This window comes from Rhamphochromis longiceps, linkage group LG5, assembly GCF_057381845.1.
Source record: "Rhamphochromis longiceps isolate RC_006_pf linkage group LG5, R_longiceps_female_GT1.1, whole genome shotgun sequence".
In the NCBI taxonomy this organism is placed as follows: Eukaryota; Metazoa; Chordata; class Actinopteri; order Cichliformes; family Cichlidae; genus Rhamphochromis; species Rhamphochromis longiceps.
The window spans coordinates 26,480,748-26,592,035 of NC_140561.1; the positions used below are offsets into that span (position 1 = coordinate 26,480,748).

At 39.8% G+C, this 111,288-nt stretch overlaps 3 protein-coding genes across 6 annotated transcripts; 2 read left to right on the plus strand and 1 right to left on the minus strand.

Annotated features, from left to right (window-relative positions):
• Nucleotides 1-14,774: 14,774 nt before the first annotated feature.
• On the minus strand, nt 14,775-52,095 carry LOC146670171 (SLIT-ROBO Rho GTPase-activating protein 3-like). Of its 2 annotated transcripts, none has more exons than XM_085406962.1 (22): nt 51,589-52,095; nt 44,401-44,596; nt 39,482-39,644; nt 37,403-37,465; nt 34,372-34,554; nt 33,983-34,111; nt 33,632-33,853; nt 33,408-33,509; nt 31,413-31,610; nt 31,213-31,297; nt 29,657-29,684; nt 27,194-27,224; nt 26,853-26,913; nt 22,542-22,619; nt 22,085-22,219; nt 21,897-22,002; nt 21,595-21,822; nt 19,345-19,418; nt 19,060-19,240; nt 17,884-18,030; nt 17,449-17,764; nt 14,775-17,042 (listed from the first exon to the last, which is right to left on the minus strand). In XM_085406962.1, exons 1-22 carry the CDS (start codon nt 51,653-51,655, stop codon nt 16,578-16,580), a joined length of 3,258 nt encoding a protein of 1,085 aa, XP_085263088.1. In that variant the 5' UTR covers nt 51,656-52,095; the 3' UTR covers nt 14,775-16,577. The 2 variants fall into 2 exon arrangements, with proteins under 2 accessions (XP_085263088.1, XP_085263087.1); XM_085406961.1 differs by lacking the exon at nt 27,194-27,224 and adding an exon at nt 28,170-28,272.
• A 5,330-nt stretch (nt 52,096-57,425) lies between these two features.
• On the plus strand, nt 57,426-64,921 carry ptgis (prostaglandin I2 (prostacyclin) synthase). Of its 2 annotated transcripts, none has more exons than XM_085406966.1 (10): nt 57,426-57,931; nt 58,344-58,467; nt 58,608-58,783; nt 58,882-59,028; nt 59,166-59,278; nt 59,392-59,570; nt 63,109-63,274; nt 63,585-63,766; nt 64,122-64,273; nt 64,639-64,921. In XM_085406966.1, exons 1-10 carry the CDS (start codon nt 57,861-57,863, stop codon nt 64,784-64,786), a joined length of 1,458 nt encoding a protein of 485 aa, XP_085263092.1. In that variant the 5' UTR covers nt 57,426-57,860; the 3' UTR covers nt 64,787-64,921. The 2 variants fall into 2 exon arrangements, with proteins under 2 accessions (XP_085263092.1, XP_085263091.1); XM_085406965.1 differs by having other exon boundaries at nt 57,429-57,931; nt 59,389-59,570.
• Nucleotides 64,922-67,873: 2,952 nt separating this feature from the next.
• Nucleotides 67,874-99,048, plus strand: kcnb1 (potassium voltage-gated channel, Shab-related subfamily, member 1). 2 transcript variants are annotated; one of them, XM_085406964.1, is made up of 3 exons: nt 67,874-68,516; nt 97,132-98,418; nt 98,461-99,048. In XM_085406964.1, exons 1-3 carry the CDS (start codon nt 67,917-67,919, stop codon nt 99,046-99,048), a joined length of 2,475 nt encoding a protein of 824 aa, XP_085263090.1. In that variant the 5' UTR covers nt 67,874-67,916. The 2 variants fall into 2 exon arrangements, with proteins under 2 accessions (XP_085263090.1, XP_085263089.1); XM_085406963.1 differs by having other exon boundaries at nt 97,132-99,048.
• The last annotated feature ends 12,240 nt before the right edge of the window (nt 99,049-111,288 follow it).

The window sequence follows — 111,288 nt, forward strand, 5'->3', positions numbered from 1 at the left end:
AACCCTTAAAACTCAATCAAGTGTCACTGTATTAATTTAGATACTACTGTTGGTGCACTTCCCTCTCGCTGTTTACAATATGCACACTATGTACCTAGGTAGTGTATAAATATCAACTGGGTAATCTTGTTTCATGGAAAGTTGTGCACTTGTTCAAGTTGTGCAAGTGGGGCTTGTTGGAACTTAGGTGGTAAAAGAGGTCTTATATCAATCTGAAGGTTGGAAAATTGATTCCCAATGCCTCCATTCTGTATGTCAAAACATCCTTGGGCAATATTCTGAACTCAGAGTTTTCTCTGATGTGTCCATCATCAAAGATAAGGTCTTGAATAATCAGGCTACATCTTCTAAGACAGCCTCTCTAGTTTTAAGATAAACTTAAACCTTTTCTTTTTGATAAAGCATAGATTTGGGCTGGATCAGGTAACCCTGAACCCTAGCGTAGTTACATTGCCATTTTAAACTTGAATTTTTGACCATTAGAGATATAGGTACTTGTACCTTGCACTTATGGAAACAAAATACTTAGTAGTAGTACATTATTTGGGACACTGCATATGTTTTAAGGGCTTCATATCCCACTCTGGTCATTCTGACAGTACTGTGCAAAAGTCTTGAATCACTCCTCTTTCTTAATATTTTGCTTTCAGTGAGCCACATTTTCTTGTACTATTTAAAGTGGTTCTTTAAACAGTAATTGTTCTCTGGGTGAAGATCTCTCAAAGTGGTTTTTTGAAGATTGACTGCTTTTTTACTCATTTTCTGTCTAGTCATTGTACCTGGCCATTTTTTTTTTGTTTAACTCAAATAACATTATGTTATAAATCATTCAAGCACAAAAAGGCACCAAACTCAAAGGATGAGCCAGTGTTGTGTCTGCACATAGCAGATCACTTACAGAAAAGGGGTTACTAACAGGCTGTTGCTAGCAGTGTGCCACTGTCAAGGTTTGGCAGTGTGGCAGCCAGGATTTGGACCCAAATGCTGGAATCAGAAGACAAGATATGAACTCAAAGGCAGCTTTAATGCTTAACTCAAAAATACACAAAACTACAGACTGTAGCTGACAAAGTGTAGCTGGCAAACAATCCAAAAACTAGGAATTTCCGGAAAATGTGGAACAAGGAAACACACTGCCAAGAGAGAGGACATAACAAAGGACAGAGGGGAAACTCAGAAAATAAATACTTACAAAATGATGAGGGGGGAGGAAACAGGTGGGAACATTAGCTGTCTGAAACTAACATGATGACTCAAAAGGAGGTCAAACTGAACACAAAGCAAAGTACAAGACACAAAATATTGCCAACATAACATGGAATTAGCCTAACACAGAGACAGATGGTGCACTCCAATAGTCCATTTTGCTTAGGATGTTCCTAATTTAGAGAGGTGACCTTAAAGTATCTGCGTGATGGTCATAATAAGAGCTGCGTCAGTTCTCCAAATACTGAGCAAAGGAGCTTCAATACTTCCTCTATTGCTTCCTTTAATATCTGGGTAAACTGGACCGGATAAAAGGGGAGGAGAAAATGCCATCCCATAATTCATAGCAACAGAACATCTGACCATCATTGAAAACAATCGACATAATAAACAAAGCGGTGCAAATGTTAGTAAATCAGGCCCTAAATATTCCTTTTTCTTTAACATTTCAGCCTGTGTAATGATGGATATTTTCACAGGCTGCCCTGTGTAAAAGCACATTTTGCAGATTGTCTTCAGCACAATGTGGTTTCAACATAAAACAAATGACCCAAACATTAATCATGAACTAGAAGAGGACTAGATGTGAAATGAATGACCCAGAATCTAAACAGAAAGAACCCAACCAGAAAATGCTGATATAACAAAAATGCAAAACAACACAGAATGATACTCAAAACCTAAAGGAGTCGTGAAACCACAAAAGTCAAGACCCGGAATTGTTGAATCTATCGAACAATTCAAACCATAACAAAGTCAGAAAGGCATATAGTACACAGTGTGTTTTTAAAAAAACATTGGAGCACAAAGGATGACGTGACAGGTCTAGAAAAATATCTACAATAGATTAACGATATGTGAAAGTCATGTCGGCATAAAATCATTATCTGTCGTGGACTGGCCTCTGTAGAGCCCAGACATCAATACTCCTGAAGACACCTCACAGAAGTTACCCAAAAGTTTGCCTGATAGCATTCAAGCTATGTTGAAGAATAAGGTTGCCACACCAGATATTGACTTTCAAGCTTGCTAGAATTGCACAAACTGTTTTTTCATTGCATCCTTTATTGTATTTCCATTTGTGCGTGCACCAGTTTCAATAAATAACTTCATTTTCCATTTTCCTAGCAAATAATATTTAAATAATTAAGGGTGACTCCAGACTTGTGCACAGTACTGTATAAAAAGAGAGAAAAAAATCCAGTGCACTCTTGATTACACAAACATTGATCTGACATCTTTATGCATCATTAGTCATCAGTATACGTTACTGAGAGTTGGTTGAGCTAATGTAAATAATGAGACATCTTGCTGTGGTGGTGTCTGAGCACATGAGGGTCACTGCAGCAAAGGATAATAAACCAGTGTGCTGGTACAGCTGTCCTGTGGTTTCCGTGCACTCGAGCAGGCATAAACCAGCAGTCACTCTCTTGCTCCTAACCTGAAGCATGTGCGGGGTGGTGGAAGGGTCAGAAATCTCATGCAGAACTTAATGTGACTAACACAAGGTTTGTGCCAACCAAAACAAACACTGTCTGATGTGTTTTTCACTTAAATGCCTGGAATGTGTGCATTGGGGGGGGGGGGGTATTTTTTCACTGCTGTAAGATTTTTTTTTAAATTTACAAAAAATACAATATGCAGATCTACCTTGTCAAAAAGTGAGTAATTTTAAAGTGACACAGAAAGATCAGTTGCTGTGGATTGTGAAATATGCATACATGACTGAATGGATAGTTTATTAAACGACTTAATAATTCCTTTTAAGTTTTCTATATGAAAAAGCAGGTCTACACAGACAAGCAAAACTGTTTTTGTGTTTTGTGTTTTTCTGAACGTGAGCAAAAGCTGAGCACTAACACATATATGACATCACTGTTTAACAATGCAAAACTGCCTGATACACAGGCCAGCACTGATAAAAGAAAATAGTAAACTTGGAGGCACATGATTCCATTAGATTAGACAATTTGGAACAGTTCTCAACATCCCTATACACACATACGGTAACACGAATAGCCCACTGATTACAGATACTTGACACATATTTGCTTTTTTGTTTTGTTATTTAGAAATGAGTAATTCTATTAACTAATCCATAATCACAAAGTACAGAGAGAGCATGTACAGTAAGTAGCAAACAACCAATAGAATTTATTAGTCGATTAATCAATTTTCTTCAGATGCAAAAATCCCTTTGCTTATTGAATTGTGTTGTTCAAGGCAGGAGATGTTAGTGTGGAGCTTGGTTCTTGCACATACATGTCAACGTACAGAATAAATTAATAGAATAGAATAGAATAGAATTCAACTTTATTGTCATTGCACATGCACAGGTACAGGGCAACGAAATGCAGTTTGCATCCATCCAGAAGTGCTTTAGTGATATAGCTATATTACAATATATATTAGCAATAATATAGATATGTGAGTATATTACAGAAATGGGTCTAATATGGTATGTTATAATGTACACGGTATGAAGTATGTTGTGAATATTCTATAACTATAAGTATGTACAGGCTGTAGTGAGTACAAGCTATGTACAGGATATGAACAGGATATAAATATGAAAAACTATACAGAATATGAAATGAAATAAATAACTTTACAGAATCTGGGATATACAGCTATACAGAAATGGGAACTATGCAAGTTGTAAACAGTTGTAGGATTAAAGATTATCGAATGTACAGAATGATTATTTACACAGAGCTATACAGTAGTGCAGTTAAGATAAGTGAGGGTGTAGATAGTTTCTACAGAGGCTATATAAAGTGCTAGTGGTTGTGAGTGGTGGTTCAGTCCATGTTATTATTGTGTTTGAGGGTACAGTTGTCCATTGTGGGTGTGTGTATGTTCAGTCCATGAGTTTAACGTGGGTCAGATGTCAGGAGGCAGAGTTCAGGAGTCTGACAGCTGTGGGGAAGAAGCTGTTCCGGTACCTGGTGGTCTTAGTCCGGAGGCTCCTGTGGCGCCTCCCAGAGGGCAGGAGGGTGAAGAGTCCATGTGATGGGTGACTGGGGTCTTTGATGATTTTCCCAGCCCTTTTCAGACACCGCTTCCTGTAGATGTCTTTTATGGCAGGAAGTGGTGCTCCGGCGATGCGCTGGGCAGTTTTCACGACCCTCTGCAACGCCTTCCGGTCCGAGGCAGAGCAGTTCCCGTACCAGACTGTTATACAGTTGGTCAGGATGCTCTCGATGGTGCAGCGATAGAAGTTCACCAGGATGTCTGAGGACAGGTGGTTCTTCCTCAGAGTCCTCAAGAAGAAGAGGCGCTGGTGAGCCTTCTTGACCAGCTTGGAGCAGTTGGTCGTCCAGGTGAGATCCTCGGAGGTGTGGACTCCCAGGAACTTGAAGCTGCTCACACGCTCCACAGCCGTCCCCTTAATGTGGATGGGTGGATGTGGGTCAGCATTCCTCCTGTAGTCCACGATGAGCTCCTTGGTCTTCTCGGTGTTAAGCAGCAGGTTGTTTCTGTCACACCACTCAGCCAGACGATCCACCTCCTCCCTGTAGGCGGCCTCATCGTTGTCACTGATGAGGCCAATCACCGTGGTGTCATCTGCAAACTTAATGATGGTGTTGGAACCATCAGCAGGTCTGCAGTCGTGGGTGAAGAGGGAGTAGAGGAAAGGGCTCATCACACAGCCTTGTGGTACACCGGTGTTCACTGTGATGGTAGATGAGCAGCGGTTATCCAGCCGGACATGTTGGGGGCGGTTGGTCAGGAAGTCCAGTAACCATTTGCAGATGAGGGAACTGATACCCAGGTCTGTCAGTTTCCTGATGAGTTGTGAGGGGTGGATTGTATTGAATGCTGAACTGAAGTCTATAAACAGCATTCTGGCGTAGGTGTTGTTGTTGTCCAGGTGTGAGAGGACAGAGTGCATTGCGATGGAGACTGCATCCTCTGTGCTCCTGTTCCGGCGGTATGCGAATTGGTGGGGGTCCAGGGTGGGGGGGAGACAGGATTTGAAGTGTGCTAGGACCAGTCGCTCTAAGCACTTAGTGATGATGGGGGTGAGTGCTACTGGGCGGTAATCATTGAGGCAAGATGGGTTGGAGTTTTTGGGTATCGGGACGATGGAGGTGGATTTGAAGCAGGCCGGTACCACAGCGTGGGCCAAGGACAGATTGAATATGTCTGTGAGCACTCCTGCAAGCTCCCCAGAACACGCTCTGAGAACACGCCCGGGGATGCCATCAGGGCCTGCAGCCTTGTGGACATTGATCCTGCTCAGCACCGCTCCTACATCGGTGGGGGAGAGAGTCATAGGTTGGTGGTCTGGCGTCATGTCTGCTTTGGTTGTGGTTGTGGGGTTCCCTCGCTCAAAACGAGCATAAAAGTTGTTGAGCTCGTTGAGGAAGGAGACATCAGAGGATGCGGGGGAGGGTTTGGTGGTCCTGTAGTCTGTGATGGTCTGGAGTCCTTGCCACATGCGTCGGGGGTTGGAGTTGGAGAAGTGTTCTTCTACCTTCTTTTTGTAATGGTGTTTGGCTTTTTTGATGCCCTTCTTTAGATTAGCCCTGGCTGTACTGTAGGCGTGTGCATCTCCTGACCTAAAGGCAGTGTTGCGGGCCTTCAGGAGGAGACGAACATCCCGGTTCATCCAAGGCTTCTGGTTGGGGTACATGGTGATCCGTTTCTGGGTGGTGACACTGTCTGTGGTTTTGGAGATGTAATCCAGTACAGATGAGGCGTACTGGTCCAGGTCTGTGTGGGTGAACATATTCCAGTCTGTGTTTTTAAATCTGTCCTGGAGCACTGCGTCTGTCCCCTCTGGCCACACTTTAATTGTCCTCACAGCAGGTTTCACACGTTGGATGAGTGGTGAATACCGAGGTGTGAGGAACAGGGAGAGATGGTCCGATTGTCCAATGTGGGGGAGGGGTGTGGCTTTGTAGGCTCCAGCCAGGTTGGAATACACATGGTCTAAAGTCTTGTCTCCTCTGGTGTGGCAGGAGACATGTTGGTGGAATCTGGGGAGGACTGTCTTTAAGTTGGTGTGGTTGAAGTCGCCAGCAACAATAAAAGCAGCCTCGGGGTGTTTATTCTGGTGTTTGTTAATGGCTGCAGAAAGTTCTTTCATGGCCAACCTAGCATTAGCGTCGGGGGGTATATACACGGCAGTGAGTATGATCGAAGTGAATTCTCTGGGGAGATAATAAGGTCTGCATTTGACCATTAAAAACTCCGCATTAGGTGAGCAGTGACTCTCAGTAGTAGTGGAGTTCATGCACCAAGCATTGTTAATATAAATGCACAAACCTCCACCTCTGGTCTTGCCGGAGTCATCTGCTAGCCTGTCGGCTCGGTGTAAGATGAACAACACACCCGCTTATCAGCTCTGTTTTTGATGAAAGGCTGTTGACAGTTGATCTTTATTTGTGTTTTTCTTTTTAGCTGCATTATGTCAAAGTCAGATATGATTTGATGCAGGAGATAATCAAGGCCACTGAGACATTCCCACCAAGGCAACTCAGACAGTTAACTCCAAAACTATTTGCTAAAGTAATGAAAGTCTCGTGTGTTATCAGAATCAGAATCAGAATCAGAATACTTTATTGATCCCTGGGGGAAATTATTTTTTGTTACAGTGTTATTTGTTCATGCCTGTCAAACCTCTGAGAACCACATAACAATCACCATGTCTCAAGAGATTTTATCAGTAATATCTGCTTGGCATTAGGATACAGGCTGTTTTTCTCTTGTAATTCAGTCACGACTCTTAGTTTGACATCGTAGTAGTGTCTAAATGAAGAAACACTTAATGATAGAATTGACCTTTTAAAGTCTGAACCATGAAATAATTGCCAAATCTGACAAATTTATATAAAAAATACTTTTTTTTAAAACAAATATTAAATAAATATTTCATTAAAAAAGAATAAATTTGTATATATGGGATATGGAATTTGATACATGTAATAGTCTTGGTGTTGGTGGTATTCATGGATGGATCAATATTTATAATGAACTTGTAGCATTCTCTTAGGCACACTTTGGTAGTACCAGGTTATGTTTTAGTTTTTGGTTTCCTCGTGGCATTGATGCAATAAGGTGCTGCAAATCTTCCTCCCAAATTTTAGAGATTTTGCTCCCTACTGACATGATAGCATCACACAGCTGCTGCAGATTTGTCTGCTGCACCTACGTGACTCAGTGTCTGTGAAGGTTCTCAGTACACCATGTCATTGTAGTCTAAGGGTGGCTGTAGCTCAGGTGGCAGAGCAGGTCAGCCACTAATCAGAAGGTCGGTGGTTCGATCCCAGGCTGCACCCTGGCTGCATGCCAAATATCCTTGGGCAAGATACTAACCCCGTGTTTGCCTACTGGTGGTGGTCAGAGGGCCCGGTGGCGCCTGTGTCCGGCAGCCTCGCCTCTGTCAGTGCGCCCCAGGGCAGCTGTGGTTACAATGTAGCTTGCTATCGCCAGTGTGTGAATGTGTGTGTAAATGGGTGGATGACTGAATGTAGTGTAAAGCGCTTTGGGGTCCTATGGACTAGAAAAGTGCTATACAAATGCAGGCCATTTACCATTTAAGGAGCTTGGAAAGAAAAGCGTCTAGACTTTGTTAAGTTTCCTTGAAGATGTTTCACCTCTCATCCGAGAAGCTTCTTGACTTGTAAGAGCAATTGGTGGAGAGTCCCAGATTTGAAGCCCCATGGGAGTGTCCCCAAGAGGGTCATGGACCCCATATTGATCCTCTACCTAATCACACGAGCCAAGGTGTGAAAATGGGTGTGGGTCACATTCAGCCAAGATTTCAGGTGAGCTCATCACCCTATCATGTGATTTACTGAGGTCAGATGGCCCAGGGTGTGAGTGGGCATTAAGGCGTCTGAGAATGGATCTCAAAACTGGATTATAGATGGCAGACAGTTGGTGTCGTAAGCCACCCCCTCTGTTCAAAGATGGTCGTTCACAGTGGACATAGATGGCTTCTTTCACTCCTCTTTCGAACCATCTGTCTTCTTTGTCCAAAATGTTAACATTGGTGTCCTCAAAAGAGTGGCCCTTGTCCTTTAGATGCAGATGGACAGCCAAGTTTTGTCCCGTCGACTCTTTAGACTACATCATTCAGTCCCACCACACCGCAGAGCTTCTCTCTTTCACTGAGATCTGGTAACGGTGGAGACCATTTGAGTGCAATAAACTCATTGTCATGTTCAAGAAACCATTTTAAGATGGCTGGAGCTTTGTGACATGGTATGTTATCCTGAATGTAAACATTCATGTTTCATGCAAATTCTGACCCTACCATCCAAATCTTAGATATTAGATTGAAAAATGGGTGAGATGTGAGATGGAGCTGCTGGTAGGCAGGGTATGTAAATCATGCCATGTCAGTCTGAACATGTGTACGAATCCTCATATTCACTCACCAACTGCTTTGTTGAGACTACACAATGACATTAATAAATACACGTGTAAAAAGTGTCATTATGAATTATGAAATATCATAAGAATAATACATGTTTTTTCTCAAGTCATCTTGTGTTTTTATAATGCATTTTTTGGTGTTTTGATGTTTTTACAGTATATATTTGTGACTGTCACAAATGCATGCACATTAATGTGGCATGTCAAATTAGTTAAATTGCACACATTTGTAAAAAGTAGTTTAAACAGTTTTCATCATGCCTTTGCAATATGTTAGACATTTAACTGAACTTTTGGCCAGTTGTTTACACTACATCATTCGTGTACACAGAACATGCAAATAGAAATGACTCTTCAACATTTTCATACAGTGTTTTGATCAGACACCTTGCCTGAACTTTGTGAATTAGATCAAAGCAAAAACCTTCTTTGATTTATGTAACTTCCCTGAGTTAATATGCAACCTTTCACCAAAAAGCAACTTGCAAGATATTTTTAGTGCTGATATGATGTATTTCACTGAGACTCTCCCCAGCACACTGTTGGTTATTTCATAAACCAAACAAATATAATCAGTTTTTCCAGTTCTTTGTCTTTTGTTCTAAGCACACACATATGGATACTAAACAGCTCTCCAAAGCCCTTTAGCTAATCACTGCCACACTGCAAGGAAACATCTAAATATGGCAAGTCTTGTCTCAATACATATTTACTTTTTTTTTTTCATCCGAAATAAGAGAACATTTCATTTTTAAGCTTATTAATTAACAGTTCTCTTCTGCAGCATTTGGCTCAGCATCAAGCGGTTCATTTTTAAAAGTTAAACAATGCTATATATATTCTACACAAACCTTTAACTATAATGTTTTAAAATTGCTCTTACAGATCAGCACTGAACAACATATATGGAACTTTAGTTAGGTTTATTCAAATTACATCATCCTGTATTCTGCTGAAGCCACTGTTTACATAATTGGATGTGATTGGAGAAACAGAGAAATATAGAAAATTCTGTAACATTTATGCATTCACAGATTTTAAATATTTACAAATTGATTACGGGCAAATGATTTACAAGGATTACCATTGTAAGTTATTCAGCTTTGATGCATCAGATCTCATTATTCCTGTGAAATGCATGGGTATCCTCTTGAACCACATTTCCATTTGACCAGCTTAACAGAGTTCAACGTATTCAGTATTTCTCACCATGATCACAGAAGCTTGAAAAAAATGTAAATGGTTTTTTACTCCTCTGAAGACATTACTTTATGCTCATTTTTAAAAAGCTATATAAGAGCAAAAGGCTCTCATCTGCTACACTTGATTTAATGCAGCAGACAAAAAAGAATTTGGATCAGCATTACAGCAAATTCTTTTCTTTTCAGAAGCTTGGCTACTGTTCTTTATCCAAACTTACATAAGGACTGTAAATTTTTTGAATAATTATTGCTTAACATGTCAGTTTATTCTTAAAGAAATAATGTTAAGATTCTTGGAGTGTATATTCTAAAACTGTGGTACTTAGTAGATATGTTGTTAATGAAAACAAGTTTAGTTAGCATAATTTAATTAGATTATTTATATTATATTAAGTCCTGCTGAGGCTCATGAAAATGCTATTGCGTGTGCAGATACTTAGTCATAGATGACAAATTTAATTGTTTTCTTCATGGTGGTACAATTTGCAGTTCAAAGTATCACAACTCCATAAGATTTACCCTAATATACAGGCCATTTAAAGATGAGGATTCATCCCTTGAGGATGTTGTTGACCCCAACATAACATTGTCAACCAATAAAAAAGAAGACAAGAAAAAATGGGTGGTTTTCCTGTGACTGAATTGAGGTTTTTGTTGGTTTTGTTTTTGCTGGTTTGCTTTTTTACATTCAGCCCGTGATTACAGGTAGTTTTGGCAACCATCTGGTTGCCCAAATGTTCATCGTGCAATACCCTTAACCTCCAGGTAACCTATTATACTCACAAGGTGATCAAAAGTGGTTGATTGTTTGGAGATCCCACTGTATCCAGGAACCTGTTTCCATACAGACTTTCTGGCTTGGACTGGCTACAAAAACTGTCAGACAGATTGGCGAAGGTTTGAAACTAATTGCAGTCTAATTTGTCAATTCAGACAGATTGCCAATCCTTTGCAATTAAATTGCAGTGAGTGCAAGTAATCTGCCATGTGTCTCTTTGCAATGTGGGACTCAATACAACTAGTTGACAATTGGATGTCTTCTAGTTATATTCCTATATTACAGCAAGGTTGCTGAATGCCTGAGTGCCTTTGCAGTTACATTTACAGAAACTACGTCATTGTTTTGCCAACTTGACACCATTCAGTTTTAAACTAATGGCTGACTGACTCGTATTATTTTTAATATTATAATCTTATTGCCATTTTATCACAAAAGCCAACAAAGACAGAAACTGACTGTGAGTGGTTGCAGACCTGATCCCTATCTTCAAAGCGACCCTTTCAAAGGCAGCAAAATTGTAAGTACATAAAACATGGTCGCAGCAATGTTGTTCATGCTGTTGTTTATTGTTTTCCCTCGTGTGAATGTACTTGTTAGAACTGTAAATTTCAATTTCCCACATTATACATTATTTTGTAAAATAAGATTAATTTAAAGAAAAAAATAACTGCCTGTGACTCTGAGAAGTTCAATGTCACAAACACTTATTTTATTATATTATGCTCTTTCAATACCCTTAGGCGAGGTCAGGAATCCAGAGCACACTGGGGTGCCAACAACAGAGACCCTGGGATAAGCACCAGAGAAAGTCCTTAATTAAAATTGGTAAAAAATTAAAAATCCTCTGACAGACCCATAAATACTACTTAAAGTTTAAAGAAACAACAGAGGTGATCCTCATCCCTAGGTTTGTCACGGAGAGTGATTTGTGCAGATTTAAAAATTAAGAACTAGTAAATGTTTGGCCTCATGGAAAATATGAACTTTTGGCCAGAATAACCTGCTGTGTCCTCTACATCATGAAATCATCATTTCTTAAGCCCAAGGCATGTTAAGCTGGAAAAAAAGATTGAAAAAAAGGTTTAATTTGAGATTGAGAGGAGAATTTTCTCTTTATATCCAGGTCCATTCCTCCCAGCTCAGGAAACAGAAAACCTGCATTTTTCCGTAAGCATATTAGTTCCAGTGATAGATCTTGATTCTCACTGAATGAGAAATTAATCGCTGTGACCTGGCACAAGTGTTTTGGCACATTGACGTCTGCCTCCAGTCAGCAGGTATTATCTGAGTGTTTCTTCATCTTCCTCATGGGCCAGAGTTCCCATTGGATTTTTTTTTATCAGGCTCATATATATCTCCTGACAGTTACCTCAGCATCTTTAACTTATTGAAGTAAAATATAGCAGCGCCAGGGAGCAGATGCCAGAGGGTTACTCACTCCACCATGTCCCACTGATTGAAAACAGATCTCTCACACCAGAGGGGGAAGAGGAGACAAAGGCAGTGTAGTAAGACTCATGCTGTTCACATTTGATTTCCAGTTGTATTGGCTGTGTGCAGGCAGGATGAGGACGCAAACGCAAGCTCACGGAGGCAGGAATGAACTCAAAACACAGTTTTATTGCTGACGGAAGTTAAGGCGATACAAAATAATATGAAACTAAACTGGGAAGTCATAAAGGAACTGACTCACAAGGAAACACACAGAGGGGCACACAGTCATGAGGGAGAACGCTAGGGGTGGGGGAAAAAATCGATACTGTGTAGTATCGTGATATTTTGCTTGCTAATAATGTATCGATACAGGGACAGCAGAAGTCGATATTTTGTTACAAAAAAAGGTTTTGTGCTCTGACTTCAGAGCATGTTGATCAGCTCCTTTTTCTGAGCAAGGATCCTGACATTCCTTCACTGTCCAAATGTGTTTAACTTTTTTTTGGCAGCAATAAACATGACAGTTTACTTATTTTAATTTAAGACATGTTTTATTTTAATTAAGTTTAAAACTTTTTTATTTAATGTAAAATTATATTTTGTTTTAATTCACTTTAAAATTCTTCGGTTGCTGAAGGGGCTGCATAGTTTTCATAAATTGCATAGTTCAGAATAGCTATAATTGTACCAGATGGTTGCATTCAGTTAAGTTGGACTAGACTGTAATACAAACCGTTCAGTTTGTCAACAATAAAACTGACTGAAATGAGAGAAAAACTGAGTGCGAGACTTTGATATTAGATAAAATGAATATTGATAAAGTTTACCTTTATGTACAGAATCTGAATATCGCAAAATATTTAAAAAAAATTGCAATAATATCGTATCGTGCGTTAAGTATTGTGATAATATCGTATCGTGGGATGTATGGTGATTCCCACCTCTAGAGAACGCGACACTGAACTGAGGGAGACGCGGCCATAAATACACAGAGGGTTAACGAGGGAAGTGGGACACACGGGGAACACAGCTGACACAGATAATCGTAATGAGACAGGGCAGGATCGAACACAACATGACACATACTGACGAGAGACTGTCAAAGTAAAACAGGAAGTAAACAGAGGTTCAGACAGGAGGAGAGAGAGCACGGGGAGAGCACAGACATAACGGGCTGGGGAAAACATGGAATAAAACACAAGGAGGGGAAACGAGGGCTCACAGATACACAGAGGGGCACACAGGGGGTAATCAAATAAGGAACATCTTAACAGAACAACCTAGGAACCAAGGCATAAATAAAGAACAAAATACAAAACACACGAAAACTAAGAATACTGGGCCAACATGGCAACAAAAGGTTACTGTAACTGAGAGCAAAAACAGAAACGTTTATTTAATATTGAAAATTAAAAACACCTTCGAACTAAAAATGTGTTCTAACATTGGAAATTAAATTTTCATGTTTTAGGCAGAGTATCATCAAGTCTAAATGATCAAAATATGGACTGTAAAATAGCACGTGATGCTCCAATAAACGTACGTCTCCCTTCTTCACTCAAGTTTCATACGTACTGTTACACTTGTAAGTGGGGGACCTGAATACTGTATTGCCAGGAAATACTTTACTTTGTGCTTGGTTCGACTCTGGTGGCCTTGCTAATCATATAACAACATCAATGAAAAGGCCTTTTGAAATAAGAACCCATAGCCGGAAAGCTGGGTGTTAGTCTACAGGTTGTTCATTCGCTCTTGGCAGGCATTCAGGCCTCAGTTAAGGCCACAATCTGATTATATTCCCACTTTTAATCTCAATAAACACACCTAAGTGAATTAAACTTGACACTGAGTGCTGGTTATGGAAGAAGCAAAACAGACTCATCTTGATCAGGATATGGGGGGAAAAGAGAGTTTTTGCTTTTGAAAAGGTGGAAAGCTAGTATGCTTACTTCTTTTTTGTTTTTTCACTTTTTTTTTCTTTGGAGTTGCGAGACAACTCCAAAGAGTTGTCTCGCAACTCTTTGGATGAAAATAAGTTGTGTGTTTCCCGCAGTGAAGATGACTTCCATGTACTGGGCTGGCCTCTGAGTACACGTGCATATCAATAAAAGGAGACTCTTTGAACCTTTTCAATTCGGCAGAGCATTTCAGTCTCCTTTCAAGGACCCAAGAAGCACAATGTCTCCATCCACAGGACAAATGTGGTCATTGAATGGCTTCTTAAACATTAACCGTGAACCATTACTAATATGTTATAGTTATGAGACATTAATCCAGTGAGAAGATTGTCGCTAGTGCAAAAAGGAACATTCATTATAAAAAATTGAAAAAAAAACCATACTGAGATATCATTGCAGGGATCTGACCATCAAATGACTAAAGATAAAATAAAAAGAAAGAAAATACATTTGACACTAATTGACTGTCAGCGCATGTTGCATTATATCTTTCATGTATGTTTGCAGTTTCAAATGTTTTCTTTCAGTGATTATTTAGCCTTTCAGGATGGCACTATAATCCATGCCAGCCAGTAGATGGCCCTGCAACACAACTATAGTTACAGCATTTCCACTGTACATGCATTTAAGTCAAAGTGATTATACATTATGTTGATTTTCATTTCTTACAAAGAAGTAAAGTCACTGCATTACTTACATTTTGTGAGGTGCATTTGCAACACAGCTACTGTTCAATATCGATCATCTACATTGTTTTGTTTTTAACTCAAAATCACCACAGAGACATTGAAGACATTTCTGGGAGGTTTCATTGATTTATTGTTTTACCAATTTCTGTGCAAGGGTAAGAATTACAAAAATCTACACACTAGAGATGATAATATATCCTGTTTCTATCATACAATGTTACTTTTACAAGCGTCCTTTAACAATATGTATATATTCATTCCGATGTACCTATTACACATTAAAGATATACTGATCATCCTCATAAGACGGACCACAAATATCACCAACAGTAAACAAGTTTGGCTAAACGTACGCACAGCCTGCAGTGACCATGTGTACTCTAGACGAGGCTTGACAAGCTTCAATGATGATGTGCTATATCATGTTCCTAGTACAAGTTCATCAAAATGAAAACACAAAACTTACAAATGCAGCACAGTTCCCTGTAGTGTTTTTTGTATAAGTGCATTAGTCATTTGAAGTGTACGAGAGTCTGTTGAGGTAACACAGCTAATCCTTTAATATAGAGAGTTGACAATAATATAAGCTCTTTTTTTTATGTTTGTCTTTATTTCATTGTTTTAATTATAGGCACAGCATATCTATAATGGTCACAACAACTTTCGGTATTATTTGTATTACTGTACTTCAGGTTATTTTGCTACTCTCTGGCCCATTCTGACATTAACAGATGAAGAAAAAAGAGAAAGTAGTTTTGGCTAAGGAAATCACTTACTTTTCTTTTGATATATAAGAATTAAGAAGTAACTTTAGAAACAGATTCCCAGTCCTGACACGGAGTGGACACTATCAAATATTAGAATCACAGTGGGTATATAACAGTCCTGGTCCACTGCTGAGGAAATGTAACAAATGGAGGGAGAAGAGGAGCTGCACTGCTGCCGCCTGACACAACTTTGCCTGACACAGGCTATTGGACAATGAGACTACCATCGCAGTGGCCGTAAACTTGCCAGACTGAAGCAGCAGCACAAGCTGGCAAACTGGTGCCAATTAGGCCCATTTGTGCTTTAGTTGCCAATCAGTCTGCTGCCAGGAGTTTCACCAACACTTTTTTCTTAGCTTTACCCAGCTCCTTACATTTCAAGGTAACATTTGGAGGATTTCATTTAAAGCCACCGTGCATAGAGGTTTTGTATAGAATCTTTTAACGGCTTGGGGCCGAAGCCCATGATAACATTACACAGCTGCAATTTCCTTGGAGCCAGCATCTAGTGGTCATTAGAAAAACTGCAGTTTGAGACAGGTCCACTGTGTTTTCCCCATCCAGCCATGTTGTCTGTCTGTCTGCTTATGCTGTGACGCTGTGGGACAGGCTTGCTGAGACAACTTCTTTCAATATAAATGGTATATAAAAGGAATATTATGAACCACCACCACAGACTAGATGTCTACATGATTAGTGGTGAAATATTCCCTTAAGTATTCTCTTTATAATGGAGCAGGAAACCACTCACAAAGAACACGCTCATGGCATCTTTGTAACCTAATAACATTTCATTGAGATACTTCTCTGTTGTGTTTCAGTAAACAGAAGCATTTTCCAGTGCATCCCTTTACCCAGCATGGCTATTCAGCATGACAGCATTACTATAAAATAATTCTCATAGATTTAAATCCTATTTTTGCGTAACATATCACTGCAGTACAGTACATTGACTTGTTCCCAACACACGTGGAAACAGAGTGGATGTTGTGGGCAGAAACAAGCACCTATCCTACACTACACAAGATTAGTGGTAAATATTCATCGGGTGTCAATGTTTGTTTTGCCGTCCAAAAAAAGGGGAAGGGACATGATGATAATCTGAATCACTCTGTATCCACAGCATTCTTCAACCACTTGTCTGACTGGAGCTACATGTTACCTTGTTTGTCCGAGGAAGAAGAGGAGGTGGATGGTGATGGAGACGGTGCTTTGGGGAAGACCTTGTCAGTGGGAGTAATGCTCGGGCTGCCCAAACCAGACGAACTGGAGCTGCTGGAGCGGTGAGGTCCTTGGCCCTGTCCAATCACAGGAGCCGGTCGAACAGGTCTGACAGGCGGGGGCCTTAAAGGAGCACTTGGTCTACGGACTGACAGAGCGGGCTTAAAAGTGGTCATAGTCTCAGATGAGGAGCTACTACTGCTGCGTCGCTGGGCTGCATCTGGATCCCTGATCACCATGGTATGGAGAGGGCTGGCAGACACCTCCTGCACTCCACCAGGGTGCTTAAGCGGCTCCAATGTGTCGAGCACAACGTCAGGCGCGTGCTTGGCTACATTCTGCCTCTCCAACTCACGCAACTCATGCAGGGCTGTATTCATTGTTTTCTCTATATCCTGAGAAGCATAAGTAGAGGAAAAAACAAAAGACACTGATGTCAAGCAACCAAGCAGAGAGTAGCTAAATCTATTTTAAGTTTTATTCCTCAGAGCTCGAGCCTTTTTATGTGATGGTGGAAAAACTAAACCCAAAATTTTATTTGCCAACTGTGTAATGTTTTGGTACCCATCAAAGAGCTAATGATGCACATAATATTTAGGAATGGTAGCGAGAATTGAGATTTTTTTCCTCCTTAATTTTGCCTCGATACAGTTATGATTTTTCAGATGAAGCTATAAAAGGAAGCTCCCTTTTTAGAGAAGCCATACATATAGGATAGTTGTATACGTACATGTTTGTTATACAATAAAATAAGAAAAGTCTATATTAAAAACTGCATGTGCTTTTAAGGATTTTAATCACCTCAGCGAGTGCCTCGGTCTCAAGAGCCTTGTGGTCTCCTAAACTTGCATGCCGGGTGGTGCTTGGTGATGATCTTTGAGAGTGGCTGTCGACAAACGCCTTTCTATCAGGGTGGCTGATGCAGCCAGCACTGCCAAATGTGGTGAGACGGCGTTTCTCGGGACTGTCAGTTAGACCCCTGCTGACAGCTATTTTGTGTGGACTCTGGGGGCGAGGCATAACCCTGGGGGGTAGATCAGCAGCTCTGGTGGGGCTCAGGCTGTCGGCGCCATTCCTATGGCGTGGAGCTGCAGCGCCATCTGATCGCACTCGCACCCTAAAAAGAGGCGATGAAATTGATATTTAATTCGTGAATAGTTTCAGTTTCTTTGCTCTGGATAAATATTCAATGTCCTTCCTCTCTCAAGTCCATCCCAAATATCTAACTGTTACTACCTTCCTAATGCTGGTCCAAAGCGGTTCTCAGGTGTGTGTTCACAAGGAGACTGACGCTCATTCCTTGATGAGGTTCTGTCATCGTGGTGCGGCCCACTGCTGGTCTCACTCTCAGTCCGATGAATGCTCTCTGAGAACGCGTCGTCCCTGATACAGATGCATATCGATGACGCTTTTTTATTCATGTTTAACATAGAAAATAATTGACAGTAGTCTGCTAGATAAACTAAATAAGGAGTTCTGCAGTGTTTGAACTGTTAATTCATTTCTGTGTTCAATTTTTTTAAAGATTTTTTTCTTGATGAATGAATCATTGATAACTACATTCCCATTTCATTTAAAGCAACTGTTCATTGAGTTTTTGTACAAAGTATACAATCTGTTAAAGCCAGAACTGTAAGTGCTTGATTCTGAAGCCAAAGCCGACGTAACAGAGTTGTAATTTCCTTGGAGTCAGTGTCTAGAAGTCAATAGGGAACTGCAGTTTCAGGCAGTTTCACTGTCTTCAACTTCTTTCATTATAGTTGTTGAAAATCAAATGAGAATCCTTAATAATCACATCCCTGCACAAAACCACCACAGCATTGTACCTACCAAGCCCATTCTTTTAAAGGGAAACATTAACCACTAATTACTCTGTCCTTTTGGTCCTTTTCTGCATAAATCACTACTCTTCCTAATTTAGCTTTAATTTTGTTACCTGCCTACTATTTATCAGAAAAGAAGCTATTAAGAAATTAAAGGCCTCCATTCAATACGTGACCTGAGTGAATGTCCATTCGAAGAAAATCTCTTTTTAGCAAATTGTGGATCAGAGGGTAATTGCTTCGACCACAAAGGTTATGTTTTTGTTACCCTTTGTCTGTTAGCAGAATTACAGAATAACTACCACTTGAATCTGAATCATGAAAAGATGGATTGTAGCCAAATAAAGATCTCAACACATTTTGGAATAAATAAGAGTGATTAATGTGCTTAGTTGAGGTCTGCCCTCTTTGAGTATCTGTTGCTCCAATAAGAATGCAATAAAATAAAAGTGTAGCATTTTATTCATAATGATCCTTTCATTAGGAAGATTTCATTAAGGCCAAACTTTCTGAAAATGGAACACAACTGACAAGCTTTTTTTTTTTTTAACTTTTTATGGGCTTCACAGCCTAAATAAATCTAACTTACATGTCTTGTACCACAATGTATTGATGTGGGATCAGCCCATCCACACCATTATGTCGCCCTTCCCACCAGTCCTGAGAAGCTCGCAGGTAGAGCAGCAGAGAGGCTCCCTTCTTAAAGGACAGCTCTCTTGGACTTCGGCCCACGTAGTCAAATTTGGCTATGGCTTCGATTTGCTCCAATTCTGCCATATGAAAAAAGATCAGAGGAAATCTCATTATTTTCTCTGTCAGCTTCTCAACATCCAGCTGCTGTCTTCACAATGGATTGATGTGTTTGCTGACTCACCATCATCACTTGTGTTAGGCCCGGTACCATTGTCAATCTCATCCAGAGCTCCTGGTTCACTGTGGGGGCTTTCACTGGAGAGAGGAGATGCAGAAAAGGAAATGAAAAAAATAAGAGCCATTTACGCACTCTTATTCTTCAATCATTACCTTTTATAACAAAGGAATCCTTAATTACCAGACCAATATTATATTTATCATGTGGCAGCAACCTCAATAGACCGAGGCATGCAGACAGTCAAGACAACCTGCTGACATTCAAACCAACCATCGGAACATGAAAGAAAGATGATTTACGTGATTTATCAGCTGGTCTTATCATTTCGGAAACTGCTGATCTACTGGGATTTTCCCACCACAGCTAGGGTTTACAGAGAATGATCCGCAAAAAAGAAAATATTCAGTAAGAGGTGATGGAAAAATGGTCAGACTGCTTCCAGCTGGTAGGAAGGCAACAGCATCCTAAATAAGTACTTGTTACAATCAAGGTATCCAAAAAAATATCAGTGATTGCACACCTAGTGCCATTCCTGTCAGTAAGTCTACAAGTCATGTGGACTTACCAAAGTTGGACAACAAAAGACTGGAAAAATATTTCCTGGTCTTTCTTCCTTTATATTCAGATAGTAGTGTCATAATTTGGCACCAGGAACATGAAAGCATTGGTCCATTGTGCCTTGTATCAACAGGTGGTGTAATAGCATAAGAGATGGGTCTTGTGATACTCTGGGCCTGTCAGTACCAAATCAGCATCTTTTAATCAGCACAGGTTCAATGTTTTTTGTGACATTCAGATGGTAGGGTCAGAATCAGAGCATTGTGTCAGCGGTTAAGGCTGCTGGTGGTGTAATGGTGTAGGGGACATTTTCTTGGGACACTCAGGACTAACTAAGCATTATTTAGATGCCACAGCCTACCTAAGTACTGTTGTTGACCATATTCAGCCTTCACAGCGTACTTCTGATGGTTGCTTTCGGGACAATAACATGCCATGTCACAAAGCTCAAATCATCTCAAACTGTTATGTTGCAAATGACAATGAATTCACTGTAGTCAAACGGCCTCCACGGTCACCTGATCCTAATCTGATAGTCTTTGAGAGCGGAATGGGAGATTCGCATCGTGGAAGTGCAACAAACAGATCTGCAGCAACTGCATGATGCTATCATGTCAGCTTGGACCAAAATCTTCCAGGACCTTAATGAAGATATGCCATGAATAATAAAACAGCTCGGAAGGCAAAAGGGACTCCAACCCAGTATTAGCAAACTGTGCCTAATAAAGTGTCAGTTTTTATTGCAAATGTTGTTCATGCAAATGAAAAGCTAAAAAAGATCCTGGCCTTTTTAATTTTTCTATATGCATATTTTTTCATGTATTTTTTGGAAACCTCTAAAACATACACTTTATACACCAAATTAAAGCAAAATCCAAACTACCTACTACATTAAATGTGAGATTCATACTATCCAATTAAATGACTGATCAGGATAAATCCTTTTAACAAGGAACTGAACAGCTACTCTTCATTCTTTAACCCTTGTGTGGTGTTCGTATTTTTGTTACTCAGCCAGTGTTCATGGGTCTGGTGGACCCGCTAGAGTTTTGGCTTTCCAAATTAACACTATCAAACAATTTTATGTTAAATTACTCAACAGATGTTTACTTCATCCCAATTACAAGACATATGAACAGCAAACATGGTTAATTTTTTCCCTTTACCTTTGTTAGATCACATTTATGAATTAATGTGCTTCTCGTTTTTCTTTTATATAAAATGTTATAAATAAATCAGTTATAATCAAGTGGAGTGAGTGGAAAGACACAACACATTTACACGTGAAAAAATAATTAATTGTTTAATTTTTCTTTTGAAAAAAACTGAACACGGGTCTCACAGACCCGAACACCATACAAGGGTTAATTCTAGCAGTTGGATCATTTAAGAAAGGCATTATTGATGTTATTCAATAATCATATTGCTGGTGCATACAGTCTTTAAATAAACAACACTTGCTAGCGTCGCTATAGAAAATAAGTCTTGTGTTTATGAGAAAAAAGCCAATACCCTTTATTAGGTGTCTGTCTAAGAAGATAATTCAGTATTGAGTGTAAAATCTACAGCCTTGTACAAAATGGCTTAGAGCCAGGGTAGGAAGTGGAAAATGTTACATGGTGCTATTTTTCCAAGGCCAAGTTGTTAATGGCTCAGAAAACACAGCACATTTTGGACACCTAGCTTTGAACCTACCAGTATTCGTCCCCTCCAGCCATGCACTTCTCATACACAGGTCCCTCCAGTTCTCGCTGGGTTGGAAAGATGACCTCATGGTGGATGATGATTGTCTTAATGATCTCATTAACATGTGCTTGGCAGGCCACAGGATCTTGGTCATCTGGTATGGGCATCAGTGTGGGGCCAAAGCAAATAGCGAGATTGTAGGGGTCCATCATGTTCTCATCGCTGTACTGGGAAAGACTGTGGAAAACAGAACCAGTAAGTATCATTATTTTAATTTTGCACACCGGAAAATTTGTAGTGACGAGACTTACTGGTTTAGAAATGCAAACAGGTATCTCATGACGATGATCACAGGCCGCGGAAGAGTCACGATTATCTGCTGAAGGTGATGAGCTCTTTCTGCACCAGAGTCAAGCTCTAAAAGTAATAAACAACAACAATCACAGAGTGCTACACTAAATAAAACATATTCCACATGTTTTCCTGGAATGTTACTCACTGGTAGTGGATATGAGGTCGGCGAAACGCTCTTTAGGGAACAGGGGGTTTTCCAACCCCCGGAAGTAAAGCTTAAGAACTCCCGCCACAGAGTTAATATCATGATCTGTCTGATCATCCATCAGTGGATCTTCTCCTGTAGATGTAGCATATTTTCAGTCTACTCAGTATTCATCCATTGCACTCACTTTCATGTAAGATAGCAGTGATTCTTAATATACATTTCAAATTCGGAAGTTAATGTATGCATTAAGAGTGCAGTTATGTTTGCTCATTTAGGATGCTGATCTCATGTATTATGCATTAAATGGTTTACATGTCCATTACAGGGTTACATATGGCACACAGGCTCTTTATTTGCACTTTAGAGTCCTGTGAGAGTAACTGCGGTTTCTGAGGTGGGCAAAACGAAATTTAAAATCAATCAAGAGTAGATGGCTAAGTGACCTGGGACTAACCTCTTTCAAATGCATTTTTAATATCATTGACTTCGACCTGGGATCCTGGAACTCGAAATATACCTTGCTGCTGAAGACCTGTGGACATATAAAGCTGTTAGTCTAAAATGGAAAAAAAGGTATTAATATAAATGGCACACCCCCTTAAAAATAAACCAGATTTATTTCTGTTGAATGTCTCAGTAAAGGAGTTTCTTCTGTTTTTTGTATCTAAGTATAAAAACAAGCTTAAAGATAGGAGACTTCAAACATATTAAAAAAAACAAAGGAAAGGGAAGGGTGTCTGAGGGCGAGCGTCTGGTGGCCGGGCCTTAGTCCATGGAGCCCGGCCGGGCACAGCCTGAAAAAGGGCCATGGGCCCATCTTCCTGCAGGCCCACCACCCGCAGGAGGCACCGTAGGGGTCGGGTGCAATGTGAGTCAGGCGGCGGCCAGGAGCGGAGGCCCTGGCAGACCGATCCCCGGCTAACAAGACTGGCAATTGGGACATGGAATGTCACCTCTCTGGTGGGGAGGGAGCCTGAGCTAGTGCGTGAGGTTGAGAGGTACCGGCTAGATATAGTCGGGCTCACCCCTTCGCCTTTCAGGCCAGGTCCTGACTGTCGTCTGTGCTTATGCGCTGAGCAGCAGTTCAGAGTACCCAGCCTTCTTGGAGTCCCTGAGTGGGGCACTGGCGGGTGCTCCTCCTGGGGACTCTGTTGTCCTACTGGGAGACTTCAGTGCTCACATGGGCAATGACAGTGAGACCTGGAAGGGCGTGATTGGGAGGAATGGCCTCCCGGATCTGAACCCGAGCGGTGTTTTGTTATTGGACTTCCGTGCAAACCACAGTTTGGCCATAATGAACACCATGTTCGAACATAAGAGAATCCATAAGTGCACATGGCACCAGGACACTCTAGGCCATAGGTGTCAAACTCTGGCCCGCGGGCCAAATTTGGCCCGCAGCCTAATTACATTTGGCCCGCAAAGCCATACCAAATTACTATTAGAGCAGGCCTACTGGTATTATACAGCTAATATATATATTGTTAAGTATTAAGCTTTGCTTGTTCCATATTCAGTTTTCCAGCAAAACTTATTTGAGTCCATAAGAAAAGATTCATTCTTATATCTGGAGGAAGATTTTTTTTTCAATAAATATTCATGTTAGCCCGCGACTTTGTTCCAGTTTTGAATTTTGGCCCACTGCGTATTTGAGTTTGACACCCCTGCTCTAGGCCACAGGTCGATGTGGTATGTAATCGTATCACCAGACCTGAGGCCATATGTTTTGGACACTCGGGTAAAGGGAGGGGCTGAGCTGTCAACTGATCACCACCTGGTGGTGAGTTGGATCAGGTGGCGAAGGAGGACGCTGGACAGACCTGGCGCACCCAAACGTACAGCGAGGGTGTGCTGGGAACGTCTAGCAGAGGCCCCAGTCTGCAAGATCTTCAACGCACACCTCTGGCAGAGCTTCAACAGCATTCCGAGGGAGACTGGGGACATTGAGTCCGAATGGACCATGTTCAGCACCTCCATTGCCGAAGCCACTGCATGGAGCTGCGGCTACAGGGTAGTTGGTGCCTGCCATGGTGGTAACCCCCGAACCAAATGGTGGACACCTGAGGGGAGGGGAGCCACCAAGCTTAAGAAGGAGTCCTACCGGGCTTGGTTAGCTTGTGGGACTCCAGAGGTGCTGTTGACTTCGACAGAGAAAATCATCAGGCGGTGGAAGGAATACTTTGAGGACCTCCTCAATCCCACTGGCACATCTTCCGTGGTGGAAGCAGAGTCCGGGGACGAAGGGGATGACCCGTCAATCTCTGGGGACGAGGTTACTGAGGCAGTTAAACAACTCCTTGGTGGCAGAGCCTCGTCCACCCCAAGTTCCTGAAGGCTCTGGATGTTTTAAGGCTGTCTTGGTTGACACGTCTCTGCAATGTTGCGTGGGGATCGGGGGCAGTACCCCTGGACTGGCAGACCGAGGTGGTGGTCCCCATCTTTAAGAAAGTGGACCAGAGGGTGTGTTCCAACTACAGGGGAATCACACTCCTCAGCCTCCCTGGGAAAGTCTATGCCAGGGTGCTGGAGAGGAGAGTTTGAACCTCGGATACAGGAGGAACAATGCGGTTTTTGTCTTGGCCGTGGAACACTGGACCAGCTCTTTATCCTCTTGAGGATACTCGAGGGAACATGGGAGTTTGCCCTACCAGTCTACATGTGCTTTGTGGACTTGGAGAATACATTCGACCGTGTCCCTCGGGGGTCCTGTGGGGGATGCTCCGGGAGTATGGGGTGTCTGGACCATTGCTACGGGCCATTCAGTCCTTATATGACCGTTGCAAGAGCTTGGTCCGCATTGCCGGCAATAAGTCGGACTCGTTCCTGGTGGGTGATGGGCTCTGCCAGGGCTACCCTTTGTCACTGATTCTGTTCATAATTTTTATGGACAGAATTTCTAGGCGTGGCCAAGTGGCGGAAGGCTTTCACTTTGGTGGTCTCAGGATCTCATCTCTGCTTTTCGCAGATGATATGGTCCTGTTGGCTTCATCAGGTGATGGCCTCCAGCTCGCCTTGGAATGGTTCGCAGCCGAGTGTGAAGCAGTGGGAATGAGAATCAGCACCTCCAAATCTGAGGCCATGGTCCTCAGTTGGAAAAGGATGGAGTGCCCACTCCGGGTTGGGGACACCCTCTGAAGGGTGGCTGGCCTCTCCCTTAGAGATAGAGTTAGAAGTTCGGCCATTCGGGAGGGGCTCAAAGTAGAGCCGCTGCTCCTCCGCATTGAAAGGAGCCAGTTGAGGTGGTTCGGGCATCTGACAAGGATGCCCCCTGTGCGCCTCCTGGGCGAGGTTTTCCGGGCATGTCTCACCAGGAGGATGCCCTGGGACACGCTGGAGAGATTATATCTTCTCTGCTTGGGCTGCTGCCCCTGCGACCCGGCCCCGGATAAGCGGAAGAAAATGGATGGATGAATGTGGCAATTAGACTATAAACACCTTAATTCAAAAATTGAGGGGTGGGGCCAAAGCTTCTGCTTTTTCAGTCATAACTGGTGGAAATCAAAATTACATTGTTTTTCTTATTATAACAATCTTCACAAGACAGACGTTACTATTAGTTAGTAAGAGATTCATTAGCATCTCTTGGACAGTAGAAGTCCTGTTTATCACTTACACCCCATCTTCTTTCTTATATATAAGGATTAATGTAAGCTGAGCATCATGAATATTAGAATGCAACCCATTTTGAGAAATGAATGAATCATAGAAATTAATATTTCACCTCACTCTCTCATCCAGGCTTGTACATATGAAATGCTCCAGTTTAAGATTTTCCAAACGATCCAGTTGGAGCAGTTATATTATCTCACATTGAATGCTATTTCACTGCTAATAACTTCTAAAATACCAAAAATATGTGAATGGCTACTATTAACAATATTAAGGTTGTATATACATATCATTCAGTTTTATTTTATTTATATAGGACTGAATCCCAACAACAGTCACACCAGGGCACTTTATATTAGGTAAAGACCCTACAATAACAGAGAGAAAACCCTAACAATCAGATTGTATAAAATTATATGTTTTGTTGTGTTTTGATTATACAGACTGAAAACTACATGTAAGCAAGAAAATGAAAAGGGAAACTCTGTCTGCTCTGTCTACTTGCTGTAATGAATAACTGTCTGTCTGTTGGTCTGTTAGCACTCTATTGCAGTTTTTAACCCTTTCATGCATGAATTATGACAACCTCAATCAGGATTTTTTACATTTTTATTCATCTTTAGGCATGAAAAAAAGATTTTTGAACTTAATTTTTTTACACATGTATTTTTAAAAGTTTTTTTTTTCATGTCCACTTAGGTGGACAACATACGTTTTTGGCTTATGAAGTTGACAAACGAATAAATAATATACACTGTGTGTTGTGATCATGTGCAAGTATACCATCAACCCTGACACACATACAGGAAAACAGCCTTTGAATATCTCTCCACTGTAGTGACCACTATACGTGAAAGGGTTAAGATATAATTTTCAAATTTTGTGTGATGATAGACACCAATAAAAGCTCGAGTTGATTAATTTAGGTGAAAACTTTATATTGAGAGTCTGGAGAGACATAAGCGCTCTTATTGTCGTCGTTTCTATCTAAAATTGCAGGGTCTCTACTTTGCAATATAAGAATCCTTAATGCAGAATCCGATGCATTTTTGTTTTGTTAAATTTGAATTTGTTGAATTTTGTTGTAAATTTGCACTACACAAATAAAACATCAGCCTTTGTGGAAAGATAACTTATGAATAGAACTGGAACATACCATACAGGTTGATGTATCGAATACAGCTCTCAACCACCGCTGGTATAGGCTGGCCTGAATCCTATAGACACAATCAAATTATTACTAGAGAAACCACTAAATCAGAAATTAATAACCATAAGAAACAGTCACACTAGCAAGCCATTATGATGAGAAGGCTGAGATGATATCATTTATCACTTAACGTTAACTTTCTGAGTCACAATATGCAAAACAAAAATAAATTAGTGCACCACGATAACAGTATTTTCACAGGAATCCCAATGGGACAGAGGCACAGAAATGTTGGTTAGCATACTAAATACAGTGTAATGATCCCACCCAGCTATAAGACAGAGTACCTGACTCCTCGCACGGACATTCCGTCTTCCCCTGGGCAGAGAGCAGTAAGGCACGTAGACAGAGGAAGAGAAGCAACAACAACCACAACAGGTTAGTGAGAGAGACAGATCTTACAAAGAGAGACAGACAGACAGAGAGAGAGAGAGAGAGAGAGAGAGAGAGAGAGAGAGAGAGAGAGAGAGAGAGAGAGAGAGAGAGAGAAGGACGAGGCATGGCCTGAGAAAAGCATCAGTGCCATGTGGCGTGTGAGACATGAGGGCATGGTTTGGGGGGGAGTGGGAGGGAAGGGCCTACTTCAGAGCATGGTGGGTGGGGGGAAGACACATATTTTTCCAGCCAAAAACAGCTTCTTGACTTGGAGGGAAATTAGAATCGATTTATCAGTCGATCTGCTAATTACGACATCTCCTCAACTAACTGATTCTTTATTTGTTCTGTGAGAAAAAAGCCCATTGAAGAACTACTAAGATATAAATAATGATAATAAAACATACAACACTATACAAAAAAATCAATAAAGCAAAAAAAAAAATTTTTTTTCCTTTTGTTTTTTTGTCAGTTGATTCATTGGTTAATCGTTTTATCTCTGTACTTTTGTCGGTGCATGCCCTGCTTGTCTGCTGAGTTTGATTAGCATTAGAGTGGAAGTGGCCATCTGTTTATTTGCATAGCTGCTGTGTGGCCAACTGACATACAGCCAAATTAATTCAGTGTACGGAGGCTGGGGGCTCACAAGAACAAACCTTATACTGGTGCTTTTGAAAATACACCATCTTCACATCAAGCTGCTGGACCAGCTTTCACCTTATCTAGTGTTTTCGTCAAATGTGAAGACAAGCATTGAGCAAGAGGAAAGTCAGTGCATGAGTGAGGCAATGTTTGGATAAAAGAGTGGTCACAGGCAAGAGAACCCCCAAGGACTGCTAGCGAGAAAGCTGAGCTCATGAGAGACAGAGGGCACAGATGGGCTTATACCTGAATGAAGGCCTCCATATTGCCGTTAAACAGCCTAGGGTTAAAAATGGAGCGAGGTCTACACTTCCGCATTCTCTGGGGTTTAGGGGGAAGAGTTGGGGGCCTGGGGAGATGGTGGGGTTTGTAGGGTTGGTACAATGCAAACATGAAAAATAATGCAATATGCAACAGTAAAACTGATTTTGCTTAAGATGTTTTTCTTTTCAGATCTTTACCAAAACAATAGGCTGCTCCAAATCATAAAGAATATGGTAGTCATATATTGACCGTTTCTGAGATAGGCTACAGTCATTTGCTTTCTTGCTGAGAGCTAGATGAGACAGCCGATACTCTTTTCATATCTTCATGATAAATATGAAGAGACAGAGTGCAATTAGTCAAACTCTCGCTCAGACAGGAAGGGAAAATAATTCATGGCTCTCCATTAATTTTGAATAGCATAAAGGTGTATCCGTTACAGTTCTGTCACCTGTCAAAAAACTACAAACCTGATATGACAGAGATAAAGAAGAAAAGATAAAGATGGGCAACTTAACAAAAAAACAAATTAATAGAGAATGTGAAATATGTCAGTTTTAGGCATTTTGGGTAAATTAAGCGAAAAACCTGCTACATCCATTATTAATACTTTCTATAGACAGTACAAAGTACTGCACTACAAAGTACAGTGGAATATGTTTCATTTAGTGGGCAATCAATAAGTGAGTGTATAATGTATTACGCTGTCTCTATAAAGCCATAATCATATTATCTAGCTTAGCACAATGTTTTAAAACCAAAAATAAATAAATAAGTACCTTGAAATTGCTTAGCTAGTGGCTTTAAATGTATAATATTTTGTGTTGCTTATTATCTAAAATCCAAATTATACAAATGATACATTGTGCTTGCACTAGCTATTTGCTACTAAATGCTAACTTAAATTAGCAAACCCTTTGCTGTAGCCTCAATCTGAGCATACAATCATCTGAGTGGGACCAACACACCATCAGGATGAACAGAATCAGCTTTCTGGCATCAACTTTCTCATTTAACACTTGGCAAGAAAGCAAATTTGTGTATTAACCTAAAAGTAAAAATAATACAAGGATGGAGCTCCTGTGACTTTCTCAAAGTAATAATGACTGAAAGGTAATACATCACAAAATACTCAATACAGATATAATTAAATATAAAATTTAATTGATCAAAATAAAAGTCAAGCATTTGTATTTGTCACACGCCCTTCTTGTCAATATTTTTTAATTTTCTCCTCATTTAATTGTTTTTATTAATCAAATCATTATCCATCTCACTGGCATTTCAGTCCCTAGTCTTAAGATATATCTATAGATAAAAGCATCTCTAATTTGGATCCAAACCATTCAACATGGTGAGGTAACGATATTCCTACACTGTGACTTTATTTGTGCCATATCCAAGGACACAGGAAGGATTTTACACATCATTGCCAACTTTATTCACCCTCTTGTCACTGAAAACCTTACCTCGTTGTTCCATATTCAGCCCTCTCCCCTAAAAGGAATAAGCACACACAGAGAGAGACTAAATTAGAACACACTAGTTTTACAATCACAGAAGTTAGCAGCACGGTTGAGTGCTGGCTGACTATACATGGCTGGCAGATGGAGAAGGAAAGGGGTGTTATGAGAAAACGGGCATCTATTCAGTCAGGCTGAATGGGGTGAACGCCATGGTTGAATCTGACTCACCGCCAGGCAGTGGTCATTCAACGGTCGCCCTAGAAACAGCACAAGAGCCCCAGAAGGGGACTAGGCTGCAGACTAGCTCTGTGAAAGTGAAAATGTATCCAGAGGCAACAAGAGTGGGAGCTGATTTGTACAGTATTATGATTTCATGATATGTGCACCACATTAGCACACTCACACGCACGTTTCAGTATAGCAAACAAATTAAGGCCTCGCTTTGATCAGTCAGTCAGAAATGTTTGTTCAAGGATCATGTCATGTGTAAAGCAGCTTCCAGCACAATCCTTCTTTATGTCAAACACATAATTCCAACCTTAAAGCATACGCTAGCAAGAGTCTGATGATCACCATGACATCATGACATCAAATATACTTTTCTTCTCTCTTCTGGATGAGTTTAACACATATTTAATATCATGAATATGTAAGGAAAGCATGGGAAGAAATATCCTTTCAATGCTATACTAGTAATCCATGGTTTGAGATGACCTGCTTTTAGATCGTGCAGTTTTCAGGATGCCATGAGAACTACAACTTTACTGCATAATATCATTTATAATAATATAAGTAATATAATAAGTAATATAATTTGGTGTTTTGTTTTGATCAATATTTAATTATCTGATTTCTAAAAGAATCTGTGTACAGCAGACACAACTGTGATATATGGGAGTCTGAAAACTTTTAATATTCCCAACAAAACAAAATTATTTAACACATGTTTGTGATTCCAAAGTAGCAACATTGTGACATTAAAAGACACAGACCCTTACTGACCCTTTGGCTTCATTATTTTAACAGCTCTCGGGTCTTAAATTTGTATAACAGTGCTTGTTATCATGGACTGCAGGGTTTTTGTTCTCTTAATATAGCTCTGAATGATATAATTTTGTATTGTATTTTCTAAAAGCATGGGGTAGGCTACATACAAACTGAAGATATTATGTTTTTTTAAAAATTACTTCCTTTGGCTAAATTGGCTGTATAGTGTTGTTACATATTTGCCTAACAAGTGAAAGAGCTCTGGTTCAATCCCAGAAGGAGACACAAATTCCTTTGGGGTTGCATCAGGATGGGCATCTGGTGTAAAAAATGTGCCAAATCAAACATGCAGAGTTACTGTACCTGCTATGGTGACATCTTGTAAATAAGGGAGCTGCTGAAAGTAGCTCTACTTCCTTTGGATAAAAACAGCTATAATAGATTTTCTATATGTGCTTCTATATATCAAGGTACTAATATACTCTAGAGATACTTGCTTTCTTGGCAGTTACTTTAATATAGAACTTTCTACACCGCTAAACACAGTGCGACAACATTTTAATAAGTCTCACCTTCTCCTAGCGTCTGCTTCAGAAGGTCATGCTTAGCCTGCAGTTTGACAATGAGATTGCTGCCATTCAAGTACTCCTTGTATTTCTATTGATAAGAAAGACAAAAAGACAATTAGTGCTATTTCTAGACATTCTTTGTGTTGTACTGTGCACATTTACACCACGCTGCAATTTCTTTGTTCATTTGTCCGACTACTCACAGTAAAGTAGAAGCCCTCAGTCTCTTGTTGATTGGCTCGTCTTTTGGCGATGTTTGCCTTGCTCATGTAAGAGTCAGATGAGGCTGATTTCACAGACTCTGTGGATTGGCTGTGCTGGAAAGCCTCTGAAACATCAAAGTCCTCCACAGTAAGCATATCATGGAGGGTCTGCAAGGTGGCGTCAAGAGTCTTCCTCACCTGAAACAAATATAGATGTAAACTTTAGTTGTCATTTCAGCATTAATCACAACATGAATATATTTGTTTAAATACAATTATATTAAAAAAAGATAGCAAACTGGTCATTTGTACACATAAAATAATAAAAGAATATTTGTACCACTGGGCATATTTTCATTAGTCTTCTCAGTGTCTCGAACAAACTGTGGTGTAAACACGGCAGCTCAGATTATACTGCTGCAGGCTATTTGCACCGTAGTTAGACTGACAGAGTGAACAATAGAGTAATTAGCTTGCTAGCTTGATGCATCACGACATGAAAGATTAACTATGTGCCTTCCATGTGAGGCAGACAGGAAGGGACCGTGGATTTCCTTATTCATGACAGACAGCCACTGACACATACACACACCCTGGTGACCTTTAAACATGTCTGTGTGAGTCACAGTGGCCTTGGTGACCATGCTGGGGGTGGCCCCCATTGGAAGCAGGAGACTGGATGAGATACGACCCCACATATCAGTGTCAGATTTAATGAATGAATATGAATGCATAGTGACAGCTCTGGAGAGTGGCTGGCTGTTGTTACATGTTTGTAGTGGAGGGTGTTGGTGGCCCGCATTATTAAACACAACACAGTAAATGAAGGTATGAAAGTGCCTCCTGTGCCATGATGATGAGTGATAGACTAATCGGAGGGATGGGTTCTGTTTTTCCTAAAGGAATAGTTTTGTGAAAAATTATTTTGTTTGCTAAAAAAGATGAATGAAAACACAGATATATTACTTTCATGCCTGCTATGCAGATTTTATGGATTGGGCATCATTGACCACTTGCAAAAAACAGTATTGGTATTTCTTTCTCTACAACTTTTAGTTTCACCTTACCCTTCTCTGTCCCAGCACCAACATTTACCAGCTACACTTCTGTAAATGGTTTCTTTTTAATGTGCCTAGAATTCTAAAAGGCTGGGGAAAAAAGCTTTTTCTTACTATTCACTTGGACATGGAATAATTTACAGAAAGATCAGACGAGGGCTCCCTTGGAAAAGAGATTTGATCTAAATGGGGTTTTCCTGGTTGAATAAAGGTAAAAGAAACAATAATAAGAGATCGATTTCAGTGATTTCAGTATTCAGTGGATGATATTGATCAAAGCTAGCTAAACTAAGCTAACTACCTAATGACTGATTAGTAGCTGGTTAGCTTATAGCTTCAGATGTAAGGGAAAGTGTGAGAGTGTTTGCAAAAATTATGAAGTATAAAACTAAATGTAACACATCAATCTAACGGCAATAAAGACTCTTTCTCAAGGACTTTGGTGTCTTAGCGTGTTGTTTTAAAGACTCTTGCATTTAGAGCAGCAGATATGTGTTTTTTTCCCTGTTCTTCTACATTTAGTCGATGGTTTGAATGATAACAACTTCACTTCCTTGCACAGTATTTTGCATTAATACACTGATGGTGCAACCTCTATATTCAAACTCAGCAACTCAGACTACTATGTTAACAGCTTCCCCTATGAGACCCTATACAGGATTCAGGATCTAACTTCACTATCACTGATAATCACTTGCATACATTTCTCATTTGTCTCTTTCTCAAAAGACTCTGGTATCTGTGTAACATTATCTCAATGAAACATCAGGATATACTACAGGAAAATATTGACCTTAGAGAATAGAGAAAAGAATACAGATGCTGCTTCACATATCAAAGGCCAAATATGAACTGAGCGTGAGTATGGATAAGGCCATCTAAAACGTATACCTAAGCACATCAGTGAGCTTGTTTTGCTTTAAAATGAGCTGCTCACCTCTTCATTTTCTATTTTTAGTGTGGCCAGACGTGATTGCAGCTGGTGGTAGCGCATCAAGAGTTCTGTCTGGACAGGCTGCTGTGCACTCACTTGACACACCTGGGATTAAGAAATAAAGGGATATTTCCGAAAGTGACTTAACACAGTGCAAAATAAACATAGCAAGAATAAAGACCTTCAAAGAAAGCCTTTTTAAATCATTACCCTCCCTGTTGACTCACCTCATCTCCCATGTGTGGCTGATAGTCAAAGCATGCAGGAGGACAGAAGATCTGGCAATGTGTGTCCATAAACTTCAGCTTGTCTCCTCTGGTGTCCATGGCATCCACTGCTCCCTCCAATAAGTCCAACCCTTCGTGCCGAGAAGTTTCTAGACTATATTCTGCAGAAAGGTAGGTTCTCAAGGTGCGTGCTAAGCTTGCATGGTACCCTAAGTCGCAACACTGGGGACAAAAAAACAAACCATAGTAATTACAGATCCAAAAACAAACTTAACCTGAATAAAAATGCACTCTGACAAAAAGAGAGTATTTCCATTTCCATCCATATTTCCATTCTTGGCTCTGACTTACATCTATCATGTCGGAGACATCGTGGATGTAGTATTTGGCCACCAGGGCATTAGTAGCTGCCAGATTGAGAAGATAGTCATTCCGGGCCTTTGTGCATTTCATCTTGTTTTCAGAGTACTTGGCTTGTCTCTGAGGGTGTAAAAGGAAGAGCGAGAGTCCCATCAAGGGAGGAAGCAAAATGGTTTCCTAATGTACTCTAAGAATGCATTATACATTAAACAGTTGTATCTTCTCTATAATCTGTCAGTGTGCATGTATAAAATAGTTGGATTTACTTGGACACTTCAATTACAAATGCATTTACAGCTTGTTTGCAGTCGAATAGATAGAGTGCATTGGGAGTAATGTGCATGACATAAATCCTCATCATACATGGGCTAAAAACAGACCTTCTCCTTCAGTTTCTCCATCTTCTTTACAGAACTTCGACGCTGTGGACGATCATCGTAGCCATAACGCAGGCCAATGTCATTAGCCTTGCCAATGTGCTTCTCCTCCTGCTTTTCTGCCTCCTTCAGTTTGCTCTCAGCACTGAGACTCTCAGTGTGGTACATGTGGTATGTCTTCATCACCTGCAAGAATACACAGCAAGTATAAAGGACATCACAGTTAAACGAGCAAGGAAGCTGATAAGTATGATGAAGAAAAGCAATATCCTCAAATTTTGGTACAGGATCCTTGTTGATCATCAGATTATTTTACTTTGTAACCTAAAGATTCTGCAACCTTACAGAAAAAAACTCAAAGATCCGACAGTACGTAGAAAAAACTTCAGTCTGAACCAGGCTAAGTTAAGGAGAAAGAAATAAGAGAAAGAAAAACCGTAGGGAGACACCCTGTGGTTTGTTCTTTAGGACAAAGAATCAACTACAGGACTGAAAACACACTAAGTGGCCAGCAAAAACGGGCCAAAACACCACGTAATCTGAATTTTAAAATCCAATGAGAATGACAAATGTGACTTTGAACTTGACCTTCAACACAAATTTGATGGAGACCTGTGAGATGATCACTGTGTGCAGGCTCCACTAAAATATGACCAATATTCTGTAGTTAGGAGGAAGAAAGATTCTTGTGAATTATTAACGGACAGACAGAAGAGAGACGCCTCGCCACGGCATGAGGTCATTAGATTTTGGCTAAATAAACTAAGAATTGTCAGTATTCTCTTTTTTATGAACCTTTCTTATTAATTTTATAACCAGATCATCATGACTTAATAAACACAGCAGCTGCTTAGAAAGATACCAATAAGACGCCGGAGTACTTTTGTTCATCACACAAGTAAACATTAGTGAGTGTAGCATACTCATCATTCTCATGGGACTGTCATATTTTCATTGACATTTTCTAACTCAGCTGGAGTGTCCAGTACGTTTGTCTGATGTCTCCACACTGTCTGAATAGCCTAACCACAGAATAGCAAGACAAATTAAATATCCCAGCAAAGTAAAGTAAGACAGTCGTGGTACTTTTACAAAAACAATCTCTGTTTTTGGATAAATGTTTCATGGTTTTATCAAAAAAGCCACATGTAAATGTTTAACTAGTAAACCTGAATCAACAGCACAGTCGCACAACATCTGCTTCACCATCACTGATTCTCAAGTTCTGGTTTCCTAGCAACCCCGTCTGCAACGGACGTGCAAAGGACATTGAGATCGATCAGCAGGGGAGGAAGGAGGTTACAAAGTGACAGTGAGCAACCTCCTCTGCTACAGATGAAACGAAAAACTCCTCAATTTTTGCAAAAACTCAGCAGCTGACCAAAACCAGGGACCTGCTGCCTGACAACATTTGCTTATTTAAAATGCAAATGATAAAATAACCACACAATGATTATATTTTCTCTTAAACTCTACACTTTTCTCAATTATAAAGTTGAGCAGACTCCTGCTATTCCTTATGCTGTGTGTGGGAGCTGCAGACAGGCATTTAATAATGCATGAATCAGAGGGAGGAAAAATCAATATCAGTATAGCAGTAATATAACATGCACGGTACAATGTTACATGTGAGAACTATTCTCATGTGGTTTATACGATTTCAGTAATCCAGATTCAAATCCATTTGTGATGTGCTGCATACACATCATTTTGCAATGTGCACATGTGCTTAGCTTTCTTACTAGGTCATTTTTTTTCCTTTTGCCACCAACTCTTTTTTTTAATTTAGTAATTTTGTAAATTACTAACAATTTGCGAAACTAACTGTAAAAAAAAAAAATCCACAATTGACCTACTTTCTGCTCATCTTCGCTTTTTGCTCCTTTATCATAAATGAATCAAATCACAGGGTTGTCAAACTTTGCTGCAATTATGTTTAGCCAGTTTTACAGGACCACGATAAAGGATTAATCACCTGCACAATTAAGCTGACAACAACTAGGATGTCAAGAGAAAGGATTGAACGTGCAAGCAGCCAAGAGTGGAGTTTTATACATCCTGCAAAAGAAATGACGCTCGGTCATGAAATAAATCAAATTTACAGTGAAAAGTAGTGCAAATCTATAAGAGCATGTTGTTGTTTCTCATCTTATTTGCAATGGAATGTTTTAAGACCTTTAAAACACAATTTGGTGACTGCTCTGTTTAATCACTGAAATGAAAAACAATGAATTGTGGATGTGACGAGGGAAAAAATAATCCACGAGGGTATTCTGTTTCACAGCATGCTATTGTCCTGCTTGCCAAAATACACTTTCATCGTAGTCTTAATTACATCTAGTCTGTTTATGCTTGTAAATTGTTTTTTCGTTTATGCTATGAATCATATTAGCCATTGAGCAGTAAGTAAAGATAAGGATATCACCGAGCAATTAGAGCCAGAAGAATGCATTCTGGCGAGTCTGCTGTACTGTCCCACATGCAGCCAGTGATACGCCTCAGTTCCTTTTCTTTTGCCAAATGAAGATGCAGTGCAGATAAACGCAGATGTTTTGTGTCTGCACCACTGCACAAACCTTTGCTGTGTGTTTACTAGTATGCATATGCACACATTTCTATATGCAGTATGTGGTTATAACAGTCCACCGAGAGTGACAACTGTTAACATATGAGGCAAGCAGAGGTGTCAGATTACATGTAACATTAGCTGAAAACATTACAGAAGCTCATTTTGCTGTAAGCACAGTGCACCTCTGTAGCACAGACTGCTGAGTCTGCTTGAAGCACAGCTAGGAGCACGAACACTGTCTCCTTCAACTCATGTAGCAATTCACAGCAGGAGGAAGAATGCAAATTTTATCCTTTCATGACCTCAGGAGAGGGAAGAGATGACCTGTTACAGGCTGCTCTGCTGAAAAGGCACATCTGCTCTGTGTGGTGTCAAACCCACAGGTTGCAGGTTTAGGTATTTAAAAAAAGCCTGGCTTTAAGATTGACATCCCATAGGCTTTCAACACAAGCAACAGCAACTCACCGTGTACAGTTCATTGGTGACTTTCACTAACTCTTCATGCATCTGTACGCCGATGTCTTTACTCTGTAAAAAAAGAAAAACAGGAGACAGCTTTGTAGAGGAAAATAATACCACATTTAAAGGACAAATGAAGACAAGTATTCAAACATCTAAGAACAAGAACTGGGTTAGTTAACAGAACTGCTTTCCCACATGTGAGACACTTGAAAGCTGTGTGCCAGTTTTATTTTGTATGTGATGGATGTCATCAGTATTGAAATGCTATCATTACGCTGCACCAGAAAAGATACAATGCCCAAAGTGCAAATGCAGACTAAAATAGAACAGCGCAGTAACTGCAGAGCATTTCCCATTGAGCGGAGTCGCAGTTTCCGTTTGGTTTTAAAGGATGAGAGCCTATGATGAATTGGACATGTCCCACAAAAGGGTTATAACCTAAGACGGGGAATGATGCCAGTGGAGAGTGAGCCTAGAAATCCGTTTGAGGTAATACGGAGTAATGCTCAGCTCAACCAATCCTGTTTTTGTTTTGTTTTTTGTCACCTCTCAGGGACTACTTTGTCAAAACAGCAACCTTGCAATTTCACATGTGACAGGCATTAGACTTTAGCACATTCAGTACATTTAGTCTTTGTTTAAAAAGATGCCAGAGTTGATTCATTTCCCTCCCCCCATGTGTCATTTATTAACATCAAGACTGCAGCTGAACCAGGATACTGGAGTATAACAGGATTATTGTTCAGAACTTTACCAGAATTTGAGCTAACATTTTGAAAAAGAAAAAAAAAAGATTTTCTGCAGGCAGTTAGTGTTTTTCCTAGCATGGGTTACAGGCCATCCCATTCTCATCAGGGCTCCCATCAAGATACTGCAGAGCCCCCTAGAAGGCATAAATTACTCTAAACTCCTGCTGCTGTCAAATGATATGATACTGATATAAAATCCCTAAGGTGGTTGCGGGTGCTTTTCCACATGTACTCTGCTACTCTCATGCAAAGCATATGTTATGTATACTCTTATATGTAACAGTATAAAGCATATATAGTATACTAAAGCATATATATAGTATATATAGTTTCAGACATATGTTTGAAAGACAAAATTTTGGATAAATGAAAGAAAGTTACAGTTGTGGTCAGAAGTTTACATAAAGTTAATATAGCATGAGTGTCAAGCTAAGTTTTGGCTTTAATGATTTCTTTGAACTGTTGTTTTTTCCAGGGTGGAATGATTGAACAGCATAAATCTTTACTGACTTTGGGTGGATGAGATTGAAATTATTTTTGAATATTCTCTAATCCTCCCAGGATTCATACACCCCCACTAATATTTGGTTAAATGTTCCTTATCAACTTGCACCTCAACCAGACACTTTTGCTAGCCATCCAGAAGCTTCTGGCACAATTTCGGCTGAATGTTTGATCGCTCTTCTTGGCAGAAGGTGGTGGAGTCCATTCAAATTAGTTGGTTTCCTGGCACCAACCCACAAATCATTTCACAAATTCTCAACGGGGTTGAGGTTGGGGCTTTGGGAAGACCATTCCAGAAGGTTAATGTTAGCCTCCTCTATCCTTTCTAAAAACCTGTCCTGATGTGTTCGGGATCATTGTCCTGATGGAACAACTGTGCCCAAGTTTCAACCATCTGATAGCTGTTGATTTTAGGTGAAGGTGAAGAATTTGTAGAGCTAGTCCTCCATTATTCTAAACATCGTGAGCAATGCACTAGTATCACTGTAGTACACTAAAGTACATTTACTTGGTTACACTAAAAGTAAGAGAAGACAAAGGAAATTTTTTTTGTTTGTTCCTTTGTTTTTTTTATGGGCTATAATGCAGTGGTTTTACTGATCAAACCATTCGAGATCAAAATGGGAAATACCTGACCCGTACACTAAAATGAGTTTGACATCCCTAACTGATATTTTCATGCCCTTCCCCTAATTAGATTTTTTTATATATTTTTTATATATTAATTATATTTTTACATATTACCTGTCATGACATTTGAGCAGATGAAATGTGTGTGTTAGTTACTGTCAGGGGAGCATGACCTCATTCATTTAATTCTGATTCTGACCTTTTTGAAAAGTCTGATGACATCTTCACCCACGTGCGCCAAACGGACAATGACGTTGTTGTTGTAGATGTCGCTGAGTGTGGCGTGGTCTTTGCTCTCGCGTCGGGTTTGATCCAAGACCAAATACCAGCAGTTCACAGTGGAGAGGAGATTTTGATCTTTCCTGAAACAGCGAGAGAAATACTTTGTTAATGAATGAAAGGCCTTCAGGAAATGTAAACCAAATGGGATAAAGGCTAACAAGAAAACTAAAGAGGACACCTAAGAGAACGTGTATGTATGGTCACGACTTTCTTACACCACCCAACATTCATTTTAATCCTAGCTTATTTACTATTTGGTGCCGCCTGTGGGCTTCACATATCAGAGATCAAGTGGTCACAGCTCATGTGGGGGGAATCAGCAAGTAAAGGCAGCATACGCACTTGTTGACACACAAACTCAGAAGGCATGTTGGCTGCCTCCTTGCTTAAGAGGACATGTGAGTTTAATTATCATCACACCAAAGATTTAATGGAGGTATTTTTCTTCTCATTTTGTCTTTAGAGAACACTTTAGCATGACAGCATATACAAATGCTCTGTGACACTGCTGGATGCACACAGTAAAAATAAAACATTTTTTGCTATCAGCCAATAGCTGACCTGTGCTGCGAATCAGACAAAATTGAATTGTGAAAGGAGAACAGTGAATTTGGGATGAATTAATTTCACAGTTTGCATTTCTTTGGGGATGTGAAAAAGACAATCAGACCACAGAATTCTTTTTGCCACACAACCTGAGCAAAAGGAAGAGTTTGGACATTTGGGCTAAGATCACCATTTTCATAACTTCTAAAAAACACATTATCAACTAAGATGGAAAGCATTAGAAAACTCCCAGTAAATTTAATGTGAAAAGTTCATCTTAATTTAATGGGGAACCTAATGCGTCATGATTATACCAGCATGCCGCAAAGTGTGTCATTAGTAGAAACCAGCACTAAAACCCCAGGTAGCAAAATAAGTGCTTTAAACAACCATGTCTAATAAGATGATGACCTCAGTTTGTATCAGCAATATGCTGCACTAAAATCTACCCTTTGTAGAGTTATAAAGTCATGCTAGTTACAAGTTTTTATACCCCAAGTCAAGTTTTTTAAATAAGAAACCACTGACACGTCGCCCAAGACTGAGCACTGATAAGTTTACACAGTCATTTTAATTTATTCAAATGGGTTCCTGCCCAGTACTATTATTTATCAGTCAAACAGCAAGTTAAAAACCATCTCTCTTAAGACTCTAGCTTTTAAGTAGACTGCACAGAAACCACTCATGCTGAATAAGAGTCACAAATAGTGACTCAAAAAGTGCTAAACATACACATGTGAAAATGTACAGTCATATCGGATGTGTCACATATTCTCTTCGATCTCTTAGTGTTGCATTCTAGATCATTGCTCATTGCTTACTGCGATCACCAAGTAAAGTTAGAAGCCTTACATATCCTTCCATGGCTGAAATCCCATGGCAGTAACATATGCTCTTAATACTGTTTAGCTTCAAAAATATGACTTTTCTTAAAACACAATGTCTGGTTCAGTTGTCTGTGCAATTAGTTCCAGTAAATAACCTCAAATTACAGATGCTTTTCTTGTGGTGAACCCGCTGCACTTTTTCTGATCCACAACAGCTTCTTCGTTTTCAGTGTGAATCAAAAATACGGAAGTTATTTTTGACTCTAATATTGGTTTTGAAGATCACACTGAAAGAGTCGTCCTGACTTGTTTTCTCTCAACTGCTGCAAAACTTTGATCAGTTTCATCCGTGGAGAATTGTATTTATGCTTTCATTTTCTTTTTGAAGTGAATTATAGCTGTTTTTCTGCCTTGGCGAAGCTCACTCTAATCTTCAGCTAGCGCTCATTTCTGCACTATAACAAAGGAGAAGAAAGGCACTATAGGCCCTCTCCAGCTCCCTCAGTGCATCCAAAACAATGCTGAAATGTAATCTAAGACTGTTCAAAACCTTTTTTGTTGTGCTATTTTTTAAACTCCTAAGTTGTTTCAGTGGGAAAAAATTAACTCTGTCATGCACACGAACTGAACATGAACATGTTTCCATTGTCATTGTCTTTTTTTGTCCAAGGCATAAACACTGCATTGTTTCAGTCCCATTCATAATCAGTATTATACACTGACCGGCCATTTTATAAGGTACACCTTGCTAGTACTGTGTTGAATGTGTCTTTGTGTCTTCGTAACTTCCTCGATTCTTCAAGGCACAGATTCAACGTAGTGCTGGAAAATTCCTCTGAAATCTTTGGTCCATATTGACATGATATGGAAGAGCGTGATGTCCTGGTGGAAGCAGCCATCAAAAAATGGTAAATGGACTGGTTGTTACATAGCGCTCTTCTACTCTGAACACTCAAGATGCTTTCCCCACCTGCCTCATTCACCCATTCACACAAGCACTTTTTTCTATGCAAGTTCTTCCTATGCACTGAAAAGCAACTTGGGGTTGGTATCTTGCCCAAGGATATTTGGCATGTAGACTGGAGCAGCCAGGGACCGATTAGTAGATGACCCGCACTTCCTCCTGAGCGACAGCATAAAGGGTGCTAAAGGGATATGCCAAAAACCTGACCCTACTATCCCAATGCCAAAGCCACAATCAAGACTCACTGGTTCATTAGACCAGGCAAGGTTTCTGATCTGACAGTGCTGTGCCAATCTGCATTTATAGATATGCAGATATCTATAAATGCATTTACTGCATTGGCAGTGTTTTTGAGATCATTTTCATCCTGAAAAATGAAGGTGTTGGCACTTTCCAAAATCCGACTGTACATTTCTGCATTAATAATTCCATCAATATTAACAAGCTGAAATGCATGACAGAGTCCACCATGCTTTACTTGTGTTTTTGATGAATGTAGTCACTCACTGTTTACCTCTCCGCTGATCTCTTCTGTGCATACTTACTATGATTTGAACTACTATTCCATATGATCTGTTGCTACTGATTTTCAGTCCAGTACTTATGTAATTAGGCATATATCAGCTGCTCCTACCTGTTTCCCTTTCTTAAGAATGGCATCTTGACAGCCACAAATCCACTGAGAATATTTCTGATGAGGATTCAGTGAACACTAGATGTGTGGTTCTAAAGCTAATTTTGAGTACTGGTCATCAGCTTTTTCTTTTTGCTTTTCTTTTCATCCTGTAACTCTTTGAAAAGAACATGAACAAGCTATCCTTTCCCTATAGGCACTCCTTTCAAGCAGAGCAGTTGTTTGATCCAGGACATGGGATGGTGCTGACCTGACTGCCAATGTTTTGCGGTTGGCTGCTCGTCAAGTTTTTAGGACAGTTTATGTGCCATTGTTGTACAACTATAACAAGTACAACAACACTTGTTTCAAGAAACCTTTAGGAGAATGCCACCCTCATATGAATTACAATTTAGTGACAGTGAAACACACAGCGCACCTACTAACTGCTACAAACGACACCAAAAACAGCGTTTTGAAACATAGAGCGATTTGAATTTTCTCACAGGTAGCACTTTGGTATAGGAGGTTTTGAAAATGTTCCCAGATGTTCTCCTGATAGCCCTTTTAGTAGCTGCAAATTAAAATATGAAAGGACGACTGATAAGAAAAAAGTGGGCAATAAGTTTTCGCTGTTTGAAATAAACTATCAAAGTGAGAGTGCAGAGCTTGTTCTAAGACTCCAACAGAGAGGACCGCACAGTATTAATAATGACTGAGACTTCATCCAGTCATTTCAATGGAGTCTTCAAGTAAGGAATCCAGCTTTTGACAGACGGATATAGTGATAACAATATATTATGGCAGGGGGAAATCTGGGACAGTGGGATGAGAGAAGCCATGAGAGGGTTTTTCCTAATAGGGGTCTCCCTTTGAGGGTATGCTCCATTTATCAATGTGTCAGTGGTGGAGCTCTCCACCATGATTACGCTTCCTGTCCAATTGGCTGGAGAGGCTGAAAGAGAGCTGGAAAGACCTCTCCTGAATAAACCAACGAGTTAGTTATGCCTGACTTACACAGCTAGGTCACATGAATGGATGCCTATGCTGTAATTTTCTATATTGCTAATCATTGCTATGACAGATAGTCTTTCATTTGTCAAAATAAGTAAAGGCACATTTTTCTGTATTTTTAACTGTTATTCTTAAAATCTAATTTGATTGTTTATTTTTGTTTTTAATTAATTGCTGAATTGCTAAACAAACAAATAATTATAACTGTGATTTTCAGAAAACATAAGTATTCTTTTTTTGGCTTGGACTTCTATAGGAATAAATGGCAATGGGCAGCATACACAACAGAACTACAGATCTTGATCTGAAAGTCAAGAGTCTGTTGCAGGCTGGTTTTAACAGAGAGGAAGTGGCTTCTCAGCATACTGCAGGGTGTGCTTGTTTCATCACCAGTAATCTCCCACATACAAACAGCTTAAGCCAGTTAAGTAAACCCAAGTAAAATAACCCGTATTGTCTGGTTCTTTAGATTTCTAAATGAAGCTGTGATTTATTTCCTGCATCCATTGAGAAAATATGAGTATCTGAGTAGCACCCTGGCATGAAGAAGCTGTTTGAGAATGGAAATAAAATGACAGCCACAGAGAAAAGAAAGGGGGGTGGTGGTAAAGAGTCTGACCTAGTTGGAAAAAACACAGCAGCCTGAGGCCACAAGCTTCCTTGGCCCTGGCTTCATTTCAGGTCATTTCTTCTGCTTTCATCCCCCCTCTGTTTCTTTTTTAAATTTTTCTGTTTATGCCTTCTCTCTTTTTCCTTTGTCTCTGTTTTAACTGTCTGTGTAGCAATCAGCATCAAATATATGGGGGTTGTTTACCAGTCAGACACATGGGATACAAATGTTCCACTGTGCAAAAGTCTTTGGCTGGACTCACTTGAAGTGCTGGTGCTCTCTGGAGGAGCGGATCTTGGAGGAGTAGCGCTCAGCCAGTTTGTCCAGGCCTCTGGAGTACTCAAGCTGGAGCTCGGCCTTTCTGCGGAAGAACTCCTGCAGGTCCTGCAGCAGCTGCAGCCGGGACTCGGACTGCTGCTCCAGACAGCGGAACTGCTCCACCAGCTGGTTACGGATCTCTGCATATCAAAAAGGGAGACTATGTTCAGAATAAATACCGCCTCTCTGGGGGATCAGGCTTGCATGCTGGGCCTTACTTCTGTCTGCCAAACAGGGCTGCAGGTCAAAATTAAACCCACAATCTTTCCACAGTGGATTGAGCAAAGCATGTAAACACAAATATGTAAGGATACAATCAAGCTAGCGCAGGCACTAATAAAAGAGCAAAGTCGTCACAATTGGATAAAACCGGACGTCAAACTGTATTTGTCTGCTGTCTGAGTTTGTGCGTGTGGTGAATGAGGTGGTGGTGTGCATGTGGGGTGGGGGGGGGGACCAAATGCTGGGGTAGCACATGTGTATATGAGATGCAAGTCTGATGATTACAGCAGACAGCAGAGAAAATATAAAATAGGTCAGCTTCTCAAAATGCATTGTGCTGAGCGAGCCTTAAGAGAAGTTTGACTTGAGAAAACAAATCATAGGCATTCTTACAATTATAAGATTACTGTGGTTTCTTTTCATGACATCTGGAAAGTCTGATTCTGTTCATTGAAAATGAGAATTAGGGATAAATGTATTTCAGTCCTTTTTTATAAATACAGCTGGGACAATATTGGATGTTTGATAGAGAAGCAATATTAGTACAAGCTTTAGATTTTTATATTGAGTATGTTGGTCAATTTTCAGGAGGTATTCAGACATGTTTTTCTACTCTAAAGCTAATATAATTATTTACCTTCCTGAACTTCTTCTCTGTGGCCATATTTTAATGACTTACCCCCACCACGACCAGACAGTCCCTACTGGTATTCCAACTGGTTATTCCTGAATACCTCTGGGATTTCAGGTAATAAAAACATCAAATAAAACAGTAAAATCCCCTTTACAGTCTTACATTAACACTAAAAAGGAAAACAAATCACATTCAATGTCTTCCACGTACAGTTTATGGCAAGGCTGTCATAAATCCGAAGGTTAAGAGGCTGCTGGCTGTGAACCATATATCATGTCAGGACTGAGGGCTGTGTTTAAATACCCTGCTACTGCCAATGCGCATACAAAAAAGCAGCAAGCATCCATAGGAGTTGGCTAGAACGGATGCTGAAAACAGTAAACAGCTCTTATGTAGCACTTTTATGTTTCGTTAAATCTTAATCATAGCTTCCTTGTAACTATCACTCTGTATTGCAGAATTTTGCTGAGGAAATTTTTAGTGCTGCGTAATTTTGCTGAAAGCAGATAAACAACCATGTTAACTTCCTGCCCAGACTTCTCCTGCATTATCACAGATCTCAGAGAGAGCAGTAGTTATTTTACCATACACCACGCTGAACTGAATCACTGGTAAATTTACATCTCTGGATTAATCAGTCATAGAACTACAAAGGGGGCGGGGTAAACAACGCTTCTCTTTGTACAAGACAACAAGATACAGCTGAGATGGCTGAAGATTCCACTATGACATTCTGTTACAACCATGCATAAGATCCTGAGGACTGAAAGACACTTTGTATAAATGTATCAATGGAAAAGATTGCTCAGCAGAAGAAAAGGCCATTTGTTAGCATCTAAATGGTGCTCCTGTATCTAGAATAAAAGGTTTTTCTTTTTCTTTTTAATCCTCCCCCAAACGACTGTGTGCGAAAAATGTGAATGAGTGAGAGAGAGTGAGAAAATCTGTGTAAATATGTAGTCCCTTGCTATCTGGAGATGTACCCCTCATGGTCCCCACAGTTGCCCAGTTGCCTGGTTACATGCCTCTGGAGGCATTTCAATGAGAGCAGGCCAGTTCCCTGTTCTGACAGTCGCAGCAGTCAGTCTGTTTAGCATAATGGCCAAGGACAAGGGCAACTTACTCTGCTTCGAAATACTCAACAAACAGCCTGTGACGATGAATGAGACAGCAATCGGGTTCAGAACAGAAGGAATGGTTATGTGCTAAAATAGACCACTGAACAGCACAATTTGTGGGCCTCTGTGACTGAAATAATTTTAATCGTATGGGGAGAGTTTAAAAGAGCGAGCAAACAATATAATGAGTTGATGTAAATTGATTTCACTGCACAAATTTATAAAGGAAACATCAAACAGACTTGTGATATTTGCACTTGCTCTCCTGTGAGCATGTTATTTTTAGAACTTAAACTGTTACTAGGGACTGTGCAATACTGCAGTACTTTCGATGAATCATTCAAGCCTTTGCAGTGTAATGCATAATTACACAGAGCTAGCAAGGAGTTCAAGTGAATTATATACATTGAAAAAAGCGTCAAAAGCTCTCTAAATCTGACACTTTTCTATCTTTTCACTGGTGACACAAGAGCCATAAAATACTGAGCCAGACATGCTTCCTCTGCATGAGAACAGTGTGCAGCCAAAGTGAATAAAATGTTCCACACCTAAAGGCTTGTGGAAATTCACTAATAGGACATTTGTAGCTATTCCCCTTCTAAACCATATGGTTAACATCCAGAGACGCAGTGGTAACTTTACCAAGCATGTTCAGCAAAAAATAATTGCTTACAGAGACTTAGATGGTAACCCTGCAGCTTAATTAAATAAAGAGAACTTGTATAATTGCTTGCATCATAGAGGAAGTACAAAGTACGCAGACAGCAAACCCAACCTGAATTTGGGGGCATCTTTGCTTGTTGCCTTGTAGCTCTACAAATTATTTCTAATTTATGGTATCAAAATGGTGTCTATTTGTGTATGCATTTGCTTTCTGAGATGGTGTTTTTAACCAATGCAGACTTGCTCCCCAGCGGTCCTCCAAATCCCAACTGCACAGTGCTTAATGTGCATGATACTGTGCATCAGTTGAATGGAGAAATTATGGGTTAGTGGTGGTAGGTAGTGGTGGTGGTGGCAGCTTCAGACACCCTGTCTACCTGGCTGTGTTAAAAATATGTAACCTAATCAGTCTGTGGGCTCTTGCTTGAGCTGCTGAGGGCTGAATTGAAACTGAGAGTTACAAACAATTAAAGCTGTCCACTGCAACTGCAGTCTATATTTTTCATACTGTATTTTTTGCACAACTGGTGCAACCGAAGCACAATTGTGGTGTGGTGTGGTAAGAGACAATGTACATAACCGTAATAGCATAAGTACAGCAGAATGCTTTTTGGCTAACACGTGAGCCAGAACAAGGACCAACGTTTGGGGGCAACATCATTCACCATGAATGGATGAAGAGAGAAAAAAAAAGAAAAAATATAGTATGGAAATTATAGATGGTGCCTACAGTGGACACTTTGTTTCTAACACTTGTTTTCACTTTGGCTCTTTGTATGTTAAAACTCTGACCTTCTCTGTTGCTGACCAACAACAGCACGTGCAGGAGTAGCTCACAGACTGGTTGTAACACATTTTTTGTCACTGCCCCCATCTGACAACAAACACTCTGTGCAGGTAGGTGCGCATTCTGCAGCTGTGGTTGTGCATTTCGTGCCAATGCACAACCACAGCTGAACCATAATTTCCCCCTATTTGAGCTCCTGCATCACTGCAGGATAAAGGAACAAATATCACATATCACTGGCACCCACATATCCCATTCAAGCTAGCTTAGTAGTTACTGCGATGGCCAGCAGCAATCTCTGGGGTTAGTTAGCCATGCATGGCTAGTCATACAAAGTCTAACCCAGAGTGACACGTTGACATAATTTGGTACAAATCAAGGTTGTGTTCTGTGGACACGTGTCTTCCTAATGTAATAATAGCTATGGCATGACTCTATAATCTATTTGCTTGAGATTTCATTACTTCTCCTCACAGTTTGTGCAGCCAAAGGCCAAAAAACATCAGAATTCCAGGCAATTTTCACTTTAAACTGGGTAAGAAACTCAACTGTCAGCACAGCATTTAATACATGATACCAAAAAACAGGCAACAAAGATGTCGTTTCGCTGTCATTTTGAGACAGCATCATTCTGTGCATTATTTCAAGCTGATGAATACCCAGAAGGGGGTATGTCTGGATGTATATCTGCAGTGAATATGGGGTCAGAAAGAGAGCTTATTCTAACACCTGTGTTGTTACAAATGCATTGTCAGTAAACACAAATGTCACAAGCGTTTCCACTTCATACTACTCTACTCTGCTTTTCATTCTGTAGTAGCATAGCAACAGCACATCTTGCAAAGGTTTTGTGTTATGGACTATTACAGCGATTAGTGCATACGACTCCAAACTGATCCAATTGCATTAAAGATAATGGGTTTTAAAACTAGAAGTCCAGAATGACACATGACAGGGGCATCCCCTCATTTAATTGTGCTTTAGTGTCAGATTAGACAGAAGCCTAGAGACACTTCGGGGTGCTCAGCTACACACTCTAGAACAACAATATTCAGCTGAATAAGGAAATACTATAAACAGTATAAAGAAAGATTTAATAATAATTAGAATTTTATAACACATTTTATGTGATTTGAAAACATAAACTCCCACGTAAATTGTAACTGAGACCTGACTGTCTGCTGAAATGTGGCATGTTGAAAAATGCCACAAAGTGCATTAGGCTTGTGTGTTGAACTGCTGTGCAATCAGCAATTCAGCATTATTGGAGGCCAGTGTCAGTGTCAGAATAAAGCTCCCACAGCTCCGAACCGATCCAAGCTCAGTTTGCAAATGAGCTTAAGATGTCAGCTTAAAAGCTTTTCCTGAAATCGAGATGATGGCGCTCTAACAACTGCAGAGCTGATGTGTAGACCGGAGGAAGAGCGTCTGAATACGAGTGCACGAGACAAACAAACAAACAGAGATAGTGACAAGGAGAAACTCCACCACACCTCTGACTGAAAATGCTTATCATACTCTTCATTCCAGACACATGCTAATAAGCTCTTGACATTTCCTTGTAGAACAGCAATGAGGTCTAATGTGTGTATATAACAAGAAGCATTCTGGGTCAAATTTTGGGCTGATGCCAACGTTTAAGATAAGCTCTTAACTGATAACCAGTGCAGATGATTGTGTTTGTTCATTTTGTTTTCCAAAATGTTAATAAACATCCAATAAGTCAGCTGATGTCATAAAGCTGATATATTAGCATATTCCTAGTATATGATGATAATGTCATGAAAATTAATGAGTTTAATGTCTGCTGGGGTCCAGTGTGAAATTAAAACATTCATTTAGTCTCATATCATGATATAAAAAATTTTAATTGCCTATAACAATCATAGTTTAACCTTTCAAACAAAGATGAAATGATGAAAAAAAATCAATGCCGGACTTAGTTTAGGTTTAATTCTGGCAAAAAAGGGAGACTGGAGTTTAGGTATAGAAGAAAGTGGTTTTGTGAATATGTGTGACTGGGTAAATGGGGTTAGTATAAGCTTAGCCATTTGCTCCTTTAAGCAAGCCATCCGCTATCGCTAACTTACTGTACAGATTTCAAAGAAGTGCTGATTGTCTAATCTAAATCTCATCAAAGTAAGTGTAGAGAGGCCTATATGTACAATATCTGTCCATGCAACCATTTTTTTCAACTTATCTAATTCTGGGTTGTGGGTGTTGGGCCTATCCAACCTTCATGCGGTGAGAGGCAGGCTACAAGCTGGACAGGTCGTGAGTCAATCTGTCGCACGACTAACACAGAGAAACAGACATCCATTCATGCTCACATTCACACCTATGGTCAATTTAGTATCACAAATTAACCTAACCGCATGCCTGACTTTGGACTGTGGGAGGAAGCCAGAGAATCTGAAGAGAACCCACACAGACACAGGAGAACCTCCACACGCCAAGGCCCCACGCTGGATTTAAATCCAGGACCTTCTTGCTGTGAGGCAAAAGTGCTTAGCTCCGCACTGCCTTGTCGCATAACCAAAATAGTCAAGCTTATTTTGGTGCTGCAGTGACAGAAAAATGCCTGCTACTAGACAATGTATGTGCAATATGACAAGTTAATTAGCTAAAGTATAGCCTATAGTTAATATTTATGAAACCAAACCCAAACTGGAATGTCTTACTAGGTTTGCACATATTTATCTGCCAAGCATTAGTATCTCAGTTCATTTTTGTATTTTTATTTTTTTTCTCATTGGACTGATGAACTAGTTGAATGACCTTTCCAGTTCTACCTAGTTTGAAAAATATCAACCTATGGTATAAGGAAGCTGCCCTGTCTTTGCGGTAGCCTTACATAAAACTACTTCCCTGATAGCTGATGCACCAAGCGTTGAGACCTAGTACCGTCTAAAGTTATCTCTAAATGGCTGGGAGGATATCCCACCCATTTACAACCTACACTGTCTGCTCCAATCCAGCATCAGTGTTCCCGCCTCTCCTCTCTCTCTTTCTCTCTCTGGGTGGTTTAGCCAGTCACATATTTAGTGGCAGACAGTGAAATCCTTTCATGGTTCATAATTCATACAGACAGCATACATTATTTATGGACTTTCTGAACTGTTGGCTGTGTGACCTTCTTGAGCAATCACTCCTTATCCTTACAGTGTGACGGGAAAACTCATAAATATACTCCCTTTAAAGACTAAAACCGTATCATTTAATTTAGGCTTTTTACTAGATATATTTACATGTTTAACTAAATACATATGGGTGGAAATCTCAGGTTACCTGATTGGTAGAACTATAAAAAAGAAAAAGAAAAAGAAAAACTAAAACAAAAAAACAAAACAAATAAAACAGCTTCACTTTTAAACAAATTATGACGGTCTAATAGCTGGCACATATGTATACAGACTAGGCATGCCACAACCCTGACACTCATCTCAACACAACGCAACACAGATACCGGTTAACCCAAGGTAATTTCAAGTAATAACCTCACCCCAGATGGACAACTGGAGTTAACGCTTGAATGCATGAACTAAAAGACGTTTTTTTCTGGTGAAAACAAATGACTCGCACACAACTATAAAATCTGTCCCAGCCCACAAGACTGCATACTGAAGCCAAATAAAGCTTGTGGTAAAGTTACGCAATTGTGCCTACACACAGACAATAACAATACGTTCGGGCCTGCGCGTTACCAACCTTTCACTTGGGTCTCATATTCGGCAATAATCTCTTTGTCCTTCTTGACTTTCGCCTGAGATGACATTTTTGGGGAGAACAGATTGTGCAATCCTCAGGCAGGAATCTCAGTAGCCACGATGCAGCGTTAGCCCTTGTGCAGTCCTCTCCATATAGTACAGCAACAATCAGACATGAATCATCGCCCGCTTGACACACACAACTTCGGAGATTAAACGCACTTGAGGTTCTGCGATGTTGCTGCGCTGCGTTCAGGGCGACGTCGATCTAAAAGTGCATAATTATTCTCTTGGTCCCCAGCCCCTCCTCTTCAGCAACACTCCTCAGTGAATCGCAAAGCGGTCCCCTTTTTTATTTACATTTCATAAAGCCTCGGCTAGGAAACCTACTAGTCCCAGTGATAATAGCACAGAGCGCCTTCTGCACGTCCAGACTGCCCTTTTTCACCCTTTCTCGCTCTCTCTGCAAGTTCAATGCTGCAGCAAAAAAGGCTGAATGGATGTGAAAGTCAACGCGAGGCTCCTCCTCCTCCAGCTCCCTCCCTTCTTCCCTCACCACTTTTCTTTTCATGGATGATTTAAGATTCCCCCTGTGTGTGAACCGAAAAGCCTTTGCCAATAACAGAGAAGATGTCTGGAGCTGAGGGGAATATTGTTTGTGGATGATCGGGATTTAGCTGATCTGTTTCGAGAACATCAGCGGCGTAAACCTGGCAGAGCACAGGAACAGAGGGAGTAGCGTGGATTAATCAGATGCGATTATATTTAAACCAATTTACTTATAGCTCCGGTGATGAACAAAGATTTGTCATTGCAAATATTCTTAGTCTAAACATTAAGGAAAATACACGTTATATACACAATGTATGCAGAGGACCAGTAGGATTGTAACCGAGTACATTTACTCGACCGGTTTACTTAAGTACAGGTTTAAAGTACTTTTGTTTTATTGAAGTATTTCTTATACTACTTCTTGCTTGTAATTCCCTATATTTTAGAAGCGCTTATTGCATTATTATTAGCATCTATTTTAACCCTTTCGCGTCTTATTATTTAGCAGATTAATGACATTGTTGCACTTCACACACAGGCTGCAGGCTGAAACATGTCTTTTTGATAAAGTTTATGGTTAGAGCTGGAATCAGGTGACCCTGAATCCTTCCTTCATTGTGCTGCAATAGCCTTAGGCTGCTGGGATGCTTCCCATGATGCACTGTGCATTTCTTCTCTACCCAACTCTCATGTTTATATACCACTATTACAAATGTTTAAAACAGTTCTCGTATTTATTAAGCTCTGTTTTCTCTTCCATAGTGTCCCTTTGGTCCTGTCCTCCTCTGCACTCTTTTTTTTCCCTTCACACCTAACCGGTCACAGGAGATGGCTCCCAGAGCCATGGGGGTTCTGGGAGGTTTCTTCCTGTGGGAGAGGAGTTTTTCCTTCCCACTTTCCCCATGTTTTTTGTTTATAGGGAGTTGCCCGATAGTTTGAGTTTTCTTTCATATTTTGTAAGGTCTTTACCCTACAGTGTAAGATGCCTTGTGAATTGACACTATTTAAATATAAATTGAACTGAAGTGAAAAATTTAATTAGTATACATTAGGCTACCCATTTACATATAAGCAATTAAAATAATCAACAACTAAAAAAACTAAAGACAATATAATATAATACAATGCACTCGATTCTGAAAGGTGGTATTCTATAAGGTATCTTTACTTTTGGCAATTCAGAGATATTGTGATTATACAACTTGTGCACTACTTAAGCTGCTCGAGTACAATTATACATTTTAGCTAAGTAAAAGTATTTATTCTACTTTGCAAAACAATTATCCAACACAAAATTATATTTAGTCTTGTGCACCACTTTTATAACTGATGTAATAGAACATGTTGTGCAGCCTGAAAATCACACCCAGTGTTTGCTACATGTGTGAAAATGTTCTTATGAAATATTCCGACTTCCTGCAACCACAGCCTTTAAAAAAAACCAGGTTCATAGCACTATAATCTCTGAATCTCAGTAAAAAGAAAAACGAAAGAAAGAAAAAAAAGAAAAGCAAAGCCCTGCGTCATTTTGGAGCAGCTGCAATAAACGTGTCTTTGTTATGAGAAAAACTATATAGAAACAACTATGATAGGATTTCATCAGTTTGAGGGAACTTGGAAATGACAGAGTTAAAAATGTAATGTTGCAAAAGTTCCAACATTTTGCCAAAATACTGACTTTCTACTCGTGCAGCACAACAATATTCTTCTGTTTGGACACATCTCAGTATTAGGAATACTGTTCACTCAGCTCACTGGTTTCTGTTGTGTGGGAGCCACAGTGAGCTCATTGCAATATTTTTGTCATTAGTGTGCACCCATGACATCCATTCGTAGTTATGTAGATACAAGTGTGGGTGTTTTTGACATAAAATATTTGGAGGAGCAAATTTTTGATCTTCTTTCAAACAGTGCCTACAGACTCTGTCACTCAAAATGAAAAAAAATGTCAACAGATTTTCCATTTTTATTTAATTCTATCATTTGAGCCAATAAAAACACAACTGCCATGTGAAAAAGTATATTCATACCTCAATATTTTATCACACCTTTAAATCCATAGAATTAGAACCGTGGATCCTTCATTTGGTGCCAGTGACTACAGGCTTCTTAAAGATTGACAGGTGAAACAAGTCTCATAAAATCTTTGACATATAAGGGTTGGTGTTCGTTTTGAAACTGAAGTGTGTAGAATCACCGTGGCACTATCTAAAGAGCTTCAGAGAAAAAATTGGTAACATATAGTTCTGACAAAGTAATAAAAAAAAGTCCAAATGATTTTAAATAAACTGTGCTCTACAATTAAAATAAAACATCTACAAGTAGTGTTCACAGTGGTGTTTCCACCCCAGCAAATTCAACCACAAGAGTGGAGTGTTTGATGCAGAAACAAATTTACAATAACAAGAAAATTCATCACAGGATCAGCAGGTGACTCTTGCAACTGTTGGTGTCAAAGTGATTTTGGCTACAATCAGAAAGCGACTGCAGAAATGTGACCTGCATGGGAGGTGTGCTTGGAAAAGAGACCAGCTACAGTTTGCCAATAAACATATCTGTAAAGACCAGGTCTGTTGGAATAATATGCTCAGGACAGACACATCAAAGATAGTGTTGTTTGGCTACAGTAACAGCAAACATGTTTGGGCAACAACCAAAGGCAGATTTTTAGGAGAAGAAGCTCAGTTCACTTGTGAAGCATGGCAGTGACTATGTAACAGTCTGGGTTTGTTCCCCTGCCTCAAAGATTGAGGAGTTGCGGCGCTTGATTCGTATGTCTGAATCACAGCAAAGAGTGCTTAAAGATAATGTGAGGCCAGCTGTCCAAAAGATGACGTGGAGCCTTCAATGAGACACTAGTGAATCCACCAAAGAATTGCTCAAAAAGAAGAAGAAATGCTGGATTATGTGGTGAGACTAGTGGCCTAGTCAAAGCCCACATTTGACTCCAGCTGAGATGTTTTGGGAGGAATTGGAAATAAGCTTTAAATGCAAGTAAACCCCCAAACATTTTGCATGTGACAGAATTTAGCATAGAAGAGCTTTCAAAAATTTTAGAACTGATGTCAGAGTATGTGAAATTATGCATACCAGTACAAGCAGTTGTTGTTGCCCAAGGAAATAATACTGTAGTTTCTGAGACCAAGCAGATCTCGTGTTTTCCACTTGAATTCTACACCTATTGTTCCTTATGGTTGTGTTCAAGTGCAACATCTCTATCTGAACAGATCAGACTCAGAATTTTTATTTATCTGAGTTTAATCAACTCCATCATCTCCATGTGTTGAGCTTTTTTCTTTCTTTCTTTCTTTCTTTCTTTCTTTCTTTCTTTCTTTCTTTCTTTCTTTCTTTCTTTCTTTCTTTCTTTTTGCATTATCAGTCTTGAAGTGTCAACAAAACAAGCTGATTCTTACTTTGTTTGTAATTGGTGAAAGTTGGGCTATAAGAAAAGCCTTCTGGTGTAACTAAACATGGTGTGCACTGCTGCGTTAACAGTGATAAAACACTTCCCCAGAGAAAGTGTGTTGCTCTGCTCTGCATTTCCCCTATGAGAAGTGCATTTCACACAATTTGCTGACACCTTCTGTCAAATGACTTCCTGTATGATCTCAAGTGCAAATGTGTGCAACGTCTTTCATCTTTAGTTCTCCCAAAATGTGTTTTTGTCTCAGAGCAATGTAAAGTGGTGTGTAGGACAGGGATAATCGAGCCTGTGAAAAAATTGCATTTTGGTATGTGACAAGAGATCCCCATCTTCCTTTGCCCTAAATTTTGGGGGAAATCTCTCAGCGAGCTCTTGGTGGAAAGCCCCTGAGAAATCTGCAGTCCCTATCATGCAATCTTAACAATCGCAATTTCTAATTTTTTCTGTGGAAAAGTTACTCACCAACTAACTGTGTACCTGTTAAAAGTTGGGTGGGTTTGAAAATAATGTGGAAAAACTTGTGTGTAACTTTGCTAAGGAAACTTTAATGACATCCAGGTCTTTATGGGCAAAATAATCATCCAGGTCTCCACCAAGGAAAGATTAGGGTCCTTCAGGAAGCTAATAAAGATGCCTAACTTAAATCATTATATGATTAATGCTTAATTAATGCTAAAGTTTCCCCAATCATCCCCCAAAGCAGTTCATAGTATTGGTCATTACAGCTCTGGTATTACCAAAATCATGTTTTATGTTTCTATAATAGCTAATCCACCAGTATGTGGAAGCTCTTTAACTAAAATGACTATTTTAACGCTCAGCTATAATGTTTGTTTTTATAAATGAATTTCCACATTATTTTTTTTATTAGATTGTCAAACTACACTTGTTTACCTGCACTCCTGAACAGAAAAAAATATTTTTAGTGGCTAAACAATACATGAGATTTGCTCAAATTTGGGGAAAAACAAAAAGTTGAATTCAATTCAGTGAATTCACTATTTTTGTTTTTGTTTGTTTTAAATGTGGTTTTGACAGATTTGTAAAATATTAGTGTTTTCTTGTTATCACTTTAGTTATTACATTGCATCACAGCATTAAGAATCCAATGGCAAGTGTATGCCCACTGTGGGTTTTAATCAAGTTGTAATAGTTAGACCTTTTTACATGGACAAGAGTATTTTGTTGTTTGTTTTTTTGTTTTGTTTTTTTTGTTTCCCTTAATACATTTTGTTGAACATAACTTTATTTTGGTGTATGATAAGGTATTCTGCTGAGGTCATTATGGAAACCTTGACACATTTCGTTCATACATGTTTCTGAAAGGCAAGCAACACGAATGCATATTTGTTTTCATAGCTTAATTCACAGTGATTCAGATCTGCTCATTCGTGGACATTATACTTAAATGTTTGCCAACAGGAACTGAAGCTTTGTGTTGATTCTCCTCCCCTGTATGAGAAGGACGCGCACAATGCTACTGAGGAACGGTAAAGCTATGACTCCCTCTGCTGGTAAACAGTTTAATAAGCAAGCAACAAATTACCAGCTACCAGTGCCATAATTTCTTCATAATTAATTAGGTTCACCAGTTCAAAAATGTCGTGTTTCTTGCTGATTTTATTTTTATTTAATTTGTCATTTAGTAGTAAAATGATAATAACATGATGTCACCGAGAAAAGAAAAAAGAAGAAAAAACATACCTGAGCCATCTAACTCCAAAACAGGTCATCAATAATTAGTTTCGGTACACAAACACGTCATCAACAAAAACCACATGTTTCTATGACTCTTCATAAGTCATCTAAAGGACGCTAAAAATAAACGTTTCTCAATACCAAAGGGAAACTGAACTATGTCGTTGCTGACCTTAACTTTATGACATCCTCTTTAAAGTATGCTTCCTTTGAACCACGACCTGCTTTTTCTCGGTGATGCCACGGCTTCGAAATGTACGGACAAGCTGCTTTTCTTTGAAAGCGACACTGTCACGCTGCAGTCTCTGCGAGGTGTAACTACATTTGAGCCGAGGTGCTCAGAGTAAACATGGTTAATTGTCAGGCTAAATCATTTCTGTCTGTGTGGAGTCGGTGATGTGTGGTTTTTGCAGTGTCTGACACCGCTTATTGTGAGGTAGGCCATTGCGCAAAACTGTTTGTCACCGGCCACACCTTTTCCACGCCTTCCTAAAAAGTGGTAATTACAGTTAAGCCGAGCTTAAACATATAAGCGAGACGCCAGGGGCTATGGACTGCATTGTTCACGGAGCAGCTCGAGTGCCAGACTTTACAGAACCATGTGGTGGACACTATTGTCAGTCATTGCTGGAGTGCTTATACTAGTTCTCCGTTTCTCCACTCGCAGAAGGTAAGATAAGTGTTACAGCATGTTGATTTTGCAGATAATAAATTAGTACTAAGGCTTGTTTACTGTGTAAATGCATATTTTGCAAATGTTATAGCTTTACCGATTACTTATTTATTTTGTTTGGCGCATTTAATCCTAATCAAAATTCATTAAAATGAAGGAAAAGTAGTTGATATTAGATCACTACTTTAACGCTGTATCACTAATTGAATATTTAGCATTTGGGGTTGCTTTTAACGGCAAAATATAGTGTGATTTATACTGAAGACGACTTGCCAATTGCCTTTTTAACTAAAGAAATCCTCCTTTTGGCATTGCTTAATGCGAATGCAAACCTGTTGTGTCAGATTCATGTAAAGTGAAAGGAAGCAAACGCTAATGCTTTTGCGATATGAATTTCCGTGTATGACAGGCGGAGAAATGAGCCTCCTCTGGACGAAGGTTGGATTCCATGGCTGGGACATGCCATTGAGTTTGGGAAAGATGCCGCAAAGTTTTTGGCCCGGATGAAAGAAAAACATGGAGATATATTCACAGTAAGTTCTGATTAATTAATTTAATACTTACTCTTTGAATCCAACAGCTTGAATGCAGTTTATTTTTTAATCGTAAAAAATATTATACTGAACATTTCGGGGATAGGTGAGGTGAGCAAACTAACAATCTGTCCTCACAGGTGCGTGTTGCCGGTCTCCGTGTGACAGTGCTGTTGGACCCACACTCATTTGATAGTGTGCTGAATGACAGAGATTCCTTTGACTTTACCCGGATCAGAAGCCAGGTCATACAAAAAGTGTTCAGTCTGCAGCCGACAAACATCGAGCCTACCTTGGAGAGGAAATGGATGGAACAGTAATAAATATGTCTTTATCGATTTTATAAGCAACAAAATTATATGACTGAAATCAGTGTTGCAAATCTTAATGCTATCTTTAATTTGCATTTCTTAGGCATTTTCAAGGTTGCAGCCTTCCCAAGCTCAGCAGCTCCATGAACACTCACCTTCAGACCCTGCTCCTGCATTGCCACAATGGGTCCGCCCCTTCAGAGTGGAAACAAGAAGGACTTTTTGACCTCTGCTATAGTCTTCTTTTTAGGTAAGGCATAATATTTTAACCTAGCAAAAAATACTCTAACATTTTAAAAAAGAACATGATAAACATGGTGGTATTCTTATGCTTTTACCTGTGACAAGCAAAAAGAGAGTTTTTACCGTTTTTGTTGTTGTTATCAGGGCTGGATATTTTACATTCTTTGAGAGGACAGACAACGCGGCTGTTGCTTACCAAGAGTTCCGCAAATTTGACAATCTTCTCACCAAACTGGCTCGTGGCTCACTCAGGCGCGGTAAGTTGCACTGCAGCTTAACAAAAATAAAACAGATGTTCGATGGACATATAAACTAAACTTGCATCTGCGCAGCACCATAATGCAAATGTCTGATGGTTTCATTACAGAAGAACGCAGAACAGTCAGCCACTCGCAGGAGCGACTGTGGGAACTGCTTTCCCCGTGCGGGCTGAGGGGAGGGTCAGAGTCAAGCACCTGGCAACAAAGTTACTGTGACTTCCTACAACAGGAGGGGATAAATGCAGATATGCAGAAAAAAGCACTGCTGTTACAGTTGTGGACCACACAGGTAAGAACGGTTTAATTGTCTGTATTGTTTCCCGTTCACACACAAACCATAAACATCCACAAATTCCTTACAGTGGCATCAATGCATAAAAACTCCTCCGCACCCATCGCTTGAATACCATTTCACACAACAGTGTTCAGCTTGCCAACATGAAATCATAGATGCTAGATTCCCCGTGGCTAAGTCACTCAGAGCTACCTGCTTCAACATGTAACTTGAACTGGAGTTCCCATGAATCAGTTTTCCACGTCACTCTGTATTCCTTGAGTGTGAAGAATTACACATGCAAACACTGAGAATGAGAACAGTGTTAGTCAGTTGAAGTTGCTTCCTCTTTTTCTGACAGTTTCAGGCATCATACCAGGCAGTTGTGCTGTCAGTCTTTTGTTTTTGTTTTTTTCTTTTGTTTTTATGGCTAGAGTCCAATTCCTCTGATAATGTTGTTTAACCGGTGTGCATGGATGAAAATCATTTTAAAAAGACTCACATTGATACTCCCATGGATACTTCCTCTAGTGCAGAACTCTCTTTTACACTATCCAGTAACACCAGTATCTTCCATGAAACCTTGCTGAAATATTATTAATTTTGTTTTATTGGGCTTTAATATAAAGTGTTTCCATTGTTAGCAATATTTACACAGGTGTGACTGTGGGATTTAAGGTTTTTCACTAGTTCAGACAGGTCTCAGTGGTGGAGCAATGAGGTCACTACTCATGCTGCCAGGTGGGGGGGATAGTGAGCTGTATTTGGTCTTTGTTTCTGCTGTTGCTCTATGCTACATTTTAGCTCTAATAGTTTTACATCATCGTTAACCTGTTATTCTCCCTGGAGAAAGCTTTGTTCACCCTTAAACACAGATGTATGTAATTCTAACAATGATGAACCTATCCACACTGCAGGCTCTCACACCTGCTGTGCATGTTTGGGAAAGCCCGCCAGTCCCCACGTATATTTCTGCATTATCATGTCTGCTGGGATATTGGAGCACACAGTCTCTGTCTTGAATGGAAACTGGAGCACCACTGCAGTGAATAGAAGGATTAAATGTGAGACTGGCGAGAGGTGCCAGAGTGAAGCTTATACATGTGTTACAGGCAGATTGATGGGGTTTTTTTTTTTTTTTTTTCTTCGTGTAAAGTGTAAATGCTAGGATTTCACTGAAGTCGCCTACATCATCATGAGTCTTGCACAAGCTGGAGGTTGCTGTTCTTTTTCCATTTGCAAGGAATCAATATTATTGACTGAAACATACACCGATCAGCCGCAACATTAAGACCATTGACAAGCGAAGGGAATAACGTCCAGCTTCTCATCACATCGAAATGTTCTGCTGGGAAACCTTGGATCATGTTTTTATCACATACAGTGCACACAAACACTGATGCTGAACAAGCACACCCTATCAACACTCCCAGTCAGTCACTACCTTCTTCTGCCAGGACATTGAATGCAGCAGTAGTGAAAAATTGGGCATGAATAGGTGACGGAACTGTTAGGCGTGGCTGTGTGCAGGCAGGAATAGGACCCAAGGTGCAGACTCCGGAGACAGACGTGAACTCAAAAAAGGCTTTAATTCTGAACGCAACATGACATAACTTGAAAAACTCAAAATAAACTTACACCGGTGGACAGACAAAACACACAGCAAAATAAACGGTAGATCGCGACACGGACACAGAGAAACACAGGGCTTAAATACACAGAGGGAGCAATCAGGGAATGAGTAACAGGAGGGAAACACAGCTGGGACAAATCAGAACTGACGAGACCAAAGAAGCGTAACCTGAACACACTGAGAAAAGACAGAGACCTTCAAAGTAAAACAGGAAACACATAACACAGACTGAACAAAGACACAGCCTCACATGTAGGCACTACAGAGGGAACAGAGACGTGGGACCAGGGCAGACACAAACACTGAGTGGACACGGGGATATAGGAACTAAGGATACACATAGACGCGAACTAGACAAGGGGATGCAGGTGATAGGGGAGACAGAGCAACTAAAGAAGACAGAGACATAAACCATGAGACAGAACTCAAAGAAACCAAAAAACTAGAAAATATGAATAATATCATACACTCAAAAACCCTGGGTCAACGACCCAGGCATCCTAACAGGAACATGACAAAGAACCCAAGAAGCTGAATGAAATTTGCCAGATCCTAACGTGATCACGCATTTATGGGCTGCAGTGAACAAACCTGATCGGTCGCAGCAGATGGCCCCGCCCCTCCCTGAGCCTGGTTCTGCCGGAGGTTTCTTCCTGTTAAAAGGGAGTTTTTCCTTCCCACTGTCGCCAAAGTGCTTGCTCATAGGGAGTCATATGATTGTTGGGTTTTTCTCTGTATCTATGAAGCGCCTTGAGGCGACTTTTGTTGTGATTTGGCGCTATATAAATAAAATTGAATTGAATTGAATTGAATCAATGGCAACCTCACCTCCCCACCAACATCCGTAAAACATACCTCAAGGTCCAGTGTTTATAACCTGGCATGGGTCAGACCTATTTTTGCTGCACAAGTTGGGCCTAAACATTATAGCAACTGTGGTTTTAATGCTGCAGGTTATTCAACACCGCTTTCACATTTAGTCATATAGTCAAAGCCAATAGCTGGCCAGCAAAGCATTTTGGACCGTGAATAGTTGGGAAATGAGTGGTATGGGGGTCGTGCTGGTGAGCACTATTACCTCACAGTTAGAAGGCTCCTAGTTGGAATTTCCTGGGTTGTTGGGCCTTCCTGTGGGAAGTTTGTCTCCAGTAGTTTTCTCTGGATTTCAGTTTCTTCCTATAGTCCAAATCATGTTGATTTTGTATATTCGTTTTCTGCCTTTTCCACTATGTTAGCTGGGGTCTGCTTGAATTCCCTTGCAACCCTATAAGTGGGATAAGTGGTTGAAAAGATTGATGGATAGATTAATGGGAATAGCTATATAACTAAAATGACCTTCTATAACCTTTAATGCAAATTTCCATTTAAAAACTGCACTGTTATACCTGCTTTGTGTGCAAATGGAAATGTTTTTTTTCTTCTCTCTCTTCAGTTATAATTCCCAAAATGACAGGTATTTTTCCTCTAAGAATCTGCAGCTGTTGGGATAGACTCATATTACAACCTGAGGCATTATATAAGGTGATCTGAAGATCTAAGAGGGCAGAAAGACAGTGTGATGTACTTCTAGTCACTTTTGCTCATTTGCCCTGCCTGTCAATGGAAAGTTGACCTGAGATGAGCAGCAGTAAGAACAGCTCCCCTAACCCACAGCAATTACTGTCTGACAGGCTCAGGTGTCTCCCACAGTGGTTGACAGAGGTGCCTACAAAGCATGGGGTGACTTATTGGCTTCTCCTCACATCAGTCATATTCACACAGCAGCAGTACAGAGAAATTAGAGGAAAGCAAATAATAGCCATCATCAGAAGTATCTCTATTTTAGGTATATATTAGCTTTATACGTACAAAATGAATTCTGTTGTTTTTTTTCATCTGAAACTCGTGTAAAGGTTTGTGTGTGTGCAATGTTTGTTTCAGTGTAATGCTGGACCTGCTGCCTTTTGGCTCCTTGGCTTCCTGCTCACTCACCCAGAGGCCATGGAGGCTGTTAAGTCAGAGATCAGAGGCCTTTCCACTCGGCGGGATACTTCCTTTCAGCAGCCCCAGAACAACCCGCTGGAAGCGCACAGCACACCTGTATTTGGTACGTAACAGCTGCTAGCAGCCTTTTCTGTTATTCACTTGAGCCCTTCTACCTTGGGGTTTAATTGCTCCAGTGGGATGGAAACAAAAGCTCATTTTGAGCTGTTAGAAATAACTGCAGTGTATTGAAACAGTGACAGCAGCCATGGCAGTTTGAACTTTGAACCAATTAAATGTTGATTGCCTTTTTCATATAATCGTATCTGTGCAATGTTTGTTCGTCGCCAAATTACGCCTGAGGGCACCGCTGACTTAACTCACACTGACACCCCTCTGACATCATCCACTCTGCTGTCCTTTCAATTCTACAGATAGCATTTTGAGTGAGACCCTACGGCTCACTGCTGCAGTAATGATCAGAAGAGAGGTGGTGCAGGATAAGATCCTGGACATGGCCAATGGAAAGAGGTACCACCTCAGACGAGGGGACAGAGTGTGTCTGTTCCCTTTCCTCAGCCCTCAAATGGACCCACAGATACACCAAGAGCCACAGGTATTTAGTGTGTACATATGAAGTGCATTAATCTAGAATAGGATATATGCATTAACAGCACCAACATGGGCCCCTCTATACTAATTATATTATGGCAAATAAGCTGGCCTCGAGGTGGCATGATTAAACACTGTGATTTAAAACACAGGCATAATACTTCCCCTGGCATAAGCTGGTAAATGCCTACAAATTCTTTGTCAAGGACTAGGGCTTGGTTATTTATTAATGTTCATTCTTATTATTTGTCTTAATTCATTAGAGGTGAAATGTTATTTTATAGCCAAAAAGTCAAGCTTGTTTTCATGATATCATAACACACACAGCTAACGAAGCCCACATGTTTTGCTCTTGACAGACTTTCAAGTACGACCGCTTCCTAAATGATGATATGACAGTGAAGGATGAATTCTACAAGGATGGAAAAAAGCTGAAGTATTGCAGCATGCCTTGGGGTGCAGGGGAAAACAGCTGCGTTGGGAAAGAGTTTGCTATTTCAACTATTAAACAGTGAGTGTTAAAATCATTTGTAACATATTTCCATTATTTATCTGAAGTTGAAAAATAAATAATACTTTCATCATCAAAGAGTTCCATGCAATTTCAACCTGATTACTCGTTCTGGCCATCTTCACATAATATCCCCCCTTTTTATCATTTCAGTCCTGCTTTTATGTTCTCAATCATAAAGTAAGAAGCTGTTATACAGCCATTGCTTATTCTCTGTACGGACCTGTATGACAGAGGTGAAGGATATTAGAGAACAGTCACTCGTAACAGCCAATGTCAGACGTCCTGTACAAATGTTAAAACAGCCTCAGGTGCACTAATATGTGTGAAAAGATGTAAACAGTTTTTACCTCTTTTTTCTTTAGATTTGTCTTTTTGGCCTTGACCCATCTTGATCTGGAGCCGTGTGACCCTGAGGCTAAACTGCCTCCTGTTAATCCCAGTCGTTATGGGTTTGGGATGCTCCAGCCAGACGGAGACCTGCAGGTCCGATACAGACTGAAGAGAACATAGCACCTTACTGTACAAACTACTTACTGACATACTGTAATATTATTTATTGTATCTTATATTTGATCAGTCCACCTTAAATCCTATTTAACTTTTTGAATTTTGTAATTTTGTATGTTAATAAAAAACTAAAGGAAACACTAACCAGCTGATTTTGTCTCATTTTTAATGACTCCGATTTCTTATCTGTGTTCAGAAGTTATTTTCTAAAGGAAATGCAAATACAGAAGATGCAACATTAAAGATCAGTGCAACAGCTCGATTATATTGATTTTGTAATGGGTCAGGATTGATATCAGCTTTGAAATTATTTAAATGCTTGCACTGTAGTGCCGTGTAATATAAAATATTTCACCACACTCTTCATTGGAGGCCTGACCCCCGCCCGCTCCCCACAGGTTATGGTGGACTGCAAAGCAGACTAGTGAAACTGATCAATCTAGAAGTGATCACATCAGTCACACACCATACAACGATGCATCACTAGTGCCTAATAACGTAATAAATAGAGCTACAGTGTGTCTCTCCAGTCAGGTGGGAGCTGCGGGTGTGTTTTCAGATGCTAGGCTTTTGTGCACATGCACATTTACGCGTCTTTTTCTGGAGACATCATAGTCTGACGTAGGCTACACGTAGCTGTGTGTTTTTGATGATAGATTTGCAGGAGGCGGTGGTGAAAGAGTTAAACAGATGTGAAAGAGAGCGCCGAGCTGCCATGGATCCACCTTCACAGAGATGCGGCGCCTCCTCACACAGCTGACTGGGAACACAGGTAGTCTGTCCGAACGAGCTTGTCGGCGTACTTGTTGATCTTCAGGGTGAATCAGGGAAGCAAGATGCGGAGCAGGAAACCGGCGGGTAGACAGTAGATCGTGCAGAAGATATCTCTGCCATGTCGGAGGCAGAGGAGGGGGAAATGGATTGGTTTAGACCCTGGCAATAGTAAACCAATAACGGCGCCTCAATTTTTTTTTTTTTTTTTTTTAAATGCTACTGCTTCCTTTTTGTTTGTGGCAGCGGATTGATTGTTCACAAGGCGGTACGTGCTGGTTTGATTCAGTGTAGGATGACAACTCACGAAGGTATTTTTGAGCTAATTTTCCATTTCTGGACTTTGTGTAATGTGCAACCTATCAATTGTAATAGCTTTCCAGTTGCATGGGGGGGAACACTGTGCGTTTAAGCTTGCACCATTATGGAGCACGGAGCCTTTGAAAGACACGGGAAAAGATGGAAGATTTGCATTCACTACATTGCACTTTTAGATGGCTAGTACCATTCCCAATGTAGCTACGCAGATTGCCAGTGTGTACAAAGGTGGGGCTGATGTTTGTTTTGTGGTTTGTTTAATCTGTTTTGTCGAAGCTTTGACTTGGATAAAGCAGGAGGAGGGTGGAGGCGGCTTCAAATGAATATTTATTGTTATTATTATTATTGTTATTGTTTTATTTATTCCAGCAATATCCACAACACAGATATAACAATATCTACATTTTGAATTCAGCAGTAGACTTTTGTGTTCAGTTTTTTCATTCTTTCTTTTTTTCAAAATTTTTTTGCATGCGCATTTTGAAACTAGTCCTCAGGCCTATTCGTGCTTGTGAAAGATTACAAACTTTGTGAGACAGTGATCACATCTGCAGGCCCGATGTGTTGTGGACTTTTCCGTGCCCTCATCACACAACACACAAGCTCAATATATACGTTTCAATGTGAAGCTTGTGCCACGTGTACTGTCATAAATGGTCCATAAAAATATTGGCCTCTTCGTCACAAGAGGATGTAACGTAGGCTATATTTTCTTGTCAGATAGCCTGCCCTCCCAAGGGAGCTCGCCGTGATTCAGGGAGTGAACATTTGCTTCCTGGTGTTTCAGCACCATTGGACTGGACAGCGCTCACTTTGTACGACATTCATCACTGCGTGGTGTTCTGCGTCTCACCCACCCACAGCACTGCATGGGCGTCATACGGGCACAGATCGACCTCTGTGGAGGCAAAATAATAATAATAATATTAATAGTAAGAAAAAATGGGCACGATGACCTCTTTTGCCACCTTGTGCAGCCATCTAAGCCATCACAGCAGAAATAGTTGTTGTCATAAAGATAAATATTTCATCTGTTACCACAGAGGAGAGCTCTCTTCAGAATTGGTCAGCACAAATAGGTTGTGTAAAGTTTTGGGAACTTGTTATCATCAGCATTTTTCCCCCACACTGGCTTAAATTGATGATAGAACAGCATGGATGCATTTTGGTAAAGTTTCCCAAAATATCTTTTAACCCCCCAAAAGAAATGCATGACAGTGTGTGCTGGCTTTAGCCTTTTATCTTTCTGAGCATTTTTTTCTACTATTGGATGAGGAAACAATTTTAAAAAAGAAGATTGGACTGTTTTATTCATTTAAGTCACAACAGCTTTTTAGGTAGATTAGGATGATTTCATTTCTTTATTCTAAATGTATCTGATCTATAGCATCTGAGGCAGTTTTTCTTCTGTTCCTGTTGTTAGAAGTGTCAAAAGTGTTTTGTAAGATTTTAGAACATGAGGCTTTTTGCAGTATCAGTTTTAGATGATTGCAGCACAATAATAAGCTGGGATTCTGTTTTTTTTTTTTTTTGCCTTGTTTATATGTGAATGAGTCATCTTAATAACCCCCATCTGTTCACCAAGAGATTCTTGTGGTTTTAGGAAGAAATTAAAAAAAAAATAGAATAATGCTGAAGACAACAAGAACAGCAGTAACTGATTGGGAAATATCATTAGAAATAACTTAATTTTATTGATTTCCAGTATTTTTGTATGAGCAGTTCAACCAGTGAACAGTTAAGAAAGCATTTTATGATTGTTGAACGACATTTTCAGAAGAAATATGGAAGAATTAATGTGAGTGAAATAATTTTGTTTTACTTTTATCATCATTTTAACAATAGTCAGGTTTGCCTTTCTGGGGTAATGTATCCCAGAGCCAGAGCAGCAAGGTGTTACGACTGTTACAACAGAAATCAATGGGCCTCTGACATTTGTATTAAGCTCTGTAACACTAATGGTTTGTTTTTATTTTGTGATTCCTTCAGATACGATAATGAATGAAGAGACAATCAAGTGTAGTCCATAGCCTCAGCGGTCCTCATGCTCTCTTTACCTAAAGTTATCATGGAGAAATCCTTGGCCGAGTTAAATAAAGCCGGCTCTCGGTCAACATCATCGCTGCCACCTGAACCAGTGGACATCGTTCGCAGCAAGTCATGTTTCCGCAGAGTCAGGCTAAACGTTGGAGGGCTCCCGCATGAGGTCTTGTGGCGAACGTTAGACAGGCTACCACGAACGCGTTTGGGAAAGTTAAGAGATTGCAACTCGCACGAATCACTGATGGAAGTGTGCGATGATTACAGTCTGGAGGAGAATGAGTACTTTTTCGACCGGCATCCAGGGGCGTTTACATCTATTCTGAACTTTTACCGCACGGGTAAGCTGCACATGATGGAGGAAATGTGCGCCCTTTCATTTAGTCAAGAACTAGACTACTGGGGCATCGATGAGATCTACCTGGAGTCGTGTTGCCAAGCAAGATATCACCAGAAAAAGGAGCAAATGAATGAAGAACTCAAAAGGGAGGCAGACAACTTAAAAGACAGAGAGGGAGAAGAATTTGACAACACCTGCTGTGCCGAAAAAAGAAAGAAACTTTGGGACCTCCTGGAGAAGCCCAGCTCATCTGTTGCAGCAAAGGTAATGCCACGGGATTTTGGGTGTGAGTTGATCATGGTTATGTTCACTTTGACCCCTGTCGCAGAAATACCTGCGGTGTTGTGCTTGAAATTTCAGTTTATTCAAGAAAAATCAAATAATAGGAAGTGCTCCTGTACCAAATATCAGCACAGCCAGGTGACCTTAGATTACTGCCATTGCACGGAGAGGAAACAGCTTATGATTACACAAAATGTATCAGTCATTACATTTTGATTGTTCAAAAGTTGGAACATGGAGTAAATGCTGGAAATCATAGAAAAAGCCTGTCAATGCCATTTGTTCACATGGGATTTGTGTGCTGTTGTCTGCAGTTATTGTGATTTGAAACCTGGGAACAAAACAGGAAGACGAATTTGGTAACAACATAAATGGCTGCCTTTATTTATCGCTATAAAACATCTTTAAAACGTGACATTGGGCTCATTAGCCTTGTGTCCTGTAATGCTGCAGTTACAAAGGACCGTTGCTGTATTATTGCCATCATCATTATCATCAAAACCAAAAACAGACCTTCAAACAAACAGACCAGTGGACCAAATGGACCAGTTGGTAATAACTTGTTATTTCCACAATATTACTTAATTTTTTTCCACCTTATTATCTCACTGTTACCAAGCTGTAATATAAAGTGCAACTACATTAAAATAACTAAAGCACTTGCTTTTTTGTGACCCCCCCCCCCAAAAAAAAATCATTTTGAGATTAAGAGGTTTGAGATATTGAATTTTAGCTCTGTGCACATGAACAAGAAGCTGGAAATGACATGGAATTCTTTCAACCATAACCCTAACCCGCACCGTTAGTCAATGCATGTTATGCCATCAGCAGGTCTTTCACAGAGCCACACCTGCAACTGCAACCTGGGAGACCACAGCAGTGTTAAACATGAGCAACCTTTGATCACACTCTTCTCAGTTGGATTGGAAGGATCAAAGAGGGGGGCTGTTTCTTTCCAGCTCAGTTTTAAGGGGAGCAGCGTGCCTTGTTTGTCTTGCAGCTATTATTGCATGGGAAATGGAAATGAAACTATTAGCAATTTGTGCCGGCTGATGCTTTGCAGCGAGGATTTGTTAGAACTGTCAGCTCTAATCCACAAACAGAGTGAGATGAGTGCTGTGAGTCTGTCAGTGAAATGTCTTCTTCACAGGAATCAAAGAGATGTAAAATCGATGCTTATTGGGTTAGCGCTAAGAAAGTGCTGTAGCCTACAAAAAGGAGATGACCACTCGGAGTCGACCATAAGTTCTTGTCTCCGTTATCACGCCCCGATACCTGCAATTTATCAAAATATCAGCGACAAACTGTTGTGAAGTGCTCGACGAAGATGGGTACAGCGATTCACTTTGAATAATAACACAGAAAATTGCTTATGCAAAGTGGTTTCGGCGAATCTCTAGCTCTCAATGTCTATATATATCTATTATTCATGTTAAAAGAATTTAACTGAGCTGCTAATTCACATCACCTCCTGGCTTGGCATCATTATATCTTGATAGTGGAGGGTAGGGATAGACAGAAAAAGGAGCAAACTTGACATAGCAAGCAGCAGAGTTTATTAATTCCTAATTAGTTAAAAAAGGACCACATTAAACCACAGACCAAGCTACCAAAACCATTCAAGGGGTTCATGTATTGTCTTAGTTCTTTTATTTATTTATTTAACTGTGGGCTTGTTGAGCAATCCAACTTGAACCACAGACTGATCAGCTGTGCTCTCCTATCCTGGACCAAAAATGTGCAGCAGCCCATAAAAAGATGGTGAATGGTAGCGATTAGCACAAAACAAATGGTTACCAGGCAACAAAAGTACGATTTTATCATCGCCGAAGGAGTGGGTATTGAACAGGAGTGGGCCTGTTTGTGTTTCTGTGTAATTGCACTTCTGTTTAGTTCCTGTTTTAATGTTTGTACAAAACAAAACAAGAAGCTACAATTTTTAGATGTTCAGGGGAAAAATGTTTAAAAACAAAATCTCAGTGTTGCTGCCTGTGTTTTCTCTGCCCTGCCATCCTTCCTGGCTTTCTTTTCTCTGCATTGGCTCATATCTCTCCTCCCTTCCTTCCTTCTTGAGGCTCCTCTGGTATATACTTCTGACTAAATGTCAGGGAAATGTCACATTAATTATTCTCCAGGAGACTCTAGGCCCAATTTGAAGCTTCCCTCTCTCTGTTTACATTCTTTGTCAATGGAAAGTTGACAAAGCATTGTCTGTCTCGCACTCAGATCCCAGATCAGATTCCAGTCACCATAAAATGAGATTGTGTCTGACCGCTGGCAAAGCAGTGCCTAACACCAAGAAAAGCCTTTTTCACCTGCAGTAGCATTTATGTAACATCATGTTAGATCCTGCTGGTTTCTGCTATTCATAATATCACAAATATCTGTTTACAGATTAGGACTTTGACAATATTCTTAAAAATCACAATACTTATATAAATGTTTCAAGTTATAGTTTGAATCCCATAGTATATAAGTTTATATTCAGAGTAAAATTTGTAAGCATTTTCTTTTGTTCATTGCTCAAAACCAATTGTGTCCCACTTCCTCTGAAACCATTACTAAATAATAAAATCTTAAATAGATTTTATTTTGAAGGTTTTATTTAAAATCTGCTATTAATATGGGCTCGCCTTCAGACAATTTACAGAAGAAACCAAAGCCAAACGTGAGTATTGCTGTCATCTTTGTCCTCCATGCATTAATAAATGTGGAATTACCAGTTCCTGCTCCGTCAGTGGGTATTGTGCATCAGATGGCAGGCAACAAATTCCAATAATGCTACTCTCATGTCACAGTTAACATGACAAATAAATGTGGCTTGGCGATATTCCTACTCATAAATCAGTCTGCAGCAGAATCCAATACAAGCACCCAGACTAGAATCGGTCACTGTTTCTGACATCTGGACAGTCACAGCTGGTTAGATGATGTATAAGAAGCCATAAAAAAACAAGACTAGAATTCCTGTCATCAATCATGGGCTGGATCATCCAGAGCCTGCACTAAATATTTCATAGAAGACCAACGAAGGCTGTACAATATCTGTACTTGCCTATGATTGTATACATATGTAGAAATCCCACAAATTTGGAGCATTGTCCATCCTTCTCTATTTCTAGCTGTCGACTGGACAGACAGGGATATCTGAAGAGGGTGAACAAGTTTAGACTGGCCTTTTTGTCCATTTTAAGATGTAGCTTTCGAGTTTTTAACAGTTATTAGATGAGATTCATGAGCTTCCTATGTGACTATAACAGTCCAGGCCAAGATTGCCAATGTCCTTTTGACATCTGGGACTGAATCAACCTTTAAGATTTAATCCTGCTTTTGACAGGATTGATCAGTGTGAATGCTCATGTCATCTAGAAACTTGCGTAAATATAGAGTAGATGTTTTAAACCTGTGAAGTGTTTTTTGTGGTTTCCACTATATGTCCATTGTGAGTATGCTGTTGTTTTCAGTTTATATAATGTTCCCCAGTCAGCAGACAATTTTCCTTATATAATTTTCCTTACTCATTAGATAACAACTATATCCTCATCCTCTAGCTAATGAAATGACTCATGGTTATATGTTCCAGCATGCCTACTAATATAAATTATTCTACTTGCCTCTAATTAAACTCTGTCTATCCCTAAACCTTTTAAAACTTGATGAAGTTAAATTATTTAAACTGAAAGCTGGGCTCTCTGTCTATTCATTTTACATTTGGCAAGATGAAGCAATGCAAGTTTATTTGTAATAATTATGTCATAGATAACTCGTATCAAATAAGTATTTTGATACAAGGCAACCTAAGTTGTGAAAATAATGCATTAAATGAACAGAAGAAAAGCTGAAATATAAAAAAGGGTAAACTAAAATGACTAAAGACAGTTTTAAATCAGAATGTATTGAATAAGTATGAGTGTCAGGATCTTCTTTTCAGTTTCCTGACAGTCTGCTTATTAATCTCCAGTGAGTTTGCGTAGAAATTTGACTGTAGTTGCTCACACAGTATATTTATTGAATCAACTGCTAATGCAATGTTAATGTTACACATATAAATGGACATTTTGATTAAAGGCACTTGAGTAAAGGAGGTATAAATGTTGGGTCTGTGTTTCCACAAGCCCTGCTAGTTTAGAGACTTATTCATCATGAAGAAAACAAGACATAACAGAAGATCTTCAACCCGCTAGCGAGGGAAGTCTTTGGTCAAGAACCAGCTCTTGAAGCTCACGCTCCTAACCTGTCTCCAGCCCAAAGTCCTTCAAAGAGCAGCTCGCTGGCAGCTATTTATTGACAACTGTTACAATACACAATACAACACAAGCACCTCCCCAGCACAAAGTGGCTGGAGAGGTGGTCAGAGACAAAGGAATGTCTTGATCCTATAGATGGAAGAGTTTACAAATTTAAGAAGCACAATGACAACATTCAACAATTAGACTTAACAGTACCTTTGTGAATATTTCCTTCTATGATGTTCATTAATATCTTAGAAAGATCGCCATCTCAACAGCAATTATACGTTTATCCTTTAAACTGTGTCGTTACTTTGCAAAAGACAAAAACAAAAACAAAACACATTCATACACAGACTGTGAGGCATTTTCCTATTCTCTAAATGCCTCATAACAGTTGCACAGGGCACTGATGAATATTTTAAAGCCCTTTGTCAAATTTGTTTTTATCCAACTTTGAGGAGAGAGTGCTTTGGTGTCTACTTTGAAGTTGCTGCTAGCGGATTGTTAACATCAGAGCACGCGTGGTACAGTCCTAGTGAGAAGTAATGGGCGAGTACCTCCAAACCTTTGATTGGCACTGTATGTGTTGATGAAGCAGCTGTAGAAAGAGAGAAGTAAATGAGAATCACACGCTTCACTGACAGAAAGCTGTTGAGTAACCATGCAGCACTAAAGTTACTAACTGTACTTGAGGAGTAACATCCTTTTCTTGGGTTATTTGTCCATCTTATCTTGGTCTGTTCGGTGCAGAGATTTAGGCTGGGATCATGTGTGCTAGGAGCTTGAGCGCCCCAGAGATTGCTTTCACGGCAGTCGCTCTCTGCCTGTCACACTGTCTCCTCGTCAACATCTTCTGAGTGTCCCTTCTAACTTGCCCTCAAGTCAAAGTCAAAGGCAGCCATTCAAAGTCTACTGCAGCCTCTAAAGGTTAAAGTTGAAATAAACTGAAAACCTCAACCACAGTGCTTAAAATATGGACTTACTAACTACAGGAATTGATTAACCACGCTCACCTATCATCGATTTTGTCATCACTATTTCCTACACAAGCAAATACACACTCATGCTCACATATGACTGTATTTGCATGGTTTCATGTTTAGAATGCAGTAAAACCGTATCTCCAGTGTTCATTATGAATTTTAGAATAAATTTATTTAAATGTAAGAAAACTGACATTTTACTTCCTTTTACTCAAGCTCCACCCTCCCCCATTTTTACACACCTACACACACATCACACACTCACACATATATATATATATTTATATTGAGACAGACAGAAAGCTTCAGGAGGTTAATGCTGACATTTAGAGAAAAATGTTCCTTAGACTATTATAATTAATGGTGTTGCTCTATTTCATTATTGAATGTGTCAGATATGTAGAATGGAAGAACAGAGACAGTAAAAATAACTAACAGATCATGTAAAGGTACACCGAAAGGCCTGAAGGGCAGGAATTGAAGCAACCAATTAAATCATAAGTGAATTGTTTTGACAAAATTCACAAAAACATATTTTTGGCGTTGTTTTTGTTTTGGGCTTTTTTTTTTCATCCAGTAAATGGATGATCTTTAATGATTACAGCTGTCAACAGACCATCATATGCCATAACTAAGTAATCACAGCTCCATGTGGAAGAAACTGCAGTACAAGATTATATGAATTATATGAACCAGTTTATATGAATCCTGGTATAATTTTATTGGTTTTAAGGAAACTTACACTCATTTGCTACTTTTTTTTAGCTATACCTGTTTAGCTGCTTATTAATGCAAACATGGTGAAGACAGCATGCTGAATTCAAACCAAGCATCAGAATGGGGAAGAAGATTGTTCATTTCAGATGTCAGAGGACAATGGCAAAGCTGTTTTGAACTGATAGGAAGGCAACAGTAACTCAAGTACCCACCTATAGATCCACAGTATGCAGAAGAACATCTTTGAATGTGCAGTATGTTGAACCTTGGCGTAGATGGGTTATAGCAGCTGAAGGCCAAACCTGGTCCCACTTAAGTAAACTAAAAACAGAACACTGATGTTACAAAATACAAGATTGGAAAAACATTGCCTGGTCTGAGAAGCCTCAATGTCTGCTGCAGGGTTAGAATAGGGGTTTCAAACATTTGGCCTGCAGGCCACATCCGGCCGCGATACAATTATATCCGGCCCACGAGATAATTTCATATGTCAATCAATAATGACCCGTCGATATGTCGGAGCCCAGTCTTCAGCCTTTTTGCTGAGAATCCATGCAGGCAGGTGTGGGACTTTAGCGAAAACGTAAAACGAGGAGCATCTGGCTGCACTTCAGTGATATTGGAGACTGAAACGCTGAATGCAGAATTTATACAATTAGGAGCTGGATATTTTCAGCCATTTTCCATTATGGAGGACAAAAGGTTTCTAACTTGTTCAGGCCCTAAACCTCATGTGTGTTCTTCCTATTAGTAGCTAATGCATAAAAATACGGCTTTTATGAAAACACTGAATAAAAATTGTTTTATTGAAAAAGGCTAGATTTACAGTTCAGTGTTGAATATTATGTAAACTATATGCAAAGTGTCTTTGAATGGTAGAGGTGCAGAAACGTCTGCATGTACCACAGAGCCATGGCTCAGTGCCTGAGTGTCTAAATGAGTCTCACAGGCCTGAGTTTGCGCTTGAAGCCATTTATAATTCTTAACTTGTTTGATCTGCTCACCACAAACAAGCACAAGCATACATTTTGGACTTTTAACTGTATTTTCATAAGTTTTACAGCTTTTCCTACTCATAAAAACCTCCCTTATGAACATTCATACTACACAAAGTAATTTAGCAATAAACAATTAACCTCTTGAACCCCAATGCCCGCGGTACCGGACGCAAGAGAGGGAGAACATCTGGTTTAACAGGATGTACTCCCAGATCTTTTATTTAAATGTAGACATGCATCATACCCACAGACACGCCAGAATCTCAGCGAAGTGTTCACAAAACCCTTTCAACAGTCACCAAACAGCTAGAGCAGGTAAACAGATTCCACAAAATGATGTAAACACAACACACAACAACAAAAAAGTGGACAGCCTGGCCAATGAGCTACCAGAAGAGTTTCTGTAATTTTACACATAATTGGTTTACGTCCAAAGAGTTTTGTTGCCACATTTCTTTCTTTGTCACAGCAGCTTTTTCTTTGTCAGCTACAAAAACAGTTGAATACGTCACTTCTTTACACAGACAGTTTCACCGGTCCGGGGCTGTATTCGACCCGCGATGTAAAATGAGTTTGACACCCCTGGGTAGAATTTGGTTAAAACAAAAAAAAAGCAGGGACCAAAGCTGCCGTGTATCAGTGGTTCAGGCTGCTGATGGTGTAATGTAGTATGGGATGTTTTCTTGGCACACCTTAGTACCGATTAAGCATTATTTAAATGCCCCAGCCTACTTGAATATTGTTAATGATCATGAATGTGGCAGTCGGTTCATGATTCTCAAATGTCCCCCACAATCACCAGATCTCAATCCAGTAGTGGGCCTGTGGGAGATTGTGCAAACTGACACCATTGATGTGCGGCGATCTGCAGCAACTGTGCGATGCTATCATGTCAACATAGTCCGAAATATCTGAGAAATGTTTTCAGCATCTCATTGAATCTGTGCCACGAAGAATGAAGACTGTTCTGAAGGCAAAAAGAATTCCAGCTCTGAACTAGCTACACGTAGAAGTGTCCTGTGGGCGTATATATATATATATATATATATAAATGGTGGGATTCTATCTTTTTGCATCTTATTTGGGCTGATGAAAAGAATAGAAGGAAAGGTCAGTCCTGTTTGGAGACTGAATGTTCTTTGCAAATTTCCTTACATAGTCAGTGGTAAGTGCAGTAGAAATCATTATATAATTATCATGGCATTGGTTGTTTTAATTTTGTGCATTACGGATACATTAGGTTATCTAATTGCTGACCACACAACAAACAAAAGAAAGATAAAGCCGTGCTAAAGATTTTTGAAATTGTAATATATTGATCAGTATTATTAGTTAACAATGAGTATTATTAGTTAACTTCTGCAGTAGCTGTTTCAACAATGTGCTGCATATTTCATGTTCATTCACTGTTAATGTGCAGAGGGTCTGGCAGAGTTGTGTTTGTGAGTATTTCATAAGTCATGTCATGCATTTTGTAGTGGATAGATCTGAACTGGTGGTGTCATTTCAGTTCCTCAGGTTTGCACCGGGGCATAACAAGTTTTAGTGAAGGTGGTTTGTTGGTTTGCTCAGTTTACTAATTTCAGTGGACATGTTCTGTCTGTTTCTGTGATATAAATTATGTAACTATGGTCATCAGAGTAACAGTTGTGGACCTTATTCTAAATTTTTAATTGTTGTGCAAGGATATGCTTAGAAAAAGTCGATTTTTGTTTTGTTTTGTCAGAAGTGTATTTTTACTGATGAAGAAAAATCATGACTTTCGTAGAATAGTAGAGTGTGAGGAGGTGGTCAGCTGCAAGCGCCTTTCATTCAATTTGGAGTTAAGCTGTTACATGAGCTAGGGAAAGACATTAAGACATCACATTTCCAAAGAGGAATGAAGCCTCAGGGCCAATGGCTGTAAGGGGAAACAAATTAGAGATCAGGAGATCTGGAAAACTGAAGACTGAAACTATGAAAATTATTTGTGTGACATGTAGAAATCGAGTCAGGAAAACAGAATAATAAAGAAGCAGATTTCTCACTTAGGGTAAAAAGAAATCAAGTGCTTCTCTTAGCCTGGGGAAAGAACACTTCAAATTCTGGGTTGTCTCTATATGGCGATGTATTCGTTTAATATCTGCCTCTTACAGATATGGAAATCATGTGGTCATAGCATTGTGTCTGTAGGGCCTCAGATGACAGCAATCTTTCACTTCACAATATAAACAAAACTTCTCTTAACTGAATACGTATAATTAGGGTTAGACCTTCACAACCTTCCCACCACAGATGAAAATTGCTCTATTTATGAAAAGACACCACCTGTCTCTCCTGATGTGGTTGGTGTTCAGTGGGTTAAGCAAACAACTTTCACCTATTAAATGCTGAAATGCTGTGTGAAACCCAGAAGTATCTCTGGTTTATTCTTTAGCCCACCTGTATATGTCTGTGCTCTGTGTCTCCCTTTTTTCTATTCAGGTCAATTTTATTTTATTTGTATAACTCCAGTTCACAACGACAGTTGCCTCTTACAGTCATGCTTTATATTGTAAGGTAAAGACCCTACAATAATACAAAGAAGACAGAGACCCAACAATTATATAACCCCACTTGAGCAAGCACTTTGGCAAAAGTGGGAAGAAAAAAACAGTGGCAAGTTTGAATACAAAAATTTCAGCTACAATGCTCATGCTCAAACATCAAGGTAAGGAGATCTCAGAAAGCTGATCTTTTATCTGGAGTAGGAACCTTCAGGGATATACTCCAAGTAATTTTAAGTAGTGCATAATTTCTGGCAATTTCCATGTTAAACTATAAATATGATGTACTTTTAAGTGAGTGATGGCTGCATTATGTGGTGGTTTAACCTTGCCTTTTTTAATTATTCTGCATAATATTGGCGTGGATCGTACATATTCTACTATTCATTTGTCCTGTTTGAAAATGGGGTATGTCTACAAAGACATATGTATTTACATAGACAGTAAAGACTCAGTTCTTTAACTATTAAGGTAAACCTGGATAACATTACTTGAAAAGCTTCTGATAATCACTTTTATGGAGAGAATTTTATTTTATTATTATTTTTTCCTTTACATTAGATTAGGTTCGAAAGGATGGGGCTTATCCTTTAAAACAAAGCAAAAAATCACAGGAAAATTAGTCAACAATTAACTCTCGTCTAACAGTTCCTCCGTAGATGTAGTTTCCAGAAAAAGTCATTCTGGGACACAGCGGCTCTGGAGAAAACACGTGTGTGGTTGCATTAATCATAAAATATTTAGCACAGCTAGGAAGGAAAAGCATCAACGATTGGCTTCACTCTTTAACATGAAGACATATACACTATAATATGTGTTCCCTACTCTTTAATCTATAAAAAACAAAAAACAGTCTGGTTTATGGTAAATTGAAAGACATTTTTGATTTGGTACTTTCATTATTGCAGTTGGTGTCAAAAAGAGAGTGTACTGTGCACTAAAGTTTTGTCTCACATGTAGATGTAACAGTATGTGTAGTGATTAATATTGAAACTCCTATGTAAGTTATTCCAAGTAAGTACTAGCCCTGAAGGAGCGAGCCCATCAAGGACTGGCACAACTGCTGAATCATGATATTAGTGTGTACGACATGCTGCTTAAGCAACATTGAAAATTTGAAACCTCTGAGCAACAATGTTCCCTTTTTGGAAAAGTGGTGAGAAATTTAAGAAGAATATGCAAGATGTAAAGATTTTGCAACTCTGGAGAGTTAGTGTGGCAGTAATAGTTTTCTCTGTTGTGTAAGTTACCGTGTGTGTAACTTCCAGGTTATACTTGAAGTTGTGCTGGGAAATCCTATTTTTTGCTAGGGCTCCTTTTCCTAGAGGTTTGAAGAATAAAAAGCGTCAAAACGAAGCTGAAGGACTAAAACAAATTGAGCTTATCAAATCCTGAACATACCAGTCATTCATCTGTACATTTTTTTTTTACCATCCAACATGGGGTCGTAGGCAGGCCATCACTGAGATTTATGCCTGAACTTCAAATAAAATACATTTAGTTGCTTTTACTCTTACCATTTACTAATATCTGAGCAATGTCTGAAAGTCTGAAATAAATCCTAAGAGAATCACTGGTGAATAATAAATTCATACTTGCATATCATATGCTCATACGTATTTAATGTGGAAACTGTCAGTGTCATCTTTCTACACTGCTCACTGTCCAGTGAATGAGGAGCTAATTAATTGGTCAGCTAGCCCTAATGGATTAGATTTATTTTACATTAATACAGATAATATGTACCCTAAGCAGTCCTCACAAGCCTACAAAAAGCCTACAAAACGGGCTGGGATGGTTAAGAGGTGTCAGTAATAAACTTTTCTAGAGTCATTTAGATTTACCCTGCAGATGAAGACAGATTGAGCAGCAGCAAGAGTAGCAAGTGTTTGCATCACTGTTACAGGAGCACAGCAGAGCAGATGAGTTGATGTTGTGGGGCATTGGCAGTGAGATTTAGTTATTGCAAGGGGGCATTAGATATACAGCATCTTGCATCAGGTACAGTTTGTCATGTGCCTTATGCATCAGAACAACTCGGCATGTTTTCCCTGAACCAACTCACAGGCTTTGATCCATTAAATAAAATATGCAGTAAACAGTATTATGTGTTTGCTTAAAAGCTGATGTATACAGCATATCAGCATATCATTGTATGATGGCATTCAGTAATTTATACAAACATTTATTATTACAGATAATATAGAACTGTTTGTTCATTTCCTGTCTTCTTCATTTCTTACACACAATACAGAAAAAAGTAGCATGGCGTTATAGTCTGCTCACGGTCCTTCAGTGAGGCTATTTCTCTATTACCTTTGAATGCAACCTCCCTGCACTTCATATCCAATTCTCAACATAACATATATGTGCTCAGATCAACAGAATCACTTTAAAGGTTTCACAGGAACAAGCTGATCTGATTCTGGTGGCTTTTGCTGCTTTCTTCATTGGTGGATTTCACTTCACTGTGCAGGTTATTTTGAAAGGCAACTGAATAGAGTGAAGGCCACTCTACTGTGGTAAAGGAGACATATTTATCAAGGGAATATGGAAAGGAGACTTGACTATTAGTGCAAGAGGCTTTTCACCGAAAATAACACTTTCACTTAAACTTTGTTCTGGTTCCAGGTTACAACATGTAAATCCAAATGAAGAGACACACCGTTTTGTGCAGAAAAAACACAAGTAGTCAGTTTACAGTACTGCTTTTTTCTTCTTCGCAGGCTATGTCTTTTAGACTGTTTGCTTACCCCAAACAGGGATTAACCAGTCACAGTGAATGTAAACAGGCTGTTGCCTTTGTTCAAAATCAAAAGTACAATTTTAAAAAGTGCTATGTAGTGCTATGAAAAAACTTATCACGTTTTGAAATGAAAGCATACTCACTTCCAATGCTAAGGCTTAACATATCAGGATATGGTACTTAGCACATCTTAAAATATGGTAAATAAAACCTGTGCCATTAATTATCTTACAAAGACTTAAATCAAAACACAGAAGCCCTGCACACTTTAAATTAAGAGAGTATATGTTAGTCATTAATTGTTCATCCACAAGTGTGAGCACATCTATAAAAACAGACGTTTTGGCAATTTTCAGGTCTGAAGCATTCAGTGTCATGTGGAGAAATGTGACAAGTGAGGACCTAAAATGCAGGGCACAAAAGGCAGGCAAGGCTCCATGAAATTTTGATTGGGACAAAAGAAATAGCAACAGGGAGAAGGAGAGTTCAAAAAAAGCAATTCTGGGAATTGGCTGGCCATGAGGCTAAACAGAGGAGATGTAGCAGTTTTGGGGGCAGGCCAAGCCACAGAGCTAGATATAGGAGCTGAAGCCAGCAGTGAAGCTGATGCGGCCAGGGATGCAGGCTCAGGCTGAGGGCCATTGTGGACTGTGGCGAGGAATGCCTGCTTCCTCCTGGAGGAAGGACCAGGGAGTGCGCCGCTGGAAGGCCTCTCATCCTCAGACCACCGTTCCAACAAAAAGAAGCACTCGGGTGCTGGGCAGCTGGACTCCCAACAGGCTGGGCTAGTTAGGCTAACGAGGCGTAAGAAGTGAGGACCCAAAATGCCAGCGCGAAGGCAAGCAGAGTTCAGCGAATATCAAGCTGTTTCTTTAGGCTGATGGCAGGTAATCCAAAAAAGACAAAACATAAAGTTAAAAAAGGGAAAACTGAAAACTATAAACTACCAGAAAATACAGTGTGAGCTAAAAAATAAAAACACTAAAGCGAGAGGAAGAGACACTCAAAGAACTAGTGGGAGGACATACAGACGGACAGTTGGGGAAGTGAACACAGCTGGGGAGAACGAGACACAGGAAACGACTGAAAGTACAAGACTGGACAAGTATGGCTTATTTGAAAGTGTTGTTGGAAGAAAGTCTCCTCTCTCTGAACAAAATATGGCAGCACAAATTAGGAAAACAGGTTAGAGATGTTTAGCCATGCTGCACAGCAACATATTTGGTGGATCACGAAGAAATCTCAACAGAAACACCTCATACCAATGATCAAGGACAGCTGTGGAGGGTGGTAAATTGCTGCTTCTTGTATAGCGCTTTTCTACTCATACCACTCTTTATACAGCTTGCATGATTCACATATTCAAAGCTGAAGTGCTTTCTACCTAACATTCACACACATTCATAATCCAAAGTATGCATCGGAGAGCAATTTAGGATACCTGGCATGCAGACTGGAGTACCCAGGGATTGAACCATAAAACTAAATGACTAGTAGATAACCTGCTCTGCCTCTTGAGCTATAGCCACTAGATAATTACAGCCACCCTTTGGCATTGTTTCTAGCCACAGGACCTGTCACGTTGCAACCATTAAGTCAACCACAGAGTTTTCTGTGTACCAAAGTATTTTAAAGGCATATGTGAGGCTATCTGTCCAAGGTTTTCTGGCACTGGGTCATGCAACAGGACGATGATCCCAAGCAGTAGATCTACAATAGAATGGCTAAATAAAAAAAGAATTAGTCATGTTGTAGTGGTTCAGTCAAAGTCCAGGTCTCAACTAAATTGAAATGCTGTGGTGGGATCTCTGCAATGCCTAATGAACTGAAGCAACCTTGTAAAGAAGAGTGGGCCACAATTCCTCCAAAACTTTGAGACTGATAAAGTCATACAGAATGATTACTTCAAGTTACTTCTACTGAAGGTGTATCTGCAAGCTGCTGATGGGGTACACTTAGTTTTTAACACACTGCTTCTGCATTTTGGCTTAATTCGTTTTTATTACATAAATAAGGGCACAGTCTAATGTGTCATGTTCTTCTTCATCTGAGAAGTGTATTTACCTAATTTCAAGTCTGGCTAAGGACCTTTTTTTTTTATTATATCCTAATATGTACTAAAGAGTGTGATTTTTTTTCCACCTGAGCTAGTTTGTTAGAACAGGGTGAGTGGTTTGATGTTAATTTAGCAGGTAACCAGTTACACATGTGAATAAATGATTAGATACGGCTACAAAATGTTTTAGGATTTTTTTTGTTTACTATTTTGCCCTGTTGATTGATTCCACAGACTAATGTTTATTCTGTGTTCCAATAAAGTAGTTTGATTAAGATTTGCTGAGGAAAATTGGTTTAATGTTCTATAATAGATCTACTGTAAAAGGATGCATAAAAGCTATTAAACTATTATAATTTAATATGAAATTATGGAAGACATTATTATTGGTGTCCCTTTTATAAACATATTTTTTAATGCAATAACAATATAATAATTGTCAGCTGAATTATGCTAATAGAAACCCTAGGTTGGGTACAGTGTGTATGTATACTGTAAAGATTTACATATTGCAAAGTGTCTTGTTTGGAGGTTTTTTTTTTTTTTTTTTTTTTTTTAAATGACATCAGAAACAGCAGTATGCGACATTACGTGATGGCAGAGCTTCAGTTCATCCTTTGTCATTTTTTTTTTTTTTTTTTTTTTATAAATAGGACAGGGGGAATGAATGAGAGAAAGAGGGGGAGAGAAAGAAAGAAAACCAAAGGGGAGAAGAGACGGTGAGAGGGGGGGGAAGAGAGAGAAAAAAAAAAAAAAAGAACTCCTGGGTCACCTGTATGGAGAGAAAAAAAAAAAACAAACAAAAAAACAAACAAACAGAGGAGACAGCAAACAACAAAGAGCAACATAATAATAGAGAAAACAAAGCACCATCACAATAAACTAGCTAGTCATAGATATCAATATTTACTAAATAATAAACGATATTGTGCAGCACGCAAGATAGACAGCGCACAGTGTGCTTTGAGGCAGCAGCCAAGAAAGCTTTAGTCCGCGTCTGTGAATACCCATGTGTGCATACCTGTGTGGATCAGCATGCTTGCATTCCAAAGGTTTCTCCATGTAATGATCTGCTAGGGAGTGTGGGGGGGCCACAGCCCCGTCCTCCAGGGTGTGAAGCGGGTATGGAGGAGATCAAAACTCCAGACATCCAGAGGCCCCCAGAACACAAGAGACCATGGAAGACCAACAGAGGGGCAGCCGCGCCACTGTTCCAGTAAGAGCTGAGGAGAGTCCCAGATGAGGGCTCGCCCAGCAGCCGCGGAGCAGAAGTCAGGGGGAGTTGCAGTGACGCGCCCGTGAGCTCCGCCGGCCCCCAGCTGTGCCTGAGTGACCGAGCCCCAGGCCGAGAGGCCGGGGGCACCCCACCTCCAAAGGGGCCCGAGCGAGCCCCAGGCCCCAGGCCCCGACAAGCGGCCGCCAAGGAGTGAGCCGGTGTGTACCCGGACGCCCACCCCCAGACACAAAGAACCACCAACACACCGACACCTGAGGGAGTCCGCCACCGGCAGGGGAAGTGGTGGTGGGTGGAGATAGGCCTCCAAACCTTGGAGGGCCTGAGGTGTCCCCAGAGAGGTGGCGTCTGATACCCAACCTGACATATAGACACAGACATACAGGCACCCACAGACACAAACATCCATTCCCACCCTCATGCTCTCATGCACTCACTCCACACTCAACCAACGTGGAGACAGACATAAAGAGACGCTGTACACACAATCACACTCCCCAAGCGTACTCTACAAACCGGGTCTAGGTACCCTTGCCCCTGGAGGGGGCAAGGGTACCTAGACCCGGGTACCTAGACCCTTTGGAGGTTAATGAATGGAGCTGACTTCTGTTTTATTAGGTTAAAAAACAAAACAGTAGGCTATTTATTTCATTTTTTACCATTACTGTATTGTTTTACTGCTACTGTTAAATTAGATTAGTCTGTCTGATGCTGTCCTCAACTCCACTGAGCTAACTGAAATCCAGATAAATGGGTGAGGGCGTGCAGATTTTAGAGTAGGAACACTAAAATAAAAGCATTTTAGACAACAGCTAACAGTAGTGTCCTGTAAAGCTTGTACAGCAAAAAAAAAAAAAAGCTATTTTTGTGGATTATAGCCCATGCACTGTTAAATTAGAGTTTTGTGCTCTGCCAGTACTTTTTTGTCACTAAACCAAAACATTTGATATTGTGCTCATCCTGGTGGAATGATACATTATTTCACTGGAAATGACACGTGGTTTCGTCACGGTCTGACACTGAGTTGTTGGGACAAATCAAAAGAGATTTTTTTAAGAGCAAAATCAAGTGCTCATAGCTGTCCAATTACCAAAAACTTTAAGGATTTGCATGTTAATTTGAGGGTAACACTCAATGGGATTAACAGCACTCAGACTGAATGGCCGCTGATTTTGGTGCTCTCAAACTGTGAAATAAGGACCGTTATGCTGTTAGCAAGTTGAATATCTGCAGTAAGCGTGTTTGAGTGTAGGATTAAGAGCGATCTTGCTTTATATTGCTCTCGCTCTGCGAATAGAATACATGGCATCCACATCTTGCAGGCTAGGTCATGCATAACTTGCCTTTGTGTCTGTGTTTTTGAGCTTCTTTATTTCACTCTTTCACTACCAGCGCTGAAATGTTTAAGAGTTCACTGTCACTATCACCATGGTAACTGTCATTTCTGTGAAACATGCAGCTGCCTTCTATTCAAGCATCATTGTTGATTGACAATGTGTGTGTGTGTGTGTGTGTGTGTGTGTGTGTGTGTGTGTGTGTGTGTGTGTGTGTGTGTGTGTGTGTGTGTGTGTGTGTGTGTGTGTGTGTGTGTGTGTTGTTGTGTGCATTTCTGTAAGGGAGTTATGTGTGGGTCTTTTGCTGCCTACATCTATCTTTGCGTTTCAAGTCAGTGTTTCACTCGCTTTTAACTTTTCCTTCTGTTCTGATGTGTGCGGAGTACTTCATGATGTTCTCTGATTTGGTAATAAATAAATCATTGTAGAATGGCACACTGTGTGAACTGCATTCTATTAGACAATATAGCAGCGAAATATCTCTGAACGATGTAATAACCTTGCCTCTTTGTTTTGTTTTTGTTTTTGATGAGAGAAGTTCTTAAGGTGTTATTTTTATGCATTTCATAGACAGAAGGAACAGGTGAAGCTTCACCACACATTGCATTAATTACCCTTAACTGTCCTGTAAAATCATCAGTCTACACTCATACCCACTGATTAATCTTTTAATTCCCTGTGAATGTTTTAAATGCTTTGTAGTTCACGTTACACTGTTATTTCTGATGAGAACAGCTTTCTTTGGTGTATCAAACCAGACTGTATACTGTTTCTATTTATATAACCACCATGGACCAGTCAGAGTTTAAATATAGATGCTGAGTCTGGATTCTCTTCTTCATCTGAAATGCATGAATAATTGAGAGGGAGAGGCGATGAGGTGGGATTCATTCAGGAGATGGATGGGGCAAGCATAGATTTCCTACCTACTTTAGTGGTTTACTGAATTGGGTTCTGGTGCACTTTGTGCATGTAAGCACTGCATGAGTTGGGGAAAAGTTTGCTGAAGATCCCAAAAATGGCCTGTTTCAGACTTTTCTATTCCCTCAAAGCACATATTTTTAAAAGGCGAAATTATAAAACGGAGAAATAAATACAAGCTCATCACATATACAACCACTCAAAAGTTTGGGGTTGCTCAACAATGATGAGGATTAATGAAATCTTTCACCATCTATAATTTATATGCATACTGTTGTATGGCTTTTTGGGGTATTTCCCACTTAGATAAGTTGTCGTGTACTGCAAATGAGCCTTTCTTAGTCTGAGAATATGCTGATGAATTTCTGAAGAAAGTGCTTTATTTGAAGAGGATTAAGACATTGTAATCAAACATTGGCAAGCTGTGGACCCATTAATAGCCAAATGTATGTGTCTTTAATCAACAGCACAGTTTTTAGCTGTGCTATCATATTAGGTATCAACATTAGGTAACAAGATGCACCACTGGACAAATGGCTGCTTTTATGGTTGCTTATGTAAATATTTTATTAAAAACTATAAATGATGAATGAAAATGATGAATTTCCATTTATAGCATTTCTTAACTTATCTACTAAAAACAACTGTGCTTTTCTTTCAAAAACAAAAGGTTTTTTTGAGTGGTATAGTATAAAGGCGCACAACTGCTATTAAACATAGAGAATCACATAATTACATTCCTACATCTAATCTCGAATCAGTTCAAAAAGGTTACAGTTTGAGCATGAGATGTGATTTCACTACATTTTTTAAAATTAAGTGGTCTGAAGGAAAAATAAATCGCGTGCATGTGATATCCAAACATTCAATAATGTGCTATTCACCTTTGCCTCACTAAGCCACATACAAGAAGGCTAAGAGTACAGTAGAATGAATGTCACGGAAGCAAGGTCACGATACTGGCAGGATCTCCCACGAAGGGCCATGAGATATAAGTTATTCATTTTGGCAAGATGTGGGAGGTTAAGATAAATGAGGCTGTGCTGTTCAAAGTTAAGAAGCGATGTCTGCTGGGGAGACTACAGCTGAGCCACTGCAAATTGTGTGTGCGTATTTCAAGCTATCATGCTGGGGGAAAATGTGGAAGACACAGTCTCCTCCCGTCTCCATGGAAACCCCATCTCTTTCACAGGCAGCGAAGAGGCAGAGCCATTCTATTCGAAACAGGAGTGTGAATTATTCCACATTATTTAGCGCTTACATTATTACTCACATACTACTGACCACTGATAATAACATCCTGAAGAAAACGAAGAACGATGGCTTGGTTTTATGATTCCTGTTCATCCAGTCAAATAGTAGAAGACCTAGCATGTGGCACGTGGTGCAAACATCTGCAAGTAAAGGTGGTGTCTGGCACACTCATGTCTGTTTCCTTTTTAAATAATGATGGGGGCTTTTAGTTTTATTTAAATATTGAGCCACAGTGCCATAGAAAAATATTAACCAACTGCCTATGCTACTGCAGTTGAAGCTCTGCTAAAACGCAAAAAGCGATGTGACACAAATACCAGAGAAACCTGGACACAGAATAGAGACAGAAGCAGATGGTTTAAAGCTTGGTGAGCTCTCAGAAAGGTACAAATCAGGGACAGAGGGAAAGAGAGAGGAAGAGACAGAGAAGGAGACTCTGTCAGACTTGCTTTTCACAAGCAGGTCCACGTAGCCACCTCCTGTCGAGCTTCAAGGGGGTTGTCATGGTGACAGTGGCTGGCAGTCAAGGCTGGGAGAGTGTTGCATGGTTTCCCAGTGGCCTCCAATGTGGCTCATGGGATGATGGGAAAGCAAGTCAGTTGTGAGTGGATCTTAGTGAGCAAGCAAGACCTGAATTTACTCAGCCAAAAATAGAGCCCGCTCACCTACGCTTCAGACCATGCTTGTTCAGGTGTTTAAGTTTAAGGAGAGCGTGTCATTATAATGTAGGTCTAACGTGTTTCCCTGGGTGAGTGCTGGCAAAGGTAACAGACAGGGATGCTGGGACTCACAGGCACACTGTTAAAGCAGAAGAGTCTGTTGCTCCTGTTGCTGCTAATGAGACAAGGTGCCAGCCAGAGCACTGGGAGTCAGAGAGTTCCTTAACTGTCACTTGGGATGCCACCAGACTTAGTGCGGAGTGAGAATACTAACCTGAATTCAGTTGCGTTTAACAGTAATACTATTAATGCAGTAATACATTTCCTCTGCATAATTGCATAGGAGCACCTTTGTAGTAAGAACACAGCTGGAAAGTATGCTTAACTCTTTCTCCCATAAAGATGAAATTTAATGACCTCTCATGTACCTTTGATGAAAAGTTTTGAAACCTCACTAATTTCTGACACACACCCAGTAAATTTGTTTCTGGAAGCAGACCTGAACTGCTCAATTCAGAAAAGACAAACAACAGTTCCTCCTATTTGGTGTCCAAGGGAAAAAGAGTTAAAGAACACAGTTTAACCTTTTTATATATCCTGTAAACAGACTTGTTGGGGTTGGGTAGGTTTCATTTCCAGTTGCTCTATAAAAAGCTTTACTCCACCTGTTTGAAACCTCTTGATACTTTAGTTTCAGGCAATGAGGGAATTGGAAATACAGTAATTTAAAATCATGAATAACAACCTGTTTTTTGTAGCTGTTCATATTCTCTAAGGAAAAAAAGAGGTATGAAATAAAACTACAGTTTTAGAGAATTACTATAACTGTAATTTCAATGTTGCCATGGTTTGTTTCCAGAGCTTTACACATATATATGTATATATATACACATATATATGTGTAAAGTTCAAGGTTCTCTCCTTGCTGTATGAGAACTGGGTTGATAGATGAATGAGCCTGACCCTGGCAAAGCCAATGCAGCGCAAAGAAATGAATCACAGCTGCTGCGACACAGCCAGCATAAAAGCAGGCTGTTGTATCTGAAAGAGAGTGGGTAGTGAAGCACGCCCAGGTACAAGCACAAGAAGATGGGCAAAAATAATTTGACAAGGAGTTTGCCCTGTTTCGAGTCCCAAGTGCTAAGGATAGTGTATGAGACAGTATTCCCTCTGCAGAGAATTCCATTTATAAAAACTTACTCTTTTGGATGACATTTGAGGGCATCCTTCATACCAGTTATGTCCAGGACTTCTTTTTCAAGCACACTAATGAGGGCTGGTGTCACCTTGTCCAAAAAGATGGTGTTGCTGCAGACTATTGTGTCTGCACAAGTGTGCCATGAGGGACCAGTGTGATCTGGCTTTGTTTAGTGTCACGGTGGGATTTCCTGTCACTCTGCACTTGCTCACATGTAGTCTTCTCCTCTCCTCTAGATATTAATATCTCCCTCCCTTTGTCCTTTATCCCCTTTATTAGACCATGGCGCATTCATCGGTAGTTGCTGTCATTTTTTATTTTGGTTAATATAATGAAATCAATTATACAGTATCCACCACAGAAAAATTGCAGGGTAGGATCTTGGGTGTGGCTGCTATTTACATCCGTTTTGTCATGTGGACAACTGAGAGTCTAAAAATAGTCGGTTATGTTTGAGCTCCATTTAACATTTTCCTAACATGCACATGCTTGCGGTCTCTTTTTTCTAGTAAGCTGAAAGGTTTTATCACAGATTTGGGGTTCAGTAATCTTATGAAATTAGCACCCCATGACACTGAACAATTTAAGGAAGTAAGAGATAAAGACAAGTCAGGCAGGGATAGAGAGCGAGCACAGTTTGTAGAGGCAAGGCCATTAGGGACAGAGGCTACTGGGAAATGTTCAGGGTTTCCTAGTGGAACTTAACCTCATAACCATAAGACACAGCAGCACCAGTGTGCCTTCATTAGCGACCTTTTTATAGCTTCTCAATCTATTACCTTCTGCCCGTTTTTGTCCTCCTGTTTCTGTATCTTTCCTGACTCGTTACGATTCTACTGTATCGAGTAATAAGTGGGCGAACTTTAATATGTTGTGTTATACTTGTAACACACCCTGTTACAAGTATAACATGTCGAAGTTTTCTCTTTAACGGCATCGTGTTTTTTCACTGCATCATCTCCACCCCTTTACTTTCGTGCTGGCTTTGTCAGCTCCACCCTCACTCTCCAGTCCCAGCACCTCTCTTCTCTTCAAGTGTTTGATTCAAACAGATTTCCTCCAGGGCAGGAGGGAGAGGAGCACAGAGGGAAGAAAATAAACAGATAGGGTCATTATTCATGTCTGCCACGATGCTATGGCAACAGTCTCCTCCTGCTCTGATTGGTCGTAGATAAGGTTGTTTTTTGAGCCGTCACTTTTACTCTTGGGAGTCCGAATTGTTAGACCATGTCAAGGCCCTCGCTGTCAATCATTGCTGTCAGTCACCTTCTAACAACCTTTGTTTTGTTAAAACCCTTCCTTTTTTTGCCTGTAAGTTGTGATTTCTTCTAGATGATTTATACAAAAAACAATATATCAAGTGCTCCATGTGAGGCTTTGGTTCTTTTGTTGATCCATGTATTACCCGCAGATTCAGTTTATCACTGAGGTTTTGATCAAGGAAGGAAGTCACAGTGAAATATTTCACTTTTTACTGTTAGCTATGTTAAACTGCTGGACTGAATAGTATATCTCACCCCCTATGCGGCATTTTGGTCCAACACTGCACTCATTTTTGGAGTATTTTAACTATCCTATGATTGATTTCATCATATAACATCCTAACCTCTTTTGTGTGGGCTATTGCCAAAACAGGCTCAGTGTTCTAGCTGCAGCCTCCTACTCATCCTCCAAGTTGTGCTGTTTGGAGCTGGAGTCATTTAGGGTTAATATAACAAATGCGGACTGAAGTTCATGAAGTAAGGAACTAAAGGAATCAGATGTAACATTACATTCATCTTGAAGCCTCAAATCATTTAATATAGTAATAGACAAAGATGTAAGTCATCAGTAAACAGTATGTGATACAGTCCTGTGCAAAAGTCCTGAGCCACACCTTAATTTTTCATATTTTGCCCAGGAAAGTAGGAAATTGGTTTAGCAATTTATTGAAATGTTTATGTTTTATTGCAATGGCAGTGTGTTTTGGAACCTTTTTTTTTTTTTTGCATATTTTCTGTTTGCCGAGTCTTTGATTTATGATTATAGCCAGCAGATTATTTATTACCAGTTATCGGGCCTGGGAATATTTTGGAGGAAGCATGTCAGCTGCAAACTAGCTTGCAGGTTACCAGGGTAAAGGAGCTGGTGATTTCATGGTCTCCCCATGTTTGTGTGGGTCATTGTTTGTGTTCTCACAGGGCACTCCAGCTTCCACCCACATTCCAAAAACACCCAGTTAGTGGGGTCGGGTTACTTGGTGATTCTAAACTGTCCATAGGTGCAAAAGGATGTCTGTCTGAGTTACCCCACCTCTTGCCCTGTGGCAGCTGGGATAAGCTCCACACCATGGATGGATGGTCTGGCTCCTTGGAAGCAAAATATAAAGAAATGAGGATTGGCTGAAGACCTCTGCACAGTACTGTATATAGTATGTGACATTTTGTATCAGTCACTGTAAACTAAAAAAAAGCAGCATACAGTATATTAGTTTATGATAAATACACAAAATATACACCACTGGATTATGTTGACTCTGTGATTCATCCTCACTCAAGTCAGACAGGGACAGGAGCCCCTCTCTTTTACCTCAGCATTAAGATCACGAGAGACCTGCTGGATTTGTTCCCTTTATTCCCAGTTATAAAGGAAAGCTGGAGAGTTTTTTAAGCTGTTATCACTGAAATGCACACAGGGATAGTCAGTGTCTGACTTGGATATTTTTTTTTATAACAGGTATGAAGTAGAACCATAAAAAAGAATGAGTATATTTTACACATATTCTAAGTCAGTGGTTTTCAAAGTGTTTTGCCTTAGGCAACCAAAGTGTGAGCCAAAATTTCAAAGCATATTTATTTATATCTGTAAAAGATAGCCTCTGTAATTAGATCTTCGTTTGAATTTTATTTTGGATAGTCTATTTGCAGCTTCTAAAACTAGCTTACCACCAGCAATTATACATGTACTGAGTTGCTAAGACCTTGTTAGACACTTTCACATAATCCAGGTCTTTCTGCTTCTGGTTCAGAATAGGTTATCTTCTGCGGAAGGCCAAGTTTCTTTTACAAACGTTTACATGCACCCATTTAGCTTGTTGCATCAAAAACTAAAGCATTAAGATAAGATAAGATAAGATAAGATAAGATAAGATAAGATAGAACTTTATTAATCCCTCGGGTGGGTTCCTCTGGGAAATTCGACTTCCAAAAAGCACAGCAACGACCGAAGTTACAGTTACAGAATTGTTATATATATATATATATATATATATATATATATATATATATATATATATATATATATATATATATATATATATATACACACACACATATATATAAATACAGAGACAAATATAAATAAAATATACAAAGGGGATAAATAGAATAAATAGGAATAAAATATAAAAATACAAGTGAATTGCACATTTCAAGTATTGAGTCTATTGCACTGTTGACTATTTACAAAAAGTATTGCACAAGGTATTGTACAGTGAGGTGAAGAGGCACTACAGCTTAGTTGTTCCCCCCTCCTTTGTCCTCCTGTTTCCCCTCCCTCTCCCCTCCAGAGAGGAGTTAAACAGTCTGATGGGACAAAGGAGTTTTTAAGTCTGTTAGTTCTTGTCTTGGGGAGAAGCAACCTGTCACTGAACAGACTCTTCTGATTGTTAATGGCCGTGTGCAGAGGATGCCCAGCATTGTTCATAATGTCCAGCAGTTTCTTTAATGTCCTTTTCTCTGCCACTGTCACCAGAGTGTCCAGCTTCATGCCGACCACAGAGCTAGCCCTCCTGATCAGTTTCTCCAGCCTGGATGAGTCCTTCTTTGCTGTGCTGCTCCCCCAGCACACCACAGCATAGAAAAGTACTCCAGCAACCACCGACTGGTAAAACATCCTCAGGAGCTTCCTGCAGATGTTAAAAGACCTCAGCCTCCTGAGGAAGTACAGTCGGCTTTGGGCTTTTTTATACAGGTGCTCTGTGTTGCATGACCAGTCCAGTTTATTGTCCACCCACAGCCCGAGGTACTTGTACTTGTTGACCACCTCCACCTCCTCCCCCTCTATCTGAACCGGCAGTGGACCTTCTCTGGACCTCCCGAAGTCCACAACCAGTTCCTTAGTCTTTGAGGTGTTGAGTTGCAGGTGGTTTGTGTGACTCCATGCGACAAAGTTCCTCACCAGACTTCTGTACTCCTCTTCCTGATCATCCCAGATACACCCCATGATGGCCGTGTCATCTGCAAACTTCTGAATATGGCATAATTCAGAGTTGTAGCAGAAGTCAGAGGTGTACAGGGTGAAGAGAAGAGGGGACAGCACAGTTCTCTGTGGTGCTCCTGTGCTGCTGACCACAGTGTCAGACGTGATGTCCTTCAGCCTGACGTACTGTGGTCTGTCGGTGAGGTAGTCGGAGATCCAAGCCACCAGGCAGGGGTCCACCTCCATCCTGTTCAGTTTTTCCTGAAGCATACAGGGCCGGATGGTATTAAAGGCACTGGAAAAGTCAAGAAACAGTATCCTGACCGTGCCTTTTCCCTCATCCAGGTGTGAGTGGGCTCTGTGTAGGAGGTACAGGATGGCATCCTCCACTCCGACACCCGCCTTGTATGCAAACTGTAGTGGGTCCTGGGCATGTTGTACCTGTGGTCGGAGGAAGTTGAGGAAGAGCCGCTCTAGAGTCTTCATAAGATGTGACGTCAGTGCCACCGGTCGGAAGTCATTCAGCTCATTGGGCCGGTTCCTTTTAGGCAAAAATATTCATCTACAGTCCTGTTTTATTTCCTGTGCCTCTCACTTGACACCATAGCTTTGTTACAGATCAGCTGGTAAGCTATGCAGCTGCCGTTTTGGTATAGTTTCCTCAGCTTCACTGTTTGCCCTTAAGAGAAAAATGTCAGACACAAATAATCGTGTTATCATCATACAAATGGGCATATTAATGTTATCATTTTATAATTAGCCATAGCTGTTAGCCACTATCTTGTGACAATACCCAAACAAACAGCTAATGTAGATAACTGATTATAGCTAAATGGTTATGTCAATGTGTGCACTGGCCAGGTTAATGCTTATGGTAATTAATACTTAAATTTTGTTGAAACAGGAGTTTTACTGACCTCACAAAATGTTCCATAAAGGCTAAGGTGTCCGTGTTCATCAAGTTTGTTCTGCTGCTCTTCACGTGTTCAGCTGCTAGTGAGGGGAGGGGCGGTGTGTCTGTCTGTCTGTGTGTAAATGTGTGTGCGCTGAAGGAAGTGAAGATGACACTGTTGCAAAAGAGTTTCTAATCTGACAGTAATTTTTAGAATCCATTGGTAGTAGATTATAATTTGTGACAAATCTTTTAGGTTTTTTATGCTGATACATTATTGAAAACCCAAAAACAACGGCCACTGTGTGTGTCAAATGGTACTATAAGTATCAGTTCTGGTGACAACCCTAATCAGACTAAACACTGTTGAATCAATGGTCAATATGTGATCTGCCATTTTTGTTTGACTGCATTAAAGGCGATTTAAGGCAACAGGAAGTTTCCAATGCTATTTACACTATCTACTGTTACTATCATTTTTTTCCTAACATTTAAAAAAATTATTGAAATTCTGTGCTGCTAAATTTTCCAGTTAAAACATCCTTGTAATGGTCAGGTGTTGAGGACAAGTATCTTTCAGCCAGAGAAAAGAACGACAAATAGTGAACTCAGCTGTTTTTCTTCTTCAAAAGGTATAATTTGCCCAGAACTCATTGAACTCATATGCTCTTAAACCTTCTTTTATTAATGTGTTTATTTCCTGTTTTTATGCTTGTCTTTTTTGCTCTGTACAGTGTCCTTGGGTGTTTTGAAAGGCGCTTTTAAATAAATTGTATTACTATTATTATTAAAAGTTTTTCTTTTTAGACTAGTTAGCAACTAAAGTTCTTTGTGCAACAGATAAATTTAGACATCTGTCTAACTTAGTAGGAAATGAGGTAAAAAAGAGAAAAACTCTTTGCTTTATTTACATCATAGTCCATCTGTCTTTGTTTATCTAACCCCGATATTATTTTTCGGCACAGTGTTCCTTATTAGACCATTTCGGGAGCTACTGTTCCACATGACAGCTCGAGGACTAAAATTTTAAAGTGTCATACTAAATCAAATCAAACCTCAAGATTTCATTCAAGTGATTTTTGTAAACTAACCTTTAATATGAGGCATAACTAAGTTTTTTGTCTTCTACAAAGTTAGATGTAAAATCATTCTAGCTATTTTTGTTTTGTGTGTGTGTGTGTGTGTGTGTGTGTGTGTGTGTGTGTGTGTGTGTGTGTGTGTGTGTGTGTGTGTGTGTGTGTGTGTGTGTGTGAGAGAGAGCTGGACTTGATGGTATATCGCAAGCTGGATGGCACTGCAACATTTTCTCAAGTATTTTTCATACAATATTACGCAGTCATTTACTCAGATCAAACAAACTCAAGAATAACATTCTTCAAAGCAAACGCAACCATTTTTTTGTTTACACAATGAATCCTGGTTGATGGGGGTGCTGTCAGTGCTCAGAGAGGTGTAGTCTGCCACCACGTACGTGCTTGTTAGCATGATTGGTGGAGAGTGGGTGGGGTAGCGTGTGTGTGTGGGTCAGGGTGCTGTTTTTTGACAGACTTCCCAGTTCTGTGTACTGCGTAAAGTGAATCATCAGCATCATCAAGTGCAGTAGATTCTGGGGACATTCTGCTCCTATGTGGTTATTGCAGGTTCATTTTCATTACATGATGGTGTCAAGTGACGGCGAGTGAGAGGTCTCTCCTCAGTAATTCTAGAGAGACCATAATGGGAGAAAACAGTGTAAAACTACATGTGGATTATGTTTTACCTTTATCCTACTTTTAAATAGAGAGCACCGAAGCCTTTCAATTAGTCACTGATTTCGTGGCTAGCAAGTAGGTTCAGCACTCTGTGATAATGGTAGGCTCATCTTAATTATCTTAACATGACAATTTCAGCGCAGGGGTAAGTGCTCAAGAGCCCATTTGAGCTCTCGAGGGCTCTGTCCAACCTCCAGTTTGGAAAATGTCATAAAATATCATTTTAAAAAAACTTTCTACACCAAAAATAAGCATTTACTGTTTTACCCAGTTCCCAGTTTTATGTTTTAGAAAATTATTCAGTGAGTCTGATATGTGTTGCTGTGATACTTTTGTTTTTGTTGATTGGTGCTAAACATAATTGTCCACTCAAGCACACTCACTCATGTGGATCAGCCTGATAAGTGAGTTATGAATAAATAAGTGGTCCAAGTTTGTCTAATCCATTAGCTCTCAGGCAGTCACACTGTCAGTCAAGCATTTATAGAAGGTTTATTTAAACTGTTATAGTTTAATTACTTGCATATAGCTTAATTGTGTGATCAGGTAATAAAAGTATGCTAAAGTGCACACTTGACGATGATTTCAATTTCATAGTTTCCACTTAATGCAGCTTTCAACTTCAAGTTTAAGTCATTAAGGCGAAAAAATGTTTTTCATGCAATATCGTACACAAAGCTGTAAATAGAAAAAGGTAAATTATACCAAATTTGTTTTGTCTTTAAAATAGTACCATTTCTTCTAAATACACCTGAGTGCAGTTTTCAAGGTTTTTAGCAGGTTTGCTGTTCCCAACACCTTGAGCTCGCTGAGTGTCTTCAATGTCTGCAACAAAACCTCTCAAGTGACCAAAGTTTTAATTACTGTAAGCCATTCTCTGATGCATAAAATCTCATATTGACTAATTTTGTCTTTCAGATACTTGCCATCATCTCCATCCTCTTCATCGTGCTTTCCACCATTGCCCTGTCTCTGAACACCCTACCAGAGCTACAGGATACAGATGAGTTTGGCCAATCCACAGACAACCCTCAACTTGCCCATGTGGAGGCTGTCTGCATTGCCTGGTTTACCATGGAATACCTGCTCCGTTTCCTCTCCTCCCCGAATAAATGGAAGTTCTTTAAGGGTCCTCTAAATGTTATTGACTTGTTGGCCATCCTGCCCTACTACGTCACCATTTTCCTGACAGAATCCAACAAGAGTGTATTACAGTTTCAAAATGTTCGGCGTGTGGTTCAGATTTTTAGGATCATGCGTATTCTACGTATCTTGAAACTGGCTCGTCACTCTACAGGTCTTCAGTCTCTGGGTTTTACCCTTAGGAGGAGTTACAATGAGTTGGGCCTACTTATTCTTTTCCTTGCCATGGGTATCATGATTTTCTCCAGTCTGGTATTTTTTGCTGAGAAGGATGAAGAGGATACAAAGTTTAAAAGCATTCCAGCTTCTTTCTGGTGGGCTACAATTACTATGACCACAGTGGGCTATGGTGACATCTACCCCAAAACTCTCTTGGGAAAGATTGTCGGGGGGTTATGCTGCATAGCTGGAGTACTTGTGATCGCTCTACCTATTCCTATTATTGTAAATAACTTTTCTGAATTCTATAAGGAACAGAAGAGGCAAGAAAAGGCCCTTAAAAGAAGAGAAGCCTTAGAAAGGGCAAAGAGAAATGGCAGCATTGTCTCAATGAACTTGAAAGAAGCATTTGCACGTAGTGCAGAGCTGATGGATGTGGTGGTGGAGAAGAGTGAGAGGCCTCATGACAACCACCTCTCACCCAGCCGCTGGAAATGGACTCCCAAGAGGGCTGCATCAGAGACAAGCTCAAACCGTTCTTTCAATGCCCAGGAGTTAGGCTCTCCCAGCAAGGCCCGAGCCACCAGTCCCCAGAGGTTAAATGTTCAGAAACTAGAAGAGATGTACAACCAGATGGCAAAGACACAGTCACAACCCAACCTCAATGCTAAAGAAAGGGCCTCCAGAGTTGGTAAACAGAGGGATGAGATAGAGCTGGGGGCTATACATGACCATGGTCAACAAGCCCTAGGAACCAGGGATGGAGTTGGAGACATGAAAAGCTTATCCAGCATTGACAGCTACATTAGTTGTGCAACAGACTTCCAGGAGAATCCACGCTTCTCCCACAGTCCTGCAATAGATCTTGGTCTTCAGGAAAGCAACCGCTTCTCATACAGTCCAGCGACAGCATTGTCCCAGCACACCAATACAAAAACCGGCCAGCAAACAACAGGGGACCGTGAGCCCATGCTGACCCCTGTGTCTGTCACAAAGACGGACAGCACAAGGAAATTTTTCTTTTCTGGAATCTCCTCAAAAAGCCTTATTCCCAAAGGAGGCTGCCGCAGTGACGGGGAATCAGGACTTTCCCCACTTTCAGACAGCTCAGTTGTGTCAGATCACTCTCTGTTAAGCCCCGAAACCTCTGCGTACACTACTGCCAGCAGCAGGACCCCACCAAAGTCTCCAGAAGGCACTCCCCTGGCCCCAACTGTCTTCACCTTCCATGACTCCTCCATCAGCAAGTACATTGATGCCGATACAGACGATGATGAGCACCTCCGTGACATGTCTGACACCAGTCCCTCTGAGCGTCTCCTGGCTGATGCAAGCCCGAAACGCAGCATTAATATAAATTACCAGAGGGGCACTAACCATTTAGAAGCAGCCCAGAAAATGCTGGGTCAGAATTGTCTGTTCCCGCTAGAAGGGATTCGTGGGCTAGCTCATGAAAATCACATAGGACCAGAGATGACACGTAGACCAAAGGCTGAGAGGGGACGTCAAAATACTTTGGATAAAGGCCTCTGAGGTGCAAGTGAAGCAAAAACTAACAGCAAGTTTGGGACAGAGTGTTTTTGGTAGAGACACCTTAAAGGCTAAAACACTCCAAGCCAGAGACAAAGGAAGGCGAGACAACCGGTCTCGCTAAAACATTTCACAAATTACCTGAGCATGCCACTGGGCAATAAGCCTTGGGTGAACATGTGTAGTGAATACTCTGGGAGAAAAACATTTCTTAATTGAAGAATGTCACTGCCCCTCCTTCAGCTCATTCCTATAAGGAGATATTCCACACACACAACAAAAGAGCAATCCCAAGTAGCCAATGGGTCTGTTCAGAGATGTAGAGTCATCAGAGAAATAAAGCTGTAGTTATAAGTGCGAAACCCAGCTAAATGATGGTTTTAGTCGCAGGGGGTTATCTCTAAAAAATCCCCGCAGCCACTTTCCAGAACTAAGTCCCGATTGATTTTGTAGTCTTGAAGATACAGGAGAGGACCTAGAAGCCTATAAGCTACTTACTTGTGCCCTCCATTCCCAAACCTGGCCTTAGTCATTTACATTCGTAGGGGTGTGTATGTCTGCTTATATGTGTGCCTGTGTCTATAAGAGACAGAGCAAGAGAGAGTGAACAGTAATGAATGGCCAAATGATAATTCATGTACACACACTCTTGAGATTGTCTAGCCTGATTTATTTTTCTATAGATAAGAGAAAGTTCCTATTAGAAATAAGTACATTTCTGGTCTGCTGTGTCATAATCACATGTGAAGAGTTATCTCGTATGAGGTTCAGTGTTTTGGCACAGACGCTGCTCCAGCTCATCATGCATTATAATGACCACTTTTCCTGTTAACAGTGTTTTGCTAACTCATGTTAACCTGTCTTGGTGAGAGTGAATGATCGAATGACGGATAGATTTCCTAGCACATTAGAATCTTTTTTTTGGATCAAGAGGTTTCTTTTTGACATGGGCTAACAAAAGAAAGAATTATGCGGATTGCTGCATAAAATGCACATTATGAAAGCATGCGTGTACCCAGTCTCATAACATAAAATAACATGATGATTTGCTTGTCCATCATCTCTAAATAAAAAAAAACATATATAAGGAAATCCTCCTAGCCTACTGACATGATGTTTAGAGCAGTTGTTCAGCATGCATCAGCCTTCGTTTGACCAACATAAAAGCAGCCAAATTGTTCACAAATGCATGAACGATATGTGTATAAAACAGCAAAAGCAGGGGAGTTATCCAACCCCTATTTTGTTTCTTAAATGATAAAAAAATATATATATATATAAAACAGTCCGCAATCTACCCAGCTTACCATTAATCGGGTGCAAATGCCAGAATTGATAAAACTCATGCATGAGTGCACACACACACACACCGGCAAACTATACATCCAGGTACTGGAGACAATTTTCAGGATACCATAGATACGTTTAGTTTCCATGGTGATAGCTGTTTCCCTCAAATGTTGGCAACAGCTAAGCAGTGATTTGTTAATTGGAGTGGCGAAGGTCGACTTACATGTAACATATGCTCACACACTTTTACGAATCACACACGGAGACACGTGAACCCATAAAGCGACAGTAGTTGCATGTTAGCTGAGCCACTCCTCACTGTGCATATTCATGAGTACTGTGTAAATCTAACATTATAATATAAGGACTTTGTACTTTATTATTTATGTTCATGAATTCAGTTTTAATATATGTTCTGTTATCCCCTGGATTGGCAGACACAATTCTCCGTATGCCTGTGTGATTACACTGCTACATAGTATAGTGAGGACCAGTTGCTTAACAAGAATTGCTGCACTCTTCATACAGATTGTAGATGGTGAGAGAGGCAAAACAGAAGTGGTCCTCGTGATCTTAAAAATATATTAAGTGCTGCTTTACACGCCAGATTGTATATGAAACATGGACTTAGCCAATGTGAAATCAGCCACTGGTGCCTGGAGCATTTTAGCCTCTGTTCCACTAGTACCTAGTTAGTTTGACTCGACTCAGTGGTTCCTGTTATCAGGTACTTTTTACCCTTCAACCGTAAAAGGCTGATATGGTATTGATGTCACTGGCGGGCGAGCAGTGTGGTCACCTAAGTTGTGAATGCGACCACTCAAAACGAGGCGATGTTGACATTCATACCGTAGGTGCACCTAGCAAAAATCTCAGACGAGTTGGAATGTCATGACCTCAATGTCAAGGTCAAGTTTAGAGATTAAGTTTTCTGAAAATCTTATGAATGTGATAACTCCAGACAGACCCCACCTAAGATATTCCAGTTTATACCATATCTGGATCTACTGGCTGAGGGGTGTCCACCAGTATTTTTAGTACGTTCCCAAGTGAGCTGAGTTGAGCTGAAAATCTGACGTCAACAGACTGCATGCCACTGATTAGGCAGGTAGTGATGTCACTGGATGAGTCATGAGAGCGACTCCTTCACGAGAATCAACCAAGAGTCCACCACAGGATTATCACCCTGTCCCTAGCATTCTTTTCTGCCACGCCAACTCTTCTCATGTCCTTCTTTACTACATCTATGAATCTTCTCTGTGGTCTTCTTCATTTTTCCTCCTGCCTGACCTGTCCATCCTGGTCACTCCCAATGCTTCCACACTTCTCTTTCACATTTTGCTGTCACAAATCACCCATGTTACTCACCTTCACCCTGCCTGCACTCTTCTCTTCTTCACCATCCATTGCTGTGAATGGTTGACGCCAGGTATTAGAACTCATCCACCTTCACTGCTTCTGCTCGTTGTACCTTCACTGTTACGCCTGTCTCCATCGCATTCACACACATGTATTTTGTCTTGCTTCTACTGATTTTCATTCCTCTTCTCTCCAGCGCATACCTCCACCTCTCCAGGCTCTCTTTCACCTGCTTCCTATAAAAAGAAAAAAACATGATTAATAAGACTTAGAAGACGGGATTGCAAACATGAACTCAACAGAAAAGTATTTACCATGGTCCTAAACTAAGAGAGCAATGGAATAACTTTCTGAAAGACTTTCTCTTTTGCAGCCATTGGACATCAGAAATATTAAATGTTTCAGCACTTATGTAAGGGATTTACTTTAAAGCTAAGTCCATCTTTTATATACAAGATTTCCACTCATTAACATAAGCTGAGTTACAGTATCAAGAGTCCTTCCACAATCTCTTGAAATCTAATTTCTAGTGCAAAAGTACAAGGTTTTTGTAACGTCTTTAAAAGTCTTTTGAGTAGGTACAGTACGCCTTCTGTCATCACATCTTTCACAAATGTTAACAAGATGAGCAAAGAACCTCAGTGCCAACAAAATATACTGTCAAAAGAAAAAAGAATAACTTTAAAATCTTTCTCAGTCTTTTCCTGACACAAATATACTGGCAAATGATGCACGCAAATAAGAGCATTGCACTATTATAAATCTATTTTTTCAGAATTTATCCAACCTAAGTTGATTGACACATATCGTTTTAGTGTTGTAGTTTAGAGTCTAATCACAAATCCTGATTTCATTTCCTGTTTTAATCACAGAGTTGGACCATTTCATATTGCTCTCCCATAGTGAGAGGAGCTGAGGTGTGAAAGGAATACCAACGACTGCGAGAAGCAGAGGGAACTGTGTGTATGTGTGTGTGTGTGAGAGAGAGAAAGGGAGACTGCTGTAAAGCTGGGGCATTATAGCAGTGTGGCTGCTGCTTAATGGAAAAGAATGAACTGTTTCCAATATGAATGTGCGGGCTGGGGGAATCCTGCCTTTTGTTTTCTCTCTATTCCATCTACAGTCCTGACTGTAACATGCAGCAGTAATGCAGATTGCAACACAAAGAAAATATTAGAGTTGTGTGAGAAAATAGGATTATTTTTAGTCGATGTTTTTGAAGTGCAGCTTTATTTATAGCTGGGAAACGAGATACGGGAGGAGCATTTTATGAATCATGTTTAGTATAATTAAGCAGATAACTGTACTGAGAATAGCTTCATCTCATTGACTCACGTTGTATTACACCTTTACATTTTTCCTGTGTGTGTAGATATTTTTTTTATTTAATGTCTTTCTTTATTTGAAGTACCAAAAAAACAAAAACAAAAAAATCCCCCACAATGATAAAAAATTACAATAATTACCCACAAACAGCTGTTAAATAGATTTTTGTTATAAGAAAATATCCTGTTGCACAACAGTTGACTGTGGGTATTGAAAACGATCCAGATGGTCTCTGGTAATGTTCTTTGGTTACGTTCCTACATGTATACTGTCCAGTAAATGTCTGTAATTCTTCACATTTTCCTGAGGTTGAAGTCACAGGTTAAATCCCAAAGGAATTCATGACAACTTTAGTCAAACAGATTTTATTTTCTTCAGTTTCAACAAGAAAAAATACAGTTCAACTTATTTCACCTGATTATACCTTACTGTCCATTTTGATTTTGTTACTTGAGTCAAGAAAAAACAAAAAGCAGCCAGACAAATATTTTAGGGTGAACTAAGAGATAAATATGAAATATGAAGGGCATTGAGCTCACACAACCCCTCCTTAAGCACCACGTGAGCTTCTGTCCTATCATTTCGGTTTTCTATATTATTGTAGTCAGGGACCATTTTTCACTGAAATATCTCTCAACAATGATGACAATCAATATATCACGAATGGGCAGCAAGCACTAGTGTAGAGACCTGAGATTTATCTTGGAAAAATATTACGCAAATGCACAACCATGTGCGCACACACTTACAAGTACTGAAATCCTGACACTAGCATTCTTAGAATTAAGCTTTTAGAAAGGAGAGAGCAAAGAAACATCAAGTATGATGTTTGATTTCATATTTAGACTGTGATACTGTGACACAATACCACCATAATAATAATAGTAAAAAAAAAGTGTCTTTCATTTCTACATTTAGCTTCATTTCATTTTATTTGGACGCTTAAATCCACTCCATTTTCAAGGGAGCCATTCAAATTAATTGAATCTAATAGTATAGCAGACCTTTTAATTTCACCGAGGTTCCCTGTGGAGCAATCCGATGTGAATCAAAGGACTAAACCATGACTCTTTATCAAGACAACACAATCTAGTGACTTCTTTTACCTCTTCTTTATTGATACCAATTAAAATTAAGAGCACAAGTTCTCTAAGATTTTTATAAATACAATTCCTAATCATCCCATATGACTCCCAGCTGTACAGTATTAGGCATTTAGTTAAAATCTAAAAGAGAATTGAATTGTTTAGCTAGCTGCTAAATTTAAAAAAGAGGTTAAAGGAGTTTCCGTTCTTTTGTTTTCTTATTTCTTTAATTTATTCTTCAAACCCCACAGGACTTTTTCAAGGACGTGATAGTTTCCAAAACCTGGTGAGAACTACTGCTTTAGCAAGTAGTCCAATTCCACATTCTTTGAATCTAACACTGTATTACAGGGTTGGGGTCGATTCAAGGTGGTGCACAAGACACATCACACGTGGCGCTATAATAAAAAGCAGTATTAAAGCATGAGAAACGGACAAATTCAAACATAAACTATTTTTTCCCTATATTTTAACCTCTCAGTGGAATTGACCCCAACCTTGCCTAAGCCATCAGTCTTTGTAAAGTACACTGTTTCCAGGGAATTGAAAAAAGATATTTGAATGACCTTAGCCAGCTCTTATACAATGTTGTTTGTAGGTCCCGAGGCTGTCTGTTTTGTAAAACAAAAACAAAAAGAGAAAAACATTTTTACCTGTTGACTTTCTATGCTGTTGTTTCTGTATAAATGTTCTATTGTTCAGTGCATGTTGTAACTTTGGCGTTGTAACTGGTTGTGATTCACACAGAGCCAGTACTTTACATGTTAAAAGAAAGTGTCTCAATGTCCCAAGATATTTTTATTTCTTAATAAAAAGCAACGTTTCCCTTAAATGAATCAAAAATGAAATAAATCAGATCACTTTACATTTTGATTAAGAATTGTTGGCTTTGATTTCACTGTTTCCAGCACATAATAGTTCAACTAATGTTATTTTCTGACATATCGAAATTTATACTAAGCTGTTTGAGAAAGCTACAGTTGTGCATTGATCAGCACTATTCATATAAACAGGTTTAGTAACCATTATTCTGGCTGGGTGGATCAGGTGACCTCTTTTAGTCACGCTGCAGTAGACTGCTAGGGGCTTCCCATGATGCACTGAGTGCTTCTTCTTCACTCACTCACTCTTTCACTGTGTGTTTATACAGGCTCAGGCCCCTCCCTGAGCCTGCTGGAGGTTTCTTCCTGTTAAAAGGGAGTTTTTCCTTCCCAATGTCGCCAAGTGCTTGTTCAAAAGGGGTCGTTTGATTGTAGGGTCTTTACCTTACAATATAAAGAGCCTTGAGGCAATTACTGTTGTAATTTGGTGCTATGTGAATAAAACTGTAAATTTATGTAAGTAAAAATCACATGAAAAGTGATCATTGTATGTACAGAATGCAGGCCATCAGAAGAAAGCAGGACGAGGTTAGATGAAGAGGAAGCTGTTGACTGTTGAGCTGGAACAAGCTTCCAGCCTCCCCACACATCTCCACACTCCCCTGCATCTAGGGTTTCCCACTGCCTGCCACTGGAGAGACTGCCTTCTGCAGGGGGGGAAGGGAGAAATTATTTAGTGGTCACAGGTCTTTGCCTTAAACTCAAGTGATAAGCAATGTTGCCATCTAGTGGCAGTGGTCACTGTTAACCAATTAGGCTGAAACGATAAGTTTCAGATCAGAAATCTGAGATGAAAAACAAAACAAAGAAACAAAAAACCTGTGTTATTACAGTACAGCTGCACTTAAGCTAACCCTGAACCTCTCAAAATGCAGACGTGCAGATCAGCAGATGCACACGTATTGGCTCAGATACATGTATAACTATGTGCTCCAGCAGGTATGGACAGGATCCTGTATGCACAATAACTGTTAGCCAGGTTTACAGTAAGTATGTTCACTGGTATGTTAAATTAAGGAATATTTGTGTTTTTGGAAGACTTTTTAAAATTATGTTTTATGCAATATACCAATATTTGTATTGTCTTGTCTTTATGTTATTAGGGCTGATCCTAAATAAGATTTGAAAACATTTACCGGGTTCTTAAATCATAATTTTAGTTAATGTATTTTAATTACTTTTTAAAATTACTTTTGGCATTAGTAAACTGCCCCCTCATTCCCCACAGCAGATTAATCTCCTTATTTGTTTTCACACCAGATGCAACCCTCCCATCTATCCAGCTTTGGGACCAGCAGTGGTTGTTCACTAGCAACAAATGGACCAAATAAAAATAGATATGGACTAGTGCAGTGTGACTCAAATAGAAATTAGATCAGGGGTATTTAAGATAACTCTGCAGTGGCAGAAAGGTCACATTGGTGTAGTGAACTTAAATTTTTCTCCTTCACATCAAAATGATTAGTTTCTGTGCTGCATCAACCAGAAGGTAGCCACGACCAGAAGAACACTCGGTTTCATTCATCAATTTGACCCTACACCGGATCTTAGTTTAGAGATTAACTATCATGCTGTATTCAGTCAAATTTGAAATGCAGGTTTAGGGCACCTAATAGCTTTATCTGGAACCTGTAAGTCCATCTCTTATATACAGTCTATGGGTCAAGGTATGCTTGAATACCTTACCTATCTCACTTGATTATTGATATTTTCTGAACAACTCAAATCTAAATTCAGTGTTGCTGACTGTCAAGCACATCCTGGTGAAACAAAGCAGATAATTAGCTTTGATGTTTCCATGCAAAATACTTAAACTGTCTTCAGCCTATCCGTGTTGTTTTCCTCTTCGTGTTTCGTCCGGCAGCACCAGCAGGTGGCTGGCACACGACACACACAGTGCCCCTCCTTCAAGTGCTACATCCACCTGGTATGTGGGCCCTTACTCTGCTGGCAGCCTTCTGTTAGAAAGGTCAACCGAAAGTGGACACATTGCCTATTTTATACAAACAGACATAGACATGCACACAGGTCCGCACATGTGCACGCAGTTAACAAAAAAATATACAGTGAAAAAGCTAAAGAGTATAATTTCACATTTTTCTAGGTTGTCTCTAAGTGTTAACCTATCACATTGCTGCTGTGAGGGACACCTCTCTCTTGCCAGCGTTGCCATAGTCACACAGGGTAATAACTGCTGGAACTACAGCAAAAGCATTTATGATAAGAACATTAGTAGCACCATATGTTCAAATACGCTTTTAACCCTTTTACATTGTGCTAGGAAATTTTACATGAGTGGACCTGCAAATGAAGTAATTTCTGTTTCATTGTTTTGACTTGTACACGCCATTGTCTGTCATTTATACTACATGCAGTATACTGAAACTAGGCTATAAAACAAATCCTGCACTATGTAGTAGCTTCTTCCCACTTTTCCTTTCCAATATGATGATAACCAAAAATGTTTCTCATATGAGTGCTTTAATGCTATGTAGCATATATAAAATGACTACAGTCTGTAATTTGCAAGACTTTTACTGATACATATGAAATGACAATACACATAATAATAAACATATAGATCATACCTTACGTTTGATGTGTTAGGTATTATCTTGGTCAGATATAATTCTTCAAAGGGAACTGGTGATATTTTGTTTTTCATTACAGACACTACAGAATGGTTGTCACAAACACCAGCTGTTGCAGTTTACCCCTGAAAACGTCTTTATTTTGGCAAATTTCAAAAATTGCCTTTTTTTCACCCTACATCCAGATAAGTGTTAACTCTGTACAGAGTGTACCATGAAATAATTACAGGAATTTGACATTTGTTTTTAAAAAGAAAGTAAAAATGAACATTTGACTTTAAAGGGTTAAGTAGCACACCCTCAATTTGGATATTAACTTTGGGATAATGGAGATGGGTTGTTCCACATCAAATGCATATGTTTTTATTCAAAATACGTACATGCTGTGGAGAACAAGAAGAAAACATTATTTGTAAAGCACTTTAAAACGTTACAAAGTGCTACATGTTCAAGCATGAAGTCAAACATATGGTCATACATTAATTCCAACATGCACACTTTGAATTTTAAAGCATGGCCAAAAATAATGGGAGTGAGATCAAGGAAGACCTATCCTATAAAAATGAACAAGCTTCCAGCCAAACTTGTAGTCTGAGGAAACCCAAGTTTATGTGTTACAACCTCAAAAGTGTTGTCATTTCTGGATGTAAGATAAGAGACAGTAACAGTTAGAAGACCCAGTCTGAAGGCCAAAGCAAGCCATCAAAGATTTCCTAAAAACAGGTAGCTTGTTATGGTCTTAGCAGTATCAGCCCCCTTATCCATCTGTCAGGATCCCCTCTTTCTGTCTTTTCCCTCCATACTTCTCTTTCCTCTCAGGTGGGTAAGTCCCGCTGTTCCTCTGGGACTGGCAATCTCCTCAGTCAAACGCCAACTGAGCTTCATGAAGCACACCTAACCATTTCCTCATCAAGCTTGCTGTGTATTTAACAATCCATTCTTCCACCGATTCCTTTCCAGGCTGTACAGCTACTCAGTGGCAACACAATGATCTAGGTAGACAAGATTTTTTTTTATGCAATGTGTTCTTGCTTACCTTTTTGACTCACCTCTTCTCCTAGTTTTGCTCTCAGTGTGTTGTTTCTATATATCGCACTCATTTCCCCGTGTCTCAGTAGGTGGGTTGGAAAAATTATCTTGTCAAAATATCTCTGCTCAGTACAATTAAAATTATGTCTGCAATAAAGCTTCTAAACCCGCCAACTGTCTCTGAGTCAAAATTTGCTAATTTGGGAATTTATGACACAACTTCTCAAATTTTGCCTGTTGTGAGATTATTAGATATGAATCAAAAGGAGGCCTCACACTTACAGATGCTCCTTTTTTCTTAAGAAGTAAATTAAAAAATGTATGACCCCCCCCCCCCCCACACACACACACACTTGTACTAAAGTAGGTTTTTACAGTGTCCTTGCTTGGAACAGCACTCTGCACAGAAAGTGCCCTTCTCAAAACTGGGACAGGGATTGCATAAACTGAGTGGCTCCTACAGGATTGTCCTGCTCCTGCTGCAGACCTCAGCACAGCCTGACCACTCTGTCTACTCACTCGGCACACGGGACACTGCTGAGGTAAAGAGTATATTGCTGAAAGCGGCAAAGACCAAAACGAGTGTATTTAGAGAATCGTGCATCTGCAGGTCAAGTTGCAATTTGAGTGTCATAAAATCCAAACATTATAAATGAAACAGGCACATAAAGGTGATTTTTGGATACACAGTACTATGTACTGCACACCATAATGTACTGGGGTCAGACACTTCATTGCCTTCTGGCTTTGTAATAATGTAAAACATTCACAAACCCTAAAATTTAGACATTAGTCTCATAAATACTGAGAAAATAATATTCCTCTTTTGAAAAATACCTACCTGGAGATGCAGTTTGAAAGTCCTGGCAACAGTCTGCAGTGATCACAGTAGTATAATCGGTCAGATCTCCATCCTGTACTAATTCATGATGGATCCTGGCCGATGCATCTCAGACCTCCATTAGGACAACCCACTTGGCATACGAGAAATAAATACGCTTGAAGAGAAAAATCAGTGACACACAGTGTTTATGGGAAATGACATCACAACTCCACCCAACACAGCAACAAATTTAAAAAGTTTAATGTACTATGCAATACTTTGAATGACTTTGAAAAAAGGCCAGTCGCTGTTATTCACTCGGGTAGCGTAAAGTAGGACTATTGTCCTGTCAGACTTCTTATCGTTAAACTCAGATTTCCAATTTGCTGCTACAGCAAGAGAAGAAGGAAGGGGTAATGTGTGGACATGAAATATTGGTTATAATCACAACCTCACAACTTTAAGACTCGCCCTGCACTGAAACAGGAAACGTAATGAAAAACAAAGACATGACAGCGTGGCTCATTTTTCTTCTTTTCTTGACTCTAACTTCCTCTATATGTATCCATAAAACTCCAGAGCTCTCAGAGGTATGACCTCATTTATTTGCTGCTCGAGTAAACAGAGAGACAACTCTCGCAGAGTACAGCACCAGGCCAAATAAGTATTATTATCGTTGCAATGCATGTCATAAAAAACACACATTACAGAACTAAAAGATTTTCAAAAGAATATGTTTTATTTTCTAAAGAATGCTTCTCAGACCAAAAGGTCAGATTCACAATGAAATAAGAGGAAATGATATCCATTTGGGAACAAGAGCAGATTTCAGTCAGTTACAATTTCTCCAGTTAGTTTATGATTTTATTGACACAGTGCTGTGAAAAAGCGTTTGCTCCCTTCTTGATTTTTTTCACTTTTTTTGGCTTAGTTATCACATTTAGATGTTTCGAGTAATCAAACAATTAATAATATGAGACGAAGATAACATGAGTGAAAACAAAATGCAGTTTTTAAATGATTATTTTATTTGTTATAGGGGAAAAAGCTATTCAAACCTACCTGGCTCTATGTGGAAAACCATTTGCTCCCTAAACCTATTAAATGGTCATTGCAGCAAGAACTACAGTCAAGTGTTTCCGATAGCTGTCAATGAGTCTTTTACATCACTGTGAGGGAATTTTGGCCCACTCTTCTTTGCAGAATTGTTTTAATTCTTACACATTGGAGATTTTTTTAGCATAAAAAATCCATTTAAAATTAAACTAATGTGCTCTTGGAGGTCATTTTTTGTAGGTCGGCCACAATCCAGGTAGGCTTGGATATCTTTTTTCTCATAAGAAATTAAATCATCATTTAAAAACAGCATTTTGTGTTTATTCCGGTTATCTTTGTCTAATATTAAATTGGTTTGGTGTGAAAGATCTAAGTGTGATAAATATGCAAAAAAAATAAGAAATCACAAAGGAGGAAAGTACTTTGCTCTGATCATTTTAATAAATTATTGATAAATTATTTTCATAGTGATTTTTATATTACTCTACTTATTAGGATAGTAATTATGAAATAAACAACATCTCAATGTTGCCACCCTGTAAAAACCCGACTGGTCATCATTTCCGGTTTTGACATGTGCTCTGTAAATATACTGACTTGACTCAACCTGTCTAACGTCTGCATGGAGAAACCCATGAAACAGGTTTTGCTTGTTATGGTCATTCATCCTGTCCATGCCAACCGGTTATTACTTCATTATATTTGTCTCCATTTCACAACAGGGAACAAAATCTGCTTTACTCAGTTTGTGCTAAAATATATTATATTCAAAGGTTTATTTGCAGTTCACAAAATATTGAAAC

Bases quoted from the DNA above. Each gene is read 5' to 3' on its own strand.
- LOC146670171 (XM_085406961.1), bottom strand. From the start codon at position 51,655: ATGTCATCTCAGGCGAAAGTCAAGAAGGACAAAGAGATTATTGCCGAA. The intron at 22,003-22,084 runs GTGAGTAACATT...TATTACTTTTAG, and splicing joins CGACCTCATATCCACTACCA to AGCTTGACTCTGGTGCAGAA. The intron at 21,823-21,896 runs GTAAGTCTCGTC...TGTTTTCCACAG, and splicing joins CTGTTTGCATTTCTAAACCA to TCTTTCCCAGTACAGCGATG.
- kcnb1 (XM_085406963.1), top strand. From the start codon at position 67,917: ATGCTCTCTTTACCTAAAGTTATCATGGAGAAATCCTTGGCCGAGTTA. The intron at 68,517-97,131 runs GTAATGCCACGG...TTTGTCTTTCAG, and splicing joins GCTCATCTGTTGCAGCAAAG to ATACTTGCCATCATCTCCAT.
- ptgis (XM_085406965.1), top strand. From the start codon at position 57,861: ATGTGGTGGACACTATTGTCAGTCATTGCTGGAGTGCTTATACTAGTT. The intron at 57,932-58,343 runs GTAAGATAAGTG...CGTGTATGACAG, and splicing joins CGTTTCTCCACTCGCAGAAG to GCGGAGAAATGAGCCTCCTC. The intron at 58,468-58,607 runs GTAAGTTCTGAT...CTGTCCTCACAG, and splicing joins AACATGGAGATATATTCACA to GTGCGTGTTGCCGGTCTCCG.